This window comes from Balaenoptera musculus, chromosome 3 (genome assembly GCF_009873245.2).
Source record: "Balaenoptera musculus isolate JJ_BM4_2016_0621 chromosome 3, mBalMus1.pri.v3, whole genome shotgun sequence".
Taxonomy (NCBI): Eukaryota; Metazoa; Chordata; class Mammalia; order Artiodactyla; family Balaenopteridae; genus Balaenoptera; species Balaenoptera musculus.
This window is the reverse complement of record NC_045787.1, coordinates 136,522,440-136,666,618: the sequence shown is the minus strand read 5'-3', so window position 1 is coordinate 136,666,618 and position 144,179 is coordinate 136,522,440. Positions and strand designations below refer to the sequence as shown.

The following is a 144,179-nucleotide window of genomic DNA, read 5'->3' as shown; positions in this document are numbered from 1 at the left end:
TTTAAGGATCCATAAGTGTCTGGAAAAATGAACTGCTTTTATTTTATGGAAACCGTATAGCGCCTTTGTTTCCGTCTTTGCTTTGGCTTCTAGGAAACGTAGACTTAAATAAATCTATGCACTACCTTAAGCCTTTGACAGGGCACACATCATCCCAGTTTGCAAACATTACCATCATGATTTTCCGTTGTTATTTTTTTTCTGCCCTTATATTTCTTCCGTTCCAATTCCCTCAATGTTTATTTTATTCTAAAAGCATTCTGAAAGCTGCTTCAAATCATTTGTAAAACAATGTGGGAAATGAAGAAATATGTGGATACAGAGACACATCTGAATTATAACCATTTGATCTCTCCTTTCTTTGTGCGTACCATTATTTCATGTAGGATTTAAATAATACATAAAGTCTATCAAAAGTTTAGAAGAGGGAAAAATAAGGCTAGATATTGGCACGAGTGTAGTCTTTGAGTTGGATTTTCAGTGGTTTTCAAACCTGGTTGCACATCAGAATCATCAGCAGAGAGATTTAAAAAACACAGAGTATTGGATCCTACCTCTAAATATTTCGGTATTTTAGATCTTGGTTGGGGTCCTGGCGTCTTTATTTTATAAAGCCTTGCAGGCAGTGTTGATATAAAGCCAGGAGGGAGAACCACTGACAAAGGGTTTAATGAGTAAGAACCTGCTAGAAGAATAAAACGTATACAAAAATGCAATGTGAATTAATTCAGTAGCTCAATACCAGCTTACTTGGACTGAAAGAAAATGGCTTAAAATTTGCCAAACATTGGATAAGTTCCTACAATATACAAAGCTCTAGGATTGGTAGCAGAGAATTTTCAAGTTGCCTTAGTGTCCCAGTGCCAATTAGATAATGCCTTTCCTTTGTGGCATCACCACCACCATCATCCCAAACAGATGTTGAAAAGCTACTCTAGCAAAGCACTTTACTCTGTGCTTGCGATATGAAGTACTCTAAGATATTGCCCTTACAGTCAAAGAGAGTCGGCTATTTGGACAGACAGGACATGTACATGAAAAAGATAATTAACAATGCCAGCAAGCCTATGCTAAGTGCCAAGTTAGTGGTGGCAACAATAAATACTCTATGAGTTCAGGGAGGGAGAGCATCATTGTGGGCACTGACGTTGGAAGCCTCGTAGAGAAAGTGGAACGTAAAAGCCCGACCTTGCTGTTTGGGAAATAGATAAATATTTTTCTGAAAGTCAGTATAAGTGTAGCTGTCTACTCATGCAGTTTTACTCAAACTTCATTTTAAAACAGAACGCCATATCTTTGTATGTGTAACTGCGGGTTTTAGCAAAATAATGTCCCCTCCTAATTTTTTTTTTCTTTTATTTATACCTCAATGTCTAAAACTATCAAGCAGAAAACCAGCTAGAAATATACATATTTTTAGGAAGGGCATAAAGCCCTGACCTATCTATAAAATTACATCCATTTCTGAGGAGGGTCAGCATATTCCCCAGGATTTCCGCCCTGCCTTAGGTTGACTGCTGTTTATCAGAGAGTTTATCGTATTTCAGTCTAAAAGCAAATCTGCTTTATTACAATTAGAGTGAAATTGTGCTTAACGATTTTTTTCATTATAAAAATAAGAAAATGCTTGCTAACATGTAATGTATTCACTTAATATGATAAAAAAAAAAGCACTTGATTTCATTTTCCCCCTAAGTATAAAAAGCATTTAGAAGGAGTTGTTTTTAGAGTGACTCAACAGAAAACATCTCAGCCAAGACTGAAGCTAACATCATGAGTCTGAGAAGGCAGTATAATTTCTAAAACAAATTTTTTTTTTTTTTTGGTGCCACAGAACTCTCAAAGTGTGTATGACAACCTGATATGGAGGACATGATTTATAGAGTGATCTGAAAATTAATAAACAATTATATCAGAAAGTGAAATGGTGCCTTAAAAGAAAAAAAAAAAAAAAGAACTTTATGGCTTTTTTATGAGCATGGGTAAAAAATCCATGAACACACTCAAGAATGCCCAGATGCTTTCTGTCAAGCAAGTAAAGAGCACTTTAAAATGTCTCTGATAAAACTCGGTACAGAGGAAATAGCATTGGTCTCACGTTAATAAGTGGAGAGTTAAATAACACAGCAGACTGGTTCCCTCGAGTTACCAGCTTCTGCGCTGTCTTTGTGTGTCCAGTTGAAACATGAAGAATTTAGTCCGTAATGAGTCCTCACACCCAGGCTAAGGGCAAACAAATCCAATTGTTAAAATTGTTTTCCGAACAGAAGTTCCTTCTCTTCCTCCAGCTTTTGAATCATCCTTCGTTTTTACTCTTCTCTCTAACTCCCAGAGCTGAAGGAGGTCATTACGGTTAACAGTGACGAGCATGTCCTTGAGGTTCGGAAGTTTTTGAAGGTTCAACAATTGAGGCTTTTTGTCATCATTGTTTAAAGGCCAGACTAGACTTCGTTTCCTCAGGACTCTGCTGTGCACAGACAAAATAGAGCCACATACCATTTGGAAGCAAAAATCAGCAATAACCCATTTCTTAGAAGCCAGGCTACTTGAAGAGACCAACTTGAAAATGCCAGACTTTGATCAGACTTTGCACATCACAGTCGTGGGGCCCTTGTGAAAGAGGGTTATTCCATAAACTTAGCAGGATAGGTTGATTATATTTAGCACAAGCGGGTCCCTGATACGTTTCAAAACAAATAGGTATTTGAAGCCTTGAGTCACAGCGTCTAAAAACTAAGCACTGTGGCTTGTCCTCCATCCTGGACAAAGAGATTACATAAAAGGAAGAGGGAATGAAATAAAACAAAATTGTGATGAAAGTGACATATGCGCCTTGCGCTTTTTGTGCCTGTTTGAATATACATTACACTATCCCCTTTCTACCTCTTAGAGCTTTCAATCTGTCATCACTTCTAAATGGACCCATTTTGACAACCCTAGTCCTTTATCCTTGGCAATCTTTCTTCCTGGGAACCTGCCTCTATGAGTTTGCTAGGGCTGCCATGATAAAGCAGTACACACTCGATGGCTTAAACAACAGACCTTTATTTTCTCACAGTTCTGAAAGCTGGAAGTCCAAGATCAAGGTGTCAGCAGGGTCGGTTTCTGCTGAGGCCTCTCTCCTTAGCTTGTTGGCATCATCGTCTCCCTATACCTTTACATAATGTTCCCTGTGTGCATGTCTGTGTCCTTTTCTCCTCTTCTTAAAGGACATAAGTCATATCGGATTAGGGCCCACTCCAGTTACCTCACTCAACCTTAATTGCCTCTTTAAAGACCTTATCTCCAAATATAGTCACATTGTAAAGTTCCAGGGTCCAGGACTTCAACAAATGAATTTTGAGAGAAGGCATATCAGCCCCTAACCTTCCACCCTGTGGCCCCTCAAAGTCTGTCTTTCTCACGTGCACCACCACCCACCCCACCATTAGGAGCCCTTTAAATGCAGAAAACAGAATACATTTCAATATGGCTTGAGTGAAAAAGGAAAACTCTCAACTCACACAGTTGAAAAGTTTGAGGTAAATTTATTACAGCTTCAGGCACAGCTGGATCCAGATATTTTAGTGATTTTATCAGGTATTGATCTCACTCTCCGTCTGTCAGTTCCTCTATAATGACTCTACCCTCAGGGTTATAAAAGGGCTGCCAACTGCTCCAAATTACAGTCTAGCCTATTGGCAACTCCAGCACAAAGAGAGACTGCTGCCTTCTCACCTATTATAATAAAAGTCCTGCATTCAAGTCTCATTAGTCTGGCTAAAGTCTTCGATCTATCACTACACTAATCTTGTGGTCAGGCCATGGGATGCTCTGATAGGTGAGACCTGGGTCCCATACGTGGCCCTAACTCAGAGGTGGAATGAATCACAGGGAGAGATGGGGGTCCCTCAGGAAATTGACATTACTATTACCAGAGGCAGGAAGGGGAGCAGCTAAACAGGTACAAATCCATAGATGTTCACCCCACCAACACCCCGCGCTCCCACCTCACAAACGCCCAGTGATCTGTCATATCTCTACTGAGCCATCTCCTCCTCCTTGAGATCACCTCTGAGTATTTTCAACAGAGGAAGCACTTCATCCTACCTTGTCCACATCTTAATTATTACATCACCTCTTGGCATGCCTTGCTTTCTCTCCAGGCCATGAGAGCTCTGAGCAGAAGAGAATCACTGTTTCACCTTTCATACATCCAATGCCAAGACAATGACTGACGTACAGGAGTCAGTCCTATATGGGTCTCCGCATGTGTGAGTGTGTGCACGTTTTAAGCTGCTCACCTCAGTGAACCACAGAACGGGGAAGTTATTTCTTCCATGTGAATCTACTATCATCCCTAGTAGAAACAAACAAAAAGGAGCTGTCTGGGAGTGCCTGAGACAGAGATACCCATCCTTGAATCAGGGGCTGGAGGACATGAGGTATAGTAATCAAATTGCTTCATTGTCAGAGGAGGATATATGACAGGAAGAAAGCTGAGTGTTATTAGGCGATTTTCATTCTGTTTCTGGGCCCCTGTTTCCCTATTTTTAGAACAATCTGATGTTTAGATTAAGTTTTAGAAGTTTTCCAAGATCCTTTTTTTTTTTTTTTTGAACAAGAGAAAAGACAGATTTTCCAAGACCCTTTGAAGAGCTTTATTTGATGATTGTGAGGTGAAATGTGTCATATAGCAAGAGGCAGGCAGGAGGGCTGAATCCGGGGAAGTACGTGGCGTAGGGATTGCGTGATCTAGATCCTGACATCCAGGCAAGCAAATTCTGAATTTGAGAATTCCACGGGAGTCAGAAGAACACCCACTAGGTAGACCCACTGGTGTCAAAGGGAAGTACAGATTCAATAAGAGTCTTTCCATGTCCTGGGCTGGCTGGTGTTATCCTGTCGCTCCCACTCAGACTCTCTCTCTCAGCCCACCTCTGCTTGTTTAGTCTTTTTCTCAATCCAAATGCAGGAATGCCTTGGTCCCCTTACTTTGTGTCTGCTCTGTTCTGTCTCTGCCCTACGTAAGCATCATTTCAGAATCATACCTCTATTTGTTTCCAGAAACCCCTCCACTTATTATCCCTCCTCTTAAGGGCATAAGGCATCTTGGCCAAATAGCACATTTTCTTTTGCAATTCCTGGGGTTTTTCTTGATCAACAGATTTTTTTATGAGAAACTGGGAACCCCTGTTTACTATCAGGTCATAAACTCTGTTACCGTATGTAATTGTAGATCTGTTAATTTCTAAGTGCGTGATTGGGGCAACCAATCCATCCACTTCAACTGTTCATGACTCTTACCATTGCCACACAGTGAGCACTCAAAACATAATTTTTAAGGATTGAATGAGTGAATAAATCAATGAATTATTTAGTTATTTGGGATATCCATATTTCCTTAACTTTAAAACATATATTTTTCACATTTTAACATCTCTGAAACAACTGATGACAACAGTGAGTCACTGTTGGCCAGAGACCACTGTAATGGCATTGGCATTGTCTGTGCATGTGCAAACATGGTGCAAATTTCAATCAAGTCGTGCATATCAGTAATACACGTTAAAGGTAATTGTTGTCTGTATTGAAATGCAGCAACTTGGTGTTTCGTTTAGTGGACGTTTAAGGAATAAATAGTTGTTTTCTGATAATCTTCCATTTAAACCTTCTCCTAAGATCAAGAAAGCATCAACAGCAAAACTTACAGAATGGATGTAACAGCTTGAAGGAACATCACCAAGACGATAGCAGAACATTATTTTAAGAAATGCTGTATAACCAACTCTCCAGCACAGAGAATTTTCATGTGTGGAGAAACATAGACATTTATGACTCAGTAAAAAAAAAAAAAAAACGATTCGGAGGAGTTGGATTCTGAATATGAGGAAGTGTTAAGAATTTATTTTGTTTATATTTTCCACAATGGGATTATACAATTAAAATCTATATTTAAATAAGTCGTAAGAGCTCTTTCAGTAAGTTCAAAAAAAATGTAAGCGATAAAGCATTAGTTCATAGGATGATTGCCAACATTTTTATTACTTAGTCATTTTATAAAGTAATGGTGTATCATACAATCAATAGATTTTAGGTCTCATGAGATATGAGAATATCAGTGGGAGAGTTACTTTTGGCCCAAAGACCTAGTTACCATGCCTCAAATCTTGCCACACAGTATATTTCCTGCTTTTCCCTGAGACTAAATTAAGATATTCTCCATGAAGATAGGCTTGGATTAGATCCAAGGAAGAGTTCCTCCAAAGTTAGAATATCCTGAAGACAAGAATTAGCTATTGAGGGAGATTGTAAATTCTTTAGTCGCTGAGATTTACAAGGGAATTCTTTTTCTGTGCCAATGATGGTTATGTTTGCATGCACAGAGCGGCTGCCTTTGTAAAGTGCACACTTCCTTTCACAAAATGATTGGTGAGATGGCCTTCCTTCTTTCTGACTACCTAGGGACAAGAAGGAGAGCTTATGACATAGTAAGAATTGGGACTTAGCAGATTGTCTTAATCACCATATCAGAAGCCTGTGAAGAGTAAAAAATAGTCAAGTTGTTTGGACTCTCACTCCACTGATCAAGAAAAGATGTTCTTGATCCCAGATAAAAGTTGCTTCACTTGTTTCCATTTCTGTTTTAGAAAATAAGAGGCAGTTATTTGCTTATGATCAGATATTCTTTGAGAGAAGCCTTTTCTGGAGGACCATGTACATTGTATTGAGGTGTATAAAATGTAATTAGACAGCAGTAATTGCATACTTGGTTCATAAATAGATCAATGCCCTTATGTGGCTGAATCTACAGCTCTTCCTACAAGCAGATGAAATAAATCCCAGAGAAATTGGGATCTGAGTCATTTGCCTTTCAAAATGAATACAAAAAGATCTGATCTCTTGAAGGAATCTTTGAAGAGTTTCTTGTCATGTTCTCTCATCTAACCATAAGTGATAATGTCGAATGCCGTGGCTAGTAGACGCTTTTCATTTATTTTCTAATTTGAACTGGGCTGATTGGCCTTTTGTAGACTGATGGGGCAATATATAAGAGCACCAGAAAGCTTTAATCCAGGTCGGGACACAAGAGTCATACTTCAGACTCTAGAGCTATGTTATACATCTCTCATTTCTCTGTTTTGTTTATTTGTTTTCTCCTTTGCCTGACAACTCCTACTCTTCCTTAGACACACCATGCAGGCAATATTTCCCCAGGACTTTTTACCTAGCCCACCTCTATTAATGGGTTGTGTAGTTGCCATATTGCCAGGACTTGTACCTACATTCAACTCAGAATTAAGCAGACTGTGGTATACCTTTTCCTAGTCTGCCTCTCCACTGGGAGTCTGTGGGCAATTTAAGGGCAGACATGTGGCCTGGACCCAGAACTAGGACAGTCCCTGGAATAAAAGACATCTCTCTATAAATGGTGGAACAGTTGAGAAATGCATGTAAAGTATTATTTGTACATGGGTAAATCGATGACCTTGTCCTTGATATTCCTTATTGGAATTTTGTTGAAGTTTCTCCCTAGAAATAACTTTTTTCACACACTCTTGTTTTCTGGTACTGGGGCTTCTCTCATGTACTGTTGTACTGATGTGATTGAATAATATGACCAGCATCACTCCTCTAAAGAATACGATAGATAACTAAGTGACTATGGTAGGTGACCTTTTTTCTTTGCCTTATTTGTCTCTATTTATATTTATTCTTTATAACTATTAACCATTTCTTTAGATTTAATACTTGGCCACCTGTAGTTGTTGCTTGATTCCTCCCACTGCTTTTCTAAACGATGTTACTCATTGAGTGAGCTTGCCGTTTTCTTGGTTTTACTTCTACTCATTCCCCCAAGCGCTTTCCTTATGTGTAACAATTAAGAAATTCTCAGCTGAAAAAAGAGAAAGATAAAAAACAATCCAGCTACAAATAACTTATTAATAGGTTATTGGGTCATAACAGGAAAGAACAGAGTTGGGGGCTTCAGGGTTTGTTAACCTAGCCATTTATGACATAATCAGGAAACCAGGTTCTTTCTACCTTTTGGTTTTGCTGTCCACACATTGGCTTTATTCCAAGCATGGCTTTCCTTTGGCTGTACATTGACAGTAGCAATGAGGGCTATGTGCTTCCTCCCCCATGTTTAGCAGGAGAGAGAGAGCATCTCTTCTTATTGCTCTTAGAACAAGAAAGATTTTCCCATATGTCTTAGGAAACCTTCCCATGTCTCCTTGCATGGAGTTGGACCCCATGCCCATTCCCGGCCAATCCCTATTGTCACTGAATGTCAGACACCAACTGACTTAGACCTGGGTTCACAAACAAATCCTTGACAAGGGAGAATGACAGTAACATAAGTAGTTTACTGCTGGAGGGGAGATCAAACCACTAAGTGTTATGGCTTCAGTACAGTGGGTTAGGGGTGGAGAGGAAGCCACTGTGTCTAACTAAAACATGGCTCCATCCGTGTGCTGTATCTTTCCTTTAAATGCTGAGTAACAGCTCAACTCAGTGTCCCGAAATGAATCACAGTCTTTCTCCAAGAGCAAGTCCACTTCCAAATTTTCCTGCACTATGAATTTCATTGAAATTTTCCTTATTATCGATGCCGAAAGACAAAGGGTAATTTTTGACTCTGTCTCATTCAGTCTCAAATGTGGTACAATATAAAGATAGCAAAATACCTAGTTCATTCATTCAGCTACAATTTACTATACACCAGGCATTAGGGATATAATTGTACATAATGCCATTACTGGAAAGATTAGTAATATAAAATCAATTTATAATGGTAGAAAAAAAATTCTTGTTTTTAAACAAATTTTGCACATCCTTATACAATTTTGTGACACAGGCTCTGGTGGCAAAGAATAAGGTAACATGAAAGAAAAACTGGAGTTCACATTAGATTGGTTGGATAGGAAAGACTTCTTGGAAGAAGCGATAATTAAGCTGAGTCCTGAAGAGCAGCAGGAACCAGATATGCAGACGAAGAGAATTATACGCACGGAGAGAATCACATACAATGGTGTAATCAAGGAACCGAAGGAATTCCAGCAAGGGTGTGGCATGGCAGAAGGCAGGAGAAGAGTGCTCCAACAAGAAAAGATCGATGACATGGTTCAACGCCACCGAGATGAGGACGAGGACTGAAGAACACTTGTTGGATTGGCAACGTGGGTATCTTTTGAAACTCGAGCTGGAGCAGTTTTAATGGAATGATGGGAACAGGAGCAAGATCGGAGTGGTTTGAAAAATGATTGTAAGATGACAAAGTGGGGACGCTGTGGGTACAAAGCTCTCAGAGGAAATTTCTCTGTGAAGTGGAACAGAGTAATGGTTGATAGCTGAAGAAGAGTGTGTGTCCATTAAGTGGATTGTTTTATTTTTATTTTTTGTTTGTTTTGAAATGAGACCAGAATTCCCACTAGCAGACTCTAGAACAATGTGGGATTTTGGGTGTCTTTTTAAAAAATTCATATATCCCTGACTCATCAACACCTGATACATAGTAGATACTCGTTAAACCTTTGACGATGAAATAAATGGATATTTGAGATCATGTTTATGTGTGGATGGGAAGTATCAATTATGAAATGTGAGGCCAAAATTACACAAGAGAGATCTTTTAGAAGGAACAGGGCTCACTCAGATCCGCTGCACATGTGAAAGTTTTTGGCATTTCATGGAAGAAAGAAAAATTTTCCCATTGTAATAATAGAGCAGGAAAAAAATGGGTGCAGACACAATGGGTTTCTAGATTTGGGATGAAATTTCCATATCACAGTTTCTAAATGTTCTTAAAGAGAATGAGGCAAGATTATCAGATGAAAGTAAGGAGGGGCAAGGGAAAATGCTCTTGTCAGACTTGCTGAGAGTAGAGGTGGACCATAACAGAGAAATGTAGTAAAATTTGGTGGGGCAATTTAAGGCCCTGTCTCAGGAATTTATACTTACACCATTCTGTTTTGTTGGATAACCCCCACTGTTGTTAATCTGCATGAGTGCAGTAGGTGTGGAAAAAATCTGATGGCTAGTTGGATGCATTCAGGGTTTGACCAAATAAATTCAGGAGAAGGGAACTGAGGACACTTCCTAAGATATTATTCTGGTGGAGCAGGGAAGGGAATGAAGTGAGGCCTGGAGGGGACAGCAGAGGAAGATAAATGAGTCCTTGGAGATCAGCTCAGAGGATTATTGTCGTGAGCCGAAAGGATTGGGGGTCATGTTTTCAGATACTGGGATATCTGAAAACGTGATGTTGAAGGCTGCCCTGCTAGTCCCACTTAGTCACCTGGCCTGGACAGTCCGTATTTCTCCCAGTATCTCTCGGAGCTGCAGATTTTTTCCCACGTCCTCTGTAGTCGCTCTTGTCCGCTACGTTAGTCTATTGAGGTCTCCTCCTAACATATCTCTGTGTCTCCAGTCTCTCCTCTTCACCTCTACCTTTGTCCTAACCCAGTCTTTTCTGCAGTGATACCTGATTGATCTCAAAACAGTCTCTCCATCACACAGCATCCCTGCTCACAGACCTTCATTCCATATCTAGGACAAATCTAAAAAAAAAAAAAAAAAGCTTGGCAGTCAAAGATTTCTGTCATTTTCTCATGCTTGAAATACTGAATTATTTTCTGGTAATTCCTTGACAGGAGTTCACTTTGTCCCCACACTGTCTCCTTATTATCCTCCCTCCTATGTCTTTGCCCGGGAACTCCTTCCTCTTTCTTTCCATCAGTGAAAATCACTATTGTGATTTTAATCTAACTCTTTTTACTATTATTTATACTATACAAAAGATGTAGTTAAGCGTACTTTGTCTGCCAAGGACTTATGGCATCCTTTATGTCTTCTTTGGATGTTCTGGTGATTATATCAGAAGTCGTAACATTTAAAGCTTAAGAATACTTTTCTTTGTACATCACATTTTAATGATAAATGACAATAGTAATAACTATGATAACAAGGACAACTTCAGTGGTCCAGAAATGTGGGAAAAATGATTCAGTATAATTTACCCACCACCGCATTTAACACATTCACTTCACCTCACTCCTATATAAGGGCATATATTTAAAGAAAAACAGCACTTTTGTCGTGGGCACTTGGAACTATGAATGATGTGGAAATACGCTTTTACCATGTGATCCACAAGCAGTGAAGTGGTTACCTTTCCCAACGTGTTCATCTCAGGGATATGGCAGCTTCCCTTGAAGCAAAAAGAATATTCTTGGCTCTCTGCAAGTGTAACCTTCAAGGAAGTGAGAAGGCTAGGTCAGCTTTGTAGGGAGGCCCCGGCCAGCATTTGACATGTGGGAAAAAACACATCTGAGAAGCTGGGGCTTTGGACTGCAGTACTGTTAGTCACTATCAGCTCCTTCTGTGGAGGCGCTGGACTTTTCACCTGGGGCTGTGAGTGGTGTCTACCCGAGCCTCCCAAGGGACAGAGAGCCTTTTTCCCAGGGGGAGTGTGACACTTCATCACTTGTATGCACCCAGAGTGCCATCCTGTGGCCTAAATTGAGCTGTGTTTGTGTGCAGTTGTAACTGCCCGTGGTGTTTTTAAGTTTTATGAGAAGCAGAAATATAGTGGAGATTTATCAAGGTTTCCTTAAAGCGTGACCAAAAGGTACAGAAAATGAAAAAATGCAAAGGAACAGCTTTTAATTCTCGTCAGATTGGTTCCAGTTAACAACCCTCATCTGGCCCATTGCTGGTTCTATTCTGCTATCTCAGTCTTAATTGCCATTTTAATTCCTTCTCTGGTTCCCATGGTTCCCCCACCCCCACCCCCACCCCGTCCTCTTCTCACATGTACATTAGCAATGACGTTTGCTTTTGTCTTAATTTCAAAACAGGTTTTAAAATGCTAATATGTGTAACGTCAAGAGATGAGGTAACTTGATTTAAGGAAATCTGGCATTTCACACTTGGGCAAACTACAGTAAAACAGTGCCTTCCAAACAAAGGATGCACCTGGGTCTTTTCCACTACCTAAAGCATATCAAATCACAGGAAGTAAAATATGACAAATTATTTTAATACTGTTCTTTTATTCTAGTACATGTACAAGGTAACAGGTACTCTCATTTTTTTCTGGAGGGAATATTAAATGATGCAATCTTTCTGGATGACAACTTCTCACTGTATATTTAAAAAAAAAAAAATTTCAAATGTTCATATATGTTGATCCATCCAGTCTTCATTTCAGAGTTCATCCTCAGGAAATGAACAGAACAGTTTAGAAAGATTACTGTATGTTTGTATTATTTACAGTAACTTAATTTTTAAAAACCCAATTAGCTAATAATAGGAGAACTGGTTCAGTAAGATACGGAGCATCATACAAAGGGAATGCTGAATAGCCGTTAAAAGATGGTGCTATAGTATAGAAGACAGAATATTTAGTGACAGGGAAAATACTCTCAATATGTGAAGGGGCGACAAGCAAATTATAGAATAGTGATCTGGGTCTTACAAAGGACATAGGAAGGAACAAAGAATAAGCCCATTCTGTTCCCAAACTAAGGTAGAAACCAGCAGAGGGAGAGCCAGATAATGGAGGTTAAAATAGCAGCTTCCTAACACTCTTTGTTACTCCTTGAACTTGCCCCCTCCACCAGTGAAACTCAGGTAGGCAGTCACAGGTAGACCCAAGCAGTGCCAGGTCTCCTGGTCATGGCGGCTGGAGAGTGGAATCCCCTTGTTCATTTCCTTTTTTCATTGTCACCAGTCAAATGAGCTACTCCTCCTCTCCTGGGGAGAAGTAACCAAGGAATTGGAAAGGGATGGAGCTGGTTTCTGGAACTAGATGCCTTTTCCATCTGGGACGTGGAAGTTTCCTCTTTTCTATGGCAAGAGAGGAGTAGGAACATCGGCTTTCCCATTCAATACTCTGCAGCTCTGGAGTGCTTCTTAATTAGTTTAGGACTCAAGAGAGGATTATTACTCTTGCCACTTCTATAAACACTAATAAATATGTTTAGTGGACTATCAAATTTTTGCGTGTGTGTATTACTATATATTTAATGGCTAGAATTATCCATATATCCATGCAAAATATTTTCTACAATGAGCATTCACTGTTTTTATGAATTATGTATATGTATATATATATATATGTATATATATATAAATACATAGGAAATAAATATATAATGGAATATACGAAAATGTATTCCTTTGTATTATAATACTTATAGAATATTTGAGTATATGTTTACATTATGGTGTTAAATATATATTTAAATATATATTTGAAAAGAAAAATAAAAGGTGAAATGACTAAGTTAACTTGATGCATACCATGTGCTAAAATTCTGTAGGTGCTTTAATACAACAGGATTAACCATTCCATATGGTGTAACAAGGCACCCTTTCTCCATTAGGTGGAGAAAATAGTCGGGAGAGAACTTTGTGTTGCCCACAGATACTTGCGCATTGGAAGCCCCTCCACGTGTACTCATGTGTGGATTGACAAAGGAGTAGTTTTGTTTTGGTGGCATGGAATGTGGAAGGGAAGAGGCGATTGGAGGGCCCCTGTGGGTAGGAAGGATGATTGCTGGGAATGCGGTGCTTCCTATTCCCAAGAAAGCTCCCTCCTAGAATCTCCTTGGACCCACCCACTTATTTGTGCAATCACTTGTCCATCATTCACTTTGACAAGTTTATGGAAAACACCATCAACTATTTAGCTAATGCCAGGATAGAAAGTATTAAAATACTTTTCCCTCACAGGAGGGACTTCTAATCAAGTCACCATTTCCAAGATAATCCTGTTACTGACACATCATCAACCAATAGTATCAATAAGTATTTGATATTATGTATTATGCCTCATGCTAGACCCTTTACATGCACTGACTTCTTGGATCTGCCCTAACAGCAATTCAAGACATAAATTCTTATGCCCATTTTATAGATGAGAAAGCTCAGATACAGAGTTTAAGCAGTTGCTCAAGGTCACACAGCAAGTAAGTGACCAAGCTGATAAGTTCATACCTGTACAGGTTGACTCCCAAGTTTGTGCTCTTTGCTACCATCCCAAAAAGTCTTCACAGTCTGATCTTTTCAAATGTGACATGTAACTTTCTGAAGGCATATCACAATTTTTGGAATGCAAGGGTACTTTAGTTTAATATTTTGCACCTTTTTGAGAAACACGATCAAAGTTCAAGGGTGCCACATGATTTTTATTAAAAATAATTAAAATGGGACCCCAGTCATCAAGAACACCTTGGTATTGGAGGGAAAAAATAAATGACTGGCACTTGAAATAAACACCCCAAAGCTGTATGTAATCACAAAAGAAAATAAGATGAGGATGCCAGCCTGACTTACAGGATTCTCCCCCTTGTGATTCTCATAAAAAACAGACCCCAGGGATAAATCACTTCATCCCATATCATTCCTTTCTGCTTTTTTGAATTTAAATTTGAAAATGTGAAGCCTGAGAAGTCCTAGAATCTATTCTTTTTAATAGGAAATTTAATTTAGGGGCTGGCATGGAAGAAGAGCTGTAGAACCTCTAATGGATTTTTTTTTCCTCTGAAGGAACATGAAATTAAATATTGGTAATTATTTGATACGCCTTTAAATGTAGATTCTAAATCCGTCCTATCAGAGGAACTTCCAGATGTACCAGGCATGAGTGTGACAGTTGAAATGGTGAAATGCTTAAAAAATGATGAGAAACTTCATTTTCGAAACCAGATGACAGATACAAAAAGTTGGCAGTGTGTCTGAAAGAAAACATCGCATGCAGAGGGAGATCTAAAAATACTGTAAACAAAAACTGAAAGACAACTTGGAATTTCACTTCAGAAATGTTGTAGATTTTAAAATAGCACCAGTGACTTCTTTTCCCCTTTACAATGAAATCTGATGAATTTCCACTTCAAGAGTTTTGGGTTTTTTTCCCAATGCTTGTGCCATTTTTTATAAGTTTTATTTTTGTTTATAGTTTCATTTTTAATCACTTTTTATCATAAGATTTAAGTGTACTCTCTAAATATGTTCCTCTATCATGGTACCATATTGAGCTTCCAAAAGCTAATGCACTTTTTTTTTTTTTAATTTATTTATTTTAATTATTTATTTTTGGCTGCGTTGGGTATTGGTTGCTACATGCGGGCTTTTCTCTAGTTGCGGCGAGCGGGGGCTACTCTTCATTGCGGTGTGCGGTCTTCTCATTGCGGTGGCTTCTCTTGTTGCAGAGCACGGGCTCTAGGCATGCGGGCTTTAGTAGTTGTGGCACGTGGGCTCAGTAGTTGTGGCTTGTGGGCTCAGTAGTTGTGGCTCATGGGCTCTAGAGTACAGGCTCAGTAGTTGTGGAGCCCGGGCTTAGTTGCTCCACGGCATGTGGGATCTTCCCGGACCAGGGCTCGAACCCGTGTCCCCTGCATTGAAAGGCAGATTCTTAACCACTGCACCACCAGGGAAGTCCAGCTAATGCACTTTTATCTCCTTGGTAATATCTCACTCAGTCACGGCAAGATGTTGCCTGAGAGCAGTGGTTTTTAAGCTGTGCATCAGATGATCCATTAGAATGCCCTGAAGGGCTCCATAAAGCAGATTGCTGGACCCCAACCCCCAGATTCTCTGATTTGGCATGTCTGGGGAGATGCCTGAAGATTTGCATTTCTAGCAAGTTCCTGGCTGATATCCGTGCTGTTGGTACCTGGGCCACAATTTGAAAATGCCTGACTTCTCTAGAAGAAGAAGAAGCCAAAACCATCTTCCTGTTGCTCCCTTGCCTTATGATGAATATCAGTGTCAGTAAAAGCTGAATTGATTCTGTGTGTGTATTGGTGAAAGGGCAGGGATGGAGAGCTGCAAACAGTTTCAGCATCGATAATCGTAACTGAATCTATAGATTGATGAAATAAATGAGAGGATGAGTAACATATGGATCTGGTGGGAAAAGATTCAAAAACTCAGTCTATATCATAAAACATTTTAAAGTTCTTGACTGAAGTATAAATTTGAAAATGTTTAATATGCATATATGGTATGTGCTAGCAGAAATTTAAAAACAAAAACAGACGCTGGCCCTAAAATGAAATTCTGGTGATCTATTAATTAAATCAGTAAGAGTGACTAGGCCAGTAGAAGGGAAATATTTGCATATCTCTGTAATTAGAGCTAGATGTAGGGGGCAGCTTATAGCCACCCTGTCCGTCTTTGGCAAGATGACAGTGGTGAAACCTAGCCAACTTCTTTTGGATGCATATGACACAATGTAAACTGGATAGAAAAGTTTTCAGAATTTACTGGAGTGGCTGTAAAATATACAGCCCCTTCATCCATATCTTTAGATCATATCCAGAATTAAAACATCCTTGAAATAAATCCAGGAAAAGAGTAAATGAAATACAAGGTATGAAGTATCAATTCTATGGAGCTTGGGAGAATTCAAAAAGAGCTGCATGTAAATAAGGTAGGAAGTGGTAAACTATGGCAGCTGGCTATGCCATTTAGCTAATGAACATCACTGATATTCAGAGAGAATTGTCTCACCTTCTACCAGTGTAAATCTATCTCCTCCCTCCCCCCCTCCCCCCCTCCCTTCCTTCCTTCCTTCCTTCCTTCCTTCCTTCCTTCCTTCCTTCCGTCCTTTCTTCCTTCCTCTCTTCTTACTTCCTTTTCTCCTTCCTCATATTCAACAAGTAGTTTTGTACATTTACTCTATGCCAGGCACTGACTGTGCTGGGTAGGCTTTGAGATGCAGCAGTGAATAAGACAGATGTTATCTTTACAAATTCATGGGTCTTTGCAGTCTATTTAAAGTAGGAAATGTCCTGTGAAGTAGGAATGTGCGCTGTAAAAGCATATGACAGAGGGGCAGGTCCTAACAAGGAATTGGGCCAAGTTTCTCTGGGTGAATGATTAAACTTGCTATGGCTGTGTTATTAAGGGTAGAGACTTTGCCTTATCCGTTGCTTTTCCTTTGCTTCTAGAGTACTGCCTAGAACATCATTTGCACTCAATAAATAATGTGTTGAATGAATAATTCTGAGTGTGAATAGGGCTAGCTAGATGAAGGGTTGAAGGTAATAGGGAGCATTCCAGGAAGGGGGTACGTATCATTGTGCCCAAGTATGAACTAAAATGTATGGAGCTTGGCTGTCCAGTATGGTAGCCACTAGCAACACGTGGCTGTTAAGCAATTGAAATACGGCTAGTCCAAGTTGAGATACATTATAAGTATAAATACACAATAGATTTTGAAGACTTAGTATGAAAAAAGAATGTAAAATGGCCTATTATTAAAATTTAAAATATTGATTACATGTTGAAATTATAGTGTTTTGGATATGTTGGGTTAAATCAAATGTACTATTACAATTAATTTCACCTGTGTCTTGTTTCATGTGGCTCCTAGAAAATGTAACGTTACATATGTGGCTTACATTTGTGGCTCCCATATTATTTCTGCTGCACAGCACTGGTATATAGTATGCCATACGTATGATTTTATTTGGTGGTGGTATCGTGCAAGGGGAGTCTGACATGTATTGCAAACTTTTGCTTTCTGACCTGAAATACGAGAGCATTTCATCCCACTCGTTCCTGCACTGTGGCAAGTCCCCATGCAGAGAGAAGCACGTGTCTTGCTGAAACACTGTTGTGTTGTAAAAGCTTACTGTTTTGACCTATATTTGATTGTTGTATTGTGCATCTCAATACAAAAATCTCAGTATCTAAGAATGCTGCTGAGCAAATAGGCTTAGTGAGCAGCTTCTGAGAACCGTGGTGATCGATGTAAATGCCGACCATATTTCTTTCATGAGTCCCATTTCTAGGTTGTTTGCTTGAGAGGTTATGGTGATTGGACAGTTTTGTTTTTATTTGGCCAAGTGATGATATATGTAGGCAAATTGGGTCTCTCTTTTGAGAAAGAATAAACTATGAGAGATGGTAGTAGGGTGGGACCATTCTCTATAGACACAACTTCAGCTTGTAGGTGTTTTAAATCCCTGAATAGGAAACAGTGCTAATGATTAGAGTGTTTCTATTCTGAATACATTCAGAGGGATTGTGGCATCTGGAAAGAAGAGGAACGTGATGTAAAAGTTGATTCTGAGGTCCAGCTTTGTGTACACATAAAGCAACAGGAGCATGAGAACTGGCCGCATTTTTGCAATTGCTTTTAGCTGAGGGGGGGGCTCTTTGGTTTCAAACAAATAATTAAACTCCAGTAGAGTTACAGCATTCAAAGCTATAAAAACAAAACAATGGAACAACATTCTGCCATAGGGAAATCTATAAACCTAAACGTTAACTGTAGTAAGGTAAGGTTAAAACAATTAAAATGCATGTTACTGTCTAATGCTATATATCCACTGTACTTTTACATGATATTTTTACTGTCTAATTCTGTCCTTCATTCACTTGAAATTAGGAGGGGCCAAGAAGTAATATTTCATTTAATTTTCTTGATGAAGGGGGCTTTCTCACTGCTTTCTGATGAACTAATTTTGATAAGTTTATAGTGTCCATTTTGTACTCCACACAGCTGCTGAAAAATGGCCAAGTTCCTGGGCCCACCTCATCTTAGTAAAAGATGGAGGACATCTCACTGGCCTTACAGATTTCACCTATGAGATTTTTCACTTTGAATAAGAGAATCAAACTGACTTTGTCCTGTAGTTCAGTGAGGCAATGATACTTCTTTGTTCTATGTATAAATTTTTGAGGTGTCTTGTGTTAGCTTTACTTTGGGTGTAATGTTGTTTTGATAGGCAAAGTTATAGCGTTGGAATTCTAGCTCTATCTTCTCAAAGGCCTAAAGGATAAATAATATTTGATAAATATCATTGAACGCCTACTATGTGTCAAGGCAAATCTCAGCTTGGCATCATACGAGATGAGGCATCATCCGCACTTGAAATATAGCAAAAATTTCTTAACAAAGGTTGCTCAGGAAAACTGAACAAGGTAGAGAAATGTATTCAGGGCCAAGGTCAGGCCTTTTTGGGAGGCCTAGTGTGATGGAGGTCTCATGGTTTCTGCTCAAGTAAGAGTTCACAAGGTTAATTTGCTCTATGCTTCTGAAACACGAAAGAGAATATTTTAGAGGGCTATGAAATATCCTCTCTGAGGTTAGGGAAAACTTTGCAGAAACTAAGAAAGCTACAGAATAGAAGTGCCAAAGGTGATAAAGAAGGATATTGAGGAGGAGGAGATGCTGAGCCCAAAGCGTGGGGAAATATTAGCCTGTAATACAGTTCGACAAGTATGATAGAATCTAGCTGTATCTGTTAATGTAGGCCCACCACTGTTGTAAAACAGCCCAAAGAAAGCATTTGTTTCTCAATAACAGTAGTAGATAGGTGAATAGCAGTGAGTGGTTCTCTTTCACACTGTCCTTGGGGGAGGAGGGGAGCCAGGTTGACAGAGACTCTGCTCCATTCAACGTGTATCTTTCAAAATCATCTCCATTTGGGCCAGCTGTATAGGGAAAGGAACACGGTGAGGCATCTAGGAGATCTTTATGGGTTGTGACTAGAAATGATCCACATTACTTTTTCTCCCTTTCCTTTGGTGCATCTCAGTTATACAACCACACCTAAGTGCCAGGGAGACTGTGAAAGACAGTCTGGATGTGCACCAGGGCAGAAGAGGAGAGCCCAGAGTTAGGTCAGCAGCACGTGATCTCTGCTAGATGGGCTCAACGGAACATTGATCCCTTGTACCCTTAACCCAATCTGATTTTTCCCTTGAGATAACTTTCGAGGAGACTTAACACAGCACCCCATACCAAATCAATACTTGTAACATTCCAGTTTTTCAAAAGTATCTTCCCTGTGTTCGACTGCATGCTCCACTCTGATCTCACATGTCATAGCTCTCTGGGCACAGGTTTGAATGAGCATAACAATATACATCATCTTGTTCAGATTGTGACCACGTAGGCAACATGATGAATGTGAAGACCATGTTTTTAGGGTCATACATATAGGTTTGGGTCCTTATTTTCGACTTCATAGCTTTGTATTCTTGGGTAAGTATCTTAAACTCTTTGAGTCTTAGACTCAACATTTTAATGAGGAAAACAAAAACAGAAGCAAAAAGAAAAAGTAATTTACCTCCCAAAGTTGTCAAAGGAATTCAGAATTTTTTAATGTAAAAATAACGCTTAGAAATTAAAATCTTAACTCTGAGTCTCAGTTTTTTGTGTTAAGATAGCTGTCAATACCTATCTCTCAAATAATTCATTTTCATAAACCAAGAATGGAGGTTGAATTTTCTTAAATGATGTTTTAGCATCTATGAAGACAGTAGTATTTTTTTTCTTTACCCATTAAGATGATCAATGTAAGAATAATCAGTTATATTCCTCCCCTAAATTCTGCCAATCATGCGTTATCTAGGACCATGTTTAGAGCATAGTTGGTGCTCTTCAAACACTTGCTGAAGGTCTGACTGTGTTCAAACCAATACCCCAGAATTCACAGCAATCCAAATTTGTTGCAGGCTAAAACTCTGAAGATTCTGCTGTGATTGTGATGTCCATATTTTCTGTCTCAGATGGGATTGATCCAAGAGAAAGGAACTTGGATAGGCTCATTTAAAGCTTGCCTGCCAAATGAATTTGAAGTAAAGTTGGTAACCTCTTTTATCTCTTGGTTTTCCTTCTTCTGAGATATTTAGTACAAATTGCTTGACTGACATATGGGAAAAAGAAAAGACATTTTCTACACTTCAGTGAGGATTAACAAAAGAACTGTTTACACTCCTAGAGATCAGCTGGCATAGTGACCATGGACTTCTGAGCTTCCAAGGATCACAGTCAAAGTGTTCAGAACCAGGGAGAGAAAGGGTGAAAAGAGAGAAAGGGCAGTTTCAGGAACAGCTGCCTTCTTCAGACCTTCCCCACCTAGGAGTTGCCTTCTTCAAAGTCTTCAAACAAAGACCAAGAAGAAAGCCATTTGTGTCAGAACCATGTCTCGTGCTGAATGCATAGAGAAAGCGCTCCCTTCCCTGCTGTGCTCCACGTGGAGATGAAATGGAAGCTGTCTGTTATACATTTGTGCCAAAGCCATCCTCCTTCCCAGGTGGAGTAGATTCTATCTGGGTCAGCCAATTAACCAGCCCTTGTCTTAAATTTCTCCACCTTCTCTCACGCAGCCTGCAAAGATTTATTGGACTCAGGAACTATAAGGCTCTTCCCCTCCCGGACGTTAGCAAAGAAATGAGGAGGGATCTCAATAATAAATAGGAGAAAATTGGGTTATTAGTGAGAGTGATGACTACTGCTGATGAAGTAATATCTGGATATAAGGGATAAGGAGTGAGTGTTGAATTTAGGTAAGACAGTCCATCCAAGAAGGTCCTTCTGTGTAGAGGGCATGTGAGCTGAGCCTGGCTGGTGAGGGGGACTCAAGGACGCAGTCAGACATAAGTCTGAGCACAGAGCCTTCTGGAAACAGGGGACAGCAAGGGCTAAGACACTGTGGGAACGTTCTTGGCTAGTTCAAAGAATAGAAAGAAGACCCGTGTGTCTAGAGTGGAGTCAATACGGTGGAAGGTGTGAGAACAGAAGGTTCCAGGTCAATTAGTTCCTCATAGGCCACGGGAACAAGTGAGTTTAGATTTTATCCCGAGTGTGATAAGAAACCATTTGTACCTACTAAGAATTTATTCATTTTTGTTTGTTCCATGTGGTTAAATATTCTGTGCTACTGAAAGTTCTTTTTCAGGTGCCTTGAGCTCTGCACTCAAAATCTTAAAGTCTGTCAAATTGCAAAAGAAACAGAATCATAAAAAGAACTTTAAAAATATTTACTGACGCTTGCAAATTGCCAACTCTTGAATGGCAAACTTTATTCCTTTGTAATTTCCTTTACAGTTAGGACAAAGTAAAATCTTTTATTTTTTCCAGATGATTGTAATGAGGACTTTTATTTAATATATCAGAAATTACACCATTATGAAGGCCCTATTTCCAGAGGGTGATTGCTGAAAGCCATGTTCTTTTTTAAGGCATGTTTCCTATTTAAAAGCACTTATCTTTGCAAGAATGAATGAAGTGGTTAGGGGAATCATTGCTAATTAGGAATGACAAGCTGATGATCAACTCCAGTCCCCTTTTTCTTCTTGGTATGTTTTTCTGTGAGTTTTATGCAAGCCATTGGCATTTATTATAAATTCTTTCTTGTTTATGAAAACATAGATTTCAATTACTTATTGCTTTGATTTCTATAGTTACATTTGTTTGATGTTTGTCCACTTACGAGAAGTAAAAGTTTTGAGAGAACAAGAAACTGTAGACTATTTAATTTAAGGCGTAAAACCTCCAAGTAGAAACTAAAGAGTATGTCACGTTGATTTAAATGAAACCGTAGCTCTGAGATGCATGTGTTGGAAAATTGAGATTTGATGTGGTTTAAGGTTTATTTTTACTTCGTGCTGTCTGTTCTTCATTAGATCTATGGCAATGCCATGGGGACACATGCTACCACAATTTTGTTTCTCCCCAAAATTGTTTGGAACTCAGGATTATTAAAGTGATGCTTGGAAACAATGAGTTTTTGATGGTGGTTCGTAAAATGTCTTGGGAAATTTGATGAGGCTTGTGATTGCTGTTGTGTTAAGTGCTCTTTATTCCCATTCATTATGCATTCTTTTGGCTTTAGCTTTGGCTTTTGGGTTTTGGATGTGATCCTACACTAAGTGGTTCCCATCCCCTAAGTAATGAAGTGCTTTTGGGTATGTTTTCTGGAGCCGACCCACTTGCATTGCAAGAGATGCAAGTGAATGAGCCTAGGTATTGCTTATAAGGTTTTGATGTCCCCATAGTCCCTGGCTACAAGTGAAAGCAGGCATTCAGGTTTAGCAACCCTTGACAATGGGTGACATTAAAATGTTGAGAAATTAGTGGAAATTCTCCAGTTATTCCCACATGAAAAATAAAAGACAGTGGTCAAGCCGTGCTTTGTCATGAGTAACTGATCCAAAGCTACAAAGCACAGGTAGAGATGATGGCCACTTAGATTAACAGAGCAATGGGAATAGTGGTAACTGCTAGGGAATTTCTGCTGGCATTCATCTTTTGGTTTTTACTTACTGTAAAGTTAATAGATGTTTATAGAAGTTGTAATTGGGTGGGACTCAAATTAAAGTATTGTACTGACCTCAGAGTATAATGTAACATAAGGATCATTAGTAAAGTATAGTATACATGTTGAAGAACCAATGTAATTTATCCTTTTTCCTCCTACCCCCTTCCAGGCACACTGTCGAGGAGGGTCTTTTGTTTTGCTGCTTCTCTATCAGAACATGTGGAGATACAAATGGAGTACACAGAAAGAGGATAGTATATTTAGATTGATGTGCTTAGTGAAAAAGTAGCTTGGAAGAGAAGGGGAAATTAAGATAAGAGACAAACGAATATGTAGACAGGGCGAGAAATTTTGGAGGGCTTTAGGAGAAAGAAAAGTGAAAGTGGAATAGCTCCTATGGGATGTGTGGTTTGGGGAGATCAAGTGGTAAAACAACTTTTTAGGAAGTTTTACTGTGTAAAAAGATAAGGAGGTTTGCTGAATATTGTGAGATGCAGTTTTCCGTTAATCCCTTTATACACTCTGAAAACATTTCAGTAAAGATATCCACATTTTTCTTCAATACTCTTGGAGTTAAAGTTGTGCTTCCATCTCGTGTATCACCATGCTGAGATGGGATCTTTCTATTTGACAGGCATATAGATCAAGATTTTGATGGAAGAGCTTAAGGCAGTATATCAATAAATTAGGTTATACAGATAAAATAGAATATGCAAAAAAGATAATACAACTTTCCCCTACTACCGCGCCATAAAATAAGATCATACTCTGTATAATGCTTTGTAACCTGCTTTTCCCACTAAATATATTTACATACTGATACATATCATTGTATCCCATTTGAAGGTTACAAAATATTTTATTGTGCAAGAGATTGCAATTGATTTGTTCATTCTCCTATTTTTGGACAACGAATTGTTTGCAAACACTTCATTTCTATAAACAGTACTGCAACACATATCCATGTAGCTAAATCTTTGGGTATATCCTAATCTGTTTTGCTGGGACAAGAATTGGTGAGGAACAAATCGTTTGGAAATAAAGGATCAAATTATAAGAGGTATCTAATATTTTCTGGGAGTGAATTGCCAAATTAATTGAGGCAAAGCAAATAAAGAATCCAGGCAACTAAAAAAAGTAAAGAGTTTCAGCATAGAAAAGTATGAAAATTAAGCAAAGAAAACTCAGAAAAATATTACAAGATGAATCAAAAAAGGTTTGCAATTAATAAAAATTCTTTTCTTAAATCTGTCCTGTAGTTAAATGGACCAGTGAGATGTTATAAATATGTCATAAGTGGACTAGAAAATATACTTAGTACACATAAATGCAAAGTAATGTAGTAATTAAGTAATGTAAGTACTGTAGTATCATGTCAAGAATGACACAAAGAACCTAGCAAAAATCCAAAGAAAAAGCAATAGTTAAAATCCATGAGAATCAATTTTTATGAGAATAGATTCCAAAGATTATGCTTTCACACAAAGACTAAGAGCTTATATGATCAAGGTTAATGAAATCATGAAGCCAAGGTGAGGTGAAGGAGACATGCACCCCTGTTTTCCTTATTTCATAAGACAAGAAACAAAGAACATCCTTTGAAATTTGATACTGTTCTAAGAAAACAAAGAGGAAATAACATAATCTTTTATTAACCAGAATTTGGAGATAGTGTGTTTTATATTTTTCTTTATATGCAATATTTGCTATCTTTCTTCATATATGTGGTTGATGTCATGTCTAAATCAGTTAGGAATGTGTTAAGCTGCAAGTAAAAGAAAACTCAAGAGATCCTTTAAGAAAAAAAAAAAAAAAGTTAAATTTTCTCATGTAACAAAAAGTCCAGAGAAATGAGGCTCCTGATGTCAGTTCAGCAGCTCAGAATGGGGTCAGATACTATGGCAGTGTATTGCATTGTCATCTCCCAAATGAGCCACACTTTTCAGTCTCTTGCCTTTGTGTAGTCCCTTGCCCTTGGATTTGTGCTTAGCCTGGGAGAAGGTAGAGGAAGTGATGTGACAGTGCTCCATTTTTGTCTTGGACTTTCTTGTTTAGAATTCCATGGTACCAAAAGCAGGCTCTTCCTTCCTGTCTTAGCTTCCTTCTATCATAAAAACTTGGCCCATCTTGCTGTTTAGAAATATGTATAGACATAGATGAAACTTTATATTCCTAACTCTCTGTTAAAACTTCAACTGCAATAATACAGGAAACCTCAGTAATAGAGGGTTATGGCTTTACTCGCAAGATTACTCTCTGTCTCTGTTTCAGTTTGTGCAATGAAAATTTTGCTACAGCTGACAAGAACAATTTATTTTGTCTTGGGTTTTGCGATGAGGTGAGACTATGGATCCTGTCTGCCAGAATTCACTGAAGCCAAGGGTTTGTAAGCCACCATGCTCTTCTAAGGCTTCTGTTTTCTTCTGATTGGCACATTTGCAGTTCGTTGCAACTCGTGGGAGAGCATGCGATGTGGATTTCCACCATGTTCAAGTGAAAGATTTAGGCACCACGTACAATGGTGAAGAAAAAACATTGTCTTAAGAGTTATAACTGTATGGAAACCTTGTATAAATGCACATTGTAGGACATTTTCTTAAAAAAAAAATGGTTTTTTACTAACGTCTCCACCATTACTGATCCTTTGCAGGTTTCTGGAAATGAAAGCAAGACAAGAATAAATAAGTATCTTAAGGCTTGGCTATGCAAGAAGAATGTGCTAGACTAGTGATTCTCAAACTTGAATGGGCATCAGAATCACCTGGAGGGCTTCTTAAATACAGAATGGTGGGTCCTATCCCCAGAGTTTCGGATTCAATAGGCCTGGGATCGGGCTGAGAATTAGTACGTCTGACAGATTCACAGGTGATGCTGATGCTACTGGTTTGGAGACCATGCTTTGAGAACCACTGGGTTGGAAATACGGCAGACCAGAGTCAAACACGTAGATGTCAGCAGGGGCCAAGCAGGCATGTAAACAATGAAATAGGATTGAGTGCCAGACAACAGAGAATATTGAAAACTGGAGACCTGGAGACACAAGGTTCTGGAGAAAGGGGGCAGCCACCAACAGTCTTCTGCAGATTGTATGTTGTGTTGCTGGGTGATCTGATTTCCAAAGAGCAGCTGGAAATATATATTTTATGAGTAATTTCTCAATTTGCATATGTTGAACACTAACTAAAATAGGATTTAAATAATATGTGAGTCAAATAAATGTGTCTTCAGGTTGGATGTGGCCGTGCAGTGGCCGAAACGTAACTCAGTCCACCCTACCCTTTCACTCCCCAGCCCGACAGTAACTCACACTTGAATATGCACCTGTTTTTTTTTTGTTTTGTTTTGTTTTAATTTTTTTTCAATGGAATTGCCCAAATGTGTCCTAAGAGATCTGTGCGTTTTCAGCTGAGACACATTATCTGTTCCAGTCAGAAAGGAAGCTATCAAGCAACCCCATTCTTTTTTTATTTTTTTTATAAATTTGTTTATTTATTTATATATTTATGGCAGTGTTGGGTCTTCGTTTCTGTGCGAGGGCTTTCTCTAGTTGCGGCAAGCGGGGGCCACTCTTCATCGCGGTGCATGGGTCTCTCACTGTCGCGGCCTCTCCTGTAGCAGAGCACAGGCTCCAGACGCGCAGGCTCAGTAGTTGTGGCTCACAGGCCCAGTTGCTCCGCGGCATGTGGGATCTTCCCAGACCAGGGCTCGAACCCGTGTCCCCTGCATTGGCAGGCGGATTCTCAACCACTGCACCACCAGGGAAGCCCTATGCACCTGTTTTGATGAAATGTAGATGTTGAAATTTTTGTAGCACTTCCTCCTGATACAACCTTCAATAATGCCTATGTCTATTTTTGGTAACAACATTTAAAGAAAGAGTAGCCATAAGATCATGTTTATTACCATCTTTATTCATCTTTGATTTTTTTTCTCTCCTCATATCTTCTGGCCCCTGAAATGTTTTTGACAGAAAATTTCACTAAATAGCCTTAGTACAGCTCATAAATGTAAGGGATTATAAATGGCTAAAGATAACAGTATTCTCCTACCTTCAAAGTCTAACGCACCAGGAAAGTTAAGAGTTGGTACTATTTTGAAAGTTAAGAATTGGTACCATTTGGAAGCAAAGAAGAAGAAAGCCTGTTGATTTGCATGGGTTGCGTTCTTAGCCTTTTATTTCTTAGCCTTTCATTTCTTAAATCAGTTAAAATGTTTTACTAACCATCTGGTCACCTACAGATTCAGGAATAAACCACTGCCAAAATACAGCAAGAGATCTTGCAAACACTTTATGTAAAAGAATAAAATAAAATCCTGGTCAGTTTATCCATCTTCATTAATGATTCATAGTATAGTTCTTTTTTTTTTTTCCACTATGACTAGCAAGTATCATCTAGTTATGAGAGGCCATTATACAAAATCATTAAAACATGCTTAACTGTACTGTGTTAATTATGCAATGATAAATTATTCTTTATTTCTTCATTAACAGTATTGTAGCAGTAGAATTAGCATTGTTTGTTCCTTTTTGGAGAAAAAAATCATTAACATTAAAAAATGAAAATTCTAGAAACGTAATGTTGTGGAATGACAGCTTTAATTTGATTTTTAAAAATCCTATTTGCTGCTCCCCTCAGCTATAAAAGTTTAACCATTATGTCACTGTAATTACATCAGCTGTTTATCTCTTCTTCCATGGTTACATCTAAGTCTGTGCAACAAACTGAGGGCCGGCATTAGACTCTGAATCAGGAGACCTAAGGGATCTTCCTAAATCTTCTGCTGAATTGGATCTAGTAATATAATTTAAATCTCTTCTAGTTTTACTCTCTGCTTTTGATTCATTTCATTAATGAACAACAAACAATTCAATAAATGCTTATGAAGCACTGTTCTGGGCACCGTGGAAGATAGGTAAACAATCTAGATGAATATGAATTCTCTGCCTTGTAGTATTGACAGTTTATCTGGAAAGTTAAGACATTTATATAATCAACATAAAATAAAATGTAATCACTGGCGTGGGGTGGTGCAAAGGCAATATAAGGACGTAGAAAGGAAAACGAGTCCGGCTAGACTGTTTAGTAAAACTCGAGCTTGGCCTCAAACAGTAAAACAACAACAATAATGACCGAACACCACAGTGTGCTGATCCTTTACTCTGCCTGGGATGCTAGCTCTAAGAGTTTTCATGCACAAGGTCTTTAAATCCTCATGAGATCTCTATGAGTTTGGTCCTAGTATTGTCCCATTTTACAGGTGCAAAAACACAGAAGGTTTTATTAGCTCAGTGTTTCTCCAAGTTCTGGTCCCAGGACCAGAAGTATCAGAGTCACATGGAAATTTATAAAAAGTGCAGATTCCTGTGCCCTTCCCATCCCAGTCTTACTGAGTGAAAAACTCTGAGAGTGGGACAGCAGTCTGTGTTTTGACACACCTCCCAGGGCATTCTGATGTTCACTGAAGTTCAAGAATCACAGCTTTAGGTGAAGAGGATAGGGCAGCAGAAGGTCTAACAGATGACATAGAAGTTATGATGCCTGGTCATTGGTCCCATCTTTGGCACTTACTGCATGTGTAACCTTTAATATGTTACTTAGCCTCTTTAAATCTCAGATTTATCATCTGTAAAATGGGGAGAGCAGTTCTCCTTACTCCTCATCACTGTTGTGAGCATTAAATGAGATTCACACATATATAATTCTTAGCATAGGTCCTGATACAAAGTAACTGTCAATAAATGGTAGCTCTTATTATAGTGATTGTCATCACATCATCATCATCACCATCACCATCACCATTGTTATCCCCATCCAGGCGAAGAGAGCAGCATGAATTAAGGAAGGGAGGAGAGAGTAAATAGTTTTCCTAGGCAGAAGATTAAGGGGACCATTTCTCTCTTTTGAGGAAGAAGCAGGTCACAAATAATGAATTGAAATATTAAAGCTTCAATATTTATATCCTTCAAAAAACCTCTTTGATTAATCTTCCCCCACAGGGACTTTTTTTTTGGGGGGGGGGTGTGCTTTCTTTGAACATGTATGGATATAGCCTGTCTGAATAAATTCCCAGTTTTTTATGGTACCTTATAATTGTTCTAATTTGAAAGACACGCAAAGCATCTCTCTGGAATAGCCAGCCAAGTCCCCTGGGTCTCCCATTTCTTTAATGTTCTCCAGTGAGAGAGTTGAACAGCTCCTGTTCTGGAATCAGACTGGATTCAAAACCAGCTCTGCCACTCACCAGCTGTTTGATTTGAGGCCAGTGGTCTAAGGTTCCTCATCTTTTAAATGGGATGGTATTAAATTAAGTTGTTTGTTCGTTTTAAACAGGATTATTAAGATATTTAATTTAATTTTTAAATTAAAAACAGGAGTACCTTTGCGTAGGATCACTGGGGAAATTGGAAGAGATAATGCAAGGAAAACTCTTATCTCCTTGCCTAGAAGATAAGAAGTGCTCAATAACAATCACATTTTTCCTCCCTCCCTCCCTCCCTTCCTCCTTTCCTTCCTTCCTTCCTTCTTCCCTCCCTCCCTCCTTCCCTCCTCCTCCCTCCCTCCCTCCCTCCCTTCCTTCCTTCCTTCCTTCCTTCCTTCCTTTGCCTGGAGAGTTAAAGAAGGATGCCACCCATGGGTTTGTGAGATTCTAAAATGTTACAACTTAGCCCGACAAGGCAAGAAAACAACAGTGTATACTTGCCAACTCTTTCCATTGCTTTTCCTAAGTGATAAAATGTGTGTGCACTGGTCAGCTTGAGGGTAGGCAAGCTGGCGTAAGGGAGATAAGAGGCATGGAGGGTCAAGGAGCAGAATTGCCGTAGACTCAGTAGCTGCTTAACGAACCTTGGTGGAAAAAGGGGTTAAAGGAGATATACCTTCTGGTCTCAAATACGCACCTGAGAACATATTCTGGGAACCCTTCCAAGTATATTGCCAGGCTTTAAGTTTCCAGAGTATGATTATGTCTAAACACACTTCTCTTACAATCCAGTTATAGGGCTTTGGCCAAATCACGTTCCCTTCCCTCTGCCTTTTTGTTTTAAGTAAATGAACAAATTATTGTAGACTTGCTGGCATGTATTTGGCGTACTCTGTGTTAGGCATTACATTCCTGTATCAGTATTATAGAATGGTCACTCTAAGTCCTTACCGTAGTATCCTAGAAAAGTGAGGATTATTACTCTCTGTTCACGGAGGAGTAATGAAAGATGAAGACAGGCTAAGAATTCTGCTCAAGGATCAGGGTTAACATAGGGTGTTCAAGTTGGAATTCAAAACCATGTGTATGGACTCAGAGACTGAACTCTTAAATATTACCCCAGGAGAAAAGTGAGCAGATTGAGACAGAGAATTAATTGTGTTCGCGCCTCAAACTAGAATACTATGGATTCCACCCACCCACTAGTTTTTACATATCCTACTTGGATTTTAACTTACATTCTGGCAATTCCCTATATGCTAAAATAATAAAATTTCCTTCAATCCTATATTTCTAATTTTTTTAAAATATTTCTATACTGCCCTTTTACATGCCAGCCTTTACTATTCTGCTGTCTGCTCTCTTGATTTTTAAAACCTTCAGAAATGCTAGGCAACTCTGCTCTTTTTCCAGTGAAGAGTAAAAAATATTTCTATCATTTGCACTGCATCTGTGGTAGCTGGGACTAGGTCAAACACTGAATAAATAAAATAAAAGAATAAAAAAGTAGCCAGAGCGACTATTTTAGATGTGAAATTGAAGGTCTCAGATTCTCCCAAAGGTTGATTTTCCTGAAGGATTGATCTGAAAATGAAGAGACTGTGCTTTTATATTTTAGATAGTTATTTATTTTGCAGAAACAATGGAAAGATTGACATATGGTTATAGGGCTAGCATGGAAATGTTACATTTATGAACTCATGCCACTGGCCCAAGGGATGTGATCTCCTCACCTCCACTCACATCCTAGCTTCTGTCTGTCTGTCTGTCTGTCTGTCTCTGTCTCTCTCTCTTTTTTCTTTTTTTTTGGTAAATCCTGATGCGGTAGATGAGATGGGGCATGCTTGAAATAATTTGGCTGTTACTGCATATGGAAATATATTCATGAGTGATTAAGGAAATGTGACAGTTGAGTAGTGTGTGTTTTGTTCCTAAACTCTGGGCTGTTTTCCCATGGCGTGTGTGTCACATCCTCCAATCCCTCTGGCAGCTGCAAAGGAACAGAAGCCTTCACTGGCTTCTTGAATAGGGAATCATCCCACTGCGGAATCTTCCCCAAATTGACCTAAGCAAGCACTGTGTCAAGATGTTTTCTACCTGTATGGTTCCTATATGTCTTCCCCTACTTGAAGTGAGTTGAGAACTACACTTCTGTCACCAGGCCATGGATCTTTTTCCATCTGAATAATGTTATTTCTTCAGCAGTTTACACATCTAGGGCATTGAATGTTGCCGACATGTGCTTAGCAAGTCAAACTGGCAGACAGACTTTTAGCATCATTAAATTGTACCTAGGCATTTGGATGCCCAAGATATGTGCAAGGTCAGACGGAAAATGGGGTAAATAGCTTTCTCAGCCTAGGATTTTATTATCTGAAACAGCTAACTCTTATATGAGCCAAGTGCAAAGGAAAATAGTAAAGTCTTTCCGGAGAAGACGTAGCCAGAGTGGATAAACAAAGGGAAAGGTGGGCATCATGGCCATTTTAAAGGTTTTTTGCTTATAGTGTGCTAGGATGGGGGATACAGGGTGGGAATTTTACCTTATGTAAGTTCAGGTGATGGTTTCTTAAATTGAGCTTTCTGGGTTCCAAATATGTGAAACTATCTCAAGTTGGTTTAAGCTGAAATGGAAAGTTTTTTTCTAAGGGTATAGAGATGTCTCCGTGAATCACAGTATAGAATTCTACATAGCCTAGGAAGGTACTAGAACTAGTGGCTGGAAAATCATACAGACTCTCAATCCTACATCTCTCTGCAACTGCTTTATTCTTCTCTCACTCTGCAAACTCATTTCTTCTGCATCTGCTTATCTCTTTATGAGCAGGGGGTTCCGACCTCACGTTTTCCAAGCTTGTACATTACAGATCCAACTACTCAAATATAGTCAATTTCAATTAGTCTCTTCTTTACCTCCAGATATTTCCATATTGCTGGAGAAGATACTCTGATTGGCCTAGCTGAAGAAGTGGGGATTGGATAAATTTTACAATATGGTCATTATATAATATTGCTCATGGCACTGACATTGTAACAAATGTACATTAATTATTTGTGCTTGGGTCTGGCTTCCAAGGAGTGGGTGAGAAGCTTGGAACAGAGCCCCCGTCTTATTTGTTTTCTTTCCACATTCAGCAGATTTCCTAATTCTTTGGAATGCACAGTAAGTGCTTGTTTAGTGAAAAGTGTAGAGACTGAATGAAGTCAAGACCCAGTTATGGAATGTCTGACTCTTTTCCTCCTTCAACCAATTGAGCCTCTCCTTTTAGTGTCTCTTTATTACAGTGATCACTTCTCATGATTGTGAGAGTGCAGATGGTCACTAATCATCTCAAGGAGAGGTGCAAAATTCCCCTGGAATGAATTTTAATTCAAATTTAATTTTTAAAAAATCACATAAAAACACTTGGGTATAAGGGAAAGGGGGTTAACACAGAAAGAGAGGTCAAGGAATTTAACCTTGATTAAGAGTTGGAAAATCATTCATTTGTTTTTGAAGTTTTTTCTTACTGGAAATAAAGTTTAATTTTCCAAAATTTAGTAATGAAGAGAGGTAGCTGGACATAGAGTCATTTCTAAGTTCTTAAAACTTGAGGTCATTTTTTACACTGTAGAATTTTTAACCCATTGTTAAAAAAACAATAGAGGACATGGAAGAGAAACAAAAGGAGATAGCATTTGTTGGTGAAATCTGGGTTTAAAACCAGGTATCTGGATTCACATCCAGCCTCTGCTACTTTTATGTAATCTTAAGCCAAGTTTCTTTATTTTATTGCTCATTGGTAAAATGGGCATGGGGTAACTAAATAAAATGTTTATAGTGGTGTTTAAAGAGTTAGCAAATATCGTCTCTCACAGGGTATATTAATTGAGACCTTTCCAGTTCATGTAAATAAAAGATTGCAGATATCTAGGTACTTAGGTTAATGACAATTTGGGATAAAACTCATGCCAAATCATAAAACATGAATGTCCCATGATATGTGAATCTCCTTTTATAAATAAGGACAGTCTAATCCCATCTGTAATCTCTTCAGTTGTGCTGTATAGGAAACGTGTTGCTCTGTTTTTTCATCCCTCAATATCTGTTGGGTTGTCTCTGCCCTGTGTCATCAACTGGTCCTGCTGCCAAATCAACCTGTTACTTTTTAAAAATCCTGCTGTTTCCATAAAGTGTTACGAAGTGGTATTTGAGTCCCCACAGAAAATTGCACATTATCCTGCTGGGGAATCTGAGAAGGCATTTGATAGAATCTGACTGACATTTGATTCTGGTGTGTGCCCTTCTTTTGTTTGCTCAGTCATTTGTGCTTTGGGTCCTTAGCTGACGTTCCCAACAGTCCTGACTACTTAGGGTTTCTAGCAACATCTATTGAAGACCAATATTAATTTATCAAGCATGGGTTTCTTTTCCATTCCCAGGATTTAAAGAGTGTATGTCTTTTGAAAGTGGGGTTTTGATGACCTCTTTGTGCCTTTATACTTTCCCCACAAGAGTGACCCTCCATTTTTATAATCAAAGGCAAGGAAGAAGGCAGATTCACTTTCCAGGCAGTTGTACCAGAACACAAACATTTTATAGCATGAGGGATGTTGGTAATTGCTTTGGGAGGGAACATTTCCGTCTCAAAAATCAGAAGCTACCTCTGTATTTCAGGCAGTTCATCACAGCTGTCTCCCGCAGAGGCTTTTATCCACAAGTATGGAAGAGTTTACACTGTTGTAACATTTGATACTATATTAGACAACAGAGGGTAGTAGGCAAATGTGAGAGACTTTCATTTCCTTGAACCTTTGAATGATTACAAGCATTATGTTTCTGGTAAATGGCAGTGCTAATGGCTGTAAAAATATAATGGTATACCTTGAGGGATCATTAGGAAATTCAGGAATGCAAGTACATAATTTTGAGATTGATGTTATTGAGTTATCTTTAAATTTGCACAGAATTTTCTATTGGGCTCTGCATTTTCTAATCCTCTTTCATATTACCTGATTTACAACCAAACTACAATAGTAAACAGAGGTTACAAAGAGTCCTTTTAATAAAGGTCTGTATAAATGAACTCTTAAGCTGTTACCTAAATTCTTGCTCCTTACTTCTTGGTAAATACCCTTCTCAGCCAGAACGAATATGAGCTTCTTTCTGGGGGTTTGTGTTCTTCTGGATTTTGAAACTTGAACTATCAACACTTTTGGTCATTTGGTAAATGAATTATCGCCTTCTATCTCATACATGCAAAATAAGACATAGAGACATAAACACAGGAGAAAGAGTGATGTAAGAAAAAAAAATTGATATCATTGGCACTTTTAATACTCACTTGACAAACCTAAATGCCAGAAAAGAATTGGCAAAATAGTAATTAGCAGGAGCAGTCAGGGAAAAACTAAACACATATTACGTAGAAAGGTCAAATTTCCAGCTTACTGTTAGAAAAGCAGTTAACTGCATGTCTGTCTTCTCAAGAGATGCACAGCTTTGGCTTGTAGCCTAAGAAAAAGTATCAATTTCAAATCAGCAAACTTCTAAATACAAGCAATTGCCTGTAGTTATGTTGTTTTAGTTAGTGCCCCTACTCTTGTTCATCAGGAATGTCTTGTTTATGTTAATTCAACATTGTTACAAAATTCCTAGTAAGAAAGTCCTCTTCCTCTGGGAAATCCTTGGTGCGGCATAGTGAGTTTCAAGCTAATAATTGGCGAGAATTCCAAACTTCTTGCTGTTGATTGCTATCTCCACTGAGCAAGGAAGGTTTGGCATACTGTGGCCTGAGAGTCAAATCCAGCTTGCAGGCTGTTTTTGCAAATAAAGTGTTATTGTCACACAAACACACCCATTCATTTAAGTATTTTCTCTGTCAGCTTTTGTGCTACAGTAGCAGAGTTGAGTAATTGCAATAGATCCTACCCTGCGGGGTCGGGGTGGGGGGTGGGAGTTTACTACCTGGATCTTTACAGATATGTTTGTTGATTCTTGACTTGTGGTCATGATAGGCCACAGACCGATGCTGTAAAGGTAGGCCACCGATCTGACTTCACCTCATAGCAGGGTCCAGCTCCTATTCTTTGAGTACTATTTAAAACTTTTCCAAGCAGTTAGCAATATCTATGCTTTGTTTTCCACTTAAGGAAGCAGAAGCTATCTTGAAAGAGAACACTTACATTGTATTTTTGTTTGACAAAGCAGGAGGAACTATGTCACAAAATTTGTATGAAAATTCTTATGTAAATCCTGCAAGTTAACAATAGACATGAGAAATACAGGGCAGTTAATTAAATACTGAGACAAAAATTGCCTAATTCAAATATTTTTTCCCATTTTTTTTTTTTTTTAGATGCCTCTATGTAAATGCACAGGTATTTTAAACATAGCTTTATTGGGTGTTCTTCAGTGGTGGGTTCTCTGCAATGTATCTGCTCCTGGAAATAGGTTCCCTGGCAGGAGACAAGGTCCCTGCCCTCAAAAAGCATTTCAGATACAGAGCGAAATTCTCTCCTTGTGATTATCCCCTTCTGGATTTTGCACCTCAGTTCTTGCACCATGTCAGCATTGAAGTTGTCTTAATCCCATAATAGTAAAATAATAGAAAATATTGCCTCCATTCTCACGCACACATGCAATCAAATTTATAACAAAAATGATGAATGTTGATTGTGCTGTGAACCCCCTCCCCCAAATCTTATTTTAGGTGAGGGGTGGAGCACAGTGAGCTGACACCCCCCCTTTAGCATCCTGCTCTGAACATCTCCAGTAGATAGCTTTATTCTCCACCTGTTCTCTTTCTGCCTCTCTGAAAATGACTCTTTCACGTCCTTCCCATGTTACGTGTCAGTTCCTCTGGGTTCCAGTCCCTGCTCCTACTCCCTTAAGACATTTCTACATTTCTCTTTATTATGTAGAGTACTGTAGACCCGTCCCAAGTCCTCAAATCTTACATCTCTATATCCAACACTTAATTTTGGCAAACAACAGAATTTCCACTTACCAGGATCTACCTTTCTGAACCGATAGTGAGTTAATTACAAACGAATCCTTTTCATTTCATTTTCTCCTTATCATATGTGCTATTTCTGTGATGAACTTAATATGGTCAGTTTAAAATACAGGGCAAAGTACATCTGATTTGCTAAAGAATGTGTGATGTTGTTAGAACATCTCAGTTTCAGGTGTTCAGTATTAGTGAAACTTTCATGCAGCAAAGATTGAATACCAAATGGGGATATTAGTGCCTGTGTGTCCATCTTAAGAAGGTGATACAGTGCTAACCCTTTTAGAGCTCAGAAATGTAGCACCCTAACAGATATTATTTGGAGTAGTGGTACTTGACTTGTTCTTTGGGAATCACTAGGTAACAGCTACTGCAATTTTTCATGGCTTGGCGATATTGACGACCCATGGCCATGATGAGGATGATGGTGACGGTGGTGAGGTCTGTCACAATTTGAGCATCTAGTATTAGAAGATTCACTTGTGCCCCTTTGACATTCTCACGTTAACCCTTCAGAGTAGGCATCTTGTCTTCATTCTTCAGGGATGGAAACTGAGGCCCATCCCTCTCATCTCTTCATGAGATTTCTCACGACGTCCTTCTCCTTTGTTTCCATTGTTCATGGTGTAAAAGAGGTGCTTGCATGTACTGGTCAGTAGATCAGATGTTTCCCTTACCGAGTACATCAGGATTGTGATGTGGGTGGGGACTTCCGTGAGGCAGCTGCCTTGGACTGGGGAACTGGGCTCTCAGACAGTTACAGATCTAATCACTAAAAGGCACATGACAGAACTTTCTAAGACTGCCCTTTTTTTCCTGAGTTACTACTATTTTTTTTCTCACTACCCCACATTTTTCATCCATTACCATACAATTGATCCCCTTTACCCATTTCACCCTCCCCCAGCCCCTTCCCCTCTGGTAACCACTAAGTCTGTTCTCTGTGTCAACGTGTTAGTTTTGTTTGGTTTGGTTTGTTCATTCATTTTGTTTTGTTTGTTTATTTTTTATATTCCACATATGAGTGAAATCATACTGTATTTGCCTTTCTTGGTCTGACTTATTCCATTTAGCATAAATGGGTCCATCCTTGTTGTCATAAATGGCAAGATTTCATCTTTTTTATGGGTGAGTAGTATTCCATTGTATATATATTCCACATCTTCTTTATTCATTCCTCCATTGATTGGCTCTTAGGTCGTTTCTGTACCTTGGCTATTGTAAATCATGCTGGGATGAACATGGGGGTGCAGATATCTCTTCAGATTAGTGTTTTCATATTCTTTGGATAAATACCCAGAAATAGGATAATTGAGTTTTGTAATGAAGGCAGGCCTTGGATAACTCTCAGTCCCAGTCTCTGCATGAGCACTTATTAGGTAAGTGGAGTTAGCAAGTCATAACCTCCTGGTGTCTCAATTTCCCCATCTCCAAAACACGCGTAAGTATACCCATGTCGCAGGATTACAAAATGAGTGATAACTTATGTAAGGAGCCTAACTCAAAGCCTGGCACTTTGTAGGCATTCATTAAATGGGAGCTTGACTTGACAATGATTTTGGCTTTAACATTCCATCTAGAAACCTGTGGTCCAATACCCTCCGCTCCCCATGGCTATTTGATGCTGCTTTCTGCCTCATGTACAGGAAGGCACGCTCAATGGGATGGGAAGCGGGTGTTTACTACTTTCCCTCATTAGGTTTGGAGGCTGCAGGCTCTCTGAGCTCTGCGTGGCGGGGAGGAGGAGGGGAGGGACTGTCTTTGTGGTTACGGTCACTTAGTCGGTGCGTAAGGTGCAGCCATCTGTTCAGCTCCTGATCTCGGGTGGCAGAAAGGAGCATAGGAGGAGAGCAGAGGGGCCTGCGTGTGGGGAAGGCGGAGCTGAGGAGGCAAAGGCTTCAGTAAACTTCCACATTTCATATTGAAATTTTAGCAGGAGGTGTAACCAGGCTGACTTTTGTGAATGTTAAACAGTTTGGACTGGAGAGAGGGAAAAAGAAGGCGTGGAATTAGACTAAATACCAATCTGACATAGACTTTTGACTTCTCATTGCTATTCAAATAAGAATATACACAAACACACAGGGTTGGACCATGATGGCAAATATTTGGACTTATAGGGTATATTTTGCCCCTCGTCCCTCTGTGGCTTTAGCTCACGGGGATTTCTAGCAAAGAGGAATGTCATTGCATTTCACAATTCGTAAAATTTATAAGCAGGAGATCCGGGGACCGCTTTCACCATTTCCTGCACAAATGGCTCCAGGGACCCTAACCGATTCTAGAAAGCAGCAATATGTATCTCTGAAGCTAGAGAGCAAGGTACAGTTGTGAATTTGCTTATCCTTTCTTGCTCTGGACATTAACCAGAGTTGGCTTTTTATCCCCAGACATATCAATATAACAGCACAGGGGAACAGAAAGCAAATTGCCTTTGACCTCTTATTTACTAGTGCATTAAATTACGAGGGCACTCTCTTCCACTTTTGTAGATTTGTAAACCAGATTTTCCCCGGTCCAGTCTGAGGTCACAGGAATAGTCTGTCTCGAGATATTTTGGAGTGTATCTATGTTCAGACTTGTCCTTAAATGTTCCTAAGAAGAGAGACTGGAAATCTTCCAGGACACAGTCTGGTTTTCACACTGTGTCTTTTAAAGCCCTATCTTGGGGTAGGGAAGGCTGAGTGAGTGAGACTCAGACTCCCTCCTCCTCTCTCTTTTATGTGTGGGTCCTGTATTACATTTCATTTGGTGCTTTAAAGGTTTTAAAATAAACCACTTTTACAGAGGAGTTCTAGTACACAGGAAAGGAATCTGTGAATGCACTGTTTTTAGGTTGACTTAGCTAGTGTTTCTGCTTTTGGTAATAGGCAAAATTTGCAGAGGAATTAAGGATAAAGGGACCATGCATTATCCATTACATCTTTTTAAACATAGAAACATGACACCTGCATTATTTAAGAAACAAGTAGGCAATCCAATTAACATGTTATCAGGAGGAAGAAAGATATTTTACAGAAGCTTTCAGATTGAGCTTTTAAAAAAATATATTTTTAAATGAAAAACGTGCTCATATAATGAAACTTTTTATTGGATTTCTGAAATATCTGTGACACCAGCTCAAATTAGGAAACAAGAGTATTGGATTCCCATGCACTAATTCTTTTCCCATACCTTTGTGGATAAACTTCTTTCATGATTCATCATAATTTGAAACGGGGAAAATATGTGGGCACGTTGATGTGTATTCAGAATTGACAGAGTCCCAAATCAGATGGACATTTGGCTTTCCTGGTACCACGCCTCTCAGAGGTCTGCAGTCAGTTTATAGGATACAAATATTCAAGCACAGTGAAACAATGCCCAGGGTGTGATCAAAGACCAATAATGAGGGTGAGGCACGTTTAAACAACCGCCTGCAGGATTAGTTGTCACAGGGAAACTGTAGCTCTCCATTAGACACACCTGAAATCCACCTATGCATCATTCATGCACATATTTACACACACACACACACACACACATCTCAGATGCGCTGTCAGTGATTAACAAATCAACCCCCTAAAGTAGTAGGATAATCTGAAAAGTTAATAGTGAACAGTGTTACAGCTCATAGGATTAGTTAATTAGACAAAGGCTTGCAGGCAAGATCTCTGTAGTCTCTTCTGCTAAAGTGATGGAACCCACTTAGGCAACTGATGAAAAAAGCAGTGTGAACACTCTTCAAGGGAGGGAATGAGGAATGTAACAGAATAAAACCTCAGCATAGCAGTAACGAGCTGGCAGAAGCATTGCCATCCAGTGATGGCCGTTTTTCAGTGCCGGAAAAGGCAGAGGCTTGGGGAAAAGATTTATAATTTTGGTTACCATCTTTCCTCCTGCTGCAAGGCAATTTTAATTACTTTTTAAAATCAGTCTCTAAACTTGCATTTCCCCACATGAATTGTTGACCTTCACTTTCAAGGACAACTAGGCAGAGTGCTTGTCTGTAGGAGGTAATACATGCATTTTATTAGATAAAGGATGGATATTTAGCCATATTCAAATTAAGACTAATATCTTATTATTTTAGAATTGTCTTAAGAAGAAAAATATGTTGGCAGATGCTGCTTCTTATCTTGTAACTGGCTCTTTGTGATCCTCTCCAGGGGCCACAAAATTGTTTCTTTTTCCTTTGTACCAAAATTCACAAATATAGTGACCTATATTAGCCAAGCAGGGGTTTCAAATAAGTGAAGCAGATTGTCTATAAAATCAAAAGGAGAGGTAAGATACTACTATTACTACTACTACTACTACTACTACTACTACTAATGATAATAATAATAATTTGGAGCATAGTACCAAGTTTTTTTTTTTTTTTTAAGCAAGACATTTATTTATTTATTTATTTGGTCACACTGTGCAGCATGTGGGACCTTAGTTCCCCAACCAGGGATTGAACCTGTGCCCCCTGCATTGGGAGCGTGGAGTCTTAACCACTGGACCGCCAGGGAAGTCCCTGTACTCAGTTTAAAACTGACCTCCCAAATTAGGTGTTTGTTTTCATGATGGTTTGCTGGATTGTCTGGTTAGAATTTTTTCAATTAAGCTCTTATAACCGTGTAACCATAAGCAGAATCATGTACTATTTCAAGAGGTAATATAGAGACATCTGTGGTACCTTTAGTCAACTTCCACCAGTAGCAACATGCTGCATAACTGTAGCCTGACGTCGCAACCAGGATTTTGACTGATACAGCCAAGATACACAACATCGTCATCAGCCTGGATTCGTCATGTTGACCTTTGACAGCGATACTCATTTTCCTCACACCTTCATCCTTTCCTTACTCCCTGGCAGCCATTAGTCTGTTCTCATTTCTATAATTTTGTCATTTCAAGAATAGTATATAAATGGAGCATACAGTATATAACCTTTGGAATTGGCTGTTTTCACTTAGCATTATTCTCTGGAGAGTCACCCTGATTTTACTTTATATCAGTAGTTCATTCCTTTTTATTCCAGAGTAGTATTTCCTGTCAGGGGCACACCAGCGTTTTGTTTAACCGGTCACCCATTGAAGGACATCTGGGTTGTTTCCAGTTTGGGGCTCTTATGCATAAACATTCTGCTATAAACATTTGTATATAGGTTTTTGTGTGAACACAAGTTTTTATTTCTCTGGAATAAGTGCCCAGCAGGGCAAGTACTGGGTTGTATGGCAGTTCACATTTAGTGTTTTTAAAAACTGCTCAACTGTTTTCCAAAGTGGCTGTGTCATTTTACATCTAGGCCAGCAGTGTGTGAGGGTTTTTCTATACTCTTGTCAGTATTTAGTGTTGTCACTATTTTTTTTTAAATTTTAGTCATTCTGTCATTCTTACAATTCTGTAGTAATATCTCATTGTGATTTTAATTTGCATTTCTCTAATGGCTAATGATGTCAAACATCTTTTTATAATAAGTCTTAAAATGGGGTAGAATGATTTCTCCCACTTGCTTCTTACATTTTAAAAATTGTTTCAGCTGTTTGAGTTCCTCCGCCTTTTCTATATAAACTTTAGAATAATCTTGTCTGTGTCTATAAAACGTTTTGCTGGAATTTGATACAAATTTCAATCTATGTATCAATTTGGGGAAAATTAGTATTTTTACTATGATGATTGTTCTAATTTATGAACACATTATAGCTCTTCATTCATTTAGATTTTTAATTTTTTTCATCAGTGTTGTATCATTTTCAGCTTACCATTTCTGTACACATTTTGTTAGATTTACATCTAAGTATTTCTGTGTTTTTTTTGAAAATTATAAATAGCATTGTACTTTGGATTCTGGCATCCATGTGTTCTTTGCTAGTATATTTAAATGCAGTTGATTTTTACATGTTTTATCTTGTATCCTATAATCTTACTGAACTCACTTATGTTAGTTCCGCAAGTTTTCTTAGGATTCTCTACATAGACCACCATGTCATTAATAAAGAGGGACAGTTTTATGTCTTCTTTCTGCTCTGTATGCATTTTATTTCCCTTTCTTGTGTTATTGTGTGGACTAGAATTTCTAACACTGTGTTGAGTAACGTGATGGGAGCAGACATCCATGCCTCATTCCCATCCTTAGGGAAAAGTGTTTAGTCTGTCACCATTAAGTATAATGTTAGCTGTAGGGTTTTTTTTTTTGCTACTCTTTACCAAGTTGAGGAAGTTCCCTCTACTGTTTTTTTCCAGAGTTTTTATCATGAGTAGATGTTGATTTTTGCCAGATGCTTTTTGTACATTTATTGATTTTTCTTCTTTAGCTTGTTAATATGGTGGATTACATTGATTGGTTTTAAAATACTGAGCCATCCTTGCAAACCCAGAAAAAACCCTATGTGGTCAAGATGTATAATTATTTTTTACGTATTGTTGACTTATATTTGCTAATATGAGAATTTATGCATCTGTATTCATGGAAAATATTGGTCTTTAGTTTGTTTTTTGGTACTGTCTTTGGTTATGGTATCAGTGTAAGTAACTTCATAAAATGAATTATAAAGTGCTCCCTTTTCTTCTGTTTTCTGGGAGAGATTTTATAGAATTGGTGTTAATTCTTCTTTAAACATTTGATGGAATTCTCCAGTGAAATCATCTGGGTCTGAGATTTTGAGTATGTGTGAGCTTTAAAATGACAAATTAAATTTCCTTGTTAGTCACAAGGTGAGTCAAATGATCTATTTTGTATTAGGTGAGTTGTGATATTAGGATTTTGAGTTGTTGCTCCATTTCATCTTAGTTGTCAAATTTACTTTTGTAGATTTCTTTGAATTATTCTCTAAGAATCTTGTTTACGCCATCAAGGTCTCTAGTGATATCTCATGTGTCTTCCTTTCTACTTTGTCACTCTTGCCAGAAGTTTGTCAATTTTATTGATTTTTTTTCAAAGAAACAACCTGTTTCATTGCCTTTCTATATTGTTTTTATGTGTACAGTTTTATTTAATTTGGTTCTTTATTATTCCCTTCCTTCTTTTTACTTTGAGTTTTGTTTTTTTTTTTTCTTCTTTTTCTAGAATCTAGAAGCTTGGATTATTGGTTTGAGACTTTTCTTATTTTCCAGTGAATGTGTTTAGCTCTGTAAATTTCTCTCTCAGCACTGCTTTAGCAGTTTCTCACAAATTTTGATATGTTATATATCCGTTTTCCTTTACTTTAATATATATTTTGATCTTACATGAGACTACTTCTTTTATCCATGAATTATTTAGAAAAGTGTTGTTTAGTTTTCAAGTGTTTAGAGATTTCCTTCTCAACTTTCTGTTACTGATTCAGTTTGATTCCATTGTGGTAAGAGAACATACTCTGTATGACTTCAGTTCTTCCAGAACTTTTGAGGTTTGTTTTATGATCCAGGCTATGTCCTGTCTTGATATGTTACATGGGCACTTAAAAAGGATATACAATTTTCTGTTGTTGGGAGGAATATTCTGTAAGTATTGAGTAGGTCTTGTTGGTTGATGGTATTTTGAGATGATTCTGTACCCGTCTTGATTTTCTGTCTAGTTGTTTTATCAATTGTTGAAACTCCAGCATTGAAATCTCCAGCTGTAATTATGGATTATTTATTTTTCCTTTTAATTCTGTTATTTTTGGCTTAATATATTTTGCAGCTTTTTTTTTTTTTGGTACATACATATATAGAATTGCTACTTCTTTTTGGAGGATTGGTCCTTTCATCATCATATAATGTTCCTCTCTGTCTGATAATTTTCTTTCCTATGAAGTCCACTTTATCTAGTATTCATATGGTCACTCCGGCTTTCTTTTTATCAATGTTTGCATTATATATCTTTTTCCTTTGTTTTACTCTCAACATGTCTACATTGTTATATTTAAAGTTACTTCCTTGTTGACAGAATAGAGTTGGGTCATATTTTTTAATTCACTCTGAAGATCTCTATTTTTTAATTCATGTGTTTAGACTGCTTCCATTTAATGTAATTATTGCTATTTTAGGGCCTAAGTCTGACATTTTACACTTTGTTTTCTATTTGTTCTCTTGTTCTCTCTAGTTTTCATTTCTCTCTTTTTCTTCCTACTTTCCTGCTGGTTATTGAACATTTTTTGAACTCCATTTTGATTTATCTGTAGTGTTTTTGAGTGCATCTCTTTGTATAGCTTTTTTAGTTGTTACATTATGCCTACATATCTTATCACAGTTTACTGATTTCATCATTTTACCAGTTAGAGTAAATTGTGGAAACCCTACCTCCCTTTATATCTTTTTACCCTCCTCATTTATAATATCATTTCTTAAATGTGCCCCTCTACATATATTTAGAACCTCATCAGACAGTGTTATAATTTTTACTTCAACCATTAAAAATAATTTGGAAAACTCAAAAGGAGAATGTCTGTTGTCTTTACTAATATTTTTGCTAGCCATGTATTTTCTTATTTCTTCTTTCATTATTTCCAAGATTTATTATTTTATTATTTTCTTTCTGTTTTAGAGAACTACCTCTTTAGCAATTTATTTAGAATAAGTCTGCTGGTCATAATTTCTCTTAGTTTTCCTCCATCTGAGAATGTCATGTTTTCTCCTTCATTCTAGAAGAGTATTTTCACTGGATGTAGTTTTCTGTGTTGAAACTTCCTTTCTCTCAGCATTTGAAAAATGTTGTGCCATTTCTTTCTGGCCTCCATGGTATGATGAGAAATCTACTTTCATTCATATTGCTTTCCCCTATAGGTAAGGTGTCATTCTTCTTTCACGGCTTTCAAGATTTTCTTTGTCTTAAGTTTTCAGAAGTTTAACTGTGATGTATCTTAAGATGGATGCATTTGGAGTTATTCTGTTTGGGGTTTGTTCAGCATCTTGAATGCGTAGCTTTATGTGTTGGGCAAATTTGGATGTATCCAGTTGCTATTTTAGCACTTTCTCAGCCCCTCTTTCATCTTCTTTTCCTCTGGGACTCTGATAGCATAAACATTAAGTCTTTTGCTATCATTCCATACATCCTTGAGGCTCTGTTCATTTTTTCTTCTTTAGTCTATTTTTTAATCTACTGTATAGTGTGGGTAATGTCCATTGTTCAGAGTTCAAGTTCCCTCATCATTTCTTCTATCTCTTCATTCTTCTCTTGAACCCATCTATTAAGTTTTTTTATTTTGGTTATGTTAACTTTCACTTCTAAAATTTCCATTGGGGTCTTCTTTGTATCTTCTGTTTGTTTGCTAAGATTTTCTATTTTTTTAATGAGACTTTCTATTTTCCATTTTTTAAAAGTGTGTCCATAATTGCTATTGAGGCATTTTATGATGGCTATTTTAAAATCTGTGTCAAATAATTCTAACATCTTTGTCCTCTCAGTGTTGGCATCTATTGATTAAACTTTTTTTCATTCAGTTTGAAGCCTTTCTAGTGTGTGACAAACCTTTCTTGGAGTGACAGGTTTTTGTTTTTGTTTTTCTCTGAAGTTTGGACATTTGGGGTATTATGAACGTCTATGACTTATTTAAACCTTCTATTATAGTTGTTTTCCCCTGACACTGCTGTGTTAGATGAAGGATTCCACCTCATTATTGCTAGTTTGGCATAAAAGTTCAGGTTCCCTACTCAGTCTTTGCCAACACCCAAGGGCAGAGAGTTCCTTATTAGGAGCTGGGAGAGGGGAGGAGCTGGGAGTTCTGGTTCTCCACTAGACCTCCACTGATACCTCCCTCGATGGTAGGGATAGGAGTGCCTCATTTCTCCTCCCCGCATGATGTCTGCTGATACCACCAGCCACCAGCCATGGGCAGAAGGACTCACTACCACTGGGTGATAATGAAAGTCCTGAGTCTCCACTAGTCGTCCTCCTATACCACCCCAGCAGAGGAGAGTGGCACCTTATTACCACCCAGTGGGAGTGGAAGGCCAGGCTCTCTCTGAGGAAAGGATGGGCTCATGACTTCCTGAAAAGCATGAACGTCTAGCTTCCTTCTTCGTCTTCTCTGAAACCACTGTTTGGGGTTGGGATGCCTTGTTGCTTCCTCAGCAGCATGGAAATCTAGGCTCCACCCTTGGCTTTTTGCTGGTGAAAATAGGAGTAGGGCTACTGAATTTTCTATGCTGTTTGGCTGGAGTGAGATGGTTACTATCTAAATGTTTCCTCTCTTGTTAGGCTGCCCCTTTCATAGTCCTTTGGCTAGAGGAAGCAGACTTTTGTTGGAACTTTTGTTGTCTGGGTCTATTGCTGTGTCTGGGTTGCCAGTGTCTTTAGCTCCAAGTCTGAGATATGTAGGGCCAAAAGAAATATCAGAAACTCACCACGGTATCGTTCCTTGAGTCCTGAGGGCACTAGTTAGTCGGCCTCTTATTCCCACCTTTCAGATTCTTCTTATGGTTGTTTCATATATATTATACAGGGTCTTTAGCTATACCTCATGGGAGAAATAGGTAAAAGTACGTATATTCCATCCTTTTGGAAGTGGGCATTTCTAGACTGTGTGATTTTTCATGATAAGCTCAAGACCCAGATTTTAATATAAATTCTTCCTGTTTTGTCTTTTTTTTATATTGGAAATTAATAGTTAAATAGCAGGCTAAATGCAAAATGTCTACAGTCCAACAGTCTGTGCACTCTGCTCTGTTTCCTAAGAAATTAGCTTTCCCTGGCTAAGATTTGTCATTTTCTTACCTCATTTTATATAAATGTCTATCATTTATCTGGAGGTGACATTGCTGACAAACTGAACTATCAAGGGCATAGCCAAGAAAGAGGAATTTAGTGGGAAAAGATCACTAGGCAACCAAATTAGACGTCAAAATGTCCAGACACTAAATTTCTTGTACTTTATAGTTAATAGGCCTTTAGGCTCCCTCTTAGAGCATGATTTAAAAAAATATGTGTAAAATAAAATCACGTACATACACATGTAGAAAGTCAGCCTACTTTCCAAAGCATGATGCAAATTAGAGGAGATAGGATTTCATGAGTTAGGAACACTGAAAACATTAAAAAGAAAATACAGTGAAGCAAAAGAGAAGAAAATGATAAAATCCATTAAAAACAGCCAAATCCCCTAAAAAACACTTGTGGCTCCTCATTATTGGTGCACACATTCTTATACATCCTTGGTAGGTGCTAAAGGTCTTCCTTTATCTGTGTGTTGTTCAGGTATTGATATCTATCATTAGAAGTTTGAGTTTCAGGGATTCATATGATCATCTCTACCCTCTGCCTTATGCAAATTTGCAACTACTTAGCTAAGACAAAAAATTGTTTTTAATCATTCAGAGGAGAAAAAGAAAGCACTTCTTATAGAGCCCCTACCATGTGTGTTAGGCAGCATATTGAGAGCTTTACCACAGTATCTATTTTAATTTTTATAAACACTCTATGCAATAAATACTATTATTTTCCATTTTCACTGTTTGAGAAACTGAGTTTGAAGGCCAGGAGTAATTTTACAAGGGCTCTGGCTTGTCAGTGGCCATGATGGAATTGGCATCCAACAAGACTCCAATAGCCATGCTCTTAACCAGCCTGTAATATGGATTCTAAAATGTTGAGATCACACATTGGGAATTAAGGGAGAGGTTTTTGGACATCTAGAAATTGCATTAATGTTAAGACACTTGAATTCACTCTGCAGCAGCAAAAAACTTACACGCTGACATTGACTGTGTCCTCTGGGGTCTTGACTGGTGACTCTTAAAGATGCTTCTCAGCTTCCTAAGTCAGGAACTATAGGCTCCAAGAAACTGAGAATTAAACTTTTTATAAGTGACTGTGGCAACAGCACAACTGTGCTTGTTGTTTACAACAGGTATACCCTCTTTCTCATCGCCAATTGTCAAACAAAGGTGTTCACAATTACAGGCAGTTTGATACTCTATATTAGGGAGGGTTCATGAGATCCAGAAGGACCTCTTGGTTTGAAAGGACAAGGAAGGGATAACTTGGCTTCCACTGTCTTGGGGCAGATGCCATCCACATTGCTGTGCATCCAAGCTAGTCCTTTGGTATACATAGGCATCCCGCTACAGCGTGGTAAATAACCAAAGAAGAGCAGAGAGGTTCCAAACTACAGATCTGCTCCCCAAGTATTTCCTGACATATTGAGGAGGCAGTGAGCAACGGTAGCCTAGAGAAAAATCATTACACTGGCTCCGGGTTGTATTTGCCTTTTTAATGAAAATTTGTATTTTCCTCTTCTGTCTAGGCCCTGCCCTATGGTCCAGGCTATTTTGCATGGCCAGTGAAATCAATAAGAGCCTATCATTTGGAACTTAGTGGCATCTAAGTGTTTTGGTCTTATTTGCTAGGCAGAAGGCTAGTGTTTTCTGAATGATGTTTGTGTACATTTCCAGGCCCAGGGTGTTAAGCAGCAGGCTGTGGGGCTCCCTGGTTGCCAGATCATATGTTGGAAAGGCTTCTTTCCATCAGCTTACCTGCTGTGTTCAGTGCTCTTCCCCATTTTTCTTTTCCACAGTGGATATCGCAGCCATGGAAAGGACAGTATGGGTAGGCTTAGGTTGATGGTCACGGGGTTGTGCGAGTTAGACCTCTGTGAGCAAGATGATGTCCTGTTGGTAGGTGACTAGGGGAAAGAAGAGACCAGGTGTGTCCAAGATACAGATTTGCAAAGAAGAGAAAATGGTTGAGGAGTTTCCTGAAGGCTCATTAAAGAAATCAGAGGAAGATTGCATGTCAAGAATGCCTTATATTATTATTCTCCAGACGCAGCTAGGCAAATTTTATGTTAGTCAAATGTGACCTGGTACCATTACAAAGCATCACCAGCAATATATTTACGCCTCATACGCCTTTCTTTTATTTTTATTTATTTAATTTTGGTATTTGTTTTTCCCCAGTCCTTCGGTAGCAAAAACAGAGTGTAATTAAAGCGGGATAAAATCAGTTTTGCTTTGAACCACTTTGTAGTAAGATCTTGCATTAGAGTGACAGACTTATCGTGCCATCTTCGCACATATAGAAAATCAAAAGATGAGTTATTTTGCTATTACTTTTTTCCCCAAATCTATTCAATTAAAAAGCAAGAGAATTAATTTACTGTGTCGAGCTCTTCTATTAAGGCTGATTGTTTAAGTATACATTAAGCGTTTGCAGAAGAAATGGTGCAGCGCTGACCAAATTTGCCTTCTTGTGTTTCCATCTGAGTCAGAGCGTGAGTCAGAACTGAAAGCAGCATTTCTTAGGATCATAATCTGGGTTTTTCTCCTGTGATGTTTTTAGGTGGCCAAGTGACAAGTGCCCAACCTCAGGCCTGACTTTTCGGAAAGCATCGGCCTTCTGCCGGACCTGGATAATGGATGTCAAGGATCGGCGACACCGCTCTCTGACCAGGGGGCGGTGTGGCAAAGAGTGTCGCTACACGAGTTCTTCCCTAGACAGTGAAGACTGTCGCGTGCCCACGCAGAAGTCCTACAGCTCCAGCGAGACTCTGAAGGCCTATGACCACGACAGCAGGATGCACTATGGAAACCGAGTCACAGACCTCGTTCACCGGGAGTCAGATGAGTTCCCAAGACAAGGTATGTAGAGCTGACCGCACTGATGGTCCGAGCTGTCTTATATGCTTGCACTGTTGCACGTCGATGACAGAGGTTGGTAGAAATGGGGAGCAAAGCAGGCCGGCATCAACTCCCCATTAAAGTTTAGTTTAAGAGAACAATCTTCTTATTAACCCATATCAAACTCCTGTGGGGATTATACAAGGGCTTCTTTTGTTCTAGACACTCAGTTCTTTGACAATTTGGTAGTTGCTTTTGGAGACCTACCAGGGTAGGTTTTGACAGATGTGACAGACAGCAGACCCTTGGCCCCATGAGGGGTATTCCTGAAACCATCACAGATTCTGATCTTGAGGAACACAGAATTATCTGTGATTTTTAAACTGTTCTCCTTGAAACCAACACACAAGCCTCCCAAAGTTCAAATTTCTCCTGCTTCTAACTCTGGGCTTCTTGGTTATATTCTCTTTGAACAAATGCTATAATGATAAAAACATATTTGAATCCCCCCCCCGCCAATATAATAATGCTTAATTTCTCTCTTCCCCCCCAAAAAAACATGTGATGTTAATTCTGAGTTACACATTTTTTTTGTTTGTTTTGGAGCACAGGTGAATTCCAATTTCAATTCCACTGATATAATTCCCCTGTACTTTCACACAAACTTAATTTTCATATAGTATTTTGCTTGCTTTGGGGAAGAGAATGTTGGCATTCTCTTCCTAGTCACTGGCCGTGGAGAATTTTGTTACCACTTGTCATGAGTGGCTATAAATGTATGGACACGTAGACTCAAGCACAAACAGTCCTGAGGAGCAGTGTGTCTAAGTTGACTCACGGGCTCCACGTCTTGTGCTCTGTGTACCAGGCTTGCCGTGTATGTGATTTACATAAAGGCTTAGCAAAACTACAAGTGTATGCACAGAAATACAGTGAGTACACCAGGAAGGGTCGCTCTGCCTGTGCCAAGGGTCAACGCCCTGCCTGCTGGGTTACTGCATCATGTGTTTATTAACACCGATTCTGTAGTTCTTGTTCTATGTCCCTGTCAGTAACTGTTGCAACTAACTTAATTCCTCATGAGATACCTTAGCTTGCGTCTTAGTCCTTTCAGGCTGTTGTAACAAAATACCGTGAACCAGTGGCTTATAAACAACAAATTTATTTTGCACAGTTCTGGAAGCAGGGAGGTCCGAGGTCAAGGCACTGGCAAATTTGGGGTCTGGTGAGAGGTCTTTCCCTGGCCCACAGACAGCCATCTTCCCCTGTATCCTCATATAGCTGAAGAGGGCAAGAGAGCTCTCTGGGGCCTCTTTTATAAGGGCACTGAACCCATTCATGAGGGCTCCACCCTTGTAACTTATTTACCTCCCAAAAGTCCCACCTCCAAATACCATTGTGGTTTTCATTTCATGTAAAAAATTTTGGAGGGTCACAAACATTTAGTCTATAGCAGCTTGGAATTCCATTCCTGGTTTCTTAGCTTCCTTAAGTTACTTTACTTATCTTTTATTTCTTAGAAAACACTATTTATATGTAATATATATGTATATATCCTATAATCCAGTGGTTGTTCTAAAAATAACACGTTCTCAAATTCTCCTTGTTTAGCCTAGCTTCAGCTTTTATATTTAATAGAATATTCAATAAAATCAGTGGAGAAGCAGTTAAAATTGTTTTTCCACTGCCATTGTAGACCCTTGCAGAATACACTTTTTATTTAATCTTCAGTCTTATTTTCTGAGTTGCCTTCATGTAAATGAAACACTTTGCAAACAGGGGGAGGGTTCCTTGAAAATTGCTCTGTATCAAATGTCTTTGATCTGTGAGTAACGTCAACAAGTGTTTTACTTTGTTAAATTCTCACCTGACCCCAAAGTGCATGTAGTGGGAATTGGGAAAAAAAAAAAAAAAAATGAGGAATCACAGCTTAATTAAAGGAGGGCTTAAATATCCACTATGAAAAATGAGGACACCTACCTGTTATTTCCAAGAGCATCTCTAATACAAGACTCAAATATTTTGAAAGGTGATGCACGTTCAACACGATTGAAAGCCTTTCATTTTCTGCTGTATTTTTGGTTTTATTTATGATATTACTGCATACATTTTTGTTTCTCGTGATTCTGGGTTGAAATGTGGCCTCTCCTTCCTAAGTCTCATTAAAGGTGCATCCTGGCTTCTGGATCATTGTGCACTGAGCTGTAGATCCCAGATTATTGTTGAAATGTGGATTTGCCTGTCACCTTTTCCCTTATTAATATTTACATAAAATGAAACCAAGTGCTTGGGATTTTATTTTCATATATACCTTTATTCTTCCTGTTTAATCTTGTTCCTCTCCATTGATAATAATGGAAGTCGCTTGGCCATATCAAACTGCTAGCTTTGCAATTAACAATTCACACATGCCTTGTGTTGTTATTGAGCCCATATTTGTTTGTGTAATGTGTTTGCATGAATTAAAAACTGTGCAGGCCAAAAGTAGAAATGAAAAGGCATTGGATGTATTTGCATATGCAAGTGCAATTCCTTCTGAAGACATCTATGAATTTATGCATGAAAATGTAGTCAGTCTGAGTGGATCTACTTTGATGGGTTCTAAAATTGAACTCTGCAGGAAGTAAATAAGCACATATTTAAGGAGAGAAGGAACAGGAGATGCAATCTGGCAAGCAGCACTTTTAAAGTGAAACCTAGCCACTCCAGAGAGGGTTAAAACAAATTTTACACTCAGTAATAACAATAATTTTTTAAAATGTCACGCATTTCCCATTTTATTTTCTTATTCATGAAATCAAAGAGGAGGATCACCTCAGCACTTATTAGCCTAGAGGTACATTAGCAAGGATCAGAGCGGGATCATCTCCTACGGTATTCTTATTTAAAACCCAAGACACTGATCATAAAACAAACGCGCTTCTCACATACAAGCAAGTTTGGCAAACGCAGTTGGATGACTCTCCAGATGCTCAGAGGGGAAAAAACTTGCCAGCTAGCAGAAGTGATTTGGGGCCAGGGTCAGACCTTGTCCTGTTTCCCCAGCTGGCTGGCAGCAAGTATCAAATGTGAGAACCTGCCAAGTCCCAGCAGGAGAGATGGGCCACATGTTCCCCTGAGAAGCTTATGGAAACTCCTGTCAAAGTAAAACTTCTTTGCTTGCTTTCAACACAGAATCCTCCTCTGCCTCCTTCTGTTGTGGGTCTCTTCTCCTACGAAGAGACAATGCAAATTACCTGTCTGGCCTCTTTATGCTGGATCCTCCTGGTGTGAAGGGAGAAAATTACTGACCTTAGGTCTATGGCCGCTGGAGTCATTAGTAATTAGTAAATGACTAATCCTGCACTAAATAGCATCCGAGTGGTCTGAAAGTTAATGCGCCTGACAAAAGTGACCAGTGGTCTGATCCCTGGGCAGACCCAGTCCCAGCCTAATCAGTGAAATAGATGTCACTTTGAATAATGTAGGTCAGCCAAGTTCCCAGGCAGGTTGTATCAGCTTGTTCTTTTGGACCCTGAAGTTAGGGTGTAGAACAGTGTGATATACAAGACATCCTCCCGTGGCTTAGGAGCCTAAAGGTAGGTTTGAACTCTGCTTTTGCATATTTATGTACCTGTGACTCTGGTCTACTTCTGTGCTTCACCAGGATTACTATACCGTCTTCAGATGTATTAAACAACAGCAATCATAATAACAAAAGAGTAATGGCTAACAATTATGGAGACTTTCTTCATGTCAGGTGCCTGTCTAAGCATTTTACTTGTAGTAATTCAGTTAATGCTCACAGCAATGTTGTACGGTAGGTACTATTATTAATCCCTTTTTTTTATGGATTAGGAAACCTAGGCATGGGGAGATTAAATATGTCATCCAAGGTCACAAACATAGGAAGAACTGGAGACAGGTTTCACATCCAGGGAGCTGGATTCAAGAGCTGTGTTTTAAACCATTATGTTTGAGCACTTCTCAAATAAATAAGTAAACCAATGAAAACAAGCCATTCAGCTTCAGTCAAAGGCTATGAAATTCAATGTAGAAACCTTTTAGGTATCAACACCTGTAAGCCTTTCTCCATATAGGAAGTATAATCCCTAACATTGATGGAACATAGAATGAGCACCGCCAGCCTCAATGCTGATCTAGATTCCTGTTCTCGCCTATTCCCCTCCATGTGCACAACTATCCCAAACTCCCCGGAAGCCTACCTTCCTACAATGCTTCTCCACCACCCACCCCTGTAGGAGAAAGTTCCCAGTGTCAGTATGTGTGCCAGGCTGGGAGCACTGATTCTCTTCCCTCCCCTAGGGCATCGCTTTTTGCACCACCTCTCATCCCGGAACACTAACCAAGAAAGGGGTCACTCTCTAAATGCTGTTGCTTAGGTAAGCAGAACGGACTGGTTTCTGGGCTGTAGCCAAGGCTCAGTGGGCCAGAGAGTTCCGCCAGGCTGCTCATCCCTCAAACAGCCCTGCTTTCCGGTTAGTAGTGCAAGTCTCTTGAGAGGGGGCCAAGGTTGAATTCTTTCTCTGTCCCTCAGGCTGTCTGTTTGGGTCAAGGTTGAAGAAAGAACTGGAGGAAGACTGGATTTTTGAAAGAATGCTTGCATCTCTTCTCTCCATCAGATCTAGCACAGAAACAACTTTCACTAACCCCTTGATACCCTTTAAAAATACATCAACACACACACGTACACATTTGAGGCTAGGTTTGATTTTGGCATTTCATAAACTAATTTTCACTCTTGTGATCTTTAAAATAATTTGGGCAATATGTTTTTGCACTGTGTAATTTGGCATAGCGTAAATTAAACATGTGCTAGTGAGCTGAAAACTCATGAACTACCAGTAAACTCAAGTGTTACCTGTATCGATTCAATTAATGTATGTTATAATTGTTGAAGTACATTGGAAACCTGTGAGCATTTCTGTTTATACCATTGTGTTAAAATAGTTATTTTTCCACTGTACCCAAAGCAACAGTTAGGTTCTGTTTTGAAAACCCCAGCCTTGTAATTTATCTGCCACGATAAACCATTACATTTTAGGGAAGTTCAGGAGTTTGGTTGGTCAATATTTGGAAGGCTGACCAGTACCTTGAGAAGATTGCTTTCCATTTATTCTTCTACCCCTAGGCAAGACTTCTTTTCATACCTCAACTGAGAATAGTGTTTTACTTCTTAGTCTTTGGTTGTGTTGTTGCTTTAAAAAAAAACCTTTAGAAAAAGAAGGACTCTACAACATTTCAGTGTAAGATGATCTTTTATCTTCTTGCTGGCTAACTTGAATGCTTGTTGCTTCATCTGAAAGGCATATGGGAGAGCAGTTAACAGTACAGACCCAGAGTTAAACTGTGTCTATATCCCAGTATTGCTGTGTTTGATCAGCATGACCTTGATCACATTCTAGAACACAGACTAGACTAAGTCTTATTTTCTGTTCCTGTAAATGTTTCCACCAATATGATTATTGGGATCCTTTCTTACGATTATGCATTTATGCTATGGATGTTGTCTTTCTTTTAATAAAGTGCTGAATACATGCTAGCAGTTATGATTACTACTGTTTTAATACTATTGTCAGCAAGAGTGGTGATCATCTTCCCTCCAATCCTTACAATATTGTGTGTGACAGAAATCTCCCTTCTTCCCACGCCCACACCTTCGATTTGTTTCCTGTGACTTGAAAAACTTCTGACATCTTCAAAGCCAGAATTTCTCTTCCAGTTGTTGATAGCGTGTCTTTGACTCCCTGCGCACCATACCTTTTGCTCCCAAAGATGAACATAACTCACAGATTATTTCCCTATTTTTAGAAAGGAATGAAAAATACCATGTAGCAACTGTCAGCTGATGCCAACACACTGTAAGAGTTGCTAGTCTGACAATTTTACAAGTAAAAAAAAAAAAAAGATTGGAAAAATGCTCTAAGGTAGTGTCACTGGATACAATTTTTTTTAAAGATGTTTGTTTTATAGCATATAAATGGCATGTAAATCTTAGGAATGGGTTTAAATTACAAGAAGATTTTATGCATATAAACTCTGGATGAAAATTAATTGATTCTCATCACTCTACATGTAATAATTTGGAGTCCTTTTCACTTAGAGAGTTGAGCTTATCTGGATTTTCATTGTTGTATTCACTGCCCTTCTAGGATTACAGTCTTCATGTTTCCCAGTTGTTCTTCTTTCAGTAATTATCTACTGTCAATTTTGCATTCAACTTTGGATCTAACTTTCTTTGAATTGTCTTCCTTTTTCTGTTCTTTTTCCGTGGTAATTCTCCATTTCACCTGAGACCTTCCCTCTTTCTTCTCCATGGCACTTCCTTTAGAACAGTCTTGTTTGTACAATGCCAGTGTTCACTGCTTCTGTTTTTCAAGACTCTTTGAGTTACAAGTAAAAGTAGGATAATATCTCAACTGAAATTATCTTATGAAAAAATCTGATGCTTTGTCTTATGTCGTTGGAGAATCTAGCAATACATCTGGCCTCACACTTAAGTCTTTTTTCTCATTCTCTTTACTTGGCTTTACTTTGGAGAGAGATCTGTTGGAAGTTGTCTGTTGATAACCCCACTCTCATATCTCTTCCCTGGGTAGCATCATTGGAAACAGTCTTCTGCAGTCATCAGCAGAACATTCCTAAGGAAGATTCAGATGGGCCTGGCATGGGACACATGCTCATTCCTCTGTCACTCTAACTTCAGTTGGCCATGTCTTGGGCTTAGGCTATACCTAGAGGTAGCTTATAGTGAGTACTTTCTAAGCCTGATGGAATAAATGCCATATAGGATATAAAAATAAATGTTCTGATATCAGACGTAGGTAAAGAATATTGACCGGCCTGATAATACATGCCTCCAATACTAGTGGCACACAAGTCTGAAACAAGTGCGGTCTTTCCAAGCTCCATGTCTGCTTTCCCAACTTCCCTTGGAATATTTTTCATAGAAAATCCAGTAGAAAACTTAATTTTCTTTTCCTCAAAATCTGTTTTCATTTTTTCCCCCAGTTTTGGGGAATGGTATCCTAACTCCTGCCTTTAAGGTAGAATCTTCTAAGACTCTGTCTTTTTTTTTTTCCTGGCTTCTTTATATCGATGTTCACTACGTCATGACCATTATCTTTCTTAATTTATTTTATTTCCAAGTTTCTCATCCCATGGGAAGCTTCCAGCATTTCAATATTGTCCCACTGCTTGACCATTTAAATTGCCTTTTTCCATCAGTCTTTCCCCTGGCATGCCTTTTTGTATCATGGATAGTCTTTGAGTTTCTAAAGCACTGCCTTATTATTTTTTTTATTAATTTCTTTTTGAATTTTAAAATTTTATTCTATTTATTTTTTTATACAGCAGGTTCTTATTAGTCATCCGTTTTATACACATCAGTGTATACATGTCAATCCCAATTGCCCAATTCATCCCACCACCACCACCCCCACCGCTTTCCCCCCTTGGTGTCCATGCGTTTGTTCTCTACATCTGAAGCGCTGCCTTATTTTTAAGGGGTACCCGTGAGGCAATCGTGTTAAGTTATGGGACACAACAGTGAATAAGGCAAACATGGTCACTAACCTCACAAAACTCAGCAATCCTAAAGAGGAAGGAAATAATAGACATAGAACTAGATGTGGTCTGATAAACAGCGCAAAAGGGAAAATACTGGACGGCTTTGGAGAGGTATCTAACCCAGAATTGTGCATCTGGGGTCTCAGAAATTGTGACATCCTTTCACACCCTTGAAGGATGAGGAAGAGCTGGGTGATCAAAGAGGCAAGAAAGAGCATTCGGGCAAAAGATAGAACATATGCAAAGATCTGGACGGGACAAAGATGAGTTGTTCCAAGGATTTAAGAGAAGTTCAGGTTAGCTGAGTGTGGTGTGGGGACAGATGAGATGGAGTGGGATGGAGAAACTGGCTCCTGAAGGCATTTTGGAGAGACGATGCTTGCTTCACTTGATGGACTATGTTACAGGGAGACAAGATGGTCAGTGAGGTGGGGTAGGAGGCGGTGTTTTATTTACACAAGGGAGCCCAGTAGCCTGAACTGGGATCGTAGAGATGACTTCAGAAATGTTGTTGGGGAACAAAGACTGTTGACTTTTTAGGACCCTATAAAAGTAGAGGCAGGCATAATGTTCTGGATCTCTTGGGCATTGACTGTTCTCTTCTCCTGCAGAGAGAATACTGCCTTCCTGATGCCAAGATTACTTAAAGAGCCAGAGAAGGTCACTGCTTGTAAATAATCTCTTAAAGGGAAATGCCTAAGATTGTTAGTTCAAGTTCCCCTGGAATGGCAACACAAGCCAGAGTATAGAAATGTGGTATTATAAGAATTTGGATGTTTTTCTCACTCTTATTAGGCCTGCCTGTGCAAAGGCACCAGCAACAGAGTACCTCATATGGATCCAGGGCAAGGAAAATATAGGAAAAGGATTATGTTTCATCTACTGCCCTGCGTGACCACAGTACATTGCTCATTTTCTCTTATTGGCTAAATAAATCAGGAACTCATACCAGATGTGTGTGTGTGCCTGAGTGGGTATTTTATTCCTGCCAGTTGGTAACTTGACTAGCAAAGCAGAGGATGCTGAGAATATGAAATCAATGCTTTTCTGGCAACTGATGGGGCAAGCAAGGTGAGGGAGGGAAGAAGAGTCAAGGACATTGCTGAAGTTTCTGGTTATGGCAACTGACTAAGTGTTCCTGCTCATCACCGGGGCTTGAAACAGAGGAGGGGCTGGTTTGTGGGTTAAGATAGGATGTGTAACTTCGGACCTTTCGAGTTTGATGTGCCCTTAGGCCATGCACGTGTAGATGTCTAATAGGCAATTAAATGTACGGCTCTGAAATTCTGCTGAGATGCTTGAGCTGGATAGAGATTTAGGAGTTGACAGCTAATAATTTTATGGGACTTGGTGTGATCAGCCAGGGAAAAATGTACAAGGAGCATAGATAAAGGGGTTCATGTGAGAACCCAGGTAATCAATGGACAGGAAGATCCTGTAGAGAGAGCAGAAAAAGACTTAATTTCCTTACGATGCTCTACTTAGTCTAAATTTGACTTAGCCTTCATTCCAGGTAAAAATAAATAAAACAGCACCTGTTTTATTTCCCACTCCGCTACCAAGAGTTGGCTTCCTTTTCATCCCCTAAATCAGAGGTCACGAAGTCAAGGCGCACAGGCCATGCTTGGCCCCTGGATGGCCTACAGGTTGCGTTAGACGTTTAGAATGGCGTGCGCATAGCCAATCCGTTCACGTTCCCGTTTGCTACAGGGGCCCCATCGCTGCTTTTTATCTTAGCACCCGTCCTCCTCTGCAGTCACTTATGTTACATGCCAGGGCCTTCAAGGCTCTTGCCATTGCGAAAGAGCATGAACTTTCCTGTTTCCACTCCTTCCTTGTAGAGTATCTACCTGCCTATTCCAGATCCGTTCGTCCCACAAGGCTTAACCTCCGGATCACCTCTGTGGAGAGAGCTCAGCCCTCGGAATCCTGCTGGCCCTTCCTGACTGTTATTGTTGTCATTAGCTCTTTATGAGTGACTCAGCCTCCCCAGCATGTGGATGCTAGGACTCCTGTGAATAGGAGATAAACAAAGTGCTTTGCAGCTTTCTGTTCTGACTGGTGGAGGCTGCAACAAGAGAATTTATTTTTATCAGTGGCTTGTTTCCGGTTCTAATGAGAAGAATTTAAAGCTCCACGACTCAGAAAAGGAATCCACTTAGAAATCTGGGTTGTGTTTCTGTCCAGCAGGACAGTATCAAATCTCACATTGTGAAATGCCAACCTGCAAGAGTTTTCTGCAACACACTTGGACGCACATATATTGAGTTTCACTACCATTTGCTTTTTCGGCGTATTGGCGATCCAGTGATACTATGGGCTTTTCTAGACTGGTGCTACATACCGCAGTCCTGTCTCTGCAGGGACCTACTATGTCATACGTGTAGGGAGCCTTTGGTGCAATGCGATTGGTAACAGGATATAATTCCGACCAGAAGCTATAGAAAAACGGCACTGTGAGAGGTCGAGTAGTTGCCTGCGTCTGTCTCAGGATGCCTTACAGTCTGGGTCCAGGAGGGGTGCTGCCCCACCCCACCCATTGATGAATCATCATGCTGATATTATCAAAGGAGACATTACATTTTCAGTGTCATGTTTTAGGTTTTTAATTTAATTTTCAGCCCTGGCAATTCCAGAAGCATCCCTAGGGACATATGAAGAGGAGGGAGCTGGTGTCTATCCAACATGAATTCACGTTCATTCCTTGAGCACCTTAATCGGCACACGTATCTCACAAGACCTCTTTTTCTGCTGCAGACAAACTCCATCGTAACACCAAGTTACTCAGTATTCCTCCTGCTTTCCTTTCCACTCAACCTCAAGTCAGATCCACTTTAGTAATAAATCTCTGCTGGGAGTCATCAGAACAAATACTAAGTGTGTGCAAAGATATTAAAAATAAGTGCAACACAGACTTATTTAATAATGCCCAATAGCCTTTTATAATATTTGGAATATTTTACCAAAGTTACTATGAGAATTATCTTTAACACATTTTCTCCAGGATAGAAAGATCTTTCTGGGAATGGAAAAAAAAAAAAAACCAAACACACACACAGAAAAGTCAGATGGGCTCTGTTATATTCTCGGCTGGACCTGTTATTCTTCTCCCTTTTCCAGATCTTTTTCTTTGGCCAGAACCACCAAATGTGAAGCTTCCCTTTGTTCACCCTGATTTCTGAATAGTAGGCATCGGGCAGTTGCTGTCCCAGTGGGATGCATTTTATTTTAAAAATAGTTTGAACTGCCTCCTTTTCAATTCCCCCTCTTCCATGGCCACCTTGACTGTATAATAGGTGCCTCTCAGTCTCTCCTTGTACAGTTCAGGTCCACTCCACGTATGGGGAATTAAAGCACTCAATTTATTTGCAGCACTGTGAACCAAAATGTTGAATTTATTTAGAGAGTCATTCCAGTGTATTAAATTTGTTTCTATGGATCTATTTGCTGTAGCTGGAATATTGACAGGAGAGAGGAATATTACTTTAATGTCCTCAAAAAAAAAAAAAAAAAGATCCAGATCCAGTCAACTGCAGGATAAATATCCATAGCCCCCCAAAAGCCCTCTCAGAATGACTGCAAATTCAGGTGACCCCCATCAAATTTAAAAAGGTTCCCGTCCACCTGGCAACCTCGGGTTCCAATGTTCCTTAGTTCACAGTGGCAGTTCAGTTAAAGCTCACACTCTTGACCCCCATTTATATTGGTTGCAAAAGCCCAGCCAGGAGATGACCCAGTTAACACTTTGTGCTTCACAAACCCGGAGCGTGAACAGCAGGGAGGCTACAGCAAAGTGCTGAGTTGTCCTAGCTGAGCAGTGAGGGGACAGCGAGTGGGGCCACCCCCTCACTTCATTTCTGTCTCTGGACCAGTGACAACTCATCAGACTCTTCTGGGGAGTTTTGAAAAGTCCCCATGCCCAAGCCGATTCAATCAGAACCTCTGGTGGGGGGAGTGGAGGAGGGGTGCAGAGTTGGATCTAGGCATGAGTATTTTTAAAACTGTACTTTTACATAAATGAAACATCTCAAAGGATTGAGTGCAACAGGACACAGACTACAGAATGTAACAATTTCTTTGGTAACTAATAGCATTTCAAGCTTACAGGGCTTTATGCTTAGCATAGTGACTTGGAATCTCACTTTTCATGCAGAAGCCCCTAATTCCAGTTTTAATAGCACCTCATAATTCTTAGAGGGTTTTGGTTAATAAATGCCATGTAGCCTGGAGCACATTACATCATGTTTCCGAACCAAACCAATAATAAGCAACCATTTGACTCTGTATCAGTTATCATAGGTCCCTGGTTGCCAGGGTCCACCTATTTGTTGTGAGTCAGAAGAAGCAAAGGGACTGATTCTTCTAGAACTCCTGCTTCTCGTTGTACATTCTGTTAAACATTAAAAGTGAGGTTTAATTTGAGCACCTGGCTTGGAATGTAGCACGTAATCAATTAATTGTGTCAATTGATCCAACATCTTCAATGTCAAAGCAGTCATGACAAATTGAAACCTATCCTCAGAAGAAAGACAGCCAGGTTACATGTATGGTGAAAGGTGAAGCCAGTGAGGAAGGATAATGTTAATATTGGGTTCCTACCTGCTTTTCGATGTGAATATTTATTGAGCCTGAGAATAGTTCAAGTGAGGTTGAAAGTCTGACACTCACAGGGAAGGTAACATATTAAGGAACCAAGCAGGCTGGGTTTTCACCCGTGTGTCACAGTGGAGACTGTCCTGATTTGGATTATATATGTCCAGACTGTGCCTCTCAGCTCTGGCAATTTGGCGCCTTTGGGAATTCAGGTCTAGTGTTGTTAGATCTTCGGACTTTTCAAGAAAAGTGAGAAATCTGGATTTTATTTTCATAAAATTCTCAGATTTTATTTTTTATTTTTTTGGTGGTTCACATTGCTTCTTTGTTTTAATTTTATCGGAGTATAGTTGACTTACAACTTTGTTAGTTTCAGGTGTACAGCAAAGTGATTCAGTTATACATATACATATATTCATTCTTTTTCAGATCCTTTTCCCATATAGGTTATTACAAAATATTGAGTAGAGTTCCCTGTGCTATACAGTAGGTCCTTGTTGATCATCTATTTTATATATAGTAGTGTGTATATGTTAATCCCAAATGTTGCTGGAATGGCCACTCGTGGGGCAGTTTAAGTCGGGTCTGCACACATGCTGGCCTCATCTCCTGCCCCAGAATTTTCTGATGATAAAGTGCTGAATGCCGTTAAGGACGGGGATGGTGGAGTGTAAGAAAGCCCACCGTTGGCAGCTGCGGGGCTCCCTTGACCAGTAAGTTCCGAAGCCAGTGGCTAGGAAGCTAAGGATAAATGCCCCTCCCCTTCATCCTGAGAAGCACAGCCTAAGCTTCCAGCTCCGCCATCACTAAACACCCACAGCAATGGCCAACTCTGTGACAGACTCTTGTATTGGTGCTCCCTCCTGCCCTGTTTTTCATCCTGTCCTTCACTCCTGTTCCCTTGAATCACTTCCCAAATCATATACTTGTTCGCAAGAATTTTTCTCAGCATCTGCTTTCAGGGCAAAGTTGGTTAAGGCCTTTGGCAGCTAAATCGTTCTAAGCATCGTCATGTAGGCCAAAAGAAGACTATCTATAGAAAAGATGTAGCTCCTGAAGCTGCCCGCGTAGGACTTCTTAGCTGGCAAACGGTTGATTTAAAAAGAAGGTGTTGCGCTTGTGATAAAGATGTGGCTTGGTGCTTACTAAATTTTAGAAGGTTTGTGATTTGTTTTTTTGGATTTTGTTTGCATAAGAAATGTACTTTTTTTTCTGTTTCTTTGGTTGGTTGGTTTTTCAAAAACTTTTAATAAACTTTTAATTTTAGAATAGTTTTACATAACAGTTGTAAAAATACAGAGTTGCCTGGTTGATTGTTTTTTGTTCTTGTTGTTTGTAGTGCATGTGAGATTTCTAACTACACGCCTAACAAACCTGATACTGCTCTTTCCCCTTAGAAGCTATTATATCAGATCTCAGAAAGTGCAGAATAGCGAGCTTACCCTGCAAGTTCCTTGAGGACGAAGACAGTGCCTCATTCATCTTTCCATCCCCTTTAATACCAGCCAGAGTGCCGTGCACGGGGACATTTAATAAATATTTGTTGAACAGGGGATTCCCATCACACATTAGAATCTGGAGGGATCACATCTGGTCCCCAAGCTCTGCCCCCAGCCCCCAGATCCCCTTTCCACCTCCCCACAGGGCAGCTTTCCCCCTGTGTTGTTTCGGTTTGGCCACGGTAGATTGGGAAAGAACATCGGAAGGCTCAGTTTTTTTTTTACTCAGGGCTGGCTTTGCCAGACCACCCCCCGACCCCAACCCCCACCACCCCCCCCCCTGCATTCTCAGGCATGATCAAGTGATCTTGGTGCCAAACCAAGCCAGAGCTGCCTCTTGGCCACCTCTGTTCCCTGGAGAGTTTTCTAGGACGTGCCTGTGCCCTGCATGTCACGATGTGTTTTTAGCCAAACCCTGAGTGAAAGCCAACAAGTTTTGCTTCTTTTCTAGATCCTCTAAGCACACATCCTGCTTATTTACTGGGTGGCTAACAAAAACAACAATGATAACACATGCTATAATTTCAGCCTCGGTTCTCAGAACACCTTTACAAGGTCCTTTTATTAACCCTTTTCAGGAAACACAAGTGACTTGATCGCGAAACCATAAAAGATAGAAAATTAATATCTGTGTGAACAACTTACTTTTGTTCAACCTTGGTTTACATCTCAGGAGAATGATTAGTTGAAGAAAGTTAAATTATGCAGTAGCTGAATACTGTAAGCTACTTGCTTTCAGTCTTTAACAGAATTAGAAGAATTCAGCATTCTGTGTAAGGGATTCAGCACGTTTTATAAAGGGACTGGGTCAGGAATGAAATGAACAGAAGGCACCTTCTTTCATAGAGTTTTGTCGTGTCTTGTTTTTTTAATTATAATACTTTCTGGTTGAGTACTTATGAAGTGCCAGGAATTCTTTCATGCACCATACATGTATCCATTCAGTATCCCCCAAATTTTAAAAATGAAAAAACAGGTACAGAGATCATAGATAATTAAAGCTAAGTAGACAGTGGGAATTCACTGGAGGATTTTCAGCTGGAGAGCAGTATAATATCATTTACCTTGTAGAGAAGTCCCTTGCTTCTCTGTGGGAAACAGATCCTAAAGTAGTTAAGAGAGGCAGCAGGGAGAATAGATAAAAGCCATCCAGGCTTGCTTAAGGGAGAGAACATCCAGAGTCCTACGTGGGGTTCAGGTGTGTCTGATGGAAGTTTGTAGTCTCTGAGTTCAATTCATACATGAAGGTAGTAAACTGACCCCTTGTACTAGATTTGCTAAGTTTCGGATATGAGCAATGGACATCTTGTAGAGCACAATGAAAGCACATTTCTATTAGATCTTGGCCCTTATCCATAGGTCTTACTTTCTGGATCAGAACAGTGGGTCCAACCCTTTTGTTCTCTATCTCAAACCAGGTGCCCTCCACTGGCCTCTACTCCCCTGCCCTCCACACACCATGAGTACTGAGTTCCTGCTCCTCAGTCACCCTTAGTGGACATTGATTCCTTGGCTTTTCAGAGCTGATTTAATTCTGGTATATCATAGTTGGTTTGTTTGTTTTTTTTCCTGAAGAGAGAAGAATCTTTTTTTTTTTTTTTTTAAAAGACCAGAAAATTCTCTGTCATACAAAAACATACCATCCCTGGTTGTATGGACTATCACAGCTTCTTGTTCACAGGTAACTTTCATAGAGAGATGCAGAAATACCAGCTAAGCCAAGTGTTGAGGAAACAAAACAAAGAAGTGGCTAAGAGCTCAGCTTGAAAATTTGCCATTTGCATGACTGACTTAGCCCCCAGGCCAACCAATTATTCTGAAAACTCTTGTCTTTTTGGAATCTTCTGTCACCATCATCCATTTCCCCAAGTCTGTATCACCATAGTACTCTCCTTTTGTCTAAGACAGAGACAAAAGAGTTGTAACCATAATGTTAGTAGCTTAAATTTACTGAACAATTACTGTCTCATCATAATCTATGAGATTTGTACATGAAAATCATCACTCCTCTTAAGGACTACCAAGGTTTAGAAGGTTTAGCTACCCTACTAAGGACAGGCCCCTTGTATGTAAGGAATGGAAGAGAACTAAACTTAAGCAATCTGATTTGAGTGGCTGCTGTTTGTAGGGGCTAGAAGATGTTTGTTGATTGACTGCATAACAACCATACTTCCCTCTACACTTGCTGGAGGGAAGAAATCAAATCCAAATGTTGAGATGGTCTGAACAGACAGGCTGCTGAGAAGCAGAGTATCATTACAGCTATTAAGACAATGCAGAGGGTTATTTTGGGGCTCAGATCTGCGCAGCCAGATGGAAATCATAGTTCAGGCTTCGTGTTGTCAGACAGCAGAGGCTTTGGGCCAAGGGGAAGGCACGGGTGAGTGATTTTTGACTGTTTATCTCTAATGTGTGTGGCCAGTGTCACTCCCATCTCTGATGGCTGTGATTTATTCTATTATACTGTCAGGATTAAAACACCTTAGCAGGAGAAAAATAAAGGGAGGGATACAAATGCTGTGTCATTGATGTGACAGATGCTATTTCTCTGGAAAGCATGGACGATGAGGGCATGGAAGCTCTCAAAAGTGCCACGGCCAGAGAATATCAGAACCAGACAGACCCTTAGGGAACCGTCTGTTTCAATCCACTCATTTGACAGATAAGGAAACTGAGACTCTGGGGCTTCTGTGGTGGCCAGGGTCACACAAGCCTCTAAGTTTAGAGCTGGACCCCTAGTTCCCACCTCCTAGTTCAGTGTTCATCCCGCTCTGTCATCAGCTGGTCAAGTTCATGGTTCCTTTCCCTAGATTCATTGAGTAGAGTTTTACGTTATACTTAATGAGTTTTACATTCTACATGAAGTAAAGACTCTGTCTATATTTTAACAAGGTTAAAGAAAAGTAGGAAGCATGGGCTGGAAATTATTTCCTTTGCTCTGCAGTATGCATGCAAGTATTATCATTTTAACCCCAGAGCGGTGGTCCTTAGCTCTCCTCCTTGCTATCTTTTTTGGCTAGTGCCTTTCCATTCCCCGAACCAGAGGAGACCCTTTGCACCTCCTCATTCCTGTTAAGCGATGGGCTGAGCCATTCTGTGCCTGCTGTAGCCGCCAGCTCCTTGCTGTGTTCTCACCCATCCTTACCTCACGGTCTTCATCTCCCGTCTCTCTCCCGCTGTTTCCTGTGTGAATAGAGAGGCTGGATCAGAGCAAGTCAGAGTTCCAGCCTGCCAAGAAACCCCAGTGCCTGTCTCTCCACCTCCTGCCTCCCTCCTCACTTGTTCCTCTCCGCACAGATTTTCCAGCAACTCAGATACTCTGAACTCCTTGAAATCAGTCAAAGGACCCAGAATTTGAAGCAGAAAGACGTGGCTCCATGCCTAAGGCAGACCTCAGGGAGCCACGTGATGCTGGGCGAGTCTTGGGTCTCTCTGGGGCAAAGTGTGTTCCTCTGCACAATTGGTGTCTTAGTCCCTACTCCGAAGTGTTATTTGGGGGGTAATCTTCATTAATGGTGAAATACTTTGTAAACAGTGTTCGTTACCACCAGATTGTTACTGTGAGTGAAAAGCCTAGTGACAGATGACTTTGCAAATGCTACAATTCTATATGCGAATCCCCATAAGCCCGAATGCATTCACCTGTTGACACAGACCTCCTGTGGGAAAATCTGTCCCAGCCCAGAAGGCTGAGCCCAGGAGCCCCCAAAGCTGTTGGATCTTTCGGGTGTCAGAGAGTGCTGTGTTTTCCTCTAGCCTCACTGCCCACCAGCGCCGTTCTGTGTCCGCCCATAAACAGGGCCAACTTCCCAACTCTGAACTCCGCTTATCACTTAGTGGAGAGGTAGCATTTCTTGTGGCCCAAATCTCACCAAGTTTCCAATGTAAATATACCATCAGGCTCTGCCTGTACTCTTCTCTACAAGATAATGCTGCCACGGCATGGGTTAAGACCACAGCATTCAGCCATTTCCATTTCTCTAGGCATGGACGTGGACACCTACATGCAAAAGTAGCCCTTGAAAGACAAACCAAGGGAACCGATTGCAGAGGTGAGGGTGGCGGCAGGGAGGTGGGCATTCCTGCTCAGTCAGAGCTCAAACTCATCTAAAACGAACCAGCCACGTAGTAAATGTGACTTTAGAGTTGCCTAGAGTTCTAAACTATCTAATTTTGTAGGAGCTGAAATCTTTATCTGTAAGGGGGTGCTTTGAAATTTAAAAAATCACTTTTCTAAGAGAATGTTTCTGTTGCCCCTAATAATTTTCCTACTCTGTGTCCCTATGCTGAGGCAGGTAAGCTTGCCGTGGATGTAGTGCCGCAAAGAAAAATGGGAGGAACAAAGACCGCTGTTCTCCCTTCTCTCTGATCCCAGTGGGTTGGTACCAGAATAAAAGGAATCTTTTCCAAAGCTCAAACGGGATGGATCCCTCAGAAAAATGAATGTCTGTAAACAGCTTGAAAACCTCATCCACTGTTTGCTTTATCTTCACCCCCATTCAAACCTTAGGGCTGTGAAAAGGATTCGAAACCTCAAATCCAGGCTAGTTACTTTAAACCATAGGAGATCACTCAGTCAACAAACACTTACCTATGGCTGGCTTTGTCCCTAGTTTTGTTTGGGAGCAGGGGATACAGACATGTATAGTCCACGCTCTCAGGAAATTCACAAGTCCGTGCCAGAGAGGTAAAAAGAGCTCTATAATGCTAATACCAGACAGAAACTACCCCGGCTGACAGAAGCACAGAGTATTGCAGGAGCAGAAGGGAAGGCTTCTTGGAGATGGTTGAGATTTTGCAATGCGAGTCAAGGTTGAGTTTGCTGAAGGTTTCCTGAGGTCCATTTAGGTTTGCTCTAGTGTGAACTAGATTACTAAAATAGACAGAGAAAATAGCATCCCGATATTTAAATATATGATTACCCTTTCTTTATAAGTACTTAGCTGGAAGTGTCTTAGGATGAATACTAAAGCGCCTATCTGTGAATGTACACCATATTGGAAACAGATTTACTGTCCCAAAGTGTAATGCTTACTCAGCCATCTGATGAGATTTGAGCACTGAACAGTTTGAGAGGGATGCATAGAGCTGTTTTATTACAAGATGCTGTTATGAGTTATAGCAGCTTTCCTTATGCTATACGGCTGTCGCCAAACAAGTTACATGAATATAAGCAGTTTTATTTGCAATTTTTTGCTTACATTTTCTTAGCGTATTACGATTATGGCTTCTCACAGCCCGACTCATGCTCCTGTGGCAGTTCCAGTATATTGCTTTATTCAGAGCCAAAAGGAGCCTTTAAAAATATTTGTAGAATGTTCTCCTCTGAGTATGCAGTGTTTGTGTTTAATGGATGCTATCACCTGGCACTTGTTTAAAAAAAAAAAAAAAGAAAAAGAAGACGTTTCACTCTTGAAAATATGTGTTTATTTCAGAGCAAACTTAATAAACACATTAATTAGCCTCTCATTTGATGCAGTTTTGGCGACCTCTGAGTAGGAGGTTTTGTGTTTTAGAAGAGAAAAATAAATAGCATTTTGAATTTCGTTTGATCAGGACTGAATCCGAAACAACTAAAATAAGAAAGAATTAATTTCACATGAGAGATGTACACCAGGCTTGGTTGTTACATACAAAGTATAGGCTGGAAAATTAGTGTTGTTGATTCCCCTTGAATGTGTGAAAGTAAATCAGAGAAATTGATGACGTTAATAAAAATGATAATAACAGTAAATTAGTTTATACTAAATGTAAATAATTGTTAAGCTGGCACCCGAATGAACCTTAGACAGCTAGGGACTTAGTTTCAATCCCATTTATTTTTATTTTATTAAGTATCGTTTTAATCAGATTAGTTGTTATTAATAATTACAATCAATATTTAGCATACAATGCTCAGAATTCAGCATCTTCCTTCATTTTGCTGTTTATTTTTGGAAAACAGTGTGTTCATTAGTGCTTGACTTAGCCCAGCGTTTGAGAGATCCCAGACATTTGCACAGGACTGCATAACCGAGCTGCAGTGACAAGGTGGGGAGGGCACAGGCTGCTGCATGGAGTTTTGCATAATTTGGGGACTCAGTCTTTAAGAATCTTTCAAATTACTAGCACTGGATTTTTGTTTTTCCTGTATGAAAGAAATTCACATCCATTGTAGAGAATTTGTAAATAAATATGTAGAGAAGAAAATTATAACAACCTATTATTTTACCTCCCAACAGTAATTGCTGTTATCATTTTGGAATATTTATTTTCTAGCCTTTTAGCTGTTTATGTATTTGTGCAATGTGTTTTCAAACTTGGAATTATATGTACTATGTAGTACCCTACTCTTTTTATTTATTATGTCATGAATGTTTTCCTTTTCTTAAAATATTTTTCTGAAATAAGTTTTCCTTAACAGCTAGCTGTGTGGCATTGTCATATGGATATACCCACACCATGCTTTTCATTTAATCTTTTTCTTCCAGTGGAATTTTAGCGTTCATGCATTTTTTATTACAGTGCTTCAGTGAACATCATTCTACATAAATCTCTGTGCATGTCACTAATTTCCTCTGAAAAACTTGTATTTTAAATTATGCTAATGTAGAAGGAAAAAAAGAACAAGTAGCCTAGACTTTAATGTAGGTCTAAACATTCAGGTACTTTTTAAAACAAAATTAAAATTCAGCTTACAAATCATGTCACAGTGTCATATTTTCTAATGTATCATTTTGTTGTAATGATACTTTGCTAAACCAATTTTCATTTGTATGAGTATAGGGATCCTATGTCATATTTCTCTAGAGCCCAGTTAAGGAGGGGGTCCATGAGGTCAAATGACTACCCCTCAAACCTCAGGATTTTTGTAATGGCATCCTAATTGCTAAATCCTATGAAATTTAGGATTGTAACATATAGTTGTAGGATATACTTTTAATTTCACTTGACCATACACATATATAGTTATATACATATGTATATAAACATACACATACTAAAATATGTTAGATAAATCACACAGAACATACTACATGTATTAAACACATTAAAATATGTATTTATATATCTGTGTTCATGAACATACATAAAAATCATACTTATTAAATGTGTGTTATGTTATTTAAACAGTTTGTATATAGAGTTCAGTGATTTGATTGGGTTTGGTTGTGATGTATTTTAATCAGATGGTCATTAGAACGGTTAATGATAAATTCTATAGGTCGTATAGTAATCTGATCTACTGTTAGTTTCCATTTGCCCTAACTATAAAATATCGCTTAGAGTTTATCTCTAAAGGAACTCCTGCATCCTGGTCCAAAATGCACAAACGCCAGAACAGAAAAGATGGAGTCAAGAGACAAAGGCAGGGATTGCTGGATTTTTCTGTCTCATTTTGTATGTGTCTGTGGGAAGCTTTCCACCTATACAACAAATCATCCCTAGGGAGGACAGTGTCATGATATGAGAAAGGAACGAAAAATGAAATGATGTCTGATTCCCAAGGGAAAAATAGGTCTTATGTGAAAATTAATCTCAGTGTGTTGCAACATTTGCTATATAAACCTGAACAAAAGGGAAAAAAAAAAAAAAAACAACCTTGTGAGAAGATGCTTTTTCCCACTGAAGCTATCTTTCATAGCCATCTCTGTCGTTTCGTGGGGCACTACCAAGGTGATGCAGTATAAGGGCTCAGACGCTGTGCAGCCAGCACATGTGCTGCCAGATGGGACCCTGGCAAGAGGACCACACTGTCCTCAGGAAGCCTCGACCCTTACCCCAACTCTGACACTAATTTACTTTCATTTCCTTGGCAAGTCAGTTACCCTCTTTAAGTCTCAGTTTTCTTCCCTAAAGTGAGGCCAAGAAACATGAATGATCCTGAAGACCCCTCTCAGATCGATATATCTAGTCATAATTAATCTCACAATTAATTATTAATACCACAGTGTGAGAGATCCGATGAGCAAGACCGCAGCTATATTTAAATGTACAGATACAGGTGAGTGCCATTTGGAGTAAAGAACCTCCAGATTCCCCCCTGCAAAACGAGTTTCCTTTCTCCACCTACTTCCTGCCCTGAATGTCATTTTCATGCTCACCAAGATCCTCTACCAGATCATGACATTCCTCTTCTTTGATCCAAGTGGATTCTGTTTATAAATATTGAATGACTGACATAGCCTCCCAGTATTGCCTTATAGTGGCAAATGGTGTTATAAAGGGATTGGGCATTTTGGAAAAATTCATATGGATATTAATTATATACAGGAGGAGTCAAAAATCTCTTTCCTTGCGTTTTTACTTCTCACACTCCTGAGGAATTGAATGTTTGTTCTCCTAGTACGCTTATCAGTAAATTCTTAATTTTGTTAAGGAAAAAAAAAAATCCAGGGCAAGTGCTTACATTATCACCATCATCTGCTTGAAGCCTGAATTTCATTAAGTAGATTGTTAATAAAATGAGGAATGATATATCACAACTGCAATGCTGTGTCTCCCAAAGTTAATGAAGAGTTATAATTTTCTAGACGACAAATTAAAAGGCTGTTAAAATGGTTGTAAGACTGTCAACAGATTTAGCAGCATTCCAATTAAAATAGTGCATTAAAGAGAATTAGAATCTTGAATTTGGAGAAATGAGAAAATATGTTTAATATGTGATTTAATATAGTTGAGAGCCCCAGAATCTTTACATAAGATGAGATGGATATCATCTTAAAGATGACATGACACAGTTAACAAAAAAGTGGGACATCACTATCTAATACAGTTTCACAGACTTGTTCAATAATTTGCTTGCCTCAAACATTAAAATTATGTTTTTTTAAGTTGTAGGAATAATATTAGAGTAATAATTATCTAATACATAAAATATATTAGTATATGCATATTATATGTATAATATTAATATATATTAGTAATATATACATTTTTATATCACCCACTCCTAACAAATCATTGACTTTCATTTTTCCTTTTGATACTCATCCTTCTGGATACATAGAATAGTTGACAGAACAGAATGCATTTTTACATAGAATGGTCACATTTTTACATGCTTTTTTTCAATTATACTTCAGTCTTACTTCAGTGATTTCCTTTTTAATCACTGAATGCCACATATAAGATTGAGGCACTAAATTTTGCTTAACCATTCCCTGGATGTTAAGTAATTAGGTCACTTCATGTTTCAATAAATAATTTTGTATTTACTCACAGTAAGTTTCTAGAAATAGGATTAATGGGTGAAAGAGAATGGACTCTTTTGTGACTCTTGAAACATCAAATGACTTTCATCATTTTACACTACCACCAGTAATTTAACTATGGTTGTAATTCAGCTACAGGCTGAACAGCGTTAGATGGCGTCATTATTTTATAATTTTTGCAAAATTAATAGGTAAGATGGTACCATATGGTTGTTAACTTATTTTTAACCAATCTGCCCCAAGAATTTCACTGGTAATTAGATAACATGACCATTTTTCTCTATTAATTTGGCTTTCTAAGTTTTATTCTTTGACAAGTGGTAATATGTAAGGTGGCCTGCGTATGACGCCATAATTTTCCATTAGCAGGTTTTTGAGATATTCATGGAATTGAGATTAAGTTCAAACAAAGGTAGGCCTCTGTTGCTAGGAATAATAATATTTAACATAGCAAGACAGCAAGTGTTTAGAAAAGTGTTATAAAGTCAATAACAGGCATAGTGAGGATGATTTTTTTAAGTGGGATTAAACTTGAAAATTGACCCTTCCTAATTAGTATTTCAGGAGCTATAAAATCCCTCCTGTTCTAAAACAAAGAAGAGGAAGAAACAGAGGAGGAGAGAGAGCACTAACAAATAGCACATAGATGAAGTGGCACCTTCCTACCTACTCCCTATAAAATCTAAAAGCTCTGCAGACCCTACTTGCCACTCCCTATTCCCCTCTATCCTACCTCATGCCTCCTAATGTGACATATGCTGATTACTGTATTTGTCTGTATACCCCAAGAAGGTAAGCTCCATAAGGGCACAGACTTTGTGTGTGTGTGTGTGTGTGTGTGTGTCTCTTTTGCTCACTACTGTATTCTTAGGGCTTGATAGAACAATGCCTGCCGCATAACGAGTGCTTCATAAATACTTGCTGAGTGAATGAATGAATGAATGAATGAATTGTGGAATATCACAGAAGATAAGTTGCCCAAACTCTAGCTGATACATGAAACCTGATACAAATAAATGACTATTCCAGGATAGAGTTGTAAACAAGGAGATGCAGTATTGGGACCATGCAGCAAATGATGGCAACAGAAGGCAACCAGTGAAATAGAAGATAAGATTGGATCCTGTCTGCATCTGTCTAAGTGTGTCTTCGTTGCTTTCTGAGGAGGGATTGAAGGTAGATTCCAGAAGCTCACTGTATATTATTATCAGTTAAGCAGGGATATACACACATATCCACATATTCATGTGATATATCCATGAATACACATAGCTACAAGCATATATCCACATAAAGGCACATATCTACACACATACATGCTTCTGTGAGTGTATTGTTTAAGTTAACTTGAGTAAAATCTGCAGGGGGTATCCTGGTGAGTAGAATCAGTTCATCTCAACTAATATTTTCAAATCTTTTAAAAGCCTTTTAAGAGTTTGTTGAGATACTGCAATGGAGCAGAGCCTGGAATAAGTGAATTTCAATTGGTAATTGCAGCTCAGGTTCTGGTGTTCATACTGTGTAGGCCAGAGTTAGAGCATCCTGTAAAGAGTTATGCTTTCTTGTGGCTAATGATGCTTTTCTGAGAGCTCTGCACACAAAGAGCACAGTCTGGTGGGGCTCCAGCCTTTCTCTGCACTCCCTCCCTATTACCAATGTCTTCTTATGTCTCAGTCTTCTCATCATTCATTCGTTACTCTTTAGCCTGTTTTTTCCATCACATCTAAGACTTGTAGTATCCTTAACCTTTAACTTCCGTCTCACCTATAATTCCCCTAACCCAGCAGACTTCCCTAACTTAAAATGGCCATGGTTATCTAAGGCACAAAATCTGCTTCCTCTCAGCAGTCTGTACTGCAACTAGAAAGGCTCCTTTCAGTTGGCTCATGATTCTTTCTATTCAAGAAATGACCCTTGGTATTTTGTCCTTAAAACCAATTGACTTTATGATTGTATTTAACTCTTATTCATTTTTTAAAACTTTCTCTTGTACATACAAAGTCAAATCAGCACTAAACTGTCTCTGTGGTGGTTCTATATCTCAGCTCTCCTTTGATCCTCCCATGGAATTGAGAGTAAGAATGCTAGAAGAGACCAGTAAAAGATCAACTCATCAACCCTACTGTTAATCACAAAGTGAATTCAACTCTTTTACCATCTCCCCATCTCCCAGGAAATGGGTCCCCGAGCATCTGCCTGTTATTCCTTTTGTGTGTTGTACTCAACGGACATGTTCCATATCTCCATTTTCATGACTCTTCTGTCAAGGACAGTCTCTTAGGCACTGCCTGGCATTGTGATTATTGCCAATATCACTGAATTAAGGTAATCAGGCCACATTCATTGCGTGCACTTGGAGCAGAAGCTGAAACCACAGGTGAAATTGAAATGCCCACTAATGGCCATTTCAGTGTTGGTTTCCTGTACTTTTCCTAAAGTGCACTTGCTTTTGCCTCTCCTCCTTGCCTGCTGAGATCATTGTGTGGGTGTGAGTGTCTGAGGGCTCGGGTTGATAAGTTGCTGAGGGAAAGAGGGGTGGGGGAAGGCCACACAGCTTGAATAAATAAATACGTAAAAATATATGGTGCTCTAGTATGCCCTACTGCCATGTCTCCATCACTACACAAGGATGTCTTCATATATTAACTGCAGCATCAGAATTCTGAAGGCAGGGAAGCAAAAGTAGCAGCTGTGGGATCTCCCTAAAGTGGAGCCAGGCATGACATTCTGAATTCTGAAATTGCAAACCCACAGCTCAGTGGTTGCAGCAACACAGAATGCAGATGGCGTGTTCCTTTGGATTGTCAGAGTAGTTCTACGGAACATAGAAGCGGCTTTGGTTCGCTCCTGTTGGCTGTGTCGCTGCCTTTTAACACCGACGTGTCAGTAAAGCCATGTTGCAGTGACAATCATGTGGTGGTAATGGGGCTCAGAGGAGGGTACCTTGGGAGAGTTTGAAATTAACCATTTCAGAATGGAGGAGTCTTTTACACATGTTCCATGTTAGAGAAATGAAAAAAGGCTGCACTACATAAATTAGGGGGCTACCGTAACTTGGGATTCACTTAATGTGTGTTAGGGAATTGAAGATTAGATGAAATCCTTCATTCGTTTTCCTTTTTTTAAAATTAAAATTACAAATGCATGTTGTTTTTCCCCTATAGCATGAATAAAGTGAGATAAGTGTACATTAAAACCACCTCAGTGATTAAGCCATCTTCTTTTCATCTGTAAATATCAGATAATAGAGTCAGAGTAAATACAGGGCTGTAATTGAGTTTAAGGGCTCTGCTGAAGCACTGTTAAGAATAGGGCCTAACGACTTTTCCAGGGGCAGCTGAGTCAGAAGGAGTCATCGCCATTTATAAATCACGTTTAGAGGCTTCTCGTTTCAAGGAACATCCACCTTCTTTCCCCACACAGCCTCCCTGGCTGGTTGAGAGAATTCGGTCCCTTGAGCATTTGCAATATCCCATATTCTTCTGGGTATCCCCAAACTTACCAACGGCTTGGTGACCCTAATGCAACAAGTGGGATCTATACATGTGAGACTTACTTAGAATTTTTTTTTTTTTTTTTAATTTTTAGAATTACATCTTTGAGAGTATCAGCTTAGGGCTGTCTTCTATTAAGTTGAGGGAGAGAGGAGCAATGGGGAGGATGTGTAAGATAATATTTTCTCAGTAGAGAGATTACTTATGTCTTGCAAAGGCAACTTGTCAACTGAGGCTTTCTCGTATGGGGGAATTAGAATGTCCACACCCACACTGCAGCCATGTATGTGGGACTCACATGCACAACCACAGATACAAACACACCACAACCATGCGTGGTTAGAGATTTTTAAATACCTATCTGTCAGTCTATTTACAGTGGGCCAACTTAGGATGACTAAGGACCCATCAGCGAAAGGAATTCAAGACCAAGCATATTTTAATGGGGGCAGGCAGTTTGATTTGTTTCACTGTTGTAGAATATACTGAGGTCAGATGTCCTAATTCTGCTTTTTAGCTCTATGACCAGAGGCAAGTTAGTAACCTTCTTGTAAGTTTGAGTTTGTTTTTGTTTTTCTGGAGATATTAATAATACTTTATTTTGGCTTGTTGTGGATGTTAAATGAGAAAATCCATGTAAAGGCACTTAACACACATTACTTGGCATTTAGAAGTCCTCAGACAGTGTTAGCAATGATCATTATTATGTTAATTGTATTTGTCCACACAATCTAGGAAAGTCATGGAGGGAAAAACAAAAGCAGACATAACTTATCCATCTGCATTTTTGTAAAGACCTTTCAGAACCTTACTGTGAAAATTATTTAGAATCATAAATAGTTAATGCTAGAAGGAAACATCAAGACTTAGTCGAATCCTCCTCATTTTACAATTGAGAAAGAAATGTTCAGGGAACACTAGAAAGTGACTTTTTTAATGTCATACATCTATTTGGAAGAAATGACCCTGTTTTCATTTGCATACTGGGTTTTCTCCAGTCCAGTGTGATTTCTGCTGTCACAAATAGCACTCATTTATTCCAACCTAAAAATTAACTGGACTTTTTAAGTCTTTGAAAATAGAGAGACTTCAGTGTCAACTTACTATATGCAAATTTTCCCAAAACCTATTAAGTGACTGGAACCATGGGACCAGTTAGTACCGATGATAAAACCAATTGTATATAATAATGCGTGGTCACTGCCATGTTAAGCACTACATGCAACTGACCTTTGACCATTTGTTCTGCAAATACTTATTAAACCTCTGGTGTATGCCAGGCACTGTGCTAGCAATAATAATAGATAATATGTGTTGAACACTTACGACACTTCAGACCATGGGTTAAGGGTTGCTTGTGTAATCTAATTTGATTCAAATAGAAGCCCTATGAAATAAGTATTACTATTATTCCCATTTTATGATATATGAAGAAAAATCAAAATCAAACAAGATGTAAGTCCTCAGTTTATCTTACAGTGTTTGTCTTCTGGCACATAGTTGATGCTCGATAAAATATTTGTTGAATGGATAGGCTTATAGTCTAATGGGAATGAAATATGTATGAAAAAAATTAATGCACTAAAACTGCCCTAGGCAGTGTAAAAACCAACACACCAAACTATAGTTAGGGCTCAAAAGAGGAAATGGGATTCATTCAGGAAGAGACCTGCATAGATTGATTCTTAAATATGCAGATGAGTCCTGTCTTAAAGCACATTTCAGATTATGGCCTTCTTTTTTGCTGGATGCAGAAGCAGATCATTCAGGGCTGAGCCACATAGAAACAACTTTTTTAAAGTGTTATTCAGACCTTCATTTTCAAGTATTCCTTTTACTTTTAGAGGGACCTCTTTCTATAATGACAAAGACACATCTGGAACACACCTTAATGCTAATTCCCTGTTTAAGTCACTTCCTTAGGATAAAGAGCACCTACACTGAGTCTTTAGGGCCCCTGAAATAAATTCTCCATTTTCAAATGAACTCTCTTGTAAGCAAGAAGGGACTAGAAAATTGCTAGTTCAGTTAAAAAGATTTTTATTTAAAAAAATTGATGCTCTTCTCTTGAGATTATATTACAATTCTAGCTGTGATGTATATTCACAAAAGGAAGAAAGTTTAGTCCAAGAGTAAGAGGCAAACTCACTTATTTGTCAATGTATCAAAGCAGGCAAAAAAAAATATAGAGAGCATTTTGTGTGTGTTCAGGCCAAGATGGGAAAGGAAGTGGGTGCCATTGTTGAAGCTTCTTTCTCTCAGGCCTGCGTTCTTCTTTTTCTATCTGGAGGCTGACAGGCACGGATCACCTAGAAGCAGTGAAGTTAATTTTACGCGGAGGGGAGACATTTTTCCCCTTCTGCAGACATGAGCCTTACAGGATTTATCACCTGCTCCTAGAGTGAGAAGCTTCTGTGCCAGGAATTTGCCTGCTCTAACGTTCCTTGACTTTGGTTCCTCAGCCAACTGCTTGCTCCTTGTCTCCAGGCCAATGATTAGGTCATTTGCAAAGGGAGAAGGGAAAAGAGGCAGCTAAGGCCAGGATGGCCAAATTGCTCTGTTACCCATGCCCGCTTTGTGTTTTGCTTTCTATGTACCTTAGCTCTAGGTATCCTCCCCTGCTCAAACTTTTCTTTGTTTCCCCTTACTGTCTGCCTGGATCTTGAATCTCTTGCCTTGGTTTTTTTGTCTTCTGGACTTTCTTTGATAATGCTTGTTTATGATGCTCATGTATTTAAGTGCCAAAAAGTGTTTGTTTAAAAAAACTAAGAATCAGAGAACATCTGTAAGGAACCCACTGTGGGTCATATCTCAGCCTTTATGATGCTCATGTATTTAAGTGCCAAAAAGTGTTTGTTTAAAAAAACTAAGAATCAAAGAACGTCTGTAAGGGACCCACTGTGAGTCTTATCCTGTCCTCTTCATCCCCCAACGTCATAGAGAGATATTCTCGGCATTTCTCTCTCTGGGAAACATGGTATAAACACTTGTGCTCCAAACTCAGATAGATCAAGTTCAAATCCCAGTTCATTGCTTCCTGACTGTGTGACCTCAGTTATGCAACTTCTCTGTACCTTTTCCTCATTTGCAAAATGAAGGTATTTCTTTGTTCTATAGCATTATGAAGATCAAGTACCATGGCTCATATCAAATATTTAGCCCAGTTTTCAAAAAATCTTAATTTCCTTTTCCCCTCCCTTTTTTCCTCTCCTTATTCTTCCTTGAAGGTGGAAAAAAAATCTAACACTGTTATCCAAAAGAGAAACAGGGGGGAATGAAGAATGAAATGGTTAAACCTCCAATTTTCCTTTTCTGTACTTAACCAGCGGGTCGTTCAAGGTACTTCACAATTTGTTGAGAGAACCATTAAAGACCATTAGTAGGTCATCTGCCACTGACTCCAAAACTATAGTCTTTAAAATTCACACAAATAGGGAAATCATCCTAATAGCTCCGATCACTTTGATTTGGGCCATAAGGCCATGGTGATGGATGCACTAAGCATCGCATAAATACCAGGGTGTTTCCTTTAGCTGGCATAATTTGCAAAATACAAATGGTCATGTGCTATCATTATGTAATATGATATCATTTAAAAATGTAAAACTGTAGCAGGGGCACTTTGACCAATTGGCCCTGCATCTTTAACCATCTTGTTGAACACCCTTCCGTTTATTCTGGTCTCATCTAAATGACCTTCACATCCCAAGGTGCCTGATATTTGGTCTTGTCTCCTTCAAATCCTGAAAGGAGAATTTACATTAGTACAGTGTATAGAATTGGACTGAACTTTGGAGATTAGATAGTCTTTTAAAAGTCCTTTAACTATGAGATGTTTGATTCTAGCCCAATCTTCTAAATGTACAGATAAAGAAACCAGTTTGAAGCAGTGAACTTACTGGGCATGGCTAAGTGGAATAAACAGCTGGTTTAGAATTTGAATACAGATCTTCTCAATCTAGGTTATGCTAAAAAATTAGGTTTGTATCCTTGTTTGCACATGAGGATACGTGTGTATATGTGTCGTGCATATATATGTGTATATGTGTGTCTGTGTGTATATGTATATTCTCCCCTTTAGAAAAGGTGTTGAGATACTGAGACCCCTGTAAATGTCACACTTCTGAGGGTTTTTGTTTTATTTTTTCCTAAGTGCAATCATTTTTATTCACCAGTAATAAAAATTATTTGTTCATTTTTGAAAAGTCAAACAATTCAGAAGAGTATAATGAAAGCTAAAATTGCTGAAAATTCCAGAAGTAACATCTTTAAAGCTCTTGATAAATGGTATGTTGATATATTTTAAATATCATAAAAGCATATGTAAAACTTCCGGGGTAAAACCAGTATTTGGTTGGTCTTACTGCCAGGACTTACATTCTAACCAAAAGCATGATGTAGGCCAACACTACTCAAAGTGTGGTCTGGGACCAGCAATATCATCACCTGTGAACTTGAGAGAAATGCAAATTGTCAGGCCCTACCCAAGACCTACTAAATCAGAAACTCCAGAAAAAGGCCCAGAGATCTGGGTTTCCACAAGCCCACCTGACTGTTCTGATGAAAGATCAAGCTAGAGAGGCTTTGATATAATGCATAGTCTGAAAGATCTGAGTTTGGATTCATCTTTGCTGTGACCCTCATTAGACTGTGACCTTGAGTAAGTTAGTCACCCAACTGTGAGCCCTGGGCTCTTCATGGTGAAGTGCAGATAATATTTCCCTTGAAGTGTTGGTGTGGAGATTAGAGACAGATTATGTGAAGTATTGAATACAATGACTAGCCCATTGAAGGAACTTGTTTGATGATCACATTATACGAGGCCATCATAGCTTTCATCAGCTGTTCATTTGTATAGCTCATCCTTGAGAATACAGTTGTATGTGATCTTGGAGAGAAACATGCTGTTGTTCATATTTAAAATTTGCAAATGGCACTGCAGCCAGAGAAATGTGATTGCTGTCTATTTCAAAATGTGTACTCCTCAGAAACAGCATGTGATTCTTCTTTGCCAATTGTCTCATTTTAAAGGAACGTAACTAATTTTTTCAAAGTATTTTAATCTATGTATTTTGAGCTAATAATTCTAGACATGAGCTTCTCCAAGGAAAGCTCCAATTGGATCGTCCTGAACTACAGATGTGAAAGTATATGGGATTCCATCCTTCTCTATTTGCCACATACAGAAAGATCTAAATAGACCCAGGTGCTTAAATCCCTCTTCCTAAGAAGATTAGCCGTCACTTGGGCCACCATGCATTTGCGTAGAACCAAAGAAAAGGCTATTGAAATAAATATGAAATAGAAGTAGAAATAAATATGACTGCACACGTTTCTAGTTTTATTTGTAATGCCTTAAGATAGTAGTCATAGAGTTATACTATAGCCAGGTAAATTGATCTTAGGGAGGGTGGCTGAAAGAAGTTATGGGGTGGGGTAAAGGAAACAAGATGGACTTACTAAGGTGCCAAACAACTTCCTTCTAAGTCTACAGAGAGTCCAGATGGACTAAATTTAGCCCAACCTGGCCTAAAGTGGCAAAATGTCAGTATCTGTGCCTTTCAGTCTTATTCAAGTGCAAGCTCTCTCCCGGAGCCCCTACTGGCAGCTAGGTATAGTGGTGTTTAGTAAGTCTATGGAGAATTTGCCTTCCATTTCTGTTCCACATGTTTTAATCACCTTAGATTGAGAACAAATTGCTGTTAAAAACTTTCAACAATCTCAAAGATTTTTAAAAATAAACCAATAAAATGTAATAACGCAATGACAATATTTAAGTAGGAAAATTATGGCAGATAAATTTGGGGAGGTTTATCTGCTAATGGCCACTTGACATTTTTAAATAGAGCATTTCAGTAAATCACTGGAAATGAGCCAACAAGAATTTATATTCATCTATTTAAATGATACTTATAAATAAGTAAATATGGTTTAAATATAGTTTGATGCTGGAGTTTATAGCAGCAAATGTTCTAGTGTAGGTTTCTGTTCTAATTTCAGATCAGTTCAACAAGCATCTATTGTAGATTTTGTATGAGCCAGGAAGTATGCTAGTTCTTGGAGACCCACAGAGGAGAAACGCCCAATTCTGGAAATTAGGAATAATAACCCATATTAGAGTCCAGCATCCTTTACCTCAAAAAACCTTTCTTCCTTGTATACAAGGGGACTTACATGACTTGCAGGTCAGAGTTTAAAATTGTTCCATTTCTGCTCTCAATTATATCTTGTGGAGTTTAGCTTACATGCAGTTCAAGAGCTATATGCTGTGTAACTGTTTATAATAAATGCCAATGGAGTATTTTCATTATGTATGCATTAATTAATTCATTCTGCAAATGTTTACTATGCATTGTTCTAGGATAGTAGCACACCAAGATGTGTGCTGCACTGAACTTACATTCTATAGTGGGGAGGTCAACCATGAATTTGTAAATAAATAAATAAGTTAATTTCAGTGAGTGGTACTTTTTTTAAGAAGAAAAAGATAAATAGAGCACTTATAGAGTACTTTGGAGAAGAGTGAGGAAAGGACTCTTTACACAGAACTTTCTGCAGAGACCTCTGCGAAAAGGTGATGCTTGAATTGGAACCCAGAGGAGGAGCAGAAGCCTGGGCTGTGGAGATCGGAGTGGAGAGCATTCTGGGTAGAGGAATGGTCAGTGCACAGGACAGAGGAGGGAGTATGCTCAGTGTAGTTTGGGATTAAAAAAGGCCAGCATGAATTATTAGAGGAATGCAAATCAGAACCATAATGAGGTATCACCTAACACCAGTCAGAATGGCCATCATTAAAATGTCTATAAATAATAAATGCTGGAGAAAAAGGAGCCCTCCTACAGTGTCGGTGGGAATGAAAATTGACGCAGCCACTATGGAAAACAGTATGGAGATTTCTTAAAAAACTAAAAATAGAGTTACCATACAATCCAGCAATCCCACACCTGGGCATGTATCTGGAAAAAACTGTAATTCAAAAAGATACATGCACCCCAACCTTCATAGCAGCACTATTTACAATAGCCAAGACATGGAAACAACCTAAGTGTCCATTGACAGATGAATGGATAAAGAAGATGTGGTATATATACACAATGGAATATTACTCAGCCATAAAAAATAATGAAGTAATGTCATTTGCAGCAATATGGATGGACCTAGCGATGATCATATTAAGTGAAATAGACAGAGAAAGACAAGTATCATATGATGTCACTTAAATATGGAATCTAAAAAATATGATACAAATGAACTTATTTACAAAACAGAAATAGACTCACAGACATAGAAAATGAACTTATGATTGCCAAGGGGATAGCAGAGGGTGGGGAAGAGATAAATTAGGAGTTTGGGATTAACATATACACACTACTATATATAAAATAGATAAACAACAAGGACCTACCGTATAGCACAGGGAACTATACTCAATATCTTGTAATAATCTGTAATGGAAAATAATCTGAAAAAATATATATATGTGTAACTGAATCACTTTGCTGTACAGTTGAAGCTAACACAACATTGTAAATTAACTATACTTCAGACAAAAAAAAAAAAAAAAAAAGAGGCCAGTGTGACTGAACTCTTATGGATGAGGGAGGGAAGTTATCCTACAAGATGAGTTTGGTGGAGAAAGCAGGACATACGGACGCATTCTGGAGGCTTCTGGAGGCTATGCTGGGTATTTTTTGCTGTTATAATGGGAAGACATTGGATTTAAAGTATGGAAAATGCATTTAATTTGTTGTTAAACTTTTGGACTGACTGACCAAGAACCTTAGTCATTTTATACTATCCTTTTGAAATGGAATAAAGTCAAGTCTTCTATGAAACATTCATTTGAGATACTGGGAAAAACCCCAGTGCTCTACCCGGTCATTAGTTCAATTCAGGAAGTATTTATAGTTACAAAAGTAAGCTAATAAGCCTTCTGAAAGATACAATAATGATTCAAAAAAAAAAAAGGTTTCTGTCTTAAATTAGTCACATGCTATTAAGAAAAGAACTATTTATAATTACCTATGATATAAAATTTTAATGAAATAAATCATATAATCGAAGCCTTAAGGAGAACCCAGCAGATTCTGAATAACATTATTCATTTATTCTACAAATATGTTTTGATTACCTGCCACATATCAGAAATAAAACAATGGTGAACAGAACACATAAGACTCCTGCTTTTGTGGAGTCTGCAGTCCAGTGGGAAGGCAGGAAAAAATATGAAATATAGTCATAAATTAGAATAAATGCAATGAGAAGAAAAGAGTGGCACTTAAGGCAGTACTGGCATGTAGGCACTTAATAAACATCAGTTGAATTTATGAATGAATGAATGAATGGTGGATAACAGAATAACAGGGAATGACATACTTTACACAGCATGGTCAGAAAAAGCCTCTCTGAGAAACTACCATTTAAGCTGTGATCAAAAGGAAGTAAAGACATTGTCAATTCAAAAGACTGCAGGGAGAGGCAGCCTCTAGGTAGAGGGACAAGTGTGTGAAGGTCCAGACATGGGAAAGAATTCTAGAACGTATCAGGAAGCCAGAGGGATGATATCGAAGAGAGAGAGTGGCAAAATAGGGTAAGACCTTGCAGGCCATAAGGAGTTAAGTTACATTCTAAGTCAATAGGTAAGCCACTGCAGGGCTTCATAGGTTTCAATGATCCTCCTAATTTCTGCCAAACAAATTGACTAAGTGGAGACAAGACCTGATAATGGAAAACCATTTATGATGATATTGTTTTAAATTAGATAAAAAATGATGGCGGTTAGGCTGAAGTCAGAGTACAGATGAATAAAAGTGGATGGATCCAGAGGTTTTACAGATACAGTCACTGGATGAAGTAGGGTGATGTATTTTCCTTCTTCCAGTTTTTCAAGCTAAAAACTTGGGAGCTATCCTTGACATAGCATGAAGTGTGACCCTGTTTAAAAAAAAAACTCTGTCTTATTCCTATGCTCAAACCCTACAGTGGTTCCCCATAACATTCAAAGAAGAAGGTAAAATTCTCAGTATGACCTATAGTTCCCTAAATCCTCTTCTCCCATGTTAAATCTCTGCCTCACTTGCCTACTAGTATCCTCCTGACTTAGTCTGAGCTAACCACACTGGCCTTCTCCCAGAATTCAAACACAACGCTCATGCTCTACCCCATGCTATTTGTTCTTGCTGTTCCTTCTGGATGGAATTCCCTAGATATGCATGAAAGCAGTCTTTCACTTTGTTTGGCTCTTGGCTCAAGTATCCCCTTCACACTGAGGTCTTCCTTGGTCACTCATCTAAATGTTCAAACTCGCCTCACTAATATACTTTATCTTTTCTCTCCGCTTTATTTTTCTTCTTAGTATTTACCAGTATCTAACAAAGTTTATATTTTTTTTATTTATTTTTACTCTTTTGCTTGTCTCCCCACTAAAATATAAACTCAGTACACATTGGTTGAATGATTAAATAAAAGACAGTAGTTGCAGAAGAAGGTAGTGCCTTCTAGGATTAATGCCGTTATAATAGCTATAGTTTATTGACAATTGGAATAAGTCAGGGATTGGGTTTATTGACTCCTTGTAACAACAACTTTCTCAGTGTGAGATAAGGCTGGGTACGGGTAGGTAGATTGGGGGCTCGTCAAAAGAATATTGAACAGCTTGCCAAGAAGTTTGGACATGGTCCTATAGATATTCAGGGTTCGTTAGGGTTTTAAAGAGGGAGGTGGTACAATGTGTCCTATGTTTTATGTTAATAATACTTTGGAGAATGGTATGAAGGAGGAAGCATGATTTTGAAATTAGGAAAAATGTGTCAGGAAATTCCTGAATTAATCCAGGTAGAGGATATATGTCAAGTGTCCAAACTTCAGTTTTGAATATGGAAATGAAAAGAAGAGGAAGAGATATGGGGAATGGAAATCATGTGTTCTTACTTACAGCAGTGCTCACTGTTGCTGTGAATGGGCTTCTTTCTCATTAAGACAATTCGTTTAGTTTTTCATATCCCCCAGTTTCTCACAAAGCATTTGAGTCAATTGGTCGTTTGGAATATTGAAATCTACCTTGAATCTTGCGGTGCTATTATTATAGAAGGAACCATGTTACTGTCCTGACTCAAACATTTGAAACTGTCTTGAAATGTTTCATAATGGCAAAGTCACTGGATTTTTAGGATATCTCGGTTCTCGCTATGTTTCTGTCACTTACCAGACGTGTGACCTGGATCATGTCACTTCTCTAAATGTTGTTTACGTTATGGTATAAAGAGCATCGTGGAAGAGGAAACCAGAGAGTTGTCTTCGACGTCTGGATTTGGGTCCAGGCGGTCTGACTCCAGATCCCTCTTAACCACAGTCCTAAATTGCGTGATCCCTGGGGTCAAAGTAGGATATTTGCATGGTTCCAAATTACTATAGGAGAAAGCTTTCAAAACACAGGGAGGACGAGCTGTTTTGACAGGAAGTGATCTTCCTAAGAGAGGCCGGATATGAATGGACATCTAGTGCTTCCACTCAGCAAACTTCCCAAGGAGATCCAGGACCTAAAACAGTAGCTGAATTAGATGCCTTTTGAGTTCTTTCAGGGTCCTTTGTAAATCTGAGAACCCGAGGGTCAGCAGCTGTGCAGTTTTCTACCACCTAACATCATTTCTGTTTCCTCTTAATTCCTCTAGCAACTGGAATCCACAGCAGCTTTTTAATTTAACACTCATAGGTTTATATCTTATGTCTTCCCTTTAATTTTGAAGGCAGGGGTGATGTTTCATTCTTCTTCAGGTCTTCTCCAATCTGTAGACCCAAACTTTGCTCACAATCGACATTTAAATCATACTTCATATTTCTTATCTCTTGAAGGATATTATGAAAAAATAACTTGTTCAATGCTACTTAAATGCCAGTTGAAATAAGAAATTATTTCAAAAGTGTATATATAAAAGCTGAAAAGTCCCATCAACTAGAAACTCTTTGAAGCTCAAAAGCTTGATAGATGGTACCTAGGGAAATAAGACCAAGCCCTTTACCCTCAAAGCCTCAAAGCCTGAGTGTGTATGTGCCTTCAGAACTGATAACATTGAGCGTCTAAATCTCCTTAGCCCTATCCGAGGAAGATGTATTTTCAATGCAGGAAGTTCTGTCATCTTAAGATAATCAAACACTATCTTTCTCTTTGTTGGGAGCAAAAGAGAATGTATTTTGTTGAGAGTAAAGAAGAAGGAGGACTTCTTCCATTTGACAGGTACATTTTCCAAGAGTCTGTGAAAACAATGATGGCAGATGGAACCATAAAGGGCACCATCATTAGAATAAATGTGGTAAAAGGAACCGCCATTAGAATAAATGTGGTAAAAGCAAGGCCCCGTTAACAAGAGCACCACTGAGTCAGGCTGCAGGGAATGATGATAGAAGACAATAGGCAAGCAGAGAATGTTGTTAATGATTTGTCAGAGCCCAAGTGGTGTGGAAAACAACTCAGAGTGCATTTACTCCTCCTTTTCTGTAGCCCATCACGATGTAAAATTGAGGGGGCACCTGGCATTAAATACTGTATTTATAGAAATGCAGTAAAAAAAATCAAGATAGCATTTAGTGTATTGTTCTTATACAAAAGAGAAAGAAGGAAAAAAAATTGCCTTTATCGACCAACATATTCCAATTATAATGTTTTATTTAAATAATCACAAATGGGCAATTTGTTCAAACTTACTTCTGTATTCACAGCATGAAATAGTCCCCTATCCACTCAAGTTTTTCTATGAATGTAAGATGGGATAAGTAGAACCATAATTACAGGAAAAAACTTGGGCGTTGCAATTGCAGCCCAAAGTGTTGGGGCATTTGCTTTCATGGCCTCGGCAGTTCCATTTGTCTTTGTTGGGCTTTCTTTTCCCCCCTCTCTTTAGCAACGGTTTCCTTACAGTATTTGAAATTAATTATCAATACCTTTTATGCTTTTTTTGTGTGTTTTTGTTCTACATTTGTATGGATAGCTCTTGCTATTCTTTGTCAAAATTGCCTCCTTTGCCTTCCGTACGTCTGAACTGAACTGTGGTTGAATCGTGGTGAGTGTTTTTTTGCTGGTAGCTCCACCCACCTCAACAGAAACAGGCTTTGTTCCCTGGAAAACAGCTTTGTGACAACTGAACCCGAGGCTTCTGTCTTGCCCGGGAGGGGTCAGGAGATGAGAATTCATTTCATCTGGAACTGGATGCTTGGCTTTGCCCCAGTTTCATACCCATGAGTAGCAGGCATCCATAACTTGGGATTCTTAATGTGACCTATCACTTCAGGAATATCCTGTGCAGTATTTTATTTGCTTGTGCTGGGTCGAGTTCATAAACACTAATCACAAAAAAACTAATTAGCTCCACAATGAAAATGAAAGCACTGAACATCTGAGTGCTTACAGAATAGTCTTCCAGGATTATTGATTCAGTTAGTTATCATGTATATTTCATGCCCTACATATTGCAGGAAAATCATAATATCCTATAGAGACACACTTATCAAGGAAGCCAGGAATAGAAGGTACTGCGTATAAATTTTAGGGCTGAGTCCCAAGTCAAAGAGGCAAACGGATCCTCTGAATTACATGCAAACACAGTGCCAAACCAGGTAGGGAGTTAGTTTAAAAGGTAGGGTGAGGTTCAGGAAGAATTGGATGTGAATTTAAATCCCAGAAACAGTAGTGCATGTCATGGAAATTCCAAAATGAATCCATAAGTCATTAACAAAGATGAAAGAAATTTTCTATCAGTGACACAGGCAGTAAGTAAAATAGACGAAGAGGGGAAAAGTAAGTGGAGTAAGCCTATCCTAAAGAACAGGAAAACAAGGCTGAATTCCTAATGGATTATGGGGACAAATCAAAGAAAATGGGAGGTGAATATTCTAGTGACTTCAGGCCTCTGCCTTCACCAGTTTCTGACTGTGGGTCCCCTAGAACTACTGACTTCTCTTCTTAGCCTCAACTTTCTCATGTATAGTGTGAGAATAATGATCATATCACCTCCCAAGTTTGTGTAATGAGATACCCTTTACATAAATTTCTTAAAGCATTACCTAGTATATATTATGTGATAGCTGTGGTTGCTATTATAACTATAAATATTTTATCATTATTATTATTATTATTATTAGGAAAACAAATATTCTACACAAGTTGATCAGAGAGTCTCCCTCCCAACTTTTTTGAGCCTTTTAACTCAAAAATAATTGCAAAGAAATTTGTCATTATCACTTACTTCCTGTGTCCTCGGGCCACCTAAGATTAGGCATGCTCTTTGGGGATGGGCAAATGGTGGTATTGGAACTGGGTTAGAGTGCTTCTAGGGAATTGGAAGAGAGACTAGCGTTGCTGTTGCTTTCTAGTTTGTGGTTGGTGTGGATGTTTGGTGTTCTTGTCTCTTGGCTCCAAGGTGAGGGATATGGATCCACCTGCGTGATGGGGAAGGTATGTCTTTAAAAGTAGGTCTCTAAGCAGCAAGGCTGGCACAATGTTTACCTCTTAGAAAATCAAGATTTAGAAAATCTGTGCCAGCCTCCCTAAGTACACCTCCTAGGGTCATGAATCCAGTGGATACCTTGGCTTCATTCCATATGGCAGCAGTGTTGGAGAAATAATTTCAATGGAATTATAATAAACTCATTAAATCAATGGTACAGGTTACCTTGTCTACATCCAGTTATGAGTTGATGTACGTATGTGTTATATAACAAAATATATAAGATTTAAAAATATTTAAATAAGAACTCTACTAATAATTATAGCGTATATTTATTGAGTACTTACTATGTGCCAGATACTATTTTAACTGTTTTTATAAATTGTTTTATTTATTGCCCCACCAAACCCTTATGATTTAGGACTCTTTCATTCTCCTTATTTGGCAATGGGAAAACTAAGATGAAGAGAGGGTAAGTCACTTGCTGAAGTTAACACAGTTATAAAATAGTGGAGTTGAGTTCTAGCCTCGGAATCCTGACTCTGGACCCATGATCGTAACCAAACTTAAAACAAAAACTGGCCTTAAGCAATTCAGTGGTCGCCATTTGGATTTCATTGAAAGACAGTGGAACTCTCTTAAAATTCCTTAATGGTACTTGATGAACTTTAAAATATTCCTTCGATGTCAATATTAAAGAGCTTGTCTTTTTTTTTTTTTTTTTTTATTTTTGGCTGTGTTGGGTCTTCGTTTCTGTGCGAGGGCTCTCTCTAGTTGTGGCAAGCGGGGGCCACTCTTCATCGCGGTGTGCGGGCCTCTCACTATCGTGGCCTCTCTTGTTGCGGAGCACAGGCTCCAGACGCGCAGGCTCAGTAGTTGTGGCTCACGGGCCTAGTTGCTCCACGGCATGTGGGATCTTCCCAGACCGGGGCTCGAACCCGTGTCCCCTGCATTAGCAGGCAGATTCTCAACCACCGCGCCACCAGGGAAGCCCCAAGAGCTCGTCTTTTGAAAATAATTTGTTTCCAGATACACTTAATAGTATAAAATTATTAACTAACGTCTACATGAGCGCCACCTCTGTCTCTAAAAATCAGAGTTTAGTGGCGCTTTTTAGACTTGGCCAAGCAAACGGTGCATTTGCTATTCCAGGAATTCCCATTCAATAATGCATTCTCCTTTCCTTTCTTTTTTTTTTTTCCTCCTTCCCCTTCCCTTTTCTTACTCCCTTCTTTTCTCTTTCATTCTTCCATGGTGCTTGTCATGTTTTGAAGACTTTCAACTTTGGGTTCACGTGCTATAGGTACATTGCATTTTGGCAGTAAAAGGCCCCCTTAAAACACACCCTCAGGTTTGCAGGTCCTATTATTTGAAGTGGCAGCTCTCCTGATATCCTCAAAGGACATGGGACTTGAGGCTCTGATTTGCAAGCATTTTGCACGTGTCACCTTAGCCCTATTTGTCTTTTGAAATCAGAATTTGTGGAGGGCTTTGAGGTTTAAAACCTAACAGGAAAGGAAGGTGACAAAATCCATTGTTGGATAGAAATTCAACTCAGATTTCATTGCAAGTCACTCACTGGCATTGCCAAACTGGAACCTCTTAGGTTATTGTGAGCAGGGCTTAATTGTTTTAACTTGGCTGGCTAACAATCTCCTGCTCTGTGACTTCCTTAGGGGACACCTGTTTTATGAACTTACCCTCTCACCTCCACCTGGGTCACTATGACCACTTCCTTTTGCACACAGCATAATCGAGCCTAGTTTATCCCAGAAAATGAAACATTAGCATGACAGATGAGACCAATTGTTGTAACCCCTTTATTTTAAAGATGAGGAAACTGAAGCTGAAAGGGTGACTTATGAAAGATAATATGACTACTTAGAGGTTTAGCCATGCCTCAAACTCTACTCTTCCAAATCCATCCCAGCTATAGCCCCCCTGTTATCACAACAAATCAAACTAATCAAACTGTGATCAGTTGCTGGTGTAGTGTTAGTGGTTATTAATAATGAAGGCTCGGATCCTGTATACAGTCTAAGGGACCTAACAACACATAAGCCCTCAGTGGGAGTGAGTTATGTGCCTTGTGCCATGTGCTGTGTTCAACACTCCTACCGAAATCACTTCAGCAGCCCTACTGGGGATCTATCATGGTCCCTCCGCCTTTGTAAATGAAGAAACGAAGCCTTGCCAGATTAAGACATTTCCTGAAATCCGTAACCATGAAGTGGTGGAGTTTACTTTTAAGCCCCTGTTTCCTGATGCCAACCTCTATGCAGTGCTGCCTCCTGAAGGGTTTCCAATCCATCTCTCCTCTCTCAAACTAGAGCATGTGTAAACACGCACTCACACCCACAACCGTCTCTCCACGGTTTCCTCTGATGTTAGTCCTTGTGGTTTCTCCTTTCTTTGTCAAGGTAGGGGAGCAGGATTCGGGGTGGGTGCGGTCATTTGTGGTGTCTCTTTCTGCCGGCCACATGCTGTAGCTGGCTGATCTAGACCATCCCTACTTGGGAGAGCTGCTTGCAGTGAGCACCAGGCTCAGGCAGCCACAGCCTTTGATTAAGAGCATAAAAAGGCATCTCTGGTCTCTGGCTTTTTTCTGCTTTTGTTCTTGCCCACAGGAGTGGTAGGGATGGAGACTGAAGAGGTTCAGTAGGCTGGCTGTGAAGAAAGTTGAAGAAAGCTCCTTTATTACCTGAGGAATATAAATCACATGTCAGAACTTTGCAGAGGGAAAAGTGGACAGAACTGTAGAGACTTCTAAGGCTCCTTATATTCTTTTCTTTTTTATTGGAGTAAAATTGCTTTACAATGTTGTGTTAGTGTGTGCTGACAATGAAGTGAATCAGCTATACGTATACATGTATCCCCTCCCTCCCCCCATTCCAGCCCCCAACCCCACCCCTCTAGGTCACCACAGAGCACCGAGCTGAGCTCCCTGTGCTATACGGCAGGTTCCCACTAGCTATCTATTTTACACATGGAAGTGTATTTATGCCAAACCTAATCTCCCAATTCTGTCTAATCAGCTATTACAAAGCATGGTCCAGCAAACTTAAATACTAGTACAGCCAAACTTCCTGTGTTTTAATAGCATATATAATGTGTAGAAAAAAAGAAAACAAGAAAAATGAAGGCAAGTAAGTTTAAAATCCATTTTTCTTTGATGATTAAGAAAAAAATTTATCAGTATGCATATAAATACTCACTTTTATTAAGTAGACAACATTTTTAGGCAGAAATAATTTACAATTTGACACTTTCACCCATTCATTCAACAAATATATTGTAGCTACATAATGCAATAAGTGAGGAATTTTTTCAGCCCACTTAGAATTCACAAAACAACAGACACATTAACAAGTAAATTATAACTAAGGGGATTAACTGCTACAGTAAAGATATCTATAACATGATTTGGGAATCTAAAGGAGGAAATAATTGTTGCTGGAGATTTTGGCCAAGGTATTTTGGAGTAACTGACATTTGAGGTGAGTCTTCTGGAATGAGTAGTCATCATCCAGATGGTAAATGGGAGGAAGGAGTCCTCCAAGGCAGAGGGAGCCCATTGTGTAAAAACTCAATGTGGCAAAAGGATGTGGACCGCTGAGGAAAAGGTGGATTGTTCAAAGTAGTGGGGGGACATCAGGAAGTGGCAATGAGAAAGGAGACCAGGGGTTAGCCTTGGGAACATAGTTGAGATGATAGAAGGTTCACACCAAAATATGACTAATTTCAAATGCCAATCTCAATATGTGTTGGGATGTTTTCTCATAAATCGAATAAGATTAATTTTCTGTTGTTCACCCTTATAACTAATAAAAGCTTTGCAAATAATGTTAAAGTTAGATGAAATCACAATGTTGTTTCAGAATTATCTGGCATGTGGATAGGTATTTTTAATAAAATCTTAAAGCATAAAATGAAATTTTGTGCTTTCTCAGTAGATACCAAATCAGTTGGGCCATCTCATAATTAAAATGTCTACATGGTTACAAAGGTGAACACATTTTTCCTTATTACCACATCTGTAATGTATACCCACTGTGGTTATTCAGCGGGCTATGCAGAACATTACCAAGTTTGTTCTTGTGGTTGTTTGCTTCTGCTTTTTTCCCCCTATAGGACTAAGGGTTTTTTTGTCTGTGGGCTCACTTGCTTTACTGTTTAGTTTTGTTTTTGTTTTTTGTTTTTTCCCTGTACAACTAAGGTTGCCATACCACCCGTAACAATGGAAAGTCTCAGTGACTCAAAACAACACACGTTTATTTCTCACTCATACTCCGTGTCCACTGTGAGTTGACTAGGGCCTTTGCTTCCCACTGTCCTCACTCAGACATTCTGCTGATAAAGATTTCACCATCTGGAGCACTGCAGGTGGGAAAGAAAGGAAAAACAAAACATATGGAAAACCACACCTTCTCTTCTTATTAAAGACTCACTGAAAGTGACAGATGTCACCCTTGCTGACATTTCATTGGCTAAAAAGTATCATGTGGCTTCCTCTGCTTTTAAAGGGGGTTAAGGAAGTACAGTCCTACCATATGCCTTGAAGGAAGAGAACCCCGATTATTTGGGGGCCGTGCTAAATTTCCTGCATAATGTATTAGTCAGCTCAGGCTGCCTTAACAGAATATTACAGAGTGGGTGGCTGAAACAACAGACATGTATTTTCTCACAATCTGGAGGCTGGAAGTCAGAGATCAAGGTGCCAACATGGTTGGGTTCTGGTTAAGTGCTTCTTTACTGGCTTGCAGACAGCTACTGCGTCCTCACATGGCAGAGAGCACTGGTGTCTCACCTTCTTTTTATAAGGGTACCAGTTCTATCTCCTATACAATCACTTGAAGGGCTAAGGCTTCAACATATGAATTTGCAGGAAGGGGACACAATTCAACCCATAGGTGAATATATCACATGTATTTTTTTATCAAGTTTGATTAAACGTAAACTTTGGGAATGACACTACTGAAATGGTTTGGTGCCTATAAAAGATGGATTGGCACTACAATAGTATAAACCATATTGATTACATTGACAAATTATTAAACTATGTGCTCTAAAAATTGCTAGTAAATATTGTCAAGATTAGATCCTAAAATATTCCCGTATGGGCTTTTGTTTAAACTTATTTCAACAAGATTCTAAAAAAGACAAGTCAGAAGGGAGTAGAAAGGGAGCTTACTCATCTGTCACTCCTCAACTCTCCTCGTTCCTTCTCCGTTTGTGGAATGGAGGCAGTTCTGCTGACACACTGCAGATTCTGCCTTGATGCGAGGCCATCCCTGAAGATACTGTCAGTGTGTCCCCGGGTCTCTACTATTCTGGTTTAGGTCTAACTTTAGCTAAGTGATAGGTGTGCCACCATTTCTCCATGAGCAGGTCATGGCTAGCTCTCCTGTGAGTTGTTCTCGTTTAATTGTCATTTATTATTTTCCCTCCATCTTTATGTTTTAAAATTAGAAAAGGGAGTTTTATTTTAGCTCAATATCTAACTGTTAGTCATTGGTTTGTCCTAAAAGATAAATTATCTTTCATTCCTTGCTACTGCTGAAGGAGTTTTTAGTTAGTTTTTTTTTTTTTCCTTCCAAAATGCCAGGATAGCTGGTGAGAAAATCAGTCAAGCTTAATCACTAGATTTATTCATGTGTTATAACTCAATGGAATCATCTACCTGTTTCAACAAAGAACACATTTGACTGCTTCTTTTCTTCCTTTTTTTTCTGTTTGTTCCTTGATTTTTCTGTGAACATGTCAGTCAGCTGGTTATTACTATGCCATTAAATGATTCATAGGGAGGCGGTGCATGATCTTTATGAAGTACTTCACATTTGAGATGATTGAAGAAACCTTCTGTCTTAAATTTCATGAAGGAGGAATCATGTGTCTGTGTTTTATTATTGAAGATGAGGTTGTAGATCTCTTACTCTCAACCAAAGGATGGCTCTTGTGACTGAAGGCAAAGAAACAGTTGTGACATTACTTGGCTAATTTAGCTGTGGTTTAAAAAAGAAAAAAAAAGAAACAAAGCAAAATTTACATTTCACCAAATAGCTTCCCCAATTCATTTCCCTAAATACTGTTGTTTTCCCCCTTTTCTATCACTTTTTTCTTTTGTCTTTCATTGCTGAATGGAGTGAGGTTGCAGAACACATTAGGATCATTTTCTTTTTAAAAAACCTGTAATCTTAAAACAGTTTAAAAATGTTTTTAAAGCTTTAAATTTACAGAATTACTGCAAAGATAGTACACAATTCCTGTATACCCTCATTCCCAGTCTTCCTGTTAGTAACATCTTGCATGGTACATTTGTCATAATTAATGAACCAATATTGATACATTATTATTTACTAAAGTTCATAGTTCATTCACATCCTCTCAGTTTTTTCCTAATGTCCTTTTTATCTTCCAGAATCCCATCCATGACAATCCCAGCCTTGACATGGCTCCTTAGGCTTTCTTGGTTGTGACAGTTTCCCAGATTTTCCTTGGTTATAATGAACTTGGCAGATTTTAGGAGTCTGGTCAGTTTTCATAAAATGTTCCTGAGTTGGGACTTGTCTGGTAGTTTTCTCCTGCTTAGAGCAGGATAAAGTGTTTCTACAAGGAGGGTTACAGAGGTAAAAATGCCATTCTCATTATATCATGTTAAGGGTACATCCTATCAACATGACATCATTGTTGATAGGAACCGATTGCCTGACTGATTCTAGTCTGATTCTAGTTTTTCAGGTTTCTCCACTGTAACATTACTCTTTTGGTCTTCCTTTTCCATAGTTTTTTGTTTTTTTTTTTTTTTTGGAAAAACATTGCTCATGCCTAAAGAGTGGGGAGTTATGTTCTACCTCATCTAGAGCAGAGTATCTATGTGAATGATTTGGAATTCTGCGTGAGAGAGTTGTTATTCTCCACATGTAATCTGTTTATTCAATTATTAATTCATATCTCTATGGACTCATGGATGTTTTTATACTTTGGGTTATAAGCCAATACTACTTGACTTATTTTGTTGCTCAAAATGTTCCGTTTTGGCCACTGGGAGCTATTTCAGTTGGCTTTTGGGTCCCTTTGTTATATACCCATCATGTGGGTCTTTATTTGGTTTGTTTTGTTTTGAGCACTTTCTTACTTCTGACACTACAAGATATATCAGGCTTTTACATGTTTTCTTGTATATTTTCTGTCCCCAGACCTAGAATCAGCCACTTCTCCAAGGGGCCCTGGTTCCTCCCCTCCCCCACTTTTGTTTTTAGAATACTATTAGAAACGACAGTTTAGGTGTGATTTGATGTTTTCCATTCTCTGTTTTGATTTAGCTTTAATGTAGGTTGGCCACTGAGGACTTGATGTTTCTCCCACACACTATGAAGAAGTCCTGTTTTCCTTCATTCCCATTTATGTACTATATGAGCTTCAGGTTTTGCTTCCAGATGCTTTGTTTTATCGACTAGGACCTTTAGAATCAGACTGCTTTGGCCATCTAAAAAGGGACGTGCTTTTTATTTCAACAGAGCATAGCTTTCTTCTGTAGTCTACCCAGGTGTGAGAAAAATACCAGAAATTAAACTAGAATTGATAACAGAATGCCTCTACTGAATTTTTTAAGTGAATTGATGAAAGAAGTTTGCTCCTTAACATAAAATCATGACTAGTTAAATTAATTGTTCTGAGACCATTGTATTAACATTTTCATGTTTCTTAAACCCTATGTTACAATGATCTGCCTTTTGGAAGATCTGTCTGAGAAATGGCATACTGCAGTAGAAGTCATTGGACATGGGATGACAGTTTGAAAGAGGCAAAAATTATTTATTAGAACAATTAACTTTCATCATAAAACATATTAATTTTAGACCTGGAAGGAATCTTAAAAACTGTCCTCCACTCAGTCATCTTAATATTGAGTAAAATGACTTATCTAAGCTCATTCATTTATGTAGCTGCCAAACTAGAATGAGAATTCAAGTGTCCTAGAATGCAAACTTCCATCTAGAGTAGAAAAAAAATTACTTCAAAAATTTGCATATGAAATTACAGAGGGATGAAACTTTGATTCGATGAAGCATTTTGGTGGCTGGGGACCTGACAATCTGAATTGCATTTGCTACTTTTACCTGAGGTTCACTGGATAGAACCAAAATATTTGAAAAGAAATTCATCTTTGCTTGGGACCAAATGTATAAGGAGAAATTAACTTATGTAAAGGAAAATAAAACACACAGCTAACTAGGCTGATTTTGATGATTCACCAAGAATATATGCCTTTGAATGATACTAAAAATGGAAATAAAGGTTTCCTAAGAAATGCCATTAATTTGATGGTGTTGTCTTCATCCTTTCCAGCAATCAGCCAGAGAGTTTGTGTCTCATAACTTAGTTTCTTATTCCTCCCTCTTTCCCTCTTTTTGATTCTTGGAAGTGGTTACAAGGAAAGACATCTGGAAGGCAGGACACACCAGAAACTTGGAGGGGATTAAGATGTCATGTCTGAAAAAAAAAAAAAAGATGTCATGTCTGCTCTTTAATTTCTTGGAGCAGCATTTCTTAGCTCCTGGCCTACCAGAAAGAGGAGTGTTAACAGCCTTTAAATGAAGATGAAAGCTGGGTAAATGATGACCATTTTGACCCTCCAAACTCAGCCCATCTCAAGCCTCCTTTGTCCTTGTGGTGTCCCAGGCCCTGAGAGACAGAAGGACAGGAAAGGCAGCCTCATTTGAGGGTGAAGAGAGAATTGCAGCTTTCTTAAGCATCTTTCTCCTGCACTGCTGACCAGCATTTTACAGAGGACATAGAGACCGGGTTCCTAAGAGGTGTTCCTCTTGTTTTGGGAACCTTTGTTCAAAAACAGGCATCACTGAGAGTTCCAGGAGGTGAGCAAAGAGTCAACTTGCTGTGTACCGAGCACTGACTTCAAGATTATGACAGAAAGCTGATGTTCACAGGCTCTCCCTCTATTCTGGTTTCAGTGGCCACACGGGTTGATGCATTGGCACATGGGAGAGTGCCGGGGAGCACGTAGCTTTCATTGTAAGGGGACCAAAGTGTAGTCCAAAATATCAGAAAACTCACCTTCCATCACTTATCATTTATGTATCAATTTTGGCAGGTTTGGGGACCATGAGCATATGCAGTTGACAGAAAGAAAATTGGTACTAACAGGAGAGGATTTAAAACTGCTTCTTTAGTTGGAGGATGAATGTTTGAAGAGAGGTGTTAACACAGACATTGCCTTTGGTAGAAATAAGCTTTTTCAGTGGCCTTTAAAAATTGTTATTAATATTGTTTTATGTAATTGTCATAAGCCCCGGTACTGGAAAGAAGCTAACATTCCTCATTTCTTTAAAAACTATATTTGGACAAACCAAAAGAGAGTGATTCATAGAATATCAATATAGGAGGGAATGTTATTTGGTGACCCACTGACGCTAGTGAATTCTTTTTTCTTCTGAGAAGGAACTTTTTTCTTCTTATCTCTGAATATAATATGATTAGCTCTGATCATTTAATTCAGCTGAATAACACATAGTGAAAAACAAGCAATCAGTAAAAGGAAAGCATAACATGAGTTTTACCAAATATCTGGTTCCTAAGTAAATTTTTTTTTTTTTTTAAATAAATTTATTTATTTATTTATTTTTGGCTGTGTTGGGTCTTCGTTTCTGTGCGAGGGCTTTCTCCAGTTGCGGAGAGCGGGGGCCACTCTTCATCGCGGTGCGCGGGCCTCTCACTATCGCGGCCTCTCTTGTTGCGGAGCACAGGCTCCAGACACGCAGGCTCAGTAGTTGTGGCTCACGGGCCTAGTTGCTCCGCAGCATGTGGGATCTTCCCAGACCAGGGCTTGAACCCGTGTCCCCTGCATTGGCAGGCGGATTCTCAACCATTGCGCCACCAGGGAAGCCCCTAAGTAAATTCTTCCAAAACAATCCAATAGTAAATGTGGCCCAAGGAAATGTTTTAAGAAATTTTGCCAGCAGAACAGAAAGACCTGGCTTAATTGTCAAGGGACTTCTAGTCAAGCCCACCCTTTCCCCATCCTCTCTTCCATTCTTCCTCCCTTCTTTCTTTTCTTCCATCCATTTAAATTTATTTATGGAAAACCTTCTCTCTATACAACCAGCACTGCTGTAGGTGGTGAAAACACAGAAACTGGTTAGAAAAGTACTCCCTTCATGGAGCTTAAAGTCTGGTAATCAGCTTTCGCACATGCGGTGCTGCAGGATTATAGTCGATTTAAACAGTGAGACTACAGGAAGGAATCTGCCCTAGCACCCATCAGACATTTCCTAATGCCCTCCCTTCCCTTTGGGAAGAGAGGACAGGTGATCTCATCCCAAACTCTGGTAGCTAGCGCACAAGGGAATTCTCCCATCTGCTTTTTAAACTGGACATGGGGCTTGTTATTCAGGAATAACTCCATTCCACCAGTCCTGCTTACAGTTTAGAAAAGAGTTGTTCAAATCAGGCAGTTCTTTGAAAGGCCCTGGCTAACATGAAAAGAAAAAAAAAAACAGGAAATGTTACAGTCTGAAGCCAGACTTAATGACACATAACGAATTGCAGCTCTGTTTGGGAATCTCCCTAGGTACCGTTCCTAAGGATTCCAAGTGTTTAATTGAAATTTCTTTGGGGACAGTAGTCATCATTCACTTAAGCATTATATTTATATTTGTGCGTGAAGGAAGGAAGTCAAAGGGCTAATAGACGGAGTGAGCGGAGTGGCTGCTTTTCAGCTGCAGGCCACGATGAGCCGGCAATTCTCAGAGGAACGCTTATCCTGGAGACAGCTGGCTTACGATGCCCTCCAGGGACTGTGGGAGGAGGACAGAGTTGTGACAGACAGCTGTTTCTTCCTGGACTGAGGCAGCGTGCATGATTCCAGTGCAGCCTGTTTAATCGAACTATTTTCCGTCGAGAGGATTAAAACACCTCGAGATGCAAAAGTATTCTTTTCTAGATTTATTCTTATAAAGGCTCTTCTTTTTACCCTTGCGGTTAACATCAAGTGTTTTAATCCCAGGGGACTTGTGCCTTCACCATTTTCAAAGAAAAGTTAATGAGGAACTACTATTCTGGGAATAGTTTAGCTGCTAAAATTGGTGATGGAATCAAAATAAAGTCACACTGTTACACTAATTCTGCTCTCTTTGTATAGAGATCCTACTTTCTTTCAATTCTGATACAAGAGTCGTAGATTAGCTTTAACTAGTTTATTCCACTTTCTGTAAATCTTCAGTGTTGACTCTGTTGTTTTTCTCTGGGTTTTCCAGGTGCAGTTTTCACCTCCATACAGGGAAATACTTATGTGCAACCGGTTTAATTTTTTAACAGCTTTGTTGAGGTATAATTTACAAATCATAAAATTCTCCCGTTTCAAGTGTGCAATTGAATTAATTTTAGTAAATTAACAGTTGTGCACCCATCACCACAATACAATTTTAGCACATATCTATCATCCCCAGAAGATTTCTCCTGCTCCTTTGCTCCCAGCTCCAGTTCCAGGCAACAAAGTGGTCTAATTTTAAGCTCACGTGATCACAGTTTCTGCTCATCACCTGAAAGGTCTAGGTTTGGTTTCCTTGGATGTGCACTTTAGTCTGTATTTTTGAATACCGTAGATATTATCATTCTTATTTTATAAATAAGGAAATTGAGATTGAGAGAAGCCAGGAAATTGACCCGAGGCCCCAGAGCTGAGAAGTGGGAGGATTTGAACTTTGTTCAGTCTGATTCCACAGCCCTTTTGCACTGTGCTGCACCATTGCTCCAGTTGGAAAATAAGCTGGTTGTGGGTTTTAATGGAAGTTGGAAATTAATCAGAGATTATTCTTGTTTTTCTTGTGTATATACCATTTCACTCTTCTTTCTCATTTCTTCTTATTAATATATATACTTTATATATACACATATATACTATATATATATATACACACGCACACACACACACACACACATATATCATGTCTCTTTTTTTATTTTGGGTTGTGTTAGGATTTAATAGCTGCCAGTTTTCTGATGCTAACTTACTGTTGTTATTGAAAAATAAAATCGCCTGTAGTGAAATACAATTTTATAATGTTACTCATTAGCTAACCAGTTCGTTACAGCAGAAAGTTTATTAAGAGATACTTGCATTATTTAGAGTTTTTGTTTTTAATTTGTAGTACAAATCATCAGAGATCTAACATCTGACATATCAGAATGATGCTAAATTTTATCAGGTTGGATGGGTGAGGATTTTAATAAAAACTCAGACACTGACTCATGACACTGCAACAGAAATTAGTGTAAGTTGGTGAGAACTTCTTTGGAGCTGCCAGTATCTGGGTTTGAATCCCTGCTTTTATATGGACCAATTTTATGTTCTTCAGCAGGTCATGTCATTTCCCTGGTCCTCCACTATTTAATATAAAATAGGTCTGATTAAATGGCAGTTATTGGCATTAGCAAATTCTCAGCAGGAAGCCAGTGTTTTATTTTTTTGGATCACTTAAGTTGTGTACATTTACTATTATAAAACACAGCTTCAAACAGTTCACTATTGACTGAATTATTTTGGATAAATCTAGATGAAGGAACAAGGAAAAATGCGTATGAAGGATCCACCACCATCATGACTAATGTCTCATTCCTGTGAAGTCAGAAATCAGTAATGCTGATGCCTGGGTTCCTTTCCTCCAGGTGGAACTCTGGTAACAAGGTTTCTTTCATCTGGTGGCACTGCCATCTTGAATCCATCTTCACTCATATCTCCTGTATCATAAGGGAATGAGAACATGGAAAAGGATCATTTGCCTTTTAAGGTCTCTGGTTTTTAAATGGCACCATCATTTCTACTTCACTAGGTTGACAAGAGCTAGACACATGGTCTGACCTAGATGCAATGGAAATTGAATAATAGATCCTGGCTGGAAAGCTACTTTCTATGGCAGTTCTGTGCTGTGGAAAGGGAAACACTAATTTTGGTGGACAGTTAATTTTCTCTGACACTCAAGCTGAGTTTCTAAGGCAGAAGATTAGAGGTGATCTGACCCTGAAACTTAATGGAGTCTGAAACCTTGAGCCAATTAAATATTCCAGGAGAGCATGGTGGATAACTGCATTACCTCACTCTCAAATGAGGGGATGGTCTTAGCTGTTTTTAGAAGTGTTCTGGCCCACAATCATTATTTAAATAAGAAAGCAGAACTGCTCTGGTTGAAGGGACTTCCGGAAGAGACAGCTCTAAGTAGGTCCTGCTCACTGACTGCGGGCTGGCAGCACAATCCCCGGGGATCCTGAAAAGACAGATTAAAAATCTCAGGATTCCTTCCTCTCTCTCCATAATCTGATTTAAAGTTTTCATTTTCTCTCCCTCCTCTTTTTTTTTTCTTTTTTTTTTTTTTTTTGGTCGCACAGCTTTTGGGATCTTAGTTCCCTTATCAGACATTGAACCCAGGCCCTTGGCAGTGAAAGCACAGAGTCCTAACTACTGGACCACCAGGGAATTCAGGGAATTCCCTATTTCTTAAACAAAACTTATTTAAATGGTCACTACAGAAAGTCTAGAGCAGAGACGGAAGACTGGTAGCCCAAACACCTGTAATTGGATTGCACTTTTTTGAAATTACATTTTGGGCCATCATTTATCAATTGGTAAATATCACATAAAATCTAGATTTTAGGCCTTTCTAGAAAAATTGCCAGACCTGGCAACAGTAATTCTACCTTCTTGAATGGCAGAAATCTGCTGTAGCTGAATAACAGCTGCCTTATCCAAAGGGACCTGCGTTTTTCTCCCATTTTCCCACAAGCCCCCGTGGTTCCTTACTGCCCTGTACACAGGCTGACTGAGCTTCTTTATGTTAACTGCCTGGCTTCTGTAAGTCATTTAAATTTACAAAATATGATCTAGTGGGAAATTGTGTGACCTCGCTGAAATTTTTATCTTTTTCAGGCAAGCAGATAATTATTAAAAACTTATGAGCAAGAATAAATTGAATCTCCACTTTGAATTGTTCTTCAGCCTATTTTTCATAGAAAGTTCTGCTGCGTGAGCCTCTCTGTCTTGAAAGACATTTATTTATAAAATGAATTTTCCACAATAATTATTCCCAATCGCCTGGGTTACTCCCTGTAGCCTCCTGGCTACGGGATTTTAGTCTTCTGCTCTGAGTTAATTGAAGTAGTGATTTTTCTCTTACCAGACGAAGGGTCTATAGAGCAACAATATATACGACAAAAAGAAAATGGTACTTTTTTTGAAATTTGGCAATCTTTTTCTTAGAGTTGTAGTTAATCATGTCTTTCTGAGGATGTGGAGTGAAACTTTGACATATGTCATGGTTGTCAAAGTCAGCATTAACACAAAATAATAAGTTATTTAATATAAGATTCGACTTTATTATTTTTTCAAGTGAGCTGTCTATCACCAAGTTCTGAAGTAGATTTCTTTCAAGTCTCCCTGTCTCCAGAGAAAAAGGGGAAAAGGCAGTATGTCCCTGGACAGGATCTATGACTCATTATGTCAATCAAACCCCACTTCAGAAGGGAATAAAGAGATTTGTATCTCAAAGCTGTGCATAACGACTCCTCCGCTTTTCATTTCATATTTATGAGTGGTTTACTTTGAAGTGTTTATCAGCCAATACGCAGAAACATGAGGGAGCCTTGCCTGAAACCATACTCAGGCGTCTAATCTGTGAAATGCTCGCTGAGCAGACTAGCTCATCAGTGCATGCCATGCAAAAATAAATACATAAATAAACTTTTTGTTATTTGAGGTCTCGGAGCCATGTCTTTATATGAACTATAAAAAAGCAATAAATGGTGCTGAACATTTTGAAATTGGTGTAACACGGGAAACTTAGCTCTGTGATGTGCAAAAAGGAGGGAGGGGCAGATCATTTCTTGCTTGAAATAAAACCTGGTAGAATGCAGAGAAAAAAAAATACACAAATATTTACGTGTACTTCTCACCTGGTCTAAGGCTTTGGGTCTGTCCGAGTGCCCACTTGATGGCGGTGAAGAGTATAAGGTGCTTTGTTTTGTTTTGTTTTTTTTAAATTTTTTTTTTTTTTGGAAGATGTAATTCTCAGAATGGTTGGGAAGATGGCACTGCCAAGATGTTGAAACCGCTATATGGAAAGCTGTTTTACATTTTTAAATCTGTATTCATGCCCCATGCGTACTTTAAGATATATAAAACAGGTAGAAGGAAAAGCCAGGAAAGATAATAAAGAGGGATGCGTAGAACAAAATAAAATATTGATTCTTGATGAATGAAACTGGTACATTTTCTCTATTTTTAATCTACCTGCATATCTTTGTTTAATTAATTATTTCAATAAATATTTATTGAGTAGCTACTATACTAGATCCTGGCTTTACAAGGGAACAGATCAGCCAGAGTTGCTGAGGAGGATCTCGTGTTAGGGGAGGCTGAGAAGTCAACGAATCAATGTCAGTGTCAATGTCATGTATCAGTTAGTTACTGTGACCAAGGGCTCAATTCCCCACTTCTTTACATTAGATCCTCTATGTCCGTGCTCATTTCTTGTTTGTTAATAGCAAAAAGGGTATTTAAAGGAATAAGTCAAATCCACTTTGATAATTTACAAAGTATTTCATTGATTTGAACAGTTGGCAGAAAATTAAGTCTAGGAGCCTATAAGCCATTCTCTTATAAAAAGATTACTTTCCTGTTTTGCCCTTTTTCTACAGATTCTTCAAAGAGCTTTTTCCTTTTCCCAGCACCCCACCTTCCAGTATCCTAAGTGAGAAAAGTTGCTCTGATGCCTAATCTCTTGCTAGCAATATTGTATAATCACAGAATTTTAAAGGTGAAAGTCTTTAGACTCAGCTAGAAAGCATGGCATGTAAGAGAGCACACAGGCTTTGGAGCCAAAAAGAGAAATGCATGTATAGAGGCTATTCCACTCTTTATCTCAAGCCTAATGACTTCCTCCTAGTTTTGTTCTGAGGATTATGTGAGATTTTTCACATACAGTGTTTATAACCCAGTCTTGAACATACAACGCAATCAGTATTAAGCCATAAATGTTTGTTGAATAAATGAATGAAGGATGCCACCCTTCTGCTCCCATCCTTTTATTTTCCAAAGAACCTGAGAACTCAGGGGATTAAGGGGTTTGCCAGTACTTATATATTTGCCACCCAGAATCATGTTTTCTAGAGGACAATGAAATACAGTTATCCGTCCCCTGGCCCCGCCTTCCCATCCCCACCAATGTAGGTGGAACAGAAGGTAAATTTACCAGGAATATGATGTGGTATTGTAATTATATATTTGTATGTTTATCTTACTTATTAATGTGGAGGCTCCTGAAAGCAGGGACACAGGTTTTTCATCTGTGTGTCTCTAGTTCGTTCTTAGCACACCTTTTTGTCTATTTGTAGAATTGAATTGAACCAGTCAGTTTGAAACACAAATTGTGGGTGCCCTTGGGTCTGTGTGAGCCATCTAACAGCAGCGATTCTTGGGGAGACAAGTACAAAGAAGCATAAAACCTGCCAGATATGCAGGAAAGTCAACCAAAGCCTTTGCGGGGTGTGTTCCTGACAATTCTGATGGATAGGTTTTCCGAAAGGACTATTTTGATTTTCTTATCTGGATGGAGATGGAACACACTGCACGCAAGAGAGAGTGATCTGGAGCCAGTTCTAAAAGAGGGGAAATTGAATCAAGAAATAAGTGTTTGAAATAATAATCTGCTTCTGATCCCTGAACAAGCTGCAATTGAGAGCAGAGGAATTAATGAGGCTTCTGACCCCCGTGACATAGGCATACAGGACTTAAGCCAGTGCAGCAGCAGCAATTTCCCTGGTGGTTCGATCACGGGCTATGAGGGAGCAAACAAGACCAATGTCCCCTCTGAAAGCAGAACTGTCTTCATAAGGGAAAGGTTGTTTCTCAGGTGAAGGCTCACAGAGTGCCAGATAGGGCAAATGTTTTTTCATAAAGCACCTGGAGAAACCTCAGCAAAGAGAAACGTCTCAACAGAGAACAGTTAAGTGTCACATTGGATTTCATTGCCTGTCATTGCAGAGAAGTGGCAGTTTTGCTGGGAAAAGTTGGCTTTTTGGGCTTCCCTGGTGGCGCAGTGGTTGAGAATCTGCCTGCCAATGCAGGGGACACGGGTTCGAGTCCTGGTCTGGGAGGATCCCACATGCCTCGGAGCAACTAGGCCCGTGAGCCACAACTACTGAGCCTGCGCGTCTGGAGCCTGTGCTCCGCAACAAGAGAGGCCGCGATAGTGAGAGGCCTGCGCACCGCGATGAAGAGTGGCCCCCGCTCGCCGCAACTAGAGAAAGCCCTCGCACAGAAACGAAGACCCAACACAGCCAAAAATAAATAAATAAATAAATAAATAAAATTTAAAAAAAAAAAAGTTGGCTTTTTAAGAAATAAACAATCTACCTGGAGCGACCCCTGAGTTTAATAGGAAAAAAAGAAAGGCAGGGAAATGGAGAGAGGCATCTTACCATCTCCCTTCTCAACTGTCAGAGGCATGCTTTGTGACTTCTGGAAAGCCCGGGAAACTCCCTATTTCTCTGTTTCTCAAGGGAGTGTAATTCTTGCTACTTTCCATAGGTGATGTTGATTCCTAAGGCAGTTTGCTTTGAAAATCTTTAATAAACGTGCTCTCTGATTACCAACAGAAGCAATAGGTAGTAGAATCACTGGATTCCGGAAGATGTTTTGGGGAGATGAGGCCAAGGAAGTTGTTTGTAATGACTGAACAGTTGTTCTGCTAATTAGAAGAGGCAGGATGATGTTAACACTGGGCATGCCTTTGCCAGAACACCTGCAAACGGAGACGAGGCACTCTTCTGTGCCTCTAAAAGAGACAAGTGGCCAGAGCATTTGATGTTGATGGAGGGCCAGATGTTTTTCACGCATTCCAAGATGAATGCACTAACACTATTAGAACACAACCTACTTTTTTTTTTTTCCCAAATCCTTTGAGGAGGTTGGTGTTTTGATGCATTATGACTTTGGCCTTATGTACACGTAAAGATGTCATGGAGGAAGCAGGGCTGCCCTGTGGTTTCTGTGGGCCCTTGGCACCTCTGCCTTTGACAGACCCTTCCTCTCTAAAAAAACATTTAAAATTATATTTTACAACTGCATTGGTATAAAGATGGATATATTATTGTCAGAGTTTAAAACATTTTCTACAAACTGAAAGTTTACTTTTTTCCTGATTTTAAAAGAAATTAAACCATTTCTGTGGGCTCTGAAAGATATTTTGGGCCCTAGTGACTCTGCCCGTAGTCCCTACTGGGTATCTTGGCCCCGGCCCTATTGAAACTGACATGTCTTTTTGTTGCGTTTACTCATGGATCTAAAAATGTGAATTTCAGTGCTTTGAGATAAAGACTTCTTGTCTTTTTTTTTTTATATATAAATTTATTTATTTTATTTATTTATTTTTGGTTGTGTTGGGTCTTCACTGCTACACATGGGCTTTTCTCTAGTTGCAGCGAACAGGGGCTACTCTTCGTTACAGTGCACGGGCTTCTCATTGCGGTCGCTTCTCTTGTTGCGGAGCATGGGCTCTAGGCGCGCGGGCTTCAGTGGTTGCGGCACGTGGGCTCAGTAGTTGCAGCACGTGGGCTCTAGAGCGCAGGCTCAGTAATCGTGGCGCACGGGCTTAGTTGCTCCACGGCATGTGGGATCTTCCCAGACCAGGGCTCGACCCTATGTCCCCTGCATTGGCAGGCGGATTCTTAACCACTTTGCCACCAGGGAAGTCCCACGACCTCTTAAAGGTGGTACCTCCATCTGAGGAAAAGTAGAAGTTTGTGACACAATGCTAATTAATTTCTGTGGATTCAGAATCACAGTTACAATTTACACTTAAAGAATAGTTTGGTCCACATGTAACACATCACCCTAATTGCTCTATTTTCCCCCTAACATAAGTGCCATTCCTTTTCAAGACAGTGTTTGTACATTGCATTTATCATTGTCTCACTTTTTAAAACTGAGTATAGTCACCATCACTTAATTTTTTTCATATGAATCAAGGCAGCCCTAGTGAATGATGATGGTTCAGTGTTATGTGTGCACTGTAACAAATTTAAATGTCAAGTGCTCTGCAGTTGTACTGAACCATCTGGTCTATGCATTGTCTCACTCTTCTAGTGTCGGCTTCATTCCCTCTACTCTCTCCTAAACCTCTAGTGCCTTCCCATCCTCTATCAGAGGTGAAATCCCAAATCCACATCTACCCATTCCCAGCATCTGCAACCACAAGCTCTGCCTTCCTGCCTGTTACTGTAAGTGAATAATCCCTACTCGTATCCCAGGAGCAACCGCCATTTGTATGCTAGATCAGAGTCCCACTGGTCTACTCAAGAATGTTGCTGCCCAAATTCTCCCACCTCTAAATGAAGCATTTTTTCATTTCTACCAGTGCACAACCATGCTGTGACTTTCTCCAATTTCTTTTCCCCCCTTCTTCCACCAGCTACTGTCACATTCCTTTACCCCTTATTGCAGTACATCTCAGAAGAGGTATCTATTGTACTGCCACCAATTCCTCTTCCCCTGTTTTCTTGAAACGCAATCCAATCAGATTCTCACACATACCCTTCCACACAACTTCTCTTGCCAAAATCACCAATGATTACCATGTCATTACATCGTGATGGGCAATTCTCCAGTCTCATCTTAATGACCTGTCAGCGACATTTGAAACAGTTAATCACTCCCTCCTCTTTGATACACTTTCTTCACTTAGGTTGTCCTCTAGCACACGCTCGTGGCTTTCCTACTACTGCACAGGTTGTTCTTTTTCTGCTTTACTACATCCTTTACTGCTTCCTTCTCTTTGCTCCAACCTCTGAATATAAAAGTAACTCAGTGCCCAGCCTTTGGTATTCTTTTCTTTTCTACCTACAGTTATTCCACACTGGTGATCTTGTCCAGTTCCATGACATAGAATAGCATCTATATGCCAGTGACTCACAAATCTCTATCGCTTATATCAGACCCGTTGCTTGTAGATCCGTCAGCCAACTCAGCATCTCCGTTTTTATGTCTAACCCATACTTCTAACTCAGGTATCCAAGACTGAAATCCTGGTCCTCTGCATGCATGCGTGCACGCACACGCGCACACACACACACACCCCGCTTGATCTTCTTGCAGCCTTCCCCGTCGCATTCGGTGGCAACTCCCTGCTCGTTTTCACTTTGAAAGCACTGATGTCATTTCCAATTTCTTTCTTTCTGCCACAGCCTACCACGCAATCCACCAGGAAATCCCACTCTGCTGACCAGCCCGCTGCTTCCATCTGGAATGGGCAGTGATCGGCTCTCAAAATGCATTCTGAGTGGTTGACGGGGCTCTTGCTCCCTCTCCCCAGGCTACTAACACAATTGTGCAATCTTGAAAGATGTAAATTAGATGATGTCACTCCTTTCCCCAAAAACAATGCAATAGCTTTCTATTTCGCTCCGAGTCAAAAACAGCGTCCTTAAAATCACCCCAAAGCCCTTCAGGACTCAGGTCTCGCTAACGCTCTACCCTTTTTTCTCTGAAGGTTGCACCTTTGCTCACTTCCTCCCAGCTACACAGTCCTTCTTGCTGTTCTAGAACATGCCAGGTGTGCTCCTGCCTGGGACCTGTGCACAGATGGTTGCTTCTTGCCCCGCGTATCGGAAAGCTGACTGCCTCCAGTCCTGCCAGCCTTTGCTAAATGCCCCCTTTTCACTGAGGCCTTCCCAAGATCACATTATTCAAAATACTCACCAGTGGCTTTCGCTACTCTACTTTCTCTTTTCTCACAGCACTTGTCACCTTTGAAGATACTAGTACTTAGTCATTACATTAACTTTTTATTGTTTGTCTACCCCAGCTAAAATATAAGCTCCAGAAGAATGGAGATCTTTATCTCTTTTGTTTGCTGACATATTCCAAGCCCTAGAATAAGGCTGAACACTTAGTCATCACTTAATAAATATTCACCAAATGAATGAATGAATGAATAGGGCTTTTTACCTTTGTTCTACTTGCCTAGAGTCCTATTCTTTTCGGTGTATGTCTCTTCACTTGCATTCGTGTGTTTACTCCCATGTGGTCAGCTGTCCTTCTCGGGATAACCCTCACTCTGGTGTGGGGTAATGAGATAACAGTATACGTTACAAATGAACGTAGGTTCCACGAGTGAGGGCACGAAAATCTCTGCTCCTGCTGCTGTTCCTAGTATTGTCTAAAACACTTTATTCAGTACCCCTATGTTCTGGCTACACCGCTAAGTGTTTTATGAGCGTAGGTAACTTTCTCCCTACAGCCTTCTGAGCATAGGTATTATTAAACCTATTTCATAGGTGAGAAGACTAATGCTCGGGGGGAGGGGGTCAATTAACTTTCTTGTGATCTGACCATAAATGGTGGAGTAGGAACTCAAACTCCGGGTTACTTGTTTGTGAAGTATTCTTAACCACAGGAATGTAGAGTCGTTCTCCTAGGGAGAAAAGTGCAAGGGTTTCCCGGCAGTGTATCTGTCATATAATGATTTGGTTGCATTTACTTTTTCTTTTTTAATTAAGAGTAATTTTTAGAGCGGTTTTAGGTTCACAGCAAAACTGAGTGGAAGGTACAGATATTTCCCATATGTCTCCTTCTCCCACACATGCGTAACCTCCACCGTTATAAATATTCCCCATTGGAATGATAGACATTTGTTATAACTGATGGGTCTACATTGGCACATCGTAGTCACCCAAAGTCCGTAGTTTACATTATGGATCACTCTCGATGCTGTACATTCTATGGGCTTGGACAAATGTATAATGACGTGTCTCTATCATTACAGTGTCATACAGGATATGTTCACTACCCTAAAAATCCTCCGTGTTCAGCCTGTTCTTCTCCCCCTGCCCAATTCCTGGCAACCGCTTACCTTTTAACTGTCTCCATAGTTTTGCCTTTTCCAGAATGTCCCATAGTTGGAATCATACATATATAGCCTTTTCAGATTGGCTTCTTTCACTTAGTAATATGCATTTAAGGCTCCTCTATGTCTTTTCATGGCTTGAGAGTTCATTTCCTTTTAGTGCTGAATAATATTCTATTGCCTGAATGTACCACCGTTTATTTATCCATTGATTGCATTTACTTTTGCTTCATGAATTTATTTCTGATTGACTGGAACTTAAATAGGCATGCAACTGGAGGCATTTCTTTGTAGTTTAACTCAAAATACAAACATAAAAATTTTGAATGACTGAACGATAGAAAAATTATGATATTGCAAATATTTTAAAGTAGGGAATCGAGCTAGATTGGCCCAAGGCTCCTATTTTTAAATTATTTTAATTTTTAGGCAAAAACCTTAAACCACAGAAAAGTACAAAGAATAAAGTATATAATACTCATCATTTCTAATTCACAAATGTTACTATTTTGTGAAATTTGTTTCAAATCCTCTTTCTCCATGCCCCCCCGCCCCGAACTTCATCTGCAGAAGTAATTGCTATTAAAAATTTGGTGTAGATTTTTCCAGTTCAGATTTATCCTGTTAGTGTATATGTATCTGTATATATACAGCGCACACCACTTGCTATATTTTTCTAGTTGTGTTTTTGTAACTTGACATTTGGATTTTTAGATCTATGTTTATTAAGACCAAGACTGTTACTTCCAACAGTTCTCTCCTCATAAAATTGCATCGTGTGGCAAATGGTGGCCAGTGTTAAAGGTTTGCAGCTCTTCTTGCCAGTTTCTCAGGAGACTTATTTCTTCCAAAAGTAAGCAGTGTCTGAATTAAATTACTTAACACGTTTGACTTTGGTGACAGTGTTGAGTGGATAGCGTGAAGATCTTGTTTTTGAAAACTCATCAGTTGATGCCTCTAGAGACTGAAATCCCCGTGAAGTTCTTGTCTCCATTGCAGGTGAACACATCCGTCACACACTGAAAACAATGCTTGTAAGGCCCTTTGGTTGATGGCTCCATCCACTTTGGGAATATGTATTTTAGTGGTGAGATAGTCTCTGGTGTTGCTGAGACTGATTAGTTACAGCATGGCTCACACCACCAACAGAAAAGTGCTGATGGTGGAGTATTTCAGTTGTGATGACATAAGATTTTTTTCCCCCATTGGGCAAGCTTCTGCCTTCTATTCCTGAATTTCTTTTTGACTTTGAACTTATGTGACTCAACAACTCTCTGTAAGTCAACAGCTGCCAGATGCTAAATGTAATTAAGGCTTTACATGTAGTTGTAACCTACGACATGAGTTTGCAATGCAAGAAGCAAGGTGGGAAAGGAAGAAAAGGAAGACTCTTGACTCAGTTTCAATTATCCTCTCCCTGTTTAACGCATGCTAACAGGCACTAGGAAACTATGGTCTTGCTATTTTCTACAAGCTCAATGGCTGGATGCTTAACATGGTTTTAGACAAGTATCTAAATCCTAACAGTAAACGGTGACGAAGCAGTTGATTTAAGGGAACTGATTTACAAGCAAGAGTATATCATTAACATTTCTCCCCCAAATATTTATTGTTACGAAGTAGACCCTCATTAGTCACTGAAGCAAAATATCTGCTATACATATATTCACTTGGTGGTAGACCGTGATCTATCCATCTCACTAGATGTCAGACTGTAGATGAGTTAATTAACTCTTGAGATCTAGAATAATTCTTCAGTGATGGGAAAGTCAAAATGTTTTCAAAACATCAAGTGCATGACGGAGACAGGGACCTTCATGAGTGCTGAGAATGCAAATGTCATATGCCTTTGTCAAAATTTCAGTTAATATTGTTAGCTTCTCTACTGACATATCAAATCTTCTTTATATTACTTTGGGAAAGCAGGATATTACATTACATAATGGAATAAGCATTAAATATATCTAAATATACGCAGCTTAACTGGAGAAAGTATTTCATTTGTATAGTGGTAGAAAAAAATTGAGAACAGAATCATACCCATCATTTTGTAGTTATATACCTACTGGGTAACATAATAGTAATATTCATAATAATAGCTAATATTTATTGACTACTTACTCTGTTCTACAATGTCCTACATTTATAAATATTTGTTCATCGACACAATGACCTTTTGAGGCAAGTACTGCTGTAATTTCCTCCATTTTACAGGTGAGAAAGTTGAAACATAGAAATATTAACTAGCATGATCAAAACAACAACAGTATAGTCCTGAGAGTAAGTAAAAGAAATCTCTAAGCAGCTAAAACAAAACAAAATAAGAACTAAAAAGGAGCTGAAGTCAGAAATCTGAAGATTGAATTGCAAGCTCACAGTAGGCCTTCAATGAGGGCAAGCGTTGCTCTCAGAGCATTTGGGAGGTTGGACCTGAACTCAGAGCAAGAGGGAGGGCATGAAACTGAGATTCCTGCATTAAGCTGGAAATTGGCAAGAGGCATGTGGTGAATACTATCACTTGGCCTGAAAGGAAGCAAATACACATTTTTCAGGAGGCAAGAATCCTCAATTTAGGCCCTTGTGATTTTTAAAAATTAAAATAAACCCATGTCAGCTAAAATTAAATCTAATTAAGTATGTAAGAAAACAGACCTTTATAATTAAGAGTGAGCAAATCAACGAACAACCAATTTTGATCTTTAAAGTCCTAAAATGTTAGAATTTGTCAGATACATACTTTAAACTGTGTATAATATGCAAATTAGCAAGTACGATTATAATAGAAAAACGGAATAGAAACACTTAGAAAGCTATATAAATTTTATAAATGAAACACATAATTGTTGAAATAAAGGTTTAGTACATGCAGTAAATATGACATCAGGCACAATTAAAAAGAGAATTGGCCAAATGAAAAGATATCTAGAAGAAATTGGCAAGAGATGGCACAGAAAGAAAAAATGTTAAAAATATAATAGAGACACTAGGAGAGAAGTATGGTCTTAAGTTTAATTAGTGACGACAATAAAGAGCATGGGAGTGAGTAAATATTTAAGAGACGATGGCTGAGAATTTTTTAGAAGAAAGAAATCATGAATTCACAGAAATTGGAGGAACAGCATATATCAAGTAAGATTAGAACTCTAAATAGACTAATGTAACATACATATTGTAATCCCTAAAGCAACCACTAAAAAAATTATGTTAAGCGATAGCTTAAAAGCCAATAGAAAAATTAAAGTGGAATTTAAAAAACAATTATTAACCCAAGTGAAGGTAGAGAAGGAAATACAGAAAGGAACAACAGAAAAGGGACAAACAGGAAAAACAGCAAAATGGTGAACCTGAATCCAGCCATATCAATAATTACATTAATATACACTAACCATCACACCAATTAAAAGGAGAAGATTGTCTGAGTAGTTAAGTAGCAAGTTCCAAATATATGCTGTCTACAAGAGACACATTTTAAATACAAAGACACAGAACAGTTAAAAGCAAAGGAAGGAAATTAGACATGTAATATGTTCACTGTTAACAGTAAACTTAAGAAAGCTGAACAGTTTTGCATCAGACAAAATAGACTTTAAGACCACGAGTATTACCAGAGAAAAAGATGGATATTTGAAATTGATAAAAGGGTCAATTTGCCCTGGTGATAAAAAATTGTGTCTAATCATATAATTTCAAAAAGAAGCTTATGAAGAAGAAAGGGCGGGGAGCGGAATTGACAAAAGTAAAGGGAGAAAGAAAAAATACATAATTAGTTACAGATTTAACCCTTTCCTCAGTAACCGATAGGACATCTAGACCAAAAATATCAGTAAGGATGTAGAGAACACAATTTTTAATCATCTTGACCTTATGGACATTTATAGACCACTACATACAACTTTAGAATACACTCTATTTTTCATTGGTACATTCAGCAACATATACTATATTCTGGGCTACAAAGTGAGTCTCAGTTAATTTCAAGAGGGAATCCTAGAGAATTTGTTCTCTGTCCACCAAGTACTTAAGTGAGAAATCATTAATAATAAAGAAATCTAGACAAGTCCGAAATATGTGGAAATAAAACTACACACTTCTAAGTAACCCATGCATCGAAGAAGTACAAGAGAAATTAGAAAATACCTGGAATTGAATGATAATGAATGTACAACATATACAAATTTGTGAGATGCAGCTAAAGAGGGGAAGATGATAAGTTTGTATTTTTATTTAAGAAATAAAAATTGTTTTCAAATCAGTGATCTACATTTGTACTTCAAGAACCTAGAAAAGGATGAGGAAATGAAACCCAAAATAAGTAGAGATAAATAATCAAGATAAGAGCAAAAATTAAAGAAATAGAAAAGAAATGAAAATATTAAAGCCAAAAGCTGGTCCTTTGAAAAACTGATAAAATTGATAAAGCCATAGCTAGAATAATCAAGAAAAAAAAGAGAGAATACACAAATATCCCAAATCAAGGACATTGTCATAAACTGCGACAATTTAGATGAAATGGACAAATTCCTTGTAAAATATAATTAATATTAAAAAACAGATATTATCTCAAAAATTTATTAGATATTATCTCAAAAATTTATTAGAAATAGTCACTACATATTGATGATAAAACTATAATTATTCTAAACATATATATACCTATAATATAGCCTTAAATAGAGATAAAGCAAATATGGATAAAGCTATGGGGGAAAACACCCATCATAGTAGGAAATTTCATCATATAACTTTCAATTCTTGGTAAGAGAATCAAATGGCGAATTAGTACCATGTAGAAACATTGAACACATGATTAATAATTTGGTTTAATTGACATATATAAAATCTTGCATTCAGTAATTAGAGAACATGTGTTCTTCTCAAATACACATGAAATACTTATAAAAATTTAGCAGGCTATGAAGCAAATTTAAAAATTGTTCAAAAGTTTAGTAACATAAAAATGATGCTCTCTAGCCAAATACAATTAAATTAGAGGTCAAAACCAGAAATGTATACAAATATCCCAGTACATTTGGAAATTTAATAAATAGGTTCAATAGAAACATGGAAATATTTAGATCTAAACAACAGTGAAAATGCTGTGAATCAAAACCTCTGAGATGCTGTGAAAGTGGTCCGTAGAGAGAAATATATAGCTAAAATGCATACAATAAAAAGGAAAAATGGCCAAACACTGATGACGTAAGAAATCAAATTTTAAAGATACGGAAAAGATCAATAGACTATACTCAAAGAAGGAAAGAGAAAAGGAATAATTTGTATACGTAAGCATAACTAAACTAGAAAATATGTAGAGATAGTAGATAGAATCAGAAAAGCAAAAATTTGTTTTTTTGAAAGACAAAAACCATTATTCAATCACTGCTGAAACCAATCCAGTTAAAATAAAGCACAAATAAATGATGTCAGGAATGAAAAAAAAAAAAAAAAGACAGCATCCTATTGATACAAACCTAGCAGAAATTTGAAGGGACTTGAAAATATTTGGATAACTTTGTGCCAATCCATTTGAAGACACAGATGAAATGGGCACTTTCCTAGAAAAATGTATTGTTCCAAAATTTCCAAAATCAACTCAAGAAAAAAAAAGAGCTAATAATTCTGTAATTTTTTTTAAAAAAACAAAGTTTCTTCATTTGTAAACTGATGATGATCATCATATTATCTACATTTGTTGTGTGATTACTATGTGGCAGGTAGTGTTCTAAGCACTTTTACCTGCCTTATCTAATTCAGTGCTCACAAGAATCTTATGAAGGCAGGTGCTATTTTTACGTCTATTTTATAAATAAGTGGAGACTCATCAGAAGTAATTAATTCTGAGAATATATGGTCAACGAGTATTTTTAAAACAGACACTGGAACTCGTACTTTAACCCTAGGCCATATACGTAGTGACTATTTTACAGGGTTGCGGTCCTAATTAATTGGAAAACTGTATATAAAAGCATTTAGGACAGTGCCTGCCACATTCTGAAGTCCTCAGTAAACGTTACGTTCTCAAACTTAGAAGAGCTAGACCACTGGAGCTAACCCACTATTGTCCTTTGATTTCTTTATTTTTTCTAATTAATAAAAAAATTGTTTGGAGAAGCAGAGTCTCACGGGGTCAGATGACTGTATGCCTTTGTAATTCTCTTACATAGGATAACTGATTGGTATAGTTTTTAATACTGGAATTGATTTTTAATCTTGTTGGAATTTTCATCAGCAGAAGAGTCTCCAGCTAGCTGGAGCATTTCCTTTCTATTTCTGAACAGGCAGTTGTTTGGCAGAATGCTTTGTTGTAGTCGCTTTTGGGTTTTCCAAGTTGGGCTTTGTTCAGGTTGGAATGTGAAAATGCCATTATCAGAGGAGAATGCCACATTCACCTTTGGCTTTGAGGGGATAAAGCTTACAGAAAAACCTCAAATATTGGAAACTCTCCTCTCTTCACTAGCCTTTGGTGTTTCTTTGATCTGGAATGTATTTATTAACATTGGAATGATTCTAGTTACAAATTGGATAAGTTGTGACATGTCAGACACAGATTCAGATAGAGACCAAAATAATTATTGCGCAAGTTTAGAAATATCAAAATATGAACATTTTAGGTGCTCTACACAAAAGAAAATTTCGATTCTTAAAGTGTATATTTGAAATATAAATATTGGACCTAAATTTTATGAATAATAATGCATGTACATCTACTCTGTAGTTTTAAGCCACAGGATTTTTTGTGAACAGTTTTGTCAACATTTGGGAAACTATCTGAATGTGTAAAATCAGATGAACTTTAGAAGGGCTTTAAGAGAGAGTTGATGTGAAGAATTTTAGTATACACAAGCATAAAATTTAGAATTCATAAGTTTCTTCATTGGCTTTCAAAATTGTTACCATTGCATGTACAAATATGTAGATTTTAAGTTTTTATGAAAATAATATTTTAGATAATGTTGGTAACTGATTTGGACTGATTTTTTTGTGTAGCTTATACATATCTTTAATTGCTCAAAATTTAAAGTATTGACATTCAATGTAAGATAATAATTTGGTGATATATTTTGATGAATCAAACCAAAATGAAGTTACGTTTTATCTCTTATAATTTCGATATTTTCTTGATAGCTTTCTATTTTTGCAAAAGCTTATAGCATCCGATTAAATTACTTCACTTTCTGTGATAAAGAGAACTATAACATTATAATTTGTGTTTTTTTCTTAAATATCTGCTAAAAAGTTTGGAGTCAATATTCATTCCTGACTTTAAAATGTTGAGTCTAACATTTGCTCAAGAAAAGTGACCCATGTTTATTTACAAGAGATTCTCTTTGTCTTAGGATAAATGATCCTAGAAAAAAGGCCACTTCCAAAAGGAATCAGTGTTTAGAAAGAACCAATATTTCATATTAAATAGTAAAAATAATTTATTGTGACTTATCTTGAGAAATAAGATTGATTATCAGAGTATATTTTATTTATGTTTAATACAATTTATTATTCCAACTGTGCTATAATTATTCAAAAGGGTAAAGAATACAATTTGTGTGGGGCATGATATACATTTATGGCACAATTGTATGACTGTACAACATTACATCTTTCATTCCTAGTGGCATTTTGCAACGTGATCACAGGGGGTCATATTTTGCAAAAAAATATTTGATGGATTCATTAATTTTCCAAAGGGCCTCTCATTAACCTTTTATTTAAATAATTATCTTTCCTCATTCAAGTTGAGATTTTCCTGGTTCTTGGTATGATGAGTGATTTTTTTATTGTATCCTGGCTATTTGAAGTATTATGTTTTGAAAACCTGGGTCTTACTTAAATCTTCTGTTTCAGCAGGCCTCCTCTGACACCAAGCCAGTGGGGAAAGTGGGACCCTGAGGCTTGACTGCCAGGTGGAGATGAAAGTCCAGGCTCCTCACTTGACCCACTTTGACAAGGGGGGGAATTGGGGTGAAGTGGGGAGGGATGCCTCCTTGTTACTGGGCAGAGTTGGGTTTTCAGCCCCCGCACTGGGACCCTGCAGATACCAACCTGGTTGAGAGGGAGAGGGCCACCTCCTTAGAGTTCCCCGTGAGTCCTCCAGCGGTGGTGAAGCTAGATTTAACATTTATCCTCCTCTGACTCCAGCAGGGAGAGGGAGGGGTACTTCAATACCACTGTGTGGAGATGGAAGTCTAGAATCCCCTCATGGACTCCAGTGACACCTTTGCAGGGAATCAGGGAAAGTTCTTTGCCACTGGGTGACAGTGAAAGTTCCACCTCACCACTCAGTCTTCTTTGATTCCACCCTGGTGTGTTTGTGGAGGTGGGGAAGGACCCCCTCATAGCAGTAGGCTTTACTTTGGGTTTATTTTATCTGCTTCCATTGGTATTTCCAATTTGCAGATTTCTCCAGCACCACGTCTGGGATATATGAGGCAAAATGAAAACCTATGTTTTTCCTCAGGTCCCAGGACCCTAATAGATCTGTCTTCTTCTCAACCTCTTTTAGACTCATTTTATGTAGTTTTTGCATGTACTGTCCAGGGATTTTAGCTGTCTTTAGTGGGAAGTGTAGAGAGACGTGGGAAATTTTATCTTAATCTAGAACCAGAAGTCCATCATCTTTTGATCATGCCGACGTTCATTTCGTTATTTTATGTCCTTGATTATAATCCTAGTGTTTTTAGCATCACTTTTATTGACTTCATGGATATCTGCATCTTCACAAGTTTTATAATTTAATCTCAGATTGGCACCATATTACTTCCTGTTATTAGCAACTAATTGATGATATAGACCTTAATACGGTGGTTGATATGAGGAGAGATACTAGTAGTAAGTGGGTGGGGATAGGTGGGGATTAATTTCGTAAGTGATCACTATTGACTAGTTTCATGTTATAGCAACTTTTGCTTTCCGGTGTGAAATTTCTTCTCTTAAACTCAGGGGACTCACATAGTAAACATTTAGATAATAAAAGTTTTCTATATTGTACCCCCCACCCCCATTACTACGGTTAACTTTTATCTTCCTGCCCTCATAGTAAAAATCTGTTCAAATGCTGACATTTTCAGTGCTATTTGTATTCACTGGTATTACCATGACATGATAATTCTGACTTAGCGACATATGTGCTTTTCCTACTTAAAGGTTATTTCAAAATGCGAGAAGTTGGGAAAAACTTAGAAAATAAAGCCAAGATCACAGTGCACTGACATATCCTTCCTTAGGATTTTTTCCCCACATAAAATTAGTTGGTCAAAGGATGACTCCTGATACCTGTTGCAAAATTTTCCTCTAAAAAAGTTATGGAAAGGATCCAAGTCATACACTGAGATTACAATTTAAAAAAAAAAGGCAACTTAAAGCAGAAGAGACTGATCAATGGAGTTATTTTTAAAGACTTGCGTTCTGCTATCCTGATCACCTAACAGTTTTTAGACATTGCTGTTCTCTCAGTGTCAATATTTAGACATTGATAACACCTTAAATTATAATAAAATTCCATGATATAAATATCATTGCTTTTGTGTAATCATTCTTCTATCAAAATATTGACTCTGGCCTTGACAATGTAATATGGGGCCACCTTAAGCAGTGTATTGGCAACAGCCATAAAACACACACCTGAGATGGAAGGAGTTGGAGGCATCGTCCACACCTGTTTTAATTAGTGATCTAGCGAGGTGGAGGCAGATAGAGGGTGAATGTGTTCCATGAATGCTGCAGTATTGTGCCTCTTTTTATCCTCTGCAAGATAGTAAAGAAGGAGTGAAATGTTGACTGCTTTCCACTAGAAGCCTTAGCTTGGAGAATCACACAGTGACTAGTTTCTCTCTTCTATTCAAAGCTGCCATGGAGCTTAATAAAGACATAATTATACAAGATGAATTAGAGCCAAATCAGTCTTCCATCAATAAGCAAAGTAAGTGCAAAACAATAAGTTGACATAATATTAACATTCCCCTGTACTGTTTACATGCTAAGCAAAGTGGTATAACATGAGGACTTGGTCTAAGCCAAAATACATGAAAAATGTTTTGTCTGAAATAAATTCACATAGAGGAGTGCTTGGGAAGCTGGGTATGGTAAGAGCAAATGGAAGGGGAAGTGATAACTTCTCGGTGGAGTAAACTCCCAGTCCCTCGTGTCTACCACTAGGTGAACGTCTGGTGGGCAAGCTGCGACAGGATGAAGGGTTGGAGCACCGGATGACCTTTCATGGCTCCCTGGCCCTTTTCTCTATAGTATTTATCACTGTATAGATTGTACTTTTTTATGTGATTCTTTGATGAATGCCCCTTTCCCGATTAGACTGTAAATGTCACAGACTGTATTTTTATACTTCTCACTGTTATATCTCCAAGGCCTAGCACAGCACTAGGAACAATAAATATTTGTTGAGTGATTTAATAAATGTTAGACCAGTCTTTCCTTTCTACTATATCTGTGGCTCTCCAGCTTCATATGTTAACCAGCAAATCTGGGAAAGACATGGTCCGAATCTGCCCCAGGTACTTAGAGTGAGGTTTCTCTTCTGTGAGTTTTTTGAGGACAAAAAGGTACCAAACTAGGAATGTGGGGAGCGGGTAACATTGGGGAAGTGTGGTCCTAGTGGAAGATGAAGCTGAGGAGTTCAGAAGGGAATATTTTTGAAGAAACTATTCTGTTTTTAGAGGAAAGCCTGCTTTTCTGTAAGTGTGAACTTATTTAACTTTTTCTGGTGAATTTGGTATCATACCTTCAATTTCTTTACCATGTTCTTGTTTGCAGCTTCAGGTTTGTAAGCTTGAAGTTGAAACTCTTGAAGTACACCTTTTTCTTTTCTAACATTGTGATTACTTGAAAAATGTATGCAGATTTTCACTGATTTATGAAGATCTCAAGTTTGTTTTAACAGAAAAATATTTTTATTTCTTATCATCAAGTAAATGTCATAACCACAGGAGGGGCACTACATTTATTCCACAGTTCCCCATGCCCTAGGCTCCCTGTCTGTGACTTCTAATACCCAGATTGAAGAGCACATGGGCTCCTCAGAAAGCTGAGGCTTCCTTTGCTCACAGGGCTGTTTCTCTTTTTCTGAGGAGGTCTTTGAAGCTAGTCCCGGATAACGAGATGTGAGAAAACCATCAGGAAAGTTGCCTTAATACATACACACTCCATTCCAAATGGAATCATAGAGCTCAAATTCCCACATGTGGAATAAAAACATGTATGTTTTAGTTTGGGTTGTTTTCCTTATTGGAGGAAAGGGAAGCAATATCCCTCATGACCCTCCAGAATGAATGTGAGCTCTGAAGACAAGATGGAGAATGCTCATATGAAATGAACTTTTTTCCAATGACTGAGAATGAGAAAAGCAATGATAGAGAGAGAAGTATTATAATAATCAGATATATAGGAACTCAATAACTTTAGTTTTATAGACTACTGAACTGAAATATACATTTTAGTGTACAATTAGAAGACAATACCTAATTGCCAAGGATGCAAACTGGAACAGAATACATTGGGTAGAGAATATCAGACAGCATCATGAAACTGTGCCCAGGGATAAACACTTAGAACTGCACTGAGTGGTGGTGGAAACACCCCCTCTTCCCTGGACAGGTAGCAGGAAATGACCCCGCCCCCCGCAGAAATATTTGCTTGGGTTGGCCTCTCCAATGAACAGGTTTCACTCTCCAGAAACAACTGTGGCAAGTATTGGATTTGATCCCATTTACACAGTGAAATAAGCTGTGGAAGTTCAGTGTGCAGTAGAGAAGGGAAAGGAAAGCCTCAGAATAAAAACACTTGTGTCTATCACAAATTAACATTATACTAGGTTAATATAAACAGTTGTTTGGGGCTTTTTAAAAATAATATCTGAGAAATGATATCATGAATGTAGATGATCATAGTGTTAATTATTTCATGAGTTTGGAGACATGAATGGCTCTAATGTAATCAATATACAGAGAGTGAGTAAGCCCATGGCTTTGGTGTTATTTAGAAGATTTTCTTCACTTATAGCATAAAAGTGCATTTCTTCATTACATTTATTTCATTGCCCATAAATTGGGTAAGAATTAAAAAATCAAGTTTACATGTAAGTAAATACAGTGGACCACATGAGTCCATCTAATATGCAGTGAAACCTTAAAATGTCTTTTTAAGAAGCTGAATGTTAAAGCACACAAATAGATAAAGCATTCACTGTGCAAAAATGTTGCCAGATTGGTTTCTGATTGAGACCATTTGACATTGCAGAGAGAGTGTAGGCTTGGGGTCTGCAGATGTAGAGGTGATTCGTGGATCTGCCACTTGCCCAGGTGTGACCTTGGAGACAGTATTTAGCTTCGCTGTAAAGTGGTTAACACCTAAACTGCTGTGCTTTTATGAGATTTAAATGAGATAAAGCCTATTAGAGTACCTGGCCCCACGCCCAACACATGGTGGCGTAGACGTGTTCAATAAATGCCTATTCTCTGCTGCTTCCCGTCAAACCACAGGCCCACCCCTGCACTCCCTACATGTGCACACATTCACCGTCCTTGATAAAACCCACTTGTGGTTTTAAATTATGTTAGCAAAAAGAAATTGATACCATTTAAAAACAATATCATATGATATCACTTATATGTGGAATCTAATTTAAAATGATACAAATGAACTTATTTACAAAACAGAAACAGACTCACAGATCTCGAAATCAAACTTATGGTTACCAAGGGGGAAACGTGGGGAGGAAGTGATAAATTAGGAGATTGGGATTAATATATACACACTACCATATATAAAATAGATAACTAATAAGGACCTATTGTGTAGCACAGGGAACTCTATTCAATACTCTGTAATGACCTATATGGGAAAAGAATCTGAAAAAGAATGGAGATATAGATATATATATATAGATAGATAGATAGATAGATATAAAACATATTCACTTTGCTCTACACCTAAAACTAATACAACATTGTAAATCAACTATACTCCAATAACAATTAATTAAAAAACAAAACAAAAGTGGACTAACTCCATCCCTAGGATGCTCATTTAATTAACACCTTACCTATACTCACTTAAAAAAAAAAAAAAAAAGAACAAACTTGGGTGTATGTATTATCACATATAAAACACACAGTGATTCTGAGAGGAATTTAAGAGATTAATACCCAGATTTTACAGAAGAGAAAACTGGGGCTCAAGTTGTTAAAAGAGACTTGCCACAATGAGACTTACCAGTGGAAAGCTAGGACTGGTCCCCAGGTGTCCTGGCCACCACTCCCATTTATTGGAGGATTAAGCTTCTTTGACATGAAGACAGACTGCTCAAGGATCAGATCCAGGTTTTACTACAGTCTAGATGTGTGACCTTGGGTAAGTCACTTAAATTCTCTGTTCCTCAGTTTCCTTATTGACAGAATGATTCCAGTAATATTATCATCATCATAAAGTCGTTGTGAAAATTTTAAATGTAAAATAAAAGTTGCAGAATAAAAGATGCCTGGAGCAAAGCACGTGCTTGGTATATATTAGCTCCTCTTATAAATCCAGTGTTTTTATCAGCTACATGGTGCTACCTAGACAACAGTAAATACTTAAAAATTTTTCAAGTAAAATCTGAGCATTCCGTTTTAGGATTAAAATTAATCTTAGATGTTTACTTTTTTGTTGCTCTTGTTCTCAAATATACCCCAATATCCTAAATACTCTTGCTTAGCTGTATACTACAGCAAATCCGGTATAGTTTTTGAACAGGAAAATGTCTGTCTGCTTTTTGTAAGAATAAATTTGAAGTTTGAAAGCATTTCACAAATTTTAATCGGCCTCTTTGTTGCTGTCACCCTAGGAACTAACTTCACCCTTGCAGAGCTGGGGATCTGTGAGCCCTCCCCGCACCGAAGCGGCTACTGTTCCGACATGGGGATCCTTCACCAGGGCTACTCTCTGAGCACAGGGTCTGACGCCGACTCCGATACAGAGGGAGGGATGTCTCCAGAACATGCCATCCGATTGTGGGGGAGAGGGATAAAATCCAGGCGCAGTTTCCGGCCTGTCCAGTCGTGAAACTCGGCCCTTACCTTGACTGATTCTGACAACGAAAATAAGTCAGATGAGGAGAACGGTAGGCCCGCTTCTTAAATATTTTTTAATGTTCTGGGTACTGCACAATGTGGGGCTTGGGATGTTTTTGTGTTTTAATAAAGAGGCGTATAAAAACCATTCATTTTCTTTAACTCGACCTTGTCTACCCACGCTGAGCTGGGGCAAAATAACCAGCACACCTCAAACACACAAAAAACGAGGAGAGAATTTTAAAATCACATTTTGATGATAGCACACTATTCAGGCATCGTCAGTTGGTCTTATGAGCAAGTAAATTGCATTTCAAAAGAAGCAACTTGATAAACTATGACCTATACCTAGAAAGTGTCCTCTCTCCACAAGTTTCTAGGTCTTTGTATTGATTTCCCCTTCCCAGTAAATGGCTACCTGGGTTATTTTTTTTCATGAAGAACTCTTAAGAATCCTACCTTATCTTAGACTTTCATTTCCAGGCGGCAATGCCTCATATCCGTATTGGAGATCAAACTTGGAACAGATGCTCTGGAGTTTAATAAGACAAATAGGAAGAGACTTGTCTTCAAAAAAGTATTCTCTTCTATGTTACTTTTCTCCTTGGTACCTCTGTAGGTTCATGGCTTCCCACACCTTCTGTCGCAAATCACTGTTGCTTTATCCATCAGCTTTGTGGATGTGTTTTAATGAAATTTTGAAAATTAAATGCTTCCGATCATTAAGCAGTAAATATAGGGAAGCCTAAGCAAGTCATTAAAGAGAGAAGGTGCTTATTTGTGGCTTTCTTAGCAACTCAGAACCGTGTTGAGTCCAAAACATTTTTTAAAAGATAAATTGCATTAGGTACGGTGGATTTATTGAGAAAACATCAGATGCTGTATGGTTTGTTATGAATATATTGTGTGTTTGCTAAAAGAATTACCATTAAAATGTTTACAGATAGATCAGTTAAGAAGGTTTCTATAAATATTATAAACCTCTACTAGAGCAGCTCTAGGTATTTTCTTGCCTTTAAAAAATAAAAGAAAGAAATTTGCAGGCAGGCAGGCAGCTTGTTGTAAATACAAAAGCATAGCTAAATATTGTTTACTCTCCAAACCATGTTGAAAATACATCATTGCCTGGGTAAGTCGCATATATTCTAAAAGATGTCACTATGTTGCATTTAAATTTATGTTTAATTGTGAAATAATTTATTCTACAGTGAGGACAAGGGGATGTGTCTTCCTTATGCCTCAGTTCAGGTAGCTAATCAAGGTGTCCTCTCAAGGAAAAATCTGCACTTGACTCCTTTTGAATTTTAACAGAATTCTGACACTCGGTACATTCAGCACTCTAAAGGTGCTTATTTGTTAGGAAATTACTTTCAGAACTTTTCATAAAGCCATACATTGAATCCATTTACTGACGTACTTTTTCCACTTCAGTGTGTGTCAGGTACTATTTAAATGGAGGCACTTTGATTGCCTAATAAATAAATCATTTGTAATCCAGATTTACGGCATATCTTAAACAAGGTATTTTAGCAAATGTTCCATGGTTGGAATTCTCGCTGGTCTCGTGGGCACCATCTATAAAGAATTATTTATACATATTCCTAGAATTTGCAACCCTTTCTTTTTAAGCTGTATACATCTTAAGAACTCAACGAATAAGGGGAGATTTCCAGAGAAGAAAAGGGAAGCAAAAAGTCTTGCCTTGAATTTACCCTACAACTGTTAGGGATGAGGGGATTTTACAGGTAAGATGTATTGGGTGGACCAACAGTAGTTGCTTTTTCCAATATCATTTGAAACATACTCAAACAGTTTTTCACCTTGCGGCACTCTATATAAATCCCTGTGTACTGATAGGAAGTAAATAAACCCTTAGATACAGTGTGGCGATTTTTCCCTGTAATGCTAGTTCTAATACAATCAGAATTGCATAAAGAACTTAGATAATGTACTTAGAACCAGGAAACAATTCTTTTGTTCCTGAATCTGGCAGAGCATGAAGGGGGAGTTCTGAAGCCAGAGTTCAAGCTTAGGTGATAGATGGTTATTTAAAAATGTACAGATAGAATGTGTTTCCTTTTCTCTTTTTAAATTTTTTCAATATTTCACAGATTCCAAAGATGTACATAATGCATGCTCTGTTCTCCTTGGGGGCCAGAAATAAAAACAAGAAATTGTACACGTCACATCATAAACTCCTCAACCAAATAAAAAGTGAGGTGTGAGCTACTCTGCAGACTGAGGTGTTAACTTCAGTCAACTTCTTGCCCTTTCTTTTTGATAAATTCTATTTAGCTCCCCCCAAAAATCAATGCGTTTTCACCTCACTGGTTTTATGAAGTTTGGGAATGTATTATCATATAGATTGACAGTTGCCCCACTGGTTCCACACCACAGCGTGGACACTTACAAAGCCATCATTAATTTCTCACACTCGTACTCCGCCATGGCTTCCTCCGTAATAAACACTCTGTCCTTCAGGACCAAATCAATAACCTTTTAGGTATGGTTCTCTGAAGAGGAAGTAACGAGAATCTATACTCTGAGAAAGAAGGCCTCCAATTCCATTTAGATTTTAAGGATATGTGGCCATGGAATGAATCTTTTCTTTGGACCCCATGTATTTTTATTTCATTTTTATGGTGGAATCTTGGGGTACAGAGATTTTCACAGCGCTTTTTAAAAATTGCCTTAAAAAATTCCTAGTGTGGTTTTGCTAAGCAAGTCAAGACACATCTCAAAAATCAACTCGGCTTTCTGTAACCTAAAACATGGACCCAACCTTCAAACTCATGTAATAAAAATCCCTAACTGTCAACAGTTCTTCGTACATGCTGCTGTGACAAAAATGACCTACAAGTAACTGGTAACTTGAAAGTCCCATCACACCAAACACACAGGTGAATTTGTCCTTCTCCCTTTTTTTTTTTTTTTTCCGGTGTAGATTCTTCAAGGTTATCACCACACACAGCTCTGCATCTTACACATACTCCACGGCCACCAAATTAATATTGTGCTCCCTTGGATTGCTTTAAATAGATAAAACTCTCGTGTTCAGGTTATTTTATCAGGTTCTTTATCTTTAAGCTAGCGATGGCTTAGCTACAAATGGCAGTGAGAGTTGGAAACAGCGAGGCCAAGCTTTTGCAGCTGTGAAATTTAACTGTATCTATAGAAAGGGCTTTCCCAGTGACTCTAAATTAGAATCATTCCTTTTTTGGGTAATAAATGTCCCACTTAAAATATGCCCTCTCCGAGGCCCTTTTTATCAGTTATGGAGAAAATGGGGCAGCCACTAATACACAAGAATAACTAATTGCCTTCTTAAAAATGCGAAATAGCACACACTGTAAAAAATCTGCTCTGCACAGTCTTGACCCCCTTAGGCAGTTTCTTTACCTTGGGGACTTAAAAATATCCTTGAGATTTTTTTTTTTTAAAGCATAATTCTAGTTTCAGTTATTTTATTGGAAATCCAGAAAGAAAAAAAAAAAGGAAAAGACAAAGAAAATAAGCTTGGCTCTGGGATAGGAAGCCAGAAATTACAGAAAACAAAATCTGACCTTGGATTGAAGCTTTAAGAAAAGTATCCTTCCTTTGCCCTGTTTGTTTCCACCCAAAGTAAATAAGGACAGTGTTCATTTTCATCTGTTGTCAATTGGGAAATTTATAATTCTCCTAACGTACTTTGAGGATGAAAATATAAATGTTGGGTTAATTCCATTCCATTACACCAAATGCATTTATAAAGCAGGCAGGCTCTCGGCACCTAATGGATTTGTGTGAAGTGTATTTGTGGAACCCAGGTGCTATTAGATTATGAGTCCTCTTGGAAGAGGTCTGTAGTGTTCCTCTCTCCTCAAGAGAACTTTGAGCGCACCCAGGTATTCATCGCAGGTTCCTGGAGACATGGGGCGTGAACTCAGATGGGAGGAAGGCGTTCCCTTAGTTCCAGGGACACTGTCTGTAGATCGTTAACCTCCAACTACATGGCCTTCATTTGTCCTAGGAGGTGAGTTTTATAAGTCTTCCTTCTTTCTCTTCAAAAGGCAGCTCCTCAGTAGATTTTACATTAGAGTATCCTGTAAGCAAACATACCCAAGACCTGCCAGTGGGTTTCTATATCTGTCCCACTCTATTCCTCTTACATATTCTTAAATTTATTTTGTGTTTTATAATCCGCTCTACTCCTTTCTCCCCGCCCCCAAGCCACATGTAAAAATTACAGAGAATTCCCGGAACAGATATAAAATCTTACTAACAGCACCAGACAATGTTAGCCAAGAGCTCATAATTTTGCTCTTCACAAAAGCAAAAATGTTCAGAGTAGGAATAGTTGTTAAAGAGGTAAGTACAAAATCATAGGGTAATATTTGTCTTTTGATGTTGATATGTGGATGATTTCTTTTTCAGCCAGATTTTATGGGAAAAAACTTCCATGATAGCTAAAGAAAATGTTGCCTCAATCCCTTAAAAATAAAGCAAAAATCACACTTTAATCCCTTTTGGATGACCATTATTTCAAGTTGTGTTTCTAAACTTTATCTTTTTTTTTTATACTTGCAAATTTGAAAGAGTAGCACTTATAAAGAAGAATGTGAAATGAGTTATCATGGATAGAAAAAAAGTGAAGGACGTGAGAACCAAATGTCAGAGGTTCTTAGTCTTGTCTCTTCCTAAATGCAAGGATGATTTGATTTTAATAACTCTGGTCCAGTTCCCTGGAAGTCCACATACTAGCGGCTATAGGGGCACCTTATCTTACAAAAAGTTATGCAGGGGAGTCCTAAATATATGATTATCACAGTGTTAAAATACAGCTGATAATAATATAGAACCAGAAAACAAAATTTAGGAATATCACATTGTCACATGGCATAATACAGAAGCAAGAAGCAAAAGGATTGGTATTTTGCAAATGCATCTAAATGGGACTTCAGAGATTAAGGTTTTTGGCAAATTAAGCAGTGCTTGCATAACTTTAAAGTAGAACAGAGTACTTGAAGGAGTGTAAGAGTATGTGCCTGATTTCCAGGACTGCATGTTCAGATTATAAACTTTAGTGGCATGGTTTTTCGTTATTTATATATTTCTTTCTTTCCTTTGGTGGTTTCTTTCATGTTTGTTAATGCTCAGAGGGGCTATCAAGCAATGGCTCCATTCAATAAATACAATAAAAAAAATGAAGCATTAAGCCTTACTTTTGGCAAGGGCAGCCTGATTATTACACATGTAATCTCCAGGCCTTTGGGGAGACATTGGGCTTGGTGGATAATCATTTGCTTTTAAGCTGCTGAGTTTCTGATGTCTGTACTTTCACTTCAGTTAAGAGCAAAGGCAGTAACGGGTGAGACACACCGTGTTCGTGTCAGTTCACGATTGGAAGCCTCTTAACTCGGAAGAAAACTCTTAACTTTTTTGCTTATTGCTTGGTCACTTTTTAGTTTAGTTGTTGTTTGTCAAGGATCAAATTAAATTTAAAGATGGGGAGAGATGTAATCAAGTATTAAATAAAATGAGTTAAAGCTAAGAAGAAGTGATAGTATATATTTTCTACATACAACTGAATCAGGATGAATTGCTCAGAACCTAAAATCAAATCAGACAGGATTTGAGAAGTGCATATGAAAAGTAATGAGACATTTTAATTACCCATTCTGAAACTGGGATGTGTGAGGGGAAGGGGAAAATTTCAAGTGATACATTTGTAAATAGAACAGAAATTGCAGATACGTACCTATTACATCTATATGCTTATACACAAAGGTAAAAAGGTTACTGGTGATGTAATGTTGAGTATTATTTGGTACTAGCTGAAGGAACTGCCTAGAAGATTGTCCTTTCACGGTTTCCCTAAACTCAGTTTGAGGAATATTAAAGCAGTAGAAGGTAGAGGTAAGTGAGTCACGGAATAGTCATCAGCTACAGAGGTGATGAACTATGTACAGTCCCATGAGCGAATCTAGCCCATGAGTTATCTCATTTGGTCAGTGCAGTGTTTAAAACATTGTGCGTTACTAAACAACATTTTTAAGAAGGGGAGATTTCATATTAGAAATTTTCATTTTTGGCTTCTCTTGCAATGTACAAGACTCATTACCATTTGTCCAGGTTTCCCTCTGGACAAACAGGCATAGAAGCAGTAACCATAGCAGTTCTAGACAAGCCCATTTCATCTGGTTCACCTGCGCTCCCTCCAGGCTACTCCTATCAGTTAAGGTCTGCCTTAGCCTTTGTAGCACTTGAATGACCAAACTTGACCTATGTACAAACTTTAGGGAAATCAGAGTTCATAAAAATGTAGAAAGAAAGCTAGAAACCAGCAATTGTAGCTTAATTTAACATGTGTTTAGCATAGTGATGTTATTCTTTCTGTAAGTTTGGCTTATCTGTAAAATGGGTTTACTTTTGCTCTACCAAATTTCTAAAATAGTTTAAAGGGGTTCCGATAAAATTAAATCAAATGAAAATCAATTTAGCATGGAAATAATAAAGTAAACTGTATGTGTGGGCCGGGGGAGGCTAAGTGGGTGATATGCCATCCCCATCTTCTGAAGTAGATGCCCTGACGTACTGAACAGTTTAAGGTCAGAACCTTTAATTTTAACACATATATTTAAGTTATTTTAATGTAAAAGTATCTAGATGGACTTTTAGGAAATAGATGGAGGGAGAACCTACCTTTAAATACTTTAGCTACTTCAGCTGATTAAGGAAAACTCTGAGGCTTTTCAGGAGGAAAGCCATTCAAGAGGAGGAAAATGACTTCGTACTATGTTCAGCTTGATCAGGCGAGTGGTTTATGGGAGTCTGTTATAATGAAGTGAAAAGCAATAAAGTAAAGGACTAGAAGAGGAAATGCAGTGATATATGAAGACCTCCAGCACCCCAAAAGAGAAAGACTAGGAGCGTTGTTGGGTTATGCTGAGTTGGGAAAAAGCGGGTCAGAAATCGTGCTCCACAAACTAAGGAACGTCGTCTACATGGATAAGCAGGACATCCAAGTATTGTTCTGGGACCGGCTCTGAGTCACCAGTACATATACTCCCAGTTCTCTTTGTATCCCAAGGATATGTGTGAAGGAGAGAAGGTAATTGAAATACAAGCAATGTTTACTAATGGAAGGGATTGAAATATTTGAGTTAGCATTTTTTGGAAACTCCATTCGTGGAGTTTATACTGGCCTGGCCTGAAGTGGGTAGAAAAGATCGACATTACGGCAATACTATTTATGCTTGTGTTAAATGTGAAAAAGGAGGGCGCGGATTTACGTGGAGAGAGCTAGGCTCACGAGAAGGTTCAGGGAGTATTTCTTATAGTGTATTTTATGCAAGAAATGACACTATCACACATTCACTGATCCAAAATGATCTTTGAAATATTTTTTTTAGAAAAAGAAAATTGGTATTGGAAGGTAATGCACATTGGTTAAATATGCGTATTTAATACACACAACGTATGTGATGCTGATAAAACTATGTTCTGTTTTATTTAGTATTGACAAAAGTAAGCTAAGTAATCACAGATGAGGAGACACTTCAGTCTGGGGATCCTTATTTTATTTCTGAAAAATATTGGGAGAGTGGCTGTTGGATGCTCAGCATTATACAAAGCTGTTGTGTGTCTCTTTGTATTTGTGTGTCTGTGTTGTGTGTGCATGGAGGGGAGTTCAGTTGGGAGAAGGATGTTATTGAGAGGATGGATATCCAGGAAATAGAAATTGATCAACTTCCAGGGAAAATGGTATCATAAGGGTATTTATAAAAATGCCAGAATGAGTACTGTGCTGTTTTGTAGTGCACAGTTTTAGGAGAAGGAGAAAAGAGAGACCTGTGCTGACCTTCTTTTACTTGAACTCTGTTGGTCACTTAAGGCCTCAAGCCCACTGTTCCAACTATATCGTTCCATCCGTGTACATCAGAATGAATGTAACAGAGCCCACTTTCTCTCAATTCCCACATAAGAACTCTTGCCTCTTGGCAACTCTGAACCAGTTTGAGCTGTCAGAGAAATCATATGTGATTTGGTGGGGAGGCTGATTTATTTGCAGCATAAAATGTATTCTTCTCTGTCTCTCCTCCCTTCCCAATCCTGATCTCTTCCCCTAATACTTTACCCCCCTCACCCTGCATCTAGCAAAGATCACCCCATCAGTGAACTAACTTCTTTATTCTCTCATTCAACCCTCTTGTTAAAATTGGTGGGATCATGTTTCCAAAATGTGATTTGAACATCATGATTCACTAGGTTGCAGAAAAAAAAGCTTTTATTTAAAGGTACATTTCTTTTCCTTTATCCTTTAAAATTTCTATTTTTTGAGTGTATTTTATAGTGCATGTAATGTGTTAGTGTATGTACACACACCCACACACATACGTGGTAGAGTACATAAATGCAGAGACGTATATATTGGAAGTGTGTCCAAAATTTTTTTGTTGATATAGGTATATGACAAAGTGTTAAGTGACTATTGTTTTAGACATTTTATTTCCCAGGAGATGAAGTCGAAGCAGCAGTCTCTCCTTGGAATATTTGGATAATCCATTATCTTGTGGCAGCCTAACAGATTGTCTTTCTTGTTGTTCAGAGCTATCTGTACCAATCATACCTTACTCTTTTTTTTTTGATACAATTCCCATTTTCTTCTCTCAGTTCCCTGTGTCAACTTTCAGTTCTTTTATGGATAGATAACAATATTTACTTTGCTGTTTATTGAAGAAAGCAAGCACCCCTATACATTTACAGAGAAATCCCTGTCTCTTCTGAGTAGAGAAATAAGAATATAAACATTGTATGCATCAGCTGACTGGTATAGTAGGGGCAGCTTTAAGGAGACAGTTTTAATTAGGTTGTAAATGAGGATTAGAGCTCATATATAAGTGGGAATGAGATGATGGATATTCTAAATGAAAGAAAACCAATGTGTATGGTGGTTGGGGAATGAGGAGATGGTGCAAAGATGATGATGATTTTTCAGGAACATTGTCTTCCCCAAAATTCCAACTCACATCAGACTAATGGGAACATAGTAATTTCATTGGACAGCACTAGATATGTAACAATAGAGGTATAGGAACTAGATGACCAAGAGCTTTGAGTTATGGTCTGACCAAGGAGAGTTAGAGAACAGCTAAAAGTTTATTTGAGCAGGAACAGTAATGTTTTAGGAAGCATCTGATTAAAGCACACACGCATGTACACACACACACACACGTTTGGACAGGAAGGTAACAAAATTAGAAGCAGTGATATCAGAGAGAGAAGCTGTAATCTAAGTTGGAGGACCCAAGAAATCTCTGGATTACAGAGAGTCCTTCTTCTTGGCATTTCAGTAGGAAAAATTAAGCCCTGATTAGCATATGAACGTTGAATATTTATAATTAAAATATTAAAATTTGAAAAAGCATCAATTTGAAGCTCACAGAGTACAGAGAATGTTCCTTACAGAGGACTCCGTTATGCTCACACATATAGTACAGTATTACAACAGCCAGACTCCAGTGTTTATTACTTTTCAATCACATGATTAAATAATAAAATAGCATCAAATATTGCTATGGACAAGGAAGACAGGTCATAATATTATTTTTAAAGGAACAGCTAGTGTGTTGTAGGTGAACGTTGGCTAGAACTATTCCAGGTTGATTAATAGTTTCTTGAAGATTATTTCTGTTTCTGTATCCTTGTTGCTCTTCTGGAATCATATTCTCATGTAATTTGTTGAAGTTCCTCTGTCACTGTGTTGTTTCCCTTTTCATCCCTCATCCTTTATATTTCTATCCCTCATTGTTTTACAAAAATCAGTCTTGAAAGAGATATATTTATTTTTTTCTTTCAAGCTTTCTATTTGTCTTTATAATTTTCTCTAGTTTTTATCTTTTTTCATTAAGTTCATTTTCATAATTCTCTCGTTTTAATTTTTGGAGTATATTTTGTTGTTTTTCTAACATTTTAAGATGAGTATTACGTTTTGCAACTTTCAGTCTTTCTTTTTAAGTAAGAGAAAATATATTTACCAGGTCCCATAGAATTTGATACAAAGTGTTGTCCTCTTCATTGCTTTCTAAAGATTCTCAGCCATCTGGACTCTCAAAATAAAATGGAATCCTAATGCTACCAATTTTTACTTTAGTACTAATAATTGCTGGAAGAAGCCAATTTTTTTTGTTAATTCTTTATAATGTCTGAATTGAGATATAAATAATATATAATATTAACATATATTAATACACAATATATGTATATAAATATACATATGTGTAAACTACATACTTATGCAAAGTCTATCTAAAATATATGAAAATATCCATGTATGTGTGTGTATCACCGCATGTAATTTGACACCAGAAATAACCATGGTTAATATTTTGGTGCATATTTTTTGCAGTCTGTGTGCTGTGTGCATATGTGTGTACACGGAGTAAATATTTGTACAGAGTTGGCATCATGGTTTTTTTTCCAGTAAATCTATTATAAACTTCTTCCCATGGCATTAATTTCTGCAGTAGTTAAGGGGTTCATAGCATTTTTGTAGCATGAGACATTTCCTCAATTTTCTTTCAGTGGACATTTAACTTATTTTTTTTAGAAGCAATAAAGTGTAGTATGACGAATAAAATCCTTGTAGCTAAATTTCTGTGCACATCCCAAATTCTTTTCTTATGATAAATTCCTAGAAGATTTAGTACATACATGGTTATTTAAAATGGTAATCGTTTTCAACCAATTTCTTTATAGGAATGTTTACCCTTGCACCAGCACTATGTGCAAATGACCTGACACACACACTTGTGCTCAGAAGTCACTGAAAAGTATCTTAATATATTTTTCCTATTTATTGATGAAAATATTTTTATCATTTATTTGAATACAAGTAAGGCTGAGCAGCTAATCATGTGTGTATTGTCTATTTGTATTTCTTATTTTACGATTTAGATATCCTCTCCAGGTGAGAAGATGTTGGAATCATCCTTCTCATTTTTTAGTTTGTACTAACTTTTCACGGTGCCTGCAGTGACCCCAGAGTAAGTCCTGTTGTGCTTTGTTAGTTCTACAGATGGTTTAAAATGTTCATTTATAGGTGTGAAAATCATTTGGCTACATTCTCAAAATCATATGCCTTATTTTCTGTGGAACAGAAATTAGAAATATATACAATAGAAATATATATGTATATGTATATACGTGCACACATACACACACACATGTCATCTATCAGGCTTGAAAGCTGGAAAACCATTTTAAGTGGTTGCGTTAACCAAAGAAGAAAAGCTAACTCTGAGTAGGGTAGGGAATTTTTTTCCGTGTTGAATATTTCAGCTGTTGCTCAGAATGCAGGACTTTACTTCAGATTGTTAATTTATAACAAACCAAGGATAGACTGGCATTCCACATGATGAAAGGGAATTCACATCTGCTAAGACAATCTGCAAGGCACCTTGAGGAGATAGAATCAAGTAAATGATGTATTAAATACTCTTAAAACTTCCTCCATCTATGGTGCCTTTGATTCAATGAGGATAGTAATCATAAACACAGTGGTATTCCAGCTCTTGGTATTTTTACAAAATAGGTAGTTCTGCATGCAAGATAAATATCTCAGTACATAATGAAATACTCTGAAAATAATCATGGGGAAGCAGTTACTGTTATAATAAGCATATGGCTCTGCTAATATAGAGTGTTGCTTAATAATTGATGTTATAGGGAAAAAAAGAGTAGAAAAAGTTCTGTATTCTGGGGCATCCCCTAGTACATTCAGAAAGGAAAAGACCCTAGTGAAATGCAGAACAGTTAAGAGAATACAGGCTGTCTTCTACTTCCGCTGATACACATTTATGGCTATTAACAACAAGGCACATTGGGAAGGCAGGAAGTATACAAATCAACTTAACCTGTCCCTCTGTGGTATTTCAGGCCCTCCACAATATAGTCCAATTTTATGTTTTTAGCCCTTGCTCCCACTTCTCCTCTAAATATATTTTCAGCTCCAGCCCAACTGGACTACTTATTTTTTCCAGAGCATACTCTTTCCTCTGGTGTCTTTGTTTGACCTGTTCCCTGTGCTTTCATTGTTATCCCCAAACCTGCCCATCTATCACATTTCCTTACATCATCAAAGAATTATTTAAGATGCCAAGTCCTCTGTGAAACTATTTTGGTCTCTTTAACTATATATGAACTTCCACTCCTTTGAATTCTTTAGCATTTTATTTATCCATTTGTTTTGGAACTAAGGGGAAATGGTGCAGACTTCATCAAGGTAGAGAAGTAAATGATTCGAGATACATTTTGGAAATAGAATATATAGAACTTGATGCTGGTTTGAATGTAGGTGCCAACGAAAAAGAGCTATCAATAATTGCTGACTTCAGTGATTGAAGGGATTCCTGGTTACTAAGATGGGGAATATTTGGAAAGGATAGGATTTGGGGGCTGAACCAGAGTTTCATTTTGGACATTGTTAAGTAACATAAGACGTCCAAGTAGAAAGGTAATGGGGTTAGTTGTGTAATTATTAAGAATGGAACTTAGGGGTGAGGTCTGAACTAGAGACCTCAATTTGAGATTCAACAGCATGGCAGTAGTCTCTTTGTATATATACATGGAAGAAAATGAGCTCACACAAGGAGAAAGGCAGGGAAGGAAGAGTAAAGAGCCAGAAGCAAACTCTGAATAGCTCTTATATGTTGGGTAGAGGAGAAGGATTACTCAAAAGAGGCTGAAGACATACTGGTTTACAAATAGTAGTTTAGTATTCATTCTTGCTTCTCTGATTTTCATTAAGGCTCCTCATGGCTTCTAGTTTTGGTGTGGCTGCATAATCTCTCAGTTCAAATTCTCTATTTCTTTTCTCTTCATGACTCTGCTATTTCAATCAAAGGAGGCAAAACTGGATGAGTTATTCATTACATGGAAAGAGAAAAACATATTAATTTTAAAAGGGATACTGGACTAGGAATGTAAATAAATGAGATGGGCTTCTCATATGACTGGCTAACTGGTCTCCAGGATAATTTCAAAATATACTGAGTAATGAGTGGCAACAATATTTAACTATAAACTTCTACTGCATTCAAAATATTTACTGATTCCCTATTATGTATTATGCTTAGGGTATATCAGTGAACAAGCTAGAAAAAGATTCCTGCCCTCTTGGAACTTAAATTCTACTTGGAAAGATAGGCAATAAAAAATAAACACAGAGAGAGGTTGGGGAGGGAAGGAAGGAAGGAAGGGGAAGGGAAGGGAAGGAAGTGAGGGAGGAAAAGAGGGAGGGAAGGAGAAAGGAAAAGGAGGGAGGGAGAGAAGAAAGACAGGAAGAGGAGAGAAAGGAAAGAAAAAACTATGCTAGAACATGATAAAAAAAATATGGAAAAAAGAAAAGTGGAGAATAAAGGGTAGTTGGGAGTATGTGCTTGTAGTTTTGCAGTATTAAATGGGTGTGTGTCTGGTGTGTGGGAGAAGGCTTCACTGAAAAGCTGACATTCAAACAAACAAAGCTTAAAGGAGACAAGGAAATTAGCTGTGAAAGGGAATTGACTATGCAGATTTCTGGGGCTGTGGCATCCCAGGTAGATGGGGAAGAAAGTACAAAGATTTTTAATGCAGGATTATTCCTGGTGTGTTCAGGGAAGTCCCTGTGATTGCAGCAGAATGCAAATTGGGAAGAATAAAAGGACATAAGGACAGAGAGATAAAGGTGGAGCTAGGTAATATAGGGCATCATAGATAATTTAAAACTGTGGTCTTTATTCTAAGGGACATGCATATCCATGATGAGTTTTGAGCATAAGAGTGTCATGATCTGACTTCCAGTCTAAAAATATCACTTTGGCTATTTTGTTTAAAATAGAGTGAAAGAGGCAGGAGTGGAGAGACCAGTTAGGAGGCTATTGCAATAACCAAGACGAGATGATAGTGTCTAGGACCAATGACGGTGGTGATAAATGGTCTGGTTCTCAGTATATCTTGAAGGTAGAGGTAATAGTATTTCTAGGTGTATTGGCCAATACATTTGTGAAAAGGGGGTGTCAAAGATGACTCAAGTCCTTTACCTATTTTCTAATCAGGTTATCTGTATTTTGGTATTGAGTTTTAGGAGTTCTTTATATGTTTTGGACATTACTCCTTATCAGATATATGATCTGCAAATATTATGTCCCATTCCATTGATTGCCTTTTCATTCCCTTGATAGTTCCTTTGCTGTGCAGTAGCTTTTTAGTTTGATGTAGTCCCACTTGTCTAGTTTTGCTTTTGTTGCCTGTGCTTTTGTTGTTATCGAATCCAAGAAGTAGTCGCGAAGACGAATGCCACAATGTTTTCCTCTATGTTTTCTTCTAGTAGTTTTACGGTTTCAGATCTTGTCTTTAAATCTTTAATCCATTTTGGGTTGAATTTTGTGTATGGTGAAAGATAAGTGTTCAATTTCATTTTTTGCACGTGAATATCCAGTTTACCCAACACTATTTGTTGAAGAGACTATACTTTCCCCATTGTGTATTTTTGGCACCCTTGTCAAAGGTCAGTTGACTTCATTTGCATGAGTTCATTTTGGGGTTCTCTGTTCTGTCCCATTGGTCTGTATGGCTGTCTTTATAGAAGTAACATAATGTTTTGATTGCTGTAGCTTTATAATATATTTTGAAATCAGGAAATGTGATGCTTTGTTCTTATTCTCGAGATCGCTTTGGCTATTTGGTGTCCTTTGTGGTTCCATATGAATTTTAGGATTGCTTTTTCTATTTCTGTAAAAAATTGTCATTGGGAATTTTGAGTGGGATTGCATTGAATTTGTAGATTGCTTTGGGTAGTATGGACATTTTAACAATATTAAGTCTTTCAGTCCATGAACATGGACTGTCTTGCTATTTATTTGTGTCTTCTTTCATTTTTTTCATCAAAATTTTGTAGATTTCATCATGCAAGTCTTTTACCTCATTGGTTAAGTTTATTCCTAAGTATTCTTTTTGATGCTATTATAAATGGAATTATTTTATCAATTTCCTTTTCATATAGATTACTGTTAGTATGCAGAAATGCAACTGGTTTTTATATGTTGATTTTGTGTCCTGCAACTTTACTGAGTTCATTTCTTATTTCTACCTGTTTTTTTTGTAGAGCCTTTAAGATTTTCTACATATAAGATCTGCAAACAGATCATTTTACTTCTACCTTTTCAATCTGGATGCCTTTATTTCTTTTTCTTGCCTAATTGCTCTGGCTAGAACTTGCAGTACTATGTAAAATAGAAGTGGTGAGAGTGGGCATTCTTGCTTTGTTCCTAATCTTAGAGGAAAAGCTTTTGCTTTCTCCAAATAATATATTCAAATGGCCGAGAAGTATATGAAAAAATGCTCAACATCACTAATAAGGAAGTGCAGATCAAAATCATAATGAGATATCATCTTGCACTTGTTAAAATGACCACTATGCATAAAAAAAAAAGGATAAAAGTGTTGGCAAGGATACAGAGAAGTTGGCACTCTTGTACACTATTGTTGGGAATGTAAAATGGTGTAGCCTCTATGGAAAACAACATGACATTCCTCAAATAATTAAAAATGGCATTGCCATATGATGCAGCAGTCCCACTTTTGGCTATTTGTTCAAAAGAATGAAAATTGGGATCTTGAAAAGATGTATGCACCTCTTGTCACTGTAGCATTATTCATGAGTGAATAATATAGAAACAGTCAAATGTCCATCACTGGATGAATGGATAAAGAAAATATGGTATATACATACAATGTAATATTATTCAGCCATAAAAAATTAAGGAAATCCTGCCATAGGTGACAACATGAATAAACCTTAAGAACATTATGATATGTGCAATAAGCCATTCACAGAAGGACAAATACTTCATGATTTCACTTATATGAAGTATCTAAGCTAGTAAAACTCATGGAATCAGAAAATAGAATGGTGGTTGCCCCCTAGGGGTTGGGGGCCTGGGGAAAATTGGGAGTTGCTGTTCAGTGGATATACAATTTCAGTTATGCAAGATGAGTAAGTTCTAGAGATCTGCTGTACAACATTGTGCTTATAGTTAACAGTAGTGTCCTGTACACTTAAAATTTTGTTAAGAAGGTAGATTTCATGTTATCTGTTCTTACTACAATTAAAAAAGAAAAGAAAAGAAAGTAAAGGAGGAGAAAAGTAAAAAGAAAAAGATGATGCCAAGGCTTTGACTGGAGGTATGATTTTGTCCCAACTGAAATAATAAATTCAATCAACTGAAACTGAAGTGGAACAAATTTTGGAGTGGAAAATGGTGAAAGACTGATTGTGGCAGCATTAATAGAGAACAGGGTGATAAGAACTAAAGACACAAATAGAGACAATTTCCATGAGCTCTGCTGCAACTCCAAGGAGGGGAGTCAAGAGAACTCCTTTTTTTTTTTTAATAAGAAGGAACTGTATATTTGTGTGATGGGTGAGAGTGATCCAATAGAGAAGAAGAGATCAATTGATGATAGAGAAGAGAATGGGATGTCTTTCACAAGTACAGGAGGATGGGAAGTTCACCTACAGTAAAGAGAGAGGGCAGATTATGGCAGGTGGGTAGACCTCTGATGGAATTCTGGAGAATTTCTGCACTGATTACTTCTGTTTTCTCAGTGATGTGTGAACTGTGGTCATCAGCTGAGAGAAAGGATGGAGGGGGAGGTGTTAAATTTTAAAGAGAAAAGAGAAATGAGAAGAAATTACTAGTAGAATGAAGACACTACCATTTACTACTTTTCATGGTCCGATGTGTGTGTATGTTTGTCCACATTCTACTAACATGCCCAGGCACAAAGTAGGTAGTGTTTGATTTACCTTGGGCTCTGGTTTTACCAAGCCAGAACCAAACACCATAATGCAATAGAGGGGTAAGTGAGTACAAGGAGTATTTATAATAATCACAATGATTCACCCTGAAAGTTAAGCTAAGTAAGGATGAGAATGAGAACATCATAGGGTGAGAGATGGTCATAAAATCAATTGATTGGAGGGATACATGGGTGTCAAAAGACTAATGGGGTCAGGGTATGAGAGAGACTGAGCTACAAAAGTAGGCAGTGCTAATTAGAAAGTGGGTTGCATGAAACTGAGATTAAGGAAGGGTTGTTGTTATCAACAATGACAAGATAGGACCATGAGCGTGAGTAGCTGAAGCTGGATGGCAGACAAGAAGAGCAGCCAGAGCAGTTCACATAAATGGAAGTGAAAGTGTTGGAAGAATCACCTATCTGTGTACTGATATAGCCCCCACTGTAGACAGGAGGAGTACTGAGTGAGTGATAGACAGCCAGTCGTTAAAATTGTCCAGAAGGAAGGAGGAATGATGGCAAGAGGGAGATATGGTGTCAGGGAATGAGAGGTAATGTGTGTTATAATCAGATGGCAAGAGACTCAAAGTTGAGAATATGTACAGAGCATTGAGGGAGCGTGGCCTACCAGTGATGAGGAGCAAAATGCCCCTTTTTCACATCTTCAGTCCTAATGGTTTGAAGGCACAGGGAGGAAAAACTGCCACCTCTTGAGCACAATCTGGGAGAAGCAGAATCCTAGGAAGAGTGGGATTTCCATTGGAGCAATAACATGAAATGTGCCTTCGGAGATATGGTTGAGATGTTTTTCAGTGATAAAGTACGTAATAAGGACTTAAGATGGAGAGTGAAGGCAAGGCTTTGGGTGTCTGATAAGGAGAGATGGATCTCTGGAACCCAGTGGGATTTAACCCCTCTTGATGGGATTAGAAGAACTAGGAGGGGTGTGGTTTAATCCTGGTGTGCAGGTTCACTGTTGATCCTGCAGAAATTTCCTCAATCTATTTCTCTTATTTAAGGCAGTGATCACCTGGTGATGCTGGAGAAAACATGGAGTCATCCCTTAGTATAGAGAAATGGATGTCCTTGGATAGGGGGCAGGGGACAGATCCTTTATAATATTTCCTATTCAAGTATAAAGAAGGAAGAATCATTTTCTAATATACTGTAAGAAATCTTGATGACAGGGACATCTTATACATGTTTCTACATTGTCTAGCACATTGCTTATCAGATGAGTCACAAAACTGTGATAGGGAGAATAGGAAAGAAGGCAAGAAAATGAAAAAAGGAAAGAGAAAGGACAATAGAAAGGCAAACTCAAAAGGATGAAAGATTAGGAAATAATCGCTTGGTAAATTGCAATCCACTTTATAAAGCAAAGTATGGAACCCAGGAAAGATAGGTTCTGTTGATTAAGAATCTAACTTAGCTTGAGTGTATGTGTGTCCATGGTTTAATGTAAAACTGGAGCTTCTCATTTTGAAGAGGAATAACGCTGTGAGTTAAGAAATCAATGAGCTAGGAGTACAGGAAGTGACAGGAAGATCATTCCATACCTTCTAAAAAATATATGTGTATTGTATAATAGGGCACAAAATAGTGTTCCTGCTGAAATAGTAGGTTAAGAAAGAGGGATGACTGTACTTTGAAAGCACAGGAATGACAACTTGATCTTGTATGCCTTTTTTGGCTTTCTGGAAAGATGTATCAAAAAAGTAGGTGCCAAAACATGACTCTGGATCATTCTCTAGGGTCTGTTCGGTGGGCATAATTCTTTTAAAATATCAAAGGTTTCTCTCACTATCTCCCCTAGGAAAACTGTGCCTATATTCATGACTGTGATGTTTGTTCAGCTTTCAATTTATTTGTGTAAAAA

General features: G+C 38.4%; 1 protein-coding gene across 1 annotated transcript; it reads left to right on the top strand.

Annotated features, from left to right (window-relative positions):
• The first annotated feature begins 36,647 nt into the window (after window positions 1–36,647).
• On the top strand, window positions 36,648–125,496 carry LOC118892551 (teneurin-2-like). Its single transcript, XM_036847302.1, has 3 exons — window positions 36,648–36,682; window positions 49,449–49,747; window positions 125,257–125,496. The coding sequence occupies exons 1-3, from the start codon at window positions 36,648–36,650 to the stop codon at window positions 125,472–125,474; spliced, it is 552 nt and encodes a 183-aa protein (XP_036703197.1). The 3' UTR covers window positions 125,475–125,496.
• Window positions 125,497–144,179: the final 18,683 nt, after the last annotated feature.

What these genes read in the sequence shown, in the direction of transcription:
- LOC118892551 (XM_036847302.1), top strand. Translation starts at nt 36,648, where the DNA reads ATGGCCATGATGAGGATGATGGTGACGGTGGTGAG. An exon ending in ATGATGGTGACGGTGGTGAG is followed by an intron (nt 36,683 to 49,448) that starts GTCTGTCACAAT and finishes TGATGTTTTTAG; the next exon opens with GTGGCCAAGTGACAAGTGCC. An exon ending in AGATGAGTTCCCAAGACAAG is followed by an intron (nt 49,748 to 125,256) that starts GTATGTAGAGCT and finishes CTGTCACCCTAG; the next exon opens with GAACTAACTTCACCCTTGCA.